General features: G+C 43.8%; 8 protein-coding genes across 13 annotated transcripts; 6 read left to right on the top strand and 2 right to left on the bottom strand.

The window, feature by feature from the left end:
• The first annotated feature begins 30,666 nt into the window (after positions 1 to 30,666).
• On the top strand, positions 30,667 to 43,322 carry hao2 (hydroxyacid oxidase 2 (long chain)). Of its 3 annotated transcripts, none has more exons than XM_014174059.2 (9): positions 30,667 to 30,844; positions 31,965 to 32,025; positions 39,813 to 39,965; positions 40,111 to 40,262; positions 40,378 to 40,667; positions 41,001 to 41,219; positions 41,661 to 41,819; positions 41,907 to 41,976; positions 42,371 to 43,322. In XM_014174059.2, exons 2-9 carry the CDS (start codon positions 32,006 to 32,008, stop codon positions 42,424 to 42,426), a joined length of 1,119 nt encoding a protein of 372 aa, XP_014029534.1. In that variant the 5' UTR covers positions 30,667 to 30,844; positions 31,965 to 32,005; the 3' UTR covers positions 42,427 to 43,322. The 3 variants fall into 3 exon arrangements, with proteins under 3 accessions (XP_014029534.1, XP_014029533.1, XP_014029531.1); XM_014174058.2 differs by having other exon boundaries at positions 30,673 to 30,844; positions 39,795 to 39,965; positions 40,378 to 40,661; XM_014174056.2 differs by having other exon boundaries at positions 30,673 to 30,844; positions 39,795 to 39,965.
• Positions 43,323 to 44,048: 726 nt separating this feature from the next.
• On the top strand, positions 44,049 to 60,071 carry si:rp71-68n21.9 (kelch-like protein 9). 2 transcript variants are annotated; one of them, XM_014174051.2, is made up of 9 exons: positions 44,049 to 44,276; positions 45,237 to 45,290; positions 45,800 to 46,133; positions 46,782 to 46,914; positions 54,158 to 54,354; positions 54,716 to 55,538; positions 55,650 to 55,763; positions 57,788 to 57,996; positions 58,490 to 60,071. In XM_014174051.2, the coding sequence occupies exons 2-9, from the start codon at positions 45,286 to 45,288 to the stop codon at positions 58,775 to 58,777; spliced, it is 2,103 nt and encodes a 700-aa protein (XP_014029526.2). In that variant the 5' UTR covers positions 44,049 to 44,276; positions 45,237 to 45,285; the 3' UTR covers positions 58,778 to 60,071. The 2 variants fall into 2 exon arrangements, with proteins under 2 accessions (XP_014029526.2, XP_045563573.1); XM_045707617.1 differs by lacking the exons at positions 44,049 to 44,276; positions 45,237 to 45,290; positions 45,800 to 46,133; positions 46,782 to 46,914 and adding an exon at positions 52,093 to 52,929.
• Positions 60,072 to 60,333: 262 nt separating this feature from the next.
• Positions 60,334 to 62,652, top strand: hsd3b1 (hydroxy-delta-5-steroid dehydrogenase, 3 beta- and steroid delta-isomerase 1). Its single transcript, XM_014174054.2, has 3 exons — positions 60,334 to 61,243; positions 61,416 to 61,580; positions 61,729 to 62,652. Exons 1-3 carry the CDS (start codon positions 61,093 to 61,095, stop codon positions 62,535 to 62,537), a joined length of 1,125 nt encoding a protein of 374 aa, XP_014029529.1. The 5' UTR covers positions 60,334 to 61,092; the 3' UTR covers positions 62,538 to 62,652.
• A 637-nt stretch (positions 62,653 to 63,289) lies between these two features.
• pla1a (phospholipase A1 member A) lies at positions 63,290 to 67,486 on the top strand. The gene is made up of 11 exons (NM_001140035.1): positions 63,290 to 63,549; positions 63,761 to 63,974; positions 64,106 to 64,283; positions 64,375 to 64,483; positions 64,936 to 65,037; positions 65,207 to 65,299; positions 65,537 to 65,692; positions 66,119 to 66,208; positions 66,388 to 66,496; positions 66,656 to 66,811; positions 66,917 to 67,486. Exons 1-11 carry the CDS (start codon positions 63,480 to 63,482, stop codon positions 67,005 to 67,007), a joined length of 1,368 nt encoding a protein of 455 aa, NP_001133507.1. The 5' UTR covers positions 63,290 to 63,479; the 3' UTR covers positions 67,008 to 67,486.
• A 194-nt stretch (positions 67,487 to 67,680) lies between these two features.
• Positions 67,681 to 79,574, bottom strand: popdc2 (popeye domain cAMP effector 2). Of its 2 annotated transcripts, none has more exons than XM_014174053.2 (4): positions 77,892 to 79,574; positions 76,626 to 76,734; positions 75,913 to 76,521; positions 67,681 to 68,576 (listed from the first exon to the last, which is right to left on the bottom strand). In XM_014174053.2, the coding sequence occupies exons 1-3, from the start codon at positions 78,386 to 78,388 to the stop codon at positions 75,961 to 75,963; spliced, it is 1,167 nt and encodes a 388-aa protein (XP_014029528.1). In that variant the 5' UTR covers positions 78,389 to 79,574; the 3' UTR covers positions 67,681 to 68,576; positions 75,913 to 75,960. The 2 variants fall into 2 exon arrangements, with proteins under 2 accessions (XP_014029528.1, XP_014029527.1); XM_014174052.2 differs by having other exon boundaries at positions 67,681 to 68,566.
• Positions 79,575 to 79,843: 269 nt separating this feature from the next.
• On the bottom strand, positions 79,844 to 82,735 carry cox17 (cytochrome c oxidase copper chaperone COX17). The gene is made up of 4 exons (XM_014174055.2): positions 82,596 to 82,735; positions 81,958 to 82,078; positions 81,736 to 81,845; positions 79,844 to 80,052 (listed from the first exon to the last, which is right to left on the bottom strand). The coding sequence occupies exons 2-3, from the start codon at positions 82,068 to 82,070 to the stop codon at positions 81,761 to 81,763; spliced, it is 198 nt and encodes a 65-aa protein (XP_014029530.1). The 5' UTR covers positions 82,071 to 82,078; positions 82,596 to 82,735; the 3' UTR covers positions 79,844 to 80,052; positions 81,736 to 81,760.
• Positions 82,736 to 89,805: 7,070 nt separating this feature from the next.
• On the top strand, positions 89,806 to 94,419 carry hcn5 (hyperpolarization activated cyclic nucleotide-gated potassium channel 5). Its single transcript, XM_014173997.2, has 10 exons — positions 89,806 to 90,178; positions 90,433 to 90,619; positions 91,330 to 91,434; positions 91,535 to 91,678; positions 91,893 to 92,054; positions 92,143 to 92,236; positions 92,407 to 92,534; positions 92,682 to 92,828; positions 93,099 to 93,336; positions 93,658 to 94,419. Exons 1-10 carry the CDS (start codon positions 89,994 to 89,996, stop codon positions 93,831 to 93,833), a joined length of 1,566 nt encoding a protein of 521 aa, XP_014029472.1. The 5' UTR covers positions 89,806 to 89,993; the 3' UTR covers positions 93,834 to 94,419.
• Positions 94,420 to 97,407: 2,988 nt separating this feature from the next.
• Positions 97,408 to 102,262, top strand: ska3 (spindle and kinetochore associated complex subunit 3). Of its 2 annotated transcripts, none has more exons than XM_014174049.2 (10): positions 97,408 to 97,660; positions 97,781 to 97,845; positions 97,961 to 98,132; positions 99,379 to 99,823; positions 99,997 to 100,288; positions 100,421 to 100,603; positions 100,729 to 100,914; positions 101,111 to 101,202; positions 101,347 to 101,477; positions 101,684 to 102,262. In XM_014174049.2, the coding sequence occupies exons 1-10, from the start codon at positions 97,555 to 97,557 to the stop codon at positions 101,854 to 101,856; spliced, it is 1,845 nt and encodes a 614-aa protein (XP_014029524.1). In that variant the 5' UTR covers positions 97,408 to 97,554; the 3' UTR covers positions 101,857 to 102,262. The 2 variants fall into 2 exon arrangements, with proteins under 2 accessions (XP_014029524.1, XP_014029525.1); XM_014174050.2 differs by having other exon boundaries at positions 101,111 to 101,230.
• The last annotated feature ends 283 nt before the right edge of the window (positions 102,263 to 102,545 follow it).

Below are 102,545 nucleotides of genomic sequence, written 5' to 3'. Positions count from 1 at the left end.
AATGTACACAAAAAATAGGGACCCGTTTTGGGTCGTGAGGGCCACTTCCAAACTCAGCTAAAATCATACTAACATTCCAGAGCATCACTTTATATATATAAAACACAGGAAATCAAGTTTTTGACTGCGCTGGGCCTTTAACAAGATCTATATGAATAAGACTGTTTGGTCGGTAGAATGTTCCTGCTCCAGGCTCACCTGGTGCAAAAGTCTGGCATCACCTGGTCCATGGATCAGACATGAGTAAGCACAAATCAAGATGTAGACTGTTGTAGGTCTTTACACTCGTACCCATGTATGGGTTGAAAATGGCAGATTTGGGCGCTGATAAGAGCCTAAATTGGAACTCGGTGGCTGAACAGTAAGCAACATTTCCTTTCGTAAGATACCCAGAGGCAAAGTCATTCATATCTGTTGGGGGATTAGTTGAGGCTTCTTGGGTGCTTGACATCACTCTGAGACCTTACCAAAACACAAAACACGGCAGACAATTTCTCTTGCCTCGGATCTGAAACCATTAGTAACTACCAACTTCAATTATAAGTTGGTGGACGAATCTAACATTCTCGCGTGCAAATAACATTGTCTCGCTCTGCATCATCAGCCTCTCTCTGCATCTTCCTCTGCTTCTCTCTCTCAAGGTACTGATGTGCCCAATCACTCCTAAAACTCTCCTAGAAAATGAGTACGCTTAGGTCCAACAAACACTGCCACCAACAGAAACAGTCCTACAGTTCTCCAGCACTGGCATGTAATTAGATGCGTAATTACAGCACACAATAGCCGGCTCTGAGACACACAGGATCTGCCGGCTGCTTTTACAGGCCGCTTAGTTTAAGGTTCTTTCTCGGATAATGAAGCGTAGAGGAGCCCATGCATACCCGCCCCAGTTGGAGGTCATCCTGAAATCCTAAATATGACTGCTCTCAGATTCACAGGTTTTTAAAACAAACCGTAAACATTTCAGACAGATCATTACACGATCATTAGTGGTGGCTGTGTAGTGGCTGGAGGAAAGGCAATATCTACTGGTTGTAAGGCAGGAATGTCGTTAACAACGCAAACGTTGTTGTTTATGTTGCCAGCTAAAAGTCACAAGTTTACAGGTTGTTGTTCTTTCAATTGAAGTTCAGTCTGAAGATTTGACTTTGTGTCAGTTTTCTGTAAAATGTATATTTTGCTCTGCAAATGTATTAATTATGGAGTGGTACTGTTCACAGACACAAATTTACACAGTAAAATGCTGGAATATTGAAATGATGTATTATTTTAAACATTTATCAAATTTCTTTTGAAAAGAGAAAATCACAATTTAGGAAAATGGACACAATATTTGAGCAAATTTGTATTTATACTAATATTTTGCAAGAATGTTATTCATTTTCTGAAATGATTTGTGCAAAAATAAATATAGATAAACTGAAATAGTCTAATAAAAAGCATGCTAACACACCATTCTTTTCTCCATTGGTATTGTTATACTCTTAGCAGTATTTATTCTGTTACTAGTTACTTGATTCACATCCACAGTACGGTCTCAGATAAGTCAATGAAAATCGATTTATAATTTGTGTAATAATTATATAATTTGGATTATATAAGTAGTATATCAATCATAACTAGCCACAATATCTCTCTTTGAAACTAGGAAAGTGTCATCTAGCGGAAGGGACCAGCCTTTTTGCATTTCAAAGTGACTGACAGTTAGTATTCTCACAGAGAGCAAGACAGACAAATGGATCCTACACATCTGCCTGATCTAAGCAGTGTCGTTTCCTAACGGCCTGCCTTTGTAACCCACATCCTCTAATGTGACTATACAGATGCAGGATCTTCATTTGACCAGCGTTGTTGCTGCAAAATAATCCTGCTGCAACAGGGTTTCAATGTTTAATCCATATTCACACTTTTCCACCCACCGCTGTAATGTTGCTTGATCGGCCAAAGTAAGGCTACAAGAAAAGTTCAATACTGTTAATATAATGTGTGTTAGTGCGGGTTTTCAGTGAATTTATGTAAATCCTGCAGTGCAGCAACAACAGAAGATCCTATATCTGTATGTTATCCAATGACTCTATTGACTTAGCATTTCAAACATCTCCCACATTCCTCCAGGCGTTTGTTCAGCTGGGTCCATACCTCAGGTTCAACAGTTTCTCACCTCACAAGGGATTCGCACACCCACAACCCTCTGGCCCGAGGCTCAGAACAGACTGCCTCTGCTAACTGTCCACCTTGCCCTCAGCAGCCTGAGCAAATACGTTAACAATAATTACATTTACTGATTTCCCCATTTAAAAGAGGTCACAGGTGCTCCATGTCTTACGGCTGAATAATGTGTTTGTCTTTAGAGTAGTGAATTATTTGATTCATGGAGGTATGACATCTAATAACATGTTATAGTTTAATTAGTTTAAAGAATGAGGTGTTGGCGAGAGAGGTAGGGCCCTCTACTGGTTCTGATTGGTCAGCCGGTCTCTCCTGACACTACTGGGGTTGTCCAGATGTTGTACACTCAATCCCAAATCCCCCTATAACCCCTACCTCCGCCACCCCTAAGCCCTAAACTTTAAAGGTGTAAATGTGCAATCTGGCAGATATTCCAATAGCCTATCAGAGGGCAAGGTAAAGATATAACCCATCGAATAGTTCAATATACACAAACAAAGACACGTCTTTCTCCGGTAAATTTTCTGGCAACAAGAGTCAGACAGAGATAGTCAGGTCATAAAAGCAGAGACATATTGAAGGCCTACAAGACTTCTACGTCCCACGTCTGCTTGTCTTCTCCTCAGTCATGTCACATTTCATCTGCAAATCTCCTCACTAGGAGAGATGCCTGAGGCCAGCAGGCTGAAGCCCTGACTCCACTCCAGGGGCAGACAGCAAGCCTTGGCAGAACACTACTGCAACTATAGCAACCCATGTCAAACAAGCCTCCACTTTAGATGGTGAAAGATAATAGCTTTGATCAATTCCCAAATGGAGCAGAAGATGTACTGTCTATATACAGTAATGCACCATTTATTTCACCGTTATGTAAACATTTTCCAAAAGCCCCCCAAAATTATTGTTTTCAATATAATACCAAATTGTGACAACTGAACAGATTAAATATTTTACTAGTTAAACCTCTACACAATATCTGTCATTCCTGATGACGTGGATGTGGATTAAGGCAGCCTCCCGCACCTCTCTGATTCAGAGGGTTGGGTTAAATGCAGAAGACATATTTCTGTTCAACGTATTCAGTTGTACAACTGACCACGTATCCCCCCTTTGCCTTTGCCTGTCCCAATACATGTAATGTACAAGCAGACAGTGTATCTTTCCTGTGTGAAAGGCCTCCGCCTACTGGCCAGACTGAGAAATCCCTCAGAGAGCAGGGCCCCCATCCACCAGGCTCTTCCCTGAGCAGGAGAGACAGAGAAAAACAACGAAGTGTCATGAACAGAGTTAACCATCCATGACCGTTCTGAGAGAGCGATAAGGAATCCCAACGCCGACCACAGTTTACTGGTGAACGAAGCAGAGGCGCGCTACACTAATGGCAACAATACAGAGTTCTCAACCCAGGTGGATTGAATATCATAGTGAGGGAAAGTGTGTGTGAGTGCATGCATGTGTGCGTGCGTGTGGCAGTGTGTGCGTATGCATGTGTGAGGGAATGAGGGGTGTACTGTATTCAAGAGAAGGTGCATCAAGTGTGACACTACATCTGCGCATCAGCAGTCCCATCCATCCATGAAAACAATCTTCAATCCCGCTAATCAAGGGCCCTGGAAGAAGAGGATTCGGGTCAGGAGCCGTGTAAATGGAGCTGGGTTGCCGTGGAAACCGAATACAGTACATATAAATTACGTGATCTATTGGTGCCATCTGGAATAGATTGGACCTGGGTGCCGTCGCTGCCTTCCTCTCTCTATATGAAGGGATTCATTACTGTATTTATTTGTGCAACTAAACCCTGGTCGGCGAATGAGATTATGTAGTGGGGGATTGAGAGTATATCCTAAACAAACAGAGCTATTATAGCTGAATCTCAGCTATATCCTGAACAATAATGCATTTACAAGGCAAGAGTTTTCACTTTTCACAACCTCTCATTTTCCAGAAATTGAAACCAGACCCAGAGAATGAGAGAGTTCCCTGCTATGTGCACAGTAGGGGGAGGGACCTGGCCAGTTTAGTTATCATAGTTTAAAAAATCTGAAGTGAGGGAGAGCGAGAGATGGAGATGGACAGAGAGAGAGAATACTTACAGAATTAATGTACTTCTCCATACAAGCAAGTTCTGTCAATCTAACTTTTTCTGAGCATTCTAGCTACATTCCTTATTTCATCATCCCTTCGAATCCTTTCTCCTGCTCTCAGAAGAACATCACTCTCTCTCTCTCTCTCTCTCTCTCTCTCTCTCCCTCTCTCTCTTTCTCTCACTCCCTCTCTCTTTCTCTCTCTCTCTCCCTCTCTCTCTGCTCTATCTCTCTCTCTCTTTCTCTCGCTCCCTCTCTCTCTCTCCCTCTCTCTCTTTCTCTCACTCCCTCTCTCTTTCGCTCTCTCTCTCTTTCTCTATCTCTCTCCCTCTCTCTCTGCTCTATCTCTCTCTCTCTCTCTCTCTTTCTCTCGCTCCTCTCTCTCTCTCTCTCTCTCTCTCTCTCTCTCTCTCTCTGCTCTATCTCTCTATATCTCTCTTTCTCTCTCTATCTCACCTATTTCTTTAGCATCAACTCTTGCTCTTATTATATATGCTGTACAATTCTGTCTTCAGGTTTTTCTGTGTTCCTCTGAACAACTCTCTTGCCTTTCTCATGCCCATCAGTGTTTTCTGTGTTCCTCTGAACAACTCTCTTGCCTTTCTCACCCCCATCAGTGTCATTTTCACTTATTAAAAAACACTCAGGCAAGCAAACTCATGTTAAACTCAATCATCTCTCAGTCAGCAGTAGCTAGTGAAGACTGGCTCTGGATCTGGCCTCCTCTCCATCAACAGACCAGGAGGAATTTTTATCTACTGTTAGTTACTCACTGCATGCTTTTCCATCTGAGCCGTGTCCAGAGGCCTGCTGTACTGTACTGCTCTCTGCTGTGAAGCCTCCTCCAGGGCCTCTGCTCTGTGTTCAATTCTCCAACCTCTACCTGAGCAGAGCCAGCTATGCTGTCCATCATGTACTGTACTGTCCATCATGTACTGTAGTGTACTCTACTGTCCATCATGTACTGTACTGTCCATCATGTACTGTAGTGTACTCTACTGTCCATCATGTACTGTACTGTCAATCATGTACTGTAGTGTACTGTACTGTCAATCATGTACTGTAGTGTACTGTACTGTCCATCATGTACTGTACTGTCAATCATGTACTGTAGTGTACTGTACTGAACTCAACTACACACATCTGTGTGAGATGTACAGTATGCTTTAAAAACATGTGCGTATTGTATTTCTTCATGAGATATCTGTGAGTTTATATATGTGTGTGTGTGTAACAGTGCAGTAGGCCTAATGCTCAGATGTATCTTTACATTCTTGTGTTAGTCTTGGGAGTGTAAGTCAGGTCCTGTCCCAGCCCTGTGAGTGAGACTGGTGATATCCCTGACCAGCTCTGAGTGAGTGAGACTGGTGATATCCCTGACCAGCTCTGAGTGAGTGAGCCTGGTGATATCCCTGACCAGCTCTGAGTGAGTGAGCCTGGTGATATCCCTGACCAGCTCTGAGTGAGTGAGACTGGTGATATCCCTGACCAGCTCTGAGTGAGTGAGACTGGTGATATCCCTGACCAGCTCTGAGTGAGTGAGACTGGTGATATCCCTGACCAGCTCTGAGTGAGTGAGACTGGTGATATCCCTGACCAGCTCTGAGTGAGTGAGAATGGTGATATCCCTGACCAGCTCTGAGTGAGTGAGACTGGTGATATCCCTGACCAGCTCTGAGTGAGTGAGACTGGTGATATCCCTGAACAGCTCTGTGTTTGTTTCTGATTGTAGCGGACCGCCAACCTCAAAGCCTTGTCTCCATGTGTGTATCAGCGCCAGGAAGGACCAATCAGGGTGTTGATCAGGAGCGAGGGAGAAAACTGCCAGCTATCACCCACACACTCAAGATGACAGGCCCAGATCGCAGACAGGAGATAAGAGGGAAATAAAGTGAGACAAAAAACTGGACCGAGGTAGCTACACCCCCACCCCTTTACCCCACCTCTATCTACACCCCCACCCCTTTACCCCACCTCTATCTACACCCCCACCCCTTTACCCCACCTCTATCTACACCCCCACCCCTTTACTCCACCTCTATCTACACCCCCACCCCTTTACCCCACCTCTATCTACACCCCCACCCCTTTACCCCACCTCTATCTACACCCCCAACCCTTTACCCCACCTCTATCTACACCCCCACCCCTTTACTCCACCTCTATCTACACCCCCACCCCTTTACCCCACCTCTATCTACACCCCCACCCCTTTACCCCACCTCTATCTACACCCCCACCCCTTTACCCCACCTCTATCTACACCCCCACCCCTTTACTCCACCTCTATCTACACCCCCACCCCTTTACCCCACCTCTATCTACACCCCCACCCCTTTACCACACCTCTATCTACACCCCCACCCCTTTACTCCCACCTCTCTCTACACCCCCACCCCTTTACTCCCACCTCTCTCTACACCCCCACCCCTTTACCCCACCTCTATCTACACCCCCACCCCTTTACCCCACCTCTATCTACACCCCCACCCCTTTACTCCACCTCTATCTACACCCCCACCCCTTTACTCCACCTCTATCTACACCCCCACCCCTTTACCCCACCTCTATCTACACCCCCACCCCTTTACTCCCACCTCTCTCTACACCCCCACCCCTTTACCCCACCTCTATCTACACCCCCACCCCTTTAACCCACCTCTATCTACACCCCCACCCCTTTACCCCACCTCTATCTACACCCCCACCCCTTTACTCCACCTCTATCTACACCCCCACCCCTTTACCCCACCTCTATCTACACCTCCACCCCTTTACTCCCACCTCTATCTACACCCCCACCCCTTTACCCCACCTCTATCTACACCCCCACCCCTTTACTCCACCTCTATCTACACCCCCACCCCATTACCCCACCTCTCTCTACACCCCCACCCCTTTACTCCCACCTCTATCTACACCCCCACCCCTTTACCCCACCTCTATCTACACCCCCGCCCCTTTACCCCACCTCTATCTACACCCCGCCCCTTTACCCCACCTCTATCTACACCCCCACCACCTTTACCCCACCTCTATCTACACCCCCACCCCTTTACTCCCACCTCTATCTACACCCCCACCCCTTTACTCCCACCTCTATCTACACCCCCAGACCTTTACTCCCACCTCTATCTACACCCCCACCCCTTTACCCCACCTCTATCTACACCCCCACCCCTTTACTCCCACCTCTATCTACACCCCCACCCCTTTACTCCACCTGTATCTACACCCCCACCCCTTTACCCAACCTCTATCTACACCCCCACCCCTTTACTCCACCTCTATCTACACCCCCACCCCTTTACTCCACCTCTATCTACACCCCTACCCCTTTACCCCACCTCTATCTACACCCCCACCCCTTTACCCTACCTCTATCTACACCCCCACCCCTTTACTCCCACCTCTATCTACACCCCCACCCCTTTACTCCACCTCTATCTACACCCCCACCCCTTTACTCCACCTCTATCTACACCCCACCCCTTTACTCCACCTCTATCTACACCCCCACCCCTTTACCCCACCTCTATCTACACCCCCACCCCTTTACTCCCACCTCTATCTACACCCCCACCCCTTTACCCCACCTCTATCTACACCCCCACCCCTTTACTCCCACCTCTATCTACACCCCCACCCCTTTACCCCACCTCTATCTACACCCCCACCCCTTTACTCCACCTCTATCTACACCCCCACCCTTTTACTCCACCTCTATCTACACCCCCACCCCTTTACCCAACCTCTATCTACACCCCCACCCCTTTACTCCACCTCTATCTACACCCCCACCCCTTTACTCCACCTCTATCTACACCCCCACCCCTTTACCCCACCTCTATCTACACCCCCACCCCTTTACCCCACCTCTATCTACACCCCCACCCCTTTACTCCCACCTCTATCTACACCCCCACCCCTTTACTCCCACCTCTATCTACACCCCCACCCCTTTACTCCCACCTCTATCTACACTCCCACCCTTTTACTCCACCTCTATATACACCCCACCCCTTTACCCCACCTCTATCTACACCCCCACCCCTTTACCCCACCTCTATCTACACACCCACCCCTTTACCCCACCTCTATCTACACCCCCACCCCTTTACCCCACCTCTATCTACACCCCCACCCCTTTACCCCACCTCTATCTACACCCCCACCCCTTTACCCCACCTCTATCTACACCCCCACCTCTATCTACACCCCCAGCCCTTTACTCCCACCTCTATCTACACCCACACCCCTTTACTCCCACCTCTATCTACACCCCCAGCCCTTTACTCTCACCTCTATCTACACCCCCACCCCTTTACCCCACCTCTATCTACACCCCCACCCCTTTACTCCCACCTCTATCTACACCCCCACCCCTTTACTCCACCTCTATCTACACCCCCACCCCTTTACCCAACCTCTATCTACACCCCCACCCCTTTACTCCACCTCTATCTACACCCCCACCCCTTTACCCCACCTCTATCTACACCCCCACCCCTTTACCCTACCTCTATCTACACCCCCACCCCTTTACCCTAACTCTATCTACACCCCCACCCCTTTACTCCACCTCTATCTACACCCCCACCCCTTTACTCCACCTCTATCTACACCCCACCCCTTTACTCCACCTCTATCTACACCCCCACCCCTTTACCCCACCTCTATCTACACCCCCACCCCTTTACTCCCACCTCTATCTACACCCCCACCCCTTTACCCCACCTCTATCTACACCCCCACCCCTTTACTCCCACCTCTATCTACACCCCCACCCCTTTACCCCACCTCTATCTACACCCCCACCCCTTTACTCCACCTCTATCTACACCCCCACCCTTTTACTCCACCTCTATCTACACCCCCACCCCTTTACCCAACCTCTATCTACACCCCCACCCCTTTACTCCACCTCTATCTACACCCCCACCCCTTTACTCCACCTCTATCTACACCCCCACCCCTTTACCCCACCTCTATCTACACCCCCACCCCTTTACTCCCACCTCTATCTACACCCCCACCCCTTTACTCCACCTCTATCTACACCCCCACCCCTTTACTCCACCTCTATCTACACCCCCACCCCTTTACTCCACCTCTATCTACACCCCACCCCTTTACTCCACCTCTATCTACACCCCCACCCCTTTACCCCACCTCTATCTACACCCCCACCCCTTTACTCCCACCTCTATCTACACCCCCACCCCTTTACTCCTACCTCTATCTAGACCCCCACCCCTTTACCCCATCTCTATCTACACCCCACCCCTTTACTCCCACCTCTCTCTACACCCCCACCCCTTTACCCCACCTCTATCTACACCCCCACCCCTTTACTCCCACCTCTATCTACACCCCCACCCCTTTACTCCCACCTCTATCTACACCCCCACCCCTTTACTCCCACCTCTAACTAGACCCCCACCCCTTTACTCCCACCTCTATCTACACCCCCACCCCTTTACCCCACCTCTATCTACACCCCCAGCCCTTTACTCCCACCTCTATCTACACCCCCACCCCTTTACTCCCACCTCTATCTACACCCCCCACCCTTTTACTCCCACCTCTATCTACACCCCCACCCCTTTACCCCACCTCTATCTACACCCCCACCCCTTTACTCCCACCTCTATCTACACCCCCACCCCTTTACCCCACCTCTATCTACACCCCCACCCCTTTACTCCCACCTCTATCTACACCCCCACCCCTTTACTCCCACCTCTATCTACACTCCCACCCCTTTACCCCACCTCTATCTACACCCCCACCCCTTTACTCCCACCTCTATCTACACCCCCACCCCTTTACCCCACCTCTATCTACACCCCCACCCCTTTACCCCACCTCTATCTACACCCCCACCCCTTTACTCCCACCTTTATCTACACCCCCACCCCTTTACCCCACCTCTATCTACACCCCCACCCCTTTACTCCCACCTCTATCTACACCCCCACCCCTTTACTCCCACCTTTATCTACACCCCCACCCCTTTACCCCACCTCTATCTACACCCCCACCCCTTTACCCCACCTTTATCTACACCCCCACCCCTACTCCCACCTCTATCTACACCCCCACCCCTTTACCCCACCTTTATCTACACCCCCACCCCTTTACCCCACCTCTATCTACACCTCCACCCCTTTACTCCTACCTCTATCTACACCCCCACCCCTTTACTCCCACCTCTATCTACACCCCAACCCCTTTACCCCACCTCTATCTACACCCCCACCCCTTTACCCCACCTCTATCTACACCCCCACCCCTTTACTCCCACCTCTATCTACACCCCCACCCCTTTACTCCCACCTCTATCTACACCCCCACCCCTTTACTCCCACCTCTATCTACACCCCCACCCCTTTACTCCCACCTCTATCTACACCCCCACCCCTTTACTCCCACCTCTATCTACACCCCCACCCCTTTACCCCACCTCTATCTACACCCCCAGCCCTTTACCCTACCTCTATCTACACCCCCACCCCTTTACTCCCACCTCTATCTACACCCCCACCCCTTTACCCCACCTCTATCTACACCCCCAGCCCTTTACCCCACCTCTATCTACACCTCCACCCCTTTACTCCCACCTCTATCTACACCCCCACCCCTTTACCCCACCTCTATCTACACCCCCAGCCCTTTACCCTACCCCTATCTACACCCCCAGCCCTTTACCCTACCTCTATCTACACCCCCACCCCTTTACTCCCACCTCTATCTACACCCCCACCCCTTTACTCCCACCTCTATCTACACCCCCACCCCTTTACCCCATCCCTATCTACACCCCCACCCCTCCACAGCTTCCACTCTACCTCTCCAATCAACACCAGAGGAACAGAGACATCGATGGAGAAGGAGAGTGAGCACAGAGTCTTTAGAACCTGTCCACAACACAGCTCAGTGGATCGGGCATGTCAACACCATCAGTGTAACATCTAAGGTAAGTCCTAAACACTGATTTCGATTATCAATCTAGAATCCAGACAGAGACCAAGAGAGTTAAGGAGAGTCTGTTTGGAATAGATACAGATTATCAGCACTGATGATTTCTGTTGTCTCCCTCCCTCTCCTCCTTGGTTCTCATCTGGTCTTGATTTTTCTCTCTGTATCCTCCTCCTGTCTCTTAGTGCTGCAGCGTCTTCCCAGCCAGCCAGGAACAAGCCAGGAACCAGCCAGTCAGCCAGCAACCAGCCAGCCAGGAACCAGCCAGCCAGGCCAGACCCAGGGAAAGTCGAGAGGAGGCTCTGCCTAATTGGGCCTCTTCCACAGAGCCAAGAGGAAGTGGAGCTGCCAGGTCCCCTTTCCCTCACGATCCCTTACCCTGGCTGGGCACAGTCCGCCCGGGGCTGGGCCCCTTCAATCTGGAGCTCTCTCCAAATGCGAGGTGCCAGCTCCAATCTCCCCGATTTCTCGTTCATCAATGCTGGGATGCCCTCACCCCACTATCTGGGGTTCTCACTGTGGTTATCCTTCCCTTTCTGTCTAAATTAGTTGCGATTGGGTCTCCTGTCTTGGGTTACGTGTTGACTTGTTAATGTAACTTTTTTTAACAAACAGAGATATGCCTAGGAGTGCAGCTGCATCTCAATGGTTGAACAACACACACACACACACACACACACACACACACACACACACACACACACACACACACACTATAGTACATTCCCATACAGTTCACACACTGACACGCACATGCCTGACAGACTCCCGAGGCAGATCGATGTCCACATGAAGCCGAGCACCCCGATACTCAATGTGCTGTACAGATGTGTGTTACCAGAGTTAACAGTTCAGCACAGCATGAGAGGTGTTCCCATTTCTATCTGAGACTGTGGAGCCGTCAGATTTCACTGGCGTATCTGACACTTTTGTGAAGTTTACCGTCAAGCTCGAAGACTGAGATGGCTCAGGATAAGCAGAGGATCAAAACATGAAACATATCTGAGGTCTGGTAGATACCCACACTTACCCTGTTTGTCTGGTCCATTCCACACCACCTCTCTCTCCCTCTCTCTCTCTCTCTCTCTCTTTCTCCTGTCCTCTTATTCCAACAATCATTCTCTCTCTCTCTGAGACATAGTTAAAGTGTTAGTTTGTGAACCAAGTCCAGGTCTCTCTACTTCCCCTGGAGGTTTCCGTCGCTGGCACACACACCAGGGGACCCCTATGGAGCAGTCGCCACAACAGAAACAACACTCTGTCATGTCTGTGTGGGTCCATTGTCTTTGTACATGTGTGACTCATACTATAACAACAGCAATAACACATGGCTGATATTTTGATATCATATTAATCAAAGCTGTACTGGAGTATGTCTTTAACGGCATGTTTTGTAGAGCTACACACACACACAACATGTTTCTATATCGTGCCAGTTAAGGGTTATGGCTTGTAACCATAGCAGATCCCTTGTGCCTTCAGCCACACGTTGGTCCCGTGTGGCTCAGTTGGTAGAGCATGGTGTTTGCAACGCCAGGGTTGTGGGTTCAATTCCCACGGGGGACCAGTATGGAGAAAAAATGTATGAAATGTATGCATTCACTACTGTAAGTCGCTCTGGATAAGACCGTCTGCTAAAATGACTAAAATGTTTAAAAAAAATCAGAAAGTATTCACACCCCTTGACTTGTTCCAAATTTTGTTGTGTTACAGCCTGAATTTAAAATGGATTACTTTGAGATTTTGTGTCACTGGCTTACATACAATACCCATAATGTCAAAGTGGAATTATGTTTTTATATGTTTTTACAAATTAATAAAAAATGAAAAGCTGAACTGTCTTGATTCAATAAGTATTCAAGCCATTTGGTATGGCAAGCCTAAATAAGTTCAGGAGTAAAAATGTACTTAACAAGTCACATAATAAGTTTCATGGATTCACTCTGTGTGCAATAATAGTTTTTAACATGATTTTTGAATGACTACCTCATCTCTGTACCCCACACATACAATTATCTGTAAGGTCCCTCAGTCGAGCAGTGAATTTTAAACACAGATTCAACCACAAAGACCAGGGAGGTTTTCCAATACCCCTCAAAGAAGGGCACCTATTGGTAGATGGGTAAAAAAAAAACGGAATATCCCTTTGAGCATGGTGATGTTATTAATTACACTTTGGATGATGTATCAATTCACCCAGTCACTTCCTTCCTAACTCAATTGCCGGAGAGGAAGGAAACCGCTCAGGGATTTAACCAATGAGACCAATGGTGAGAATAAAACAGGTATAGAGTTAATGGCTGTGATAGGAGAAAATTAAGGATGGATCAACAGCATTGTAGTTACCCCACAATTCTAACCTAAATGACAGAGTGAAAAGAAAGAAGCCTGTAAATCGGCATGAAAATCTATGGCAAGACTTGAAAATGTCTGTCTAGCTATGATCAACAACCACCTTGACAGAGCTTGAAGAATTTAAAAAAGTATAATGTGCAAATATTGTACAATCCAGGTGTGGAAAGCTCTTAGAGAGTTATCCAGAAAGACTCACAGCTGTAATCGCTGCAATAGGTGATTTTAACATGTATTGACTCAGGGGTGTGAATACTTATGTAAAATTTATATTTCTGCATTTTATTTTCAATGAATTGGCAAAAATGTCTAAAAACATGTTTTCACTTTGACGTTAAGGGGCAAAAATATCGATTCAATCCATTTGGAATTCAGGCTGTAACACAACAAAATGTGGAATAAGTGAAGGGGTATGAATACTTTCTAAAGGCACTGTATAACCATTTTTGAAGGTTCTATAAAGAACCATGCTCATAAGGTTTTAAATAGAACCTTTATGATTCTATAAAGAGCCTTTATAAAATATTCTATATAGCACCAAAAAAGGGTTCTGCTATTGTTACAACCTATTTTGGGGCTATATTGAACCCTGTTTTATGGTTCTTTAAAGAACCTTTGTGCAGAATGGTTCCATAAAGAACCCTCAATCTCAAAGGTTCTTTGTAGATCCTTTTGAAGAACCATACAATGTTTTTTATTCTGGTTAGCCATATTATATTGTTAAATTCCTTAGGCGTTATTGTTGTATTAATTCAGTTGAATCAGGTGTGCTGGCTCTAGAACACCTGGGGGTTCCTGAGGAGAGATTTGAGAACAACTGATTTAGTCAACAGTTCTCGATTGACACAAGGCCTTACGAGAGTCTTTCACGAGACACTGTCACCGACCATTGAAAATTAGGGAATTTATGCATTGAATTAATTGTAATGAATAAATGACAAATAAATACATTTCTATTACATAGAAAAAGTGCATCAGCCCAATGGGCGCAGCCTACATGGGGTCAATATTTTAGCCCGCATTGGGCCCACATCATGTCAATGTGGGTGGCAGGTAGCCTAGTGCATTGAACCACTAACTGAAAGGTTACTGGTTCAAATCCCTAAGCTGACTAGTTGAAAAATGTGCTCTTGAGCAAGGTACTTAACTCTGGCTAAAAGTGTATGCAAAATGACTAAAATGTAAATGCTTGCAGGGAAAAGATGGGTGTATTTCAGGCAAAGTGAGGGATGCCATTCACCAGATATGAGCTGGCCACACTGGAAAAATTCCTTGGGGGCCAATGTACAGCTGATGCGCATTGGCCCAATGTTGGCAGCTTAGACATGGGGTTAATATGTTAGACCGCATTGGGCCCACATCGTACCAATGTGGACATGTTTGCTGGGTTGTTGGTATGAGGACTGTTTGTACCAAATCTCCAAGTCTGTCAGCACCCATTTTTGACAAACACAGTGGCTTCACTCCAGTCCATTCTACGTCACTATACTCAGCATCAGGCTAGCAGAATACCAGAATAACCAAGAGCTAAATGGGGATAAAGATAAAGATGAAGAGGGGAAGAGCCAGGAGGTTCAGGACATGAGTATCTCTGCTCTAGAGGAGCAGTGGAGAGGTTCTCTATCAAAGACGCTTTTCCTTCCGCTCATAAATACCAAGTCAATGAATAATATCCCTCACTCCAAACGACGGCGGGCATAGAGTCAAAACCTCAGATCTGGTCAACACATGAGCTCCATCCCCCCTCACTCTCTCCCAAAGAGAAGTCCAAATCTTTCTCTGAGTATTGAAGACATTCAACATTTACTTACCCACAGTTCCTTTCCTAAGTCAGGCTTTGTGATCATTATTATTATTCATCAGTATAAAAATGGACCAGCTAGTCAATTTATAGTAAGTAGGATTCTGTCGAAGAGCAACAATGAAAGTCAGTGGCTCATCTGGCGACCAGTAGTGATGCGTGGGTAAAATCACCGTGGAAGCAAAGCCATGGGGAAATAGCCATATTACAACCTATGTGTTGTGATAATTGTGTTGTTTATTCTATAACCTGTTAGTTCATATGCTTTGACATCGTGATATATAGGTCTAAGGCCGAGACAATCAGAAGAGACAGTGGCAGAATAAATTCAACCACACCTTTGTTTCATTAGAGCAACATCTGTCCGGTGAAGTCCACAAAACATATTGCATGTAACAAACAGTTACATGACCTACAGCATGGTCAAGTAAGTTAATGTTTCCGACATTTTCTGACCACTAAACAACTATTGCTTTTGAACCACGAAGAGTTACTGCAAGTCGCGAAGAAAACAGGCGCTGTCTCCACTCTTCCAGCACCATTTCAACTTCAACATTTCAACATCATCAAATCACTTATGCTTAGTCTAATACTTTGACAACTAAAAGATACCAAAAACGATTTAGTCAAATCAATGTAAGCTAAATATGATGTGGCTGTCCATGGTACTGATTTGTGTGTGTGTGTGTGTGTGCGTGCGTGCGTGCGTGCGTGCGAGTACAGAAACAAGTTGACTCACCCTACTTGTAGAGAAACAAAATGTTTTATTTAGTAATTTAGCAGACACTCTTATCCAGAGCAACTTACAATAGTGAGTACATACATTTTAATTCGTACTGGTTCCCCTTGGGAATCTAACCCACAACCCTGGCATTGGAAGTGTCATGCTTTACCACCTAAGCCACACAGGACCCCTATGCCAAACTCCAATGCCATCCTCCTCTTTCATGTTTCCTAAATGGTCTTTGACTTTGTCATGCAGTACACACGTGTAGTTTTTGTTGTCCTAGGCTACATGGCTAAAATGCTTGCTTGCTATCCTAATTTCCTGTAATGGGCAACGATGCACCAGGCCAGCTAGTTAACAATAGCGTACTAGCTACATGTTGAGCTTCCATCCACTCAGGCTCACAATGTATGAAATTATGGTTGGATCAGAATCACCGTTATAATCATTGGTCAGTACTGAGAATTATGTAAAACTGCATGTCCAAATCCCTATCTCCATCCATGGATAATTTAGGAAAGGACGATTTTAGCTAGCTAGCTAGTCACCGGAAGACAATGACACAACCAGATGCAACAATTCATTTTCTGTCAATGACGTTTGGCTTCTGATGTGATGTGATTGGTGTGAAGCCAAATCCAAAACTGGCTTCACTTGACACTTTTTTTGGTGAGCCAGGACCATTCACAGCTGAGCTCACTCAGTTTAGCTCAAAGCTGATTGGCTATTATTTTATAATTGTTTTATCAAGGGAGGCCAAATGTTCGCTGGCTTCCCTTCTATTCAATGCTACGGGTGAAAACAATGTCATACTCTTTTTGACCAGACAGCATCAGAAAGACGGGCTACACATACTGCGACAGAGGGGCGCTGTTTCGTTCGCTGGGATGCTTTCTCTGGTGAGATACATTCAGCCTCTTGTGAATTTAAGTACATTTATGAAACAGAGAGATGAAAGATGAATGGGGAAGGCTTCCCTTGGCATCCATCAACACACGCCACTCCTAGTGACTCTATTTCTATGCTAATGACATAACCAGGATGTGGGATCTGACAGACGGAAGCTGAGGTCACGCCTGACTTAGTGCAGCTCTGGCTGTAACCCCGGGGGGCTCCAACCAACCACCCAACCTCTGTCTCTCAGAGTCTGAGGAGGGGAATCCTCTAAGACGTCTTAACCAGACAAAGAGCCCAGTGGCCTTAAACACTTCATCTGAGGATTACCCCAGGATGCTCTCTGGCTGAGCCAAGACCACGGAGAGGGGATATATTGGCCTCAAACAACCCTGCTGCTTCCTTTATTCTGTATCCTGTCTTTATCACAGAGCCAGGCTGAATAGGAGGAGCAGATTGGATTGTTTTTCTCTTTGGAAAAACGGAGCGGGTGGATGGGAGCTTTCCTTCCTTCCAACAGAGATTCAGCGCCGAGGACTTTTGCCAGCGAGCAGCGCTTTGAAAGTGAAACACTAGAGTGGTAGATCACAGAGGCCAAGAAAAATGATATTCCTCTCGTTATGACTCCCCCAGCCGATTCCTTTGTTGTGGGGGCTTCTGCTTTTAACTGGAAACAGGTCTTCCTCTGCTGTCCTGTGTTTTGGAGCAGCTTGCACAGACACACACACACACACACCATCATCATCATTTCTCCATCTTCTAAGGCCTAGTGACAGCTTGTTAAACCTGATGCCACATGCACGCTCTGTCTCTCTACAGGAACTTTGTCCTCACTTGTCAGTGAGACGTGGGGTGGTGAGGTGGGGGCTGTTGACTGCCATAGTAGGCAGCTGGTTGGGGGACATTGATTGTAGTGTACTGTATGAGATCCAAGGGAGGTCTGACCAGGTAGATCTGCTGCAGCACAGAAGGTGAGGAGAGGGAAACCAGAGAGAGAGAGAGAGAGAGACAGAGAGAGAGAGAGAGAGAGAGAGAGAGAGAGAGAGAGAGAGAGAGAGAGAGAGAGAGAGAGAGAGAGAAAATATAACATCCCTTCTGAGCGTGTTAACCTGTCAGCGCCACTTTTCTCTCTCCACCTGTTACACACCATACTGGGGACTGGTATTCAATCAAACACAAGTTAAATTTGTTCTGGGATATGTCAATGACACATTTTCTTTACACTGCACTAATGCACTAATGCGCTAATGCACATGTGGCTTCATGTTCTCATCAATACCACGTTTAGAGTGTGAAACTCAAAACAAGTTCTGCATATTCATTCCAAGAGCATTGATGTGTCTCTACAGAGCAACGTGGCATCTCATTTTCACCCCCAGCAGCCTGGCGCAGAGTGCTTCTGGCTGCCTGTTTTATGGCTGAAGCTGAGCCTTCCTTTCGGCTGTGTGACGGCGTTGGGAGACCCGTTACTAACCCAATGGTTAAATGAAACACCCGTTCTCTGGCTCGGTATGGTAAACCATACCAGAGCACTGCATCCTTCCACAAGTCCATCCTCCAACACTCTTTAACGCTCATGTTTTTGATTTGCCATCTGATATTGTTGATTTGGGGAATTTCATGCTTTGTTTAATAAAACAAAAAATTGTGTAAAGCAAATCTGGCGCCACTTTCTATTTGGCAAATATTATTTTGTCTCTGTCACCCTGGTTCTATTTTCTGGGGGGGAGAGATCGGCAGGCTTCAGAGGCTGTGCCGAAGCCTGTAGCATATGAGTGTGTAGCGTGTAGCATGTGATCGCTCATCTTTTTAGCATTAAAGGAGATTGACAGCTTTTGGTGGAAGCCGGAGGGTGGGATTTGGGACCACTTTTGGTTTAAAATACACACACACGAAACATCGACTCCCCTGTTGAACCCAAAGCGGCACAACAGATTTGTCTTCATAACAAAACAGCTGTTGACTCATTTCTTTTGAAATTTAGGGGGGCCATAACCAAGGTCCCAAACTCACATCATCTTGAAAATCGCTGAAACGATGCCACTTTGACCCCTGACCCTTCAGTAAAGGTCACAGGACTCGTTGGTTCCTTGTCATTCGTTTTTCACTAACAGGGCCATCATAAAAGCCGGAGTTCCCATGCCTTTCCTCCACATCTGCTGCATATTGTTAAACAGAGAAAACCAGTAAAACATATTTACTTCCCTCTGCCTCTTTGAGCTAAATATACTTGTGGAGACGTGGGAGTGATTGGGCTCTGAAAAAATGGCCTTTCTGTCTCTGTGTGCAGCTGTAACAAATTGACTGGCTGATTTTCATCAGGTGGGTTTTCTCTCAGCCCTGTGATAAATTATTGTAGCACAACATCGCATCGCAACGCAACACGTGAACCGTGCTTGAGATTGATGCCTTCGCACCGCCATGAATATAAAGCCAGAGATATTCAATTGCTAGAGTATTAGTGAATGAAACGACAATGTGCTTAAAAATGGACTAAAAACTCAATCAAGATCAGATTGTTATATCCCAGATGACTGCGTTCTCTCAGAGGTAGTCAGACTTCAGAAAACATTGGCAGCTCCAGCTTAAGCACTAAAGATCCCAGACTAGCCAACATGCTGGGCCAAATAAACTGTAGTTGATGCAGTCAGACCTGGGCTTGAGACTGCATCAATAATCCAGACCAAAAAAAGACCAAGACAGCTGTGGACAAACAGAGCACATCACTTGTACAGTGTATGAGTTGGCAGAGGGCCAATGAGTCAAATTGTCCAGCGTATCGCATAGTATTTTGCATAATGTGTGAGTGGAGTGCACACAGAGAGTTGATTAGGGGAGATGTCAAAGTGGATTCAGATTTCAGCAGCAACTGATTGACCCTGAAGCCTCCCAAATTAGCCCAGAGGACATGGAAAGTCTTGGAAAGTTGGAGAGAGAAAGAGAGAGACAACGACAGAGAGACAGAGAGAGAGACAGAGAGAGAGATAGAGATAGAGACAGAGAGAGAGACAGAGAGAAAGAGAGAGACAGAGAGAGAGACAGAGAGAGACAGAGAGAGATAGAGACAGAGAGAGAGACAGAGAGAAAGAGAGACAGAGAGACAGAGAAAGAGAGAGAGAGAGACAGAGAGTGCTGGAGCGTTGTTATCCTGCTCTTATTTCATAGGCATACTAAATCAAAAAATTGGGATTGAAACTTGCTGGATTTTGGATGATCTGACAGATTCATTCCAGGATATTTACAACGAACGCCAAAGTTATAACGAGTCAGGCGTCATCATGTCTTTCAAGTCGTTCATGTCTGCTTTCATCCTGTCTGTCTCTAGAGGCACGCACAAATATTCACCCCAGTAAAAAAGTGGACTAAGATAAGAGGACATAAAAGGTTTATTGTCGGCTTTATACTTTCACTTTGGATAAGGAGAGGCAGACAAATAGATTTTAATCGAGTAGAACTATAGGGAGATCTGTTCTATCTGATTTATATATAGAGGCTGGAGTAGGGCTGATGTTCAGCGTGGATAGATGCTGGCAGGACTTTAGAGAGACTCTGGCTCTGGGCCTTTGGCTCTCCTGTAAAACTAACTGACGTGACAGAGAAGTCTCCCTTGGTGTCTCAGACAGATGGCATTAACACACACAGGCCTGACAGACAGGCCTGAGAAACACACACACACCTACGGAATACACTGTACTACTTTTGTCCAAAGACATTTAAAAGTTACCCCTTGTCCCGCATGAGACCTGTCCAGAGTGCTGAACACTACCAATCAACCTTTCTTAGCACAAGAACATCAAAAGAACCCTGAAAACAACCTGAAAATATTGTGACAGCTTAGGGAGCAGTATGAACCCAGCTAGCACATAACATTCTGAGAACCATATGTTTCTGATATCTTGATGAGAGCGTGGTTGTCCTATGGTTATTTTGCATACAACCTTCCCACAATTTTCTGGGAATTGTTCAGGATAGTTGCTTGGCTTTGGAACATTCTCAGCACATTTAAGGAACTTGACAAAAAAATCATTTTCTTCTTGGTGTTTCATTACTTTAACAGGACTTTTCCTAAAAGTTCAAACACGATTACATTTAATTTCAATTTTAGGTAATAGTAATGTTCTAAGAATGTTCTCCAACTGGTTTGAAATTGGTAAGGTTCTCAAATAGTTCAGAGAACGTTAACAAACAACATTCTTCTGTGAGAATTTCATTACTTCAGCATAATGTTTCCTACAGGTTTCCTCAAGGTTCTATTTAAAGTCATGTTCTCAAATTGTCCCAAGAACGTTAAGACAACTTTCCATGAAAACCACAAGAAAACTTTAGTAACATTCAGAGAGCGTTCTAAGAATGTTATTTAAAACATATACAGTACCAGTCAAAAGTTTGGACACACCTACTCATTCCAGCAAAGCTGTCATCAAGGCAAAGGGTGGCTACTTTGAATAATCTCAAATGTAAAATATATTTTGATTTGTTTAACACTTTTTGGGTTACTACTTGATTCCATATGTGTTATTTAATCGTTTTGATGTCTTCACTATTATTCTACAATGTAGAAAATAGTAAAAATAAAGAAAACCCCTTGAATGAGTAGGTGTGTCCAAACTTTTGACTGGTACTGTACATTCCATTCTCAGCATCAACAAAACTCTCACTATCCTCTATCTTGTTAAGTGTGATTAGGTGTGTTGGCTGCGCCCACTAATTGGCCACACCTGATCTTAATGAGTGCTTGTTTCCTTTGAAATGGGGTCTGTTTGAATAGACTAAAATGAACAGCTTTGTATGTGTAACAAAACATGGCATGCTATATCAATCTTGGTGGCGCAGTGGACTCATTCCATGGATAGAGAACAGAATATTATTTGTTTGACTCTCACTGATATCGAGTCACAATAAAAACAATTATGTGTTTGCGTTAGGGCTGTCCCCGACTAAAAAAATATATTGGTCGACAGAAAGTCGTCTGTTCTTTCAACCAATCAATTGGTCAAATTCTTTAAATGTGTATTTTTCCATATATAGACACACCCTATGTGTTTTAATAAAATCAACGATATGCATTGACCGTGTCTGATGGTTTTGTGGTTTGATGAATAAGACAAATGCCTCAAGAGGGCGCCAGAGATCAAGATAACCAGAAGAAGAAAAAACTTCACCTGACCCAACTGTTCTCCTCCCGCTCCTGCTGGCTTTCGCAGATTCTGCCATTACTCTCCTGTCATGTGGTTAATCACAATTCTATGAACATCTAAATGAAAATGATACAAACCTAAAAAGTTACTTCTATTGCCATTGACAACTATGTAAAAATAGCTTACATAAAGCCAACAAATAAAAACATTGCAGCCTGCAGGTAGAAAATATCCTGATAAAAATAAATATCCTATAAATCACATTGTCTACTTATGGCCTGTCTGCAACGAACTTGAAACATTATATCAATTATTAACTGGGGTCCGACCAGAAGCTTGCCCTAGCGAACTAACAACATTGTGTAAAATATGCAGGGCCCTCAGAGTTTCCTGTGCCAGTGAGCTCGGGACAGACACAGCTGTAGGCTATTTGCGCAAGGGATAAGAAGCAGTGCTTGACTTGGGCAGGAGCTCACCAAAGCTGAGTACCAGCACCTCAAATGTCCTACTGCTTGAGGTCCTGTTCCTCTTATAGAATATTAGCTCAAAAGTATTGTGGAGCTCCTGCACCTAAATATAAACAGTACCAGCACCCAAAATGAGTACCGGAACCTATTTCAGTCCAAGTCAAGCACTGATAAGAAGTAATCAGGTAGGCCTGTTTTATGATGTTTCCACTGGATCAGAGCATGACATTTTTCCCTTTCACGCTGAGTGATTATTGAAAGGGAGAGAGCTGGAAAGATTTTTCAAAAATATTGAGGAACTATTGCAATTATCAATGGATGTAAAAACAGACTTTGTTTTCTTGCTGTTTGAGTTGAAAAAAACATTACTTTGAGAAGCTCCACAGGTCATTAGTCGTGGTGCGTTAAGCCAATCAGAAATACTATCAGATCCCCAAATGTACACATTTATATGCCTATGTTTAGCCTATGGGCCTACTTCTATGCATGTGCATCCTTACTCGACATTGACAGGAGCGCTGCAAACAAAAGATAATGACTAAATTGACAAAACTCGTAAATGGAATTAAATAAACCAAAACTTCTTCCTCACAAGTGTAGAATAGGTTGTACACTTTGCAAACAATGTGTCCACTCTGACAATGATAACAGGAAGACTGGAATAATAATATTGAGTGCATTAACAGAAATTCCCCTAACCAAAGTAACAAACTTTGTAGATGAGAACTGATAGGAATTAACAGTAAATGTACTTCTGGTGATATATGTAAAGGGAAATTGATATACACTAACAATCAAATGCAAACAATTCACACAATGATGTTATGAAACAATGAATGTGCACAAATTGGCGGGAGAGAGCGCATTCTGGAGATTTTTTTTATTTATTTTTTCACTTTTATTTAACCAGGTAGCCTAGTTGAGAACAAGTTCTCATTTACAATTGCGACCTGGCCAAGATAAAGCACAGCAGTTCGACAAACACAACAACACAGAGTTACACATGGAATAAACAAACATACAGTCAATAATACAGTAGAAAAAAGAAAAATCTATGCACAGTGAGTGCAAATGAGGTAAGATAAGGGAGGTAAGGCAATAAATAGGCCATGGTGGCGAAGTAATTACAATTTAGCAATTAAACACTGGAATGGTAGACGTGCAGAAGATGAATGAGCAAGTAGAGATACTGGGATGTAAAGGAGAAAGATAAATAAATAAATAAATAAATACAGTATGGGGATGAGGTAGTTGGATGGGCTGTTTACAGATGGGCTATGTACAGGTGCAGTGATCTGTGAGCTGCTCTGACAGCTGGTGGTTAAAGCTAGTGAGGGAGATATGAGTCTCCAGCTTCAGTGATTTTTGCAGTTCGTTCCAGTCATTGGCACCAGAGAACTGGAAGGAAAGGCAGCCAAAAGAGGAACTGGCTTTGACCAGTGAGATATACCTGCTGGAGCGCGTGCTACGGGTGGGTGCTGCTATGGTGACCAGTAAGCTGAGATAAGGCGGGGCTTTACCTAGCAGAGAATTGTAGATGACCTGGAGCCAGTGGGTTTGGCGACGAGTATGAAGCGAGGGCCAGCCAACGAGAGTGTACAGGTCACAGTGGTGGGTAGTATATGGGGCATTGTTGACAAAACAGATGGCACTATGATAGACTGCATCCAATTTGCTGAGTAGAGTGTTGGAGACTATTTTGTAAATGACATCGCCGAAGTCAAGGATCGGCAGAATAGTCAGTTTTACGAGGGTGTGTTTGGTAGCATGAGTGAAGGATGCTTTGTTGCGTAATAGGAAGCCGATTCTAGATGTAATTTTGGATTGGAGATGCTTAATGTGAGTCTGGAAGGAGAGTTTACAGTCTAACCAGACACCTAGGTAGTTGTGGTTGTCCACATATTCTAAGTCAGAACCGTCCAGAGTAGGGATGCTGGACGGGAGGGCAGGTGCGGGCAGTCATCGGTTGAAGAGCATACATTTAGTTTTACTTGCATTTAAGAGCAGTTGGAGGCCACGGAAGGAGAGTTGTATGGCATTGAAGCTCGTCTGGAGGTTAGTTAGCACAGTGTCCAAATAAGGGCCAGAAGTATACAGAATGGTGTCGTCTGCGTAGAGGTGGATAGAGAATCAGCAGCAGCAAGAGCGACATCATTGACGTATACAGAGAAGAGAGTCGGCCTGAGAATTTAACCCTGTGGCACCCCCATAGAGACTGCCGGAGGTTCGGGCAACAGGCCCTCCGATTTGACACACTGAACTCTATCAGAGAAGTAGTTGGTGAACCAGGCGAGGCAGTCATTTGAGAAACCAAGGGTGTTGAGTCTGCCAATAAGAATGTGGTGATTGACAGAGTCGAAAGCCTTGGCCAGGTCGATGAATACGGCTGCACAGTAATGTCTCTTATCGATGGTGGTTATGATATCATTTAGGACCTTGAGCGTGGCTGAGGTGCACCCATGACCAGATCGGAAACCAGATTGCATAGCGGAGAAGTTACGGTGGGATTCGAAATGGTCGTTGATCTGTTTGTTAACTTGGCTTTCGAAGACCTTAGAAAGGCAGCGTAGGATAGATATAGGTCTGTAGCGGTTTGGGTCTAGAGTGTCTCCCCCTTTGAAGAGGGGATGACCGCGGCAGCTTTCCAATCTTTGGGGATCTCAGACGATACGAAAGAGAGGTTGAACAGGCTAGTAATAGGGGTTGCAACAATTTCGACAGATCATTTTAGAAAGAGAGGGTCCAGATTGTCTAGCCCGGCTGATTTGTAGGGGTCCAGATTTTGCAGCTCTTTCAGAACATCAGCTGTCTGGATTTGGGTGAAGGAGAAATGGGGAGGCTTGGGCAAGTTGCTGTGGGGGGTGCAGGGCTGTTGACCGGGGTAGGGGTAGCCAGGTGGAAAGCATAGCCAGCCGTAGAAAAATGCTTATTGAAATTCTCAATTATCGTGGATTTATCGGTGGAGACAATGTTTCCTAGCCTCAGTGCAGTGGGCAGCTGGGAGGAGGTGCTCTTATTCTCCATGGACTTTACAGTGTCCCAGATCTTTTTTTGAGTTTGTGCTACAGGTTGCAAATTTCTGCTTGAAAAAGCTAGCCTTAGCTTTCCTAACTGCCTGTGTATATTGGTTCCTAACTTCCCTGGAAAGTTGCATATCAGGGGGGCTGTTCAATGCTAATGCAGAACGCCACAGGATGTTTTTGTGGTGGTCAAGAGCAGTCAGGTCTGGAGAGAACCAAAGACTATATCTGTTCCTGGTTCAACATTTAAAGGGGCATGCTTATTTAAGATGGTGAGGAAGGCACTTTTAAAGAATGACCAGGCGTCCTCTACTGACAGCATTGTGCATCTGGACGCATGGTCAATCCGACGTCTGCATTGGCCGTGCAGCATTTACGATGATACGGCCTCAGCAGAAGTCAGGGCATTCATACTTCTTGCGCTTCGCGGAGCAGTGCTGAGCTGTTGTCAAAGAAGTGAGTTTGTGTTTTCTACCGTCAGCCAATCATGTCAATTCGGAGCTATACAGAGCCCTCCAGATTGTTACAAAATTTGGGAGGCGCATGGCAAAGCCATACGGAACTTGATTTGGCTTCTGCATGCCTCTGGAGGCTCTGCAATCGCATCACACCCTCCATATGGAGCCTCCGACCACATTTTCGGATCAAGCATAAATTGGCTTTTAGTCTAGTTCTCCACAATTGATTAGTTCACTGAGATGGGCGCAAATATATACAGTATATTTATTACTGCTCGACTAAAACAATCGAACTGTCACGTCCTGACCAGTAAAAGGGGTTGTTTGTTATTATAGTTTGGTCAGAGCGTAGCAAGGGGTGTTTGTTTAGGGTGTTTCGGGGTGTCTTGGTTTATGTTCTATGTTAGTGTATTTTTATATTTCTTCTATTTCTTCTATTTCTATGCGTAGTTTATTGGATTGACCTTCAGCTGTTCCTCGTTGCCTCGAATTGAAGGTCCTATTTAATATTGGTGTTTTTGTCATGGGATTTGTGGGTAGTTGTTTCTCTGTATAGTCATTTTGTCCTTACGAGACTGTTTTTTTGTCGTTGTTTTGTTTAAGTGTTTTGTATCACGTTTCTTTATAAATAAAGAAGAAGATGAGCACTTACATTTCCGATGCGTTTTGGTCCACTCCATACGACGAATGTGACAGAACTACCCACCACCAATGGACCAAGCAGCTGAGGATGGAGCAGCAAAGGTATTTGGAATCGTGGACATGGGAGGACCTTGGCACCAGGCTGGGGAGTACCGGCGACCTAAGGAGGAGCAGGAGGCAGCGAAGGCGGAACGGCGTCATTATGAGGCATTATACGCACAGATTGGCAAGTGTGAGAGGCAGCCCCAAGAAATGTTTTGGGGGGGAACACGGGAAGAGTGGCTAGGTCAGGTAATACACCTAAGCCAACTCCCCGTGCTTATTATGGGGAGCAGCGGATCAAGAGAGCACCGTGCTATGCGGAAGTGCGCACGATCTCGCCCATGCACACGCACAGTCCGGTGCGAGCGATCCCAGCCCCTCGCAAGTGCCGTGCTAGAGTGAGCACTCAGCCAGAAGGGGTTGTGGGCTCCAGACCTCCAGTGCTTACTCATGGACCAGTGTATCCAGTTCCCGCTCCTCGCACTAGCCTTGTGGTGCGTGTCCCTAGTCTGGCGCCTCCAAAGCCAGCACCACGCACTAGGCTTCCAGTGCGTCAGTCCAGTCCAGTACGTCCTGTTCCTGCTCCTCGCACTAGCCTTTTGGTGCGTGTCTCCAGTCTGGTACCTCCAGTACCAGCCCCATGCACTAGGCTTCCAGTGCGCAGTCCCCGTCCAGAGCTTCCGACAACAGTACCTCGTCCAGAGCTTCCGACAACAGTTCCCCGTCCAGAACTTCCGGCGACAGTTTCCCGTCCAGTGTTCTACAGTCCGGAGCCTGCAGAGGCGGCCCACAGTCCGGAGCCTGCAGAGGCGGCCCACAGTCCGGAGCCTGCAGAGGCGGCCCACAGTCCGGAGCCTGCAGAGGCGGCCCACAGTCCGGAGCCTGCAGAGGCGGCCCACAGTCCGGAGCCTGCAGAGGCGGCCCACAGTCCGGAGCCTGCAGAGGCGGCCCACAGTCCGGCGCAGCCAGAGTCGGCCCAACAGTCCGGCACCGGCGCAGCCAGAGTCGCCCTCCAGTCCGAGGTCTCCAGCGACTCCCTCCAGCCCGAGGTCTCCAGCGACGCGCATCAGCCCGAGGTCTCCAGCGACGCGCATCAGCCCGAGGTCTCCAGCGACGCGCCTTAGCCCTGAGTCTTCAGCGGGGGTGGACAGGTTAGGTTGGGGACTAAGGCAGGGGCTTGAGCCACCTCCGTAGTTGGAGGATTGGGGAGGGGGGGTGTAGCACGGGAGCCGTCGGTGACGGTAGCCACCCTCCCTTTCCTCCCTTTAGTTTGAGATTATTTTTTGTTGTATTACTTTTTGTTTTGTTGTTTCAGGTGCATCCGGGGTCTGCACCTTGGGGGGGGGTACTATCACGTCCTGACCAGTAAAAGGGATTGTTAGTTATTATAGTTTGGTCAGGGCGTGGCAGGGGATGTTTGTTTAGGGTGTTTTGGTTTATGTTCTATGTTAGTGTATTTCTATGTTTGTTCTATTTGTTCTATTTCTATGCGTAGTTTATTGGGTTGACCTTCAATTGGAGGCAGCTGTTCCTCGTTGCCTCGAATTGAAGGTCCTATTTAATAGAGGTGTTTTTGTCATGGGATTTGTGGGTAGTTGTTTCTCTGTATAGTCATTTTGTCCTTACGAGACTGGTTTTTCATCGTTGTTTTGTATCACGTAAAGAAACGTGATAAATAATGAAGAAGATGAGCACTTACATTCCCGCTGCGTTTTGGTCCACTCCATACGACGAACGTGACACGAACAACAGGCCTAACAACCAAACAATTGACCAGTTGACTAATTGGGGTCAACCCTAGTTTGCATAATTAATGCTTAAGGAAATTAATTGAAAGTTTCATGTTTCATGTGAATTTTCATGTGTCCTTGGAGTTCAATAAAGTGTACCCAAAATAAGATAGCAGTGTTATGAAAAGTCTAATTGAAACATTCAGCGAAAGTTATTTAAAAAACCTCCAAATAGTGTTAATAAAACCTCCCTGGAAAACTTTCAGGAACCATAGTAAAACATTCTCAGAACCTCCCTGCAACCAAAAGATTAATGTTCCATTTTCACTTCCGTTCTCAGAACGTTAAAACTATCAGTTTTACCAGTCAGGAAACGTATAGCTTTAGTCCCAGAACCAATTGGAAACCAAAAACGTACATTCCCACAGCTTCCAAGGAACCAAATGTGCTGGCTGGAAAGTCTCCCCTGCAGTTACTGTAGATGAGAGGAGTGAGAATACAGAGTATAGATGAATCATGACGGCTCATTGTCAGTTAAACTGTGAGTTATGCTCCCTGTCTCTCCCAGACATTAAACACTGGAGACATCCATCATTCATTCAGTACATGACATTTACAGCAACTTATGTGTTCACTTTAGGGCTTTTTCACTCTACTGTTCACTCTACAGTAGAGAAGCAGAGAAACAACTACTGTATATCTGTGCCTGTGTAACAGATGGGGCTTACACCTGCTGTCACTGCATTGTGGATTTCTGTATAATGTGTTTATTTTGATTGCCGCATTAGAACAGGTCTCCAATTTATTTTTTATCAGAGTAAAAAGTTTAAGAACTTTTATTGGCCTAAAATCTGACCATCTTTTGTTCCCAACTTTTACCCTCACAATTTAGTCAACTGCATGTACAGTTCACAACGCAATCTGTTGGGTGGGAAATCTGCCACACATTTGACTCCTAGTCCCTGGTCACATACTGCTTTCCCCTGATCTAAGAACTGTGATCAACAGCCAGCCTTATGGCCTTAACGCAAGGTGGAATGAAACAATGAGACCCAAACACCTGAGACTACAAACCTATGTAATTTAAGAGGGCAACTTAGACAGAGGTATAGAAAGAGTTGAGGATGCTTGCCAGGGCAGGAGAACACCTTAACAATTCAACAAACATGTTCTGGACTAGCCAAGCAATAGCCTGAGAGAGAGACAGCATGTGGAAGAGGTTTTCTCCCCTCCTCTCCTAACGTGTCTGAGGAGTTGGGAGCGAGATAGACGCAGTGATAGGCATCAGAGCCAGCTGTGGAATAACACAATTTACACGTCACTTAGAGCAGGTAACAGAGCCACCTCCCCATGGCCCTCAGAGGGGCCGCCAACGTGTGAGACTTGGCCAAAGCTTTGGAGTCCCAACCCCAGTCTCAACCCCCAGCCCCTGGCCTGCACCTTCACAGTCTTCGAATTAAAACAAAATAAAACACTCAGCAAAGAGCTGTTTTAAGAGACCTGGCTCTGTTACTGCAGCGGTAAAATTGACTAAGAATAAACCGAATTCCAAGGTAGTAATGAAATAGAGAGACCAAATCTAATTTAGCACCACTACACCCACTGCTGTTTTAGAACGCTTGAACAACGTTTCAGGGAGTTTTGTTACGTTCGTGGCAAGTTCAGACACTGTGACATTTATTGAATTCACTCTTATTTTCTCACTCTCTCTCTGTGTCAATCAATCTCTGTTTCTCTCTCGCTCTCTTTCTCTCTACTCCATCCTCCTTTCTATGTAGTGAAAAGATGTGTAGTGTGGGTATACAGCCTCCTTTGTAGGACATTTCCAGAGGACTTTGACAGTAATGATTTACAGTCAACGGGGTACTGTGCACATGAAAAAATTAAGACAATAATGAATCAAGAATCCAAAAAGCGGTAGTCATTCAACTGTAACCAGGAGGACAGGATACACATGAATGCACACGCACACTGTCTCGTAAGTAATGTGACTGTCGGTCACTCACCCACTCACTCTCACTCACTCATTCAGTCACCTACCCATCCATCCATACACCCATCAATACAATTGAAGAGAAGGGTTGCTATGCTATCCTATCTGCCCCCCTTTATCAGGCATGTACAAAGAGAGAACAGGGGCCCCATACTGCTGACAGGGGAGGTTAGTATTGAGCCAGTGTGTGTGAATGAGTGGTGGGGGGCGGTATCAAAGGAATTCTCCCAAATGGAGTGAGTGGAGCTAGAGTTGCCCTGCCCCTGACACTGTCCTGCCCTGCACACTTGTGTCATATGAGAGGTGACAGGCTACGAGAGCAAACTAGGACAGGTTAAAGGACAAGGTAAGACACCTCACATTTTCCTCCTGTGTGGTTGCCCTCAGGGCCTTTTTACATCAGCTACTGTAGGACTACATCTATTAACATAGTAGAGACAGGGAGAGAGAGAGAGAGGGAGAGAGAGAGAGAGAGGGAGAGAGGAGAAGACACTGTAAACAAAAAACAAAACAAGATGTACATTGCTCAGTAACAACATCACTGCCTGTATCTTTGGGAACTGATATGTAGCTGCTTTCTTTGATAAATATCAAAACATCTGAAGTCATAGTTATTTACATGTGATGTGATCTACAGTAAACCAAACCTTGAATTTTTTTCAAAAGGTCATTTTATTTTCTGTTATATGTATGCTATTTTCCATAGACGTTTATTATAATACACACAGCTGCTCTTCTAGAAATGTACCATAACAATGTGCTTTGAAGTCCCACTGAGAGCGCTGAAATGACCCACATTGACAGGTGTAGAGAGGGAGGTAACTTATCATTCACAATCTATAGGACACAGGTTAACATTCATTTAACATCATGTTCATCGAACGTGACTGATATTTGTGGAGAAACATTACTTTAGAACTGATCGGATCTGAACCTTACCTGCAAGTCTATCTTGCAAATTCTATAGAAGACATAATTGAGGGGAAATAGTATGATCATTGTTTAAACAACTCATTTAAAGGTTTTTAATGAAGGCCTCAAAATTCAACATGAATCGTTTTACAGTAGGCCGCTATGCATTTGAGATACAGTATTATGTCAACAGCCATTTTCATTTGAATGGCAGCTCAGTATACAGTATACTGTTGCTGAACAGTAGGTATTGTACATGTCATGTTCTCTCATTGAATGTGTGATAGCCTGGCATATTATACAGGTAGAGATTGAACAGCTCTGTTTATAATCCCTTTACTCTGTATTGCACTGCCCTCAGGTGTTCATAGATCACATTGTTGTCAATCACAGCATGGGAGATGTACAGTCAAAAGTTACACACACCGCACAACAATTAGCATAATTGAGTTTTTAGGATTTGTGTTTTTTGGCATTGTTTTATTGGAGGTTGACTATATTTTTTTGGCTTTTCAATCTGGGGAAAAATAATGAGTATCTTAATTTTCTTCCAGGTTATGACTCTGCCAGGAGTATTGAAGTTCATTCAGAGACAATGAGCACCAGCTGTAAACGGTGAGTGGTTCTCCATAGATGGTTACTCAGGTCAACAGGTGAACTCAGTGACTGTCAGATACAGTGACATACAGTAAACTCAGATAAAACTGCACAATAAAAACCTCTGTCATGTAAACTCAAAGATAAACCTATGTCAGTTGAGGAGTCACTAACAACCCTGTGATAATTTGGTATGTAGACTACAGTAGTTGTTCAAGTTATTGTGTGCAATGTACTCCAGGTCTGTGGTAAGTCACTGACCACCCTACTATACATGTACTGTAGTGCTGTGTGTTACTGACCATGCTGCGGCTTGCCACATTCTGTGTGTTTTATGTGTAGGCCTAGTATGTATGTCCCCATCTGTGCTGTAGTATGTAATGTGCAACCCCCCTCCCTTCTCTGTGGCTTGCTGTGCCATCAGCACAATTCCAGCCTCTGTAAGCACAATAACGCCAAAGGTCACGGCAGGGTCACACTCACTGCCAGTGTTAATCTCTATGATAGTTTTATTTAACTCACACAAAAGCACACAATCACACAATTGGAATAGATCTAACTCTGAGCTGCATTGCTCTGTTAACCAGACATTCCTGAATGGATTTGTGTGTGTCTATGTCACTGAGGACTAGAGTGATTAGTTGTATCAGAATGATATTAGTAGACCCTTCATAATGTCATTTGACACGTTGCTGTGTGTGTTGCATTTCAGCTGTTTTGCTCACATGAGCACCTCTATTGATGTGAGTTTTTTTTCTTTTTTTTCGCAGATTGACATTTCATGAAATGACAATGACTAGATGAATACATTTATTTAAAAAAATGTATACTGCCTGTTAAATGTCCAGACCAGTCTAAATCCACTTTTTCTTACTGAAAGAGCATGGCCAGAACTTACCCATGCTGTTGCACAACGATTTAAATCAATGAGTCATCGTTTTAGTCAAAGTATGATATATTTTCGCTTTAAGTGACAAATCCGACCTGAACACTTCCTGCAAATCCATGTGAATGCAGTGTTTTTTCTTATGCTATTATATCCAAATTCTTTTCAGCCTACATTTAGTTTCAGGGCTGAGTTTAATTTGAATGTTACCATCCACCAGCATGGCGTTGTTTATTAATCAGAAACAGCTGCAAAGTTCTTCCCCTTCATGACTGAGATGAGCCAAACAGCCTTGTGTCCACTTGGCCGCCTGAGCCATGGAGCAAATTAAAATAGTGGGTGCAAACTTGTGTTTTTGCACTAGGGCTGTTCTAGTCACAGTATTACCGCAACACCACAGTCATGAGTCAACACCACAGTCATGACACCGCAGTACAATTCATGTGACCATTGAGTCACAGTAATCTCCTGTTATGCACTCTGGACATGCATTGGTAGTATGTACCCAACTTGCTAACTACCATCAGGTCCTAATGGCCTGGTACTCAGCACTATATTGTCCCTCTAACCACTCTGATGTCAATGCAAATGCTATCAAAAGTCACATCAAGCACTTGTCATCAAAACAGTATCACACTTTTAATACTCACCCCACTGTGATGATCAATTTGAAGAAAGAAGTTCAACAGCAGGTTGAAACTGAGTGTAAAACATGGTAATTGTGAATGTTGTTTTCAAGCCTAACTCAACGAAACAGATTTGACTTGGTTTCCCAAATTAAGCACTGGGTAGATGCAGGAACAGGGTTGGAGGGCCCATGGTATACAGTTTGGGCGGAATATAACCTGTCGCGCAGAGCATGCTCCTCACACAGTAGTTGATGCTTGGATTTAAATAAGTGTTCTCATATCTATTTGTCAGCTTGCTAATATTAAGCACATGATCTGCTATAAAACCGAAGTAGCCTACCAGGCATCATTGAAAAACAGACGGTGGGAAAGCGTGCTGCATCCATTCTCTAATTCCAGTGCATACAGATGACATGTATTTTTCCTTTGCCCCTGTTCCTGACCATTTGATAATTGATCATTCTAAATCGAAACTAATTGTACATATTAGTAAAGACAAGATTAAATTGAGAATAGTCTGATCCAGAACATTCCAAACATGCTCAGTGGGTGACATTTGCAAGCAGGCCATGGAAGAACTGGGACATTTTAAGCTTCCAGGAATTGTGCACAGATCCTTGCGACATGGGGCCATGCATTATCATGCTGAAACATGAGGTGATGGCGGTGGATGAATGGAATGACAATGGGCCTCAGGATCTCATCACGGTATCTCTGTGCATTCAAATTGCTATCAATAAAATGCAATCGTGTTCGTTGTCTGTAGCCCATACCATAATCCCACGCCACCATGGGGCACTCTGAAAATAAAAAATAAAATACAGAAATATCTCATTTCCATAAGTATTCACACCCCTGAGTCAATACATGTTAGAATCACTTTTGGCTGTGATTACAGCTGTGAGCCTTTCTGGGTAAGTCTAAGAGCTTTGCACACCTGGATTGTGCAATATTTGCCCATTATTCTTTTCAGAATTCTTCAAATTGGTTGTTGATCATTGCTAGACAACCATTTTCAAGTCTTGCCATAGATTTTCAATCAGATTTAAGTCAAAACTGTAACTCGGCCACTCAGGAACATTCACTGTCTTCTTGGTAAGCAACTCCAGTGTAGATTTTGCCTTGTGTTTTAGGGTATTGTCCTGCTGAAAGGTGAATTAATCTTCCAGTCTCTGGTGGAAAGCTGACTGAACTAAGTTTTCCTCTAGGATTTTGCCTGTGCTTAGCTACATTCTGTTTCTTTTTTATCCTGAAAAACTCCTCAGTCCTTAACAATTACAAGCATACCCATAACATGATGAAACCACCACTATGCTTGAAAATATGGAGTGTGCCCCAAACATAACACTTTGTATTCAGGACAAAAATGTATTGCTTTGCCACATTTTTTGCAGCATTACTTTAGTGCCTTGTTGCAAACAGGATTAATTTTTTGGAATATTTGTATTCTGTACAGGCTTCCTTCTTTTCACTCTGTCAATTAGATTAGTATTGTAGAGTAACTCAAATGTTGTTGATCCATGCTCAGTTTTCTCCTTTCACAGCCACTAAACTCTGTAACTGTTTTAAAGTCTACATTGGCCTCAGTGTAAAATTGTCATGCCCTGACCTGAGAGAGCCTTTTTTATGTCTCTATTTAGGTTTGGTTAGGGTGTGATTTGGGTGGGCATTCTATGTCCTTTTTTCTATGCTTTGTATTTCTTTGTTTTGGCCTGGTATGGCTCTTAATCAGGGACAGCTGTACATCGTTGTCGCTGATTGGGAGTCATACTTAGGCAGCCTGTTTTCCTTTGGGGTTTGTGGGTAGTTGATTTCTGTTTAGTACCTGACAGAACGGTTTGGCTGTCGGGGTCTTGGTCAAAGTGTTCTAGCTTTAATAAATTCATGATGAGCACTAACCACGCTGCGCCTTGGTCTACTCTCTTCAACAATTGCCGTTACAAAAATCCCTGATCGGTTTTCTTCCTCTCCGGAAACTGAGTTAGGAAGGACGCCTGCATCTTTGTAGCGACTGGATCTATTGATATTCCATCCAAAGTGTAATGAATGACTTCTCCATGCTCAAAGGTATATTCAATGACTGCTTTTTTTACCCATCTACCAATACGTGCCCTTTTGCGAAGCATTGGAAAACCTCTCTGGTCTTTGTGGTTGAATCTGTGTTTGAAATTCACTGCTTCACTGAGGGACCTTACAGATAATTGTATGTGTGGGGTACAGAGATGAGGTAGTCATTCAAAAATCATATTAAACACTATTACTGCACACGGAGTGAGTCCATGCAACTTATTATGTGACTAAGCACATTTTTACTCCTGAACTTAATTAGATTTCCCATAACAATAGTGTTGAGTACTTATTGACTGAAGACATTTAAGCTTTTCATTTTTAAACTTGTAAACTTTTTGAAAAACATAATTCCACTTTGACATTATGGGATATTGTGTGTAAGCCAGTGACCAACAAATCTAAATTTAATCTATTTTCAATTCAGGCTGTTGTAACACAACAAAATGTAGAAAAAGTCAAGGGGTGTGAATACTTTCTGAAAGCACTGTAATTACTGAACATGTCATTTGCGGCGTGCATGATCATGAGCAAAGTCATTGTAGTCTATCATTTAACTTCCCCTGTAAGAACCATGAGCATGGGCTTGCTTGGTGCCGTGTTGCACAGTTAGTAGAGCATGGTGCTTGCAACACAAGGGCTGTGGGTTCGATTCCTACAGGGACCAGTATGAAAATGTATGCACTGTTGCTCTGGATAAAAGTGTCTGATAAATGACTAAAGTATAAAATGCTTTACTGCAGCCTACCTACCAAAGGTTGCACCATGTCCATTACAATGTAGAAAAACACGTATCTTTCAATAGTTATCAATATGACCAGAGTTTCATCTTATTCTTTATAACTCTTTCAATGGCAGATTCACGGCTGCAATTTATGGAGGATGCCAAAACTTAAAATAGCAATAGATGGCAAAGACAAAGATGGAGCAGTGGTTTCCATCTGTGGGAAGTTTTCCCTATGACAAATCCAGCTCCAGAACCAGTCATAGAGCCAGCTGGCTAATCTTTTGAAAAAAACACAGCGACAACAGATAACATTAGCTAGATAAGATTAGCAAGACAGCTAGCTAGCTAGGTTTAGATTACATTTATTTAACCAAAGAAAATAAGTGATATACAACAATACAGATAAAAACAAATTCATAAAAAAATGGTGTGCAGGTGGGTTTGGAAGCCCAAAGGCTTATATAAAAACCACAAAACAATATACAATAAGTACAAAAATAAAACAACAAAACCCACCAATCATAAATGTACAAATAAACCGATTAGCAATCACAAAAAATAATAAACAGTATATGTTTTGTTGAAATGTGTGTGTGTGTGTGTGTGTGTGTGTCGGGGTGTGAGTGTGTGAGAGTTGGGCTATATGGAGGAGATTACTGAGTAGTTTGGTTCATCAGGCTGACCCCCAGTCTTCGTTATTGAGGAAATTTTGGCAATGTGAAGATAAGAATTCCAGAGTATGGTATCTCTGTATCTGATAGAGAACTGACTACGTGAGGTGTGGCAGAGGGGAAGGTGAAGGTTATCGCAGCGTCTTGTGTTATATAGATGAATTTCAAAATTAACCTGGAAGAATCCATGGAAGGGGTTAGGTAAACTGTTTTTAAGGAATGAGTATTTGTAGATGAAAATGCATAATTGGCGTACATTGATGTCGTATATAGACAATATTTTGAGTTTCTTAAAGGTGCAGATAGAGCCAGGTAATTAGAGGAGGTGGCCAGTCTTGCAAATGTATTTTGTAAGATGAGTAATTTTTGTATGTAGGAGGCATATGTACTGGCCCAGACAATATAACAGTAAATGAGATATGGGTAAATTAAGCTATAGTAAAGAGTAAGGAAGCAAGACTGATGAACCAAACCATTAATCTTCCTGATGACACCAACAGATTTCATCACTTTGCTGCAGACCAACTGAATATGATCTTTCCAGGACAACTTTTCATCAATAAGAACTATGAGGAATCTAGTGGGTGTGACTTGATCCATATCAGTTCCACCAATTGGGATTCTGGCTTTTTCTTTTTTACAATATTTCTTGTTCTTACTAGTGAATACAATAAAGTTAGATTTTTTTGAACATTTGAAGATAATTTGTTTATCTGAAACCATTCAGAAAATTGGCTTCATTAATTAGTGAATCAAAATTCTTGTGTGATAAAATAAAATTGGTATCATCAGCAAAGAGAATGGGAAGTAAGACATTTATTTTGTATGAATTTTTTTATTGAACCTTTATTTAACTAGGCATGTCATTCTTATTTACAATGACGGCCTACCCCGGCCAAACCCGGACGGCGCTGGGTCAATTGTGCGCTGCCCTTTGGGAAATAACTATATAACCAATTATATGTATAATCAGCTATATACGGTTAGCAGGCTAGCAAGCTACACTGACAGCTGTCAGTGCCCTATTTGTTGATGTTTATCAACTCCACATGAAAATTCCAACACCTAATTTGTGAATGTATAAATAGCCTTCGTCATTCTTCGGAGATGAAACCTAAATGTGCATTTGCTCTCTAGGACAGGACATTACATTGAAATACTGGCATACACCCTATCCTATCCAATGCCGTAGAGAAAGAGATAGGTGAAGTTAAACTAGCCCAGTTCATTGGAAAAGGTACATTGCTAATATTTTGTGGTAGCCAGGCTTGGCAAGGGAAGATTCTGCAAATGGAAAAGCTTATTTGGAAGAAGATTGAAAGCCATGTCCCTTGTGCTTATGCTAGCTTGAGGAGAGTCATCACTGGGGTCCCAATATCTATGTCCATAGATGATATTAAAGAACATGTGAACGGAGGAAGAGTGATAGAGGCCAAAAGGTTGAGCCGTAGAAAAGAGGGTCAAAGAAGTGAAAGCTTATCAGTGCTGCTGAGGTTTGAAAAGGTTTTACCTGGAAAAGTACAGATAGTTTCAATGTCAGAGAATTTGTCCCATCCCCATGGCAGCATTTAAATGCCAAAGAATGGGTCATGTAGTTGTTCAGTGTAAAGGAAAGAAGAGATGTGCCAAGTGTGGAGGGGAACATGATTACGGTGAATGTGGAAGCAATATGAAGGTCAAGTGATGTAATTGTGGGGGGGAACATAGTGCAGCATTTGGTGGATGCCAGGTGCAGAGAGAGGCTCAGAGATATAGAATCATTCATGATGTATCATATGCAGAGGCTGTAAAACAGATTGGTGGAATGAATGTGCTGTGTCACTTTGACACTTTGGTAGTGAACATAGTTTTCATTGGTAAGGTTATCAACACGACTCGGTTTGTGGAAAGCACAAATGCCAGGTTGAAGGTTATAGTGGATACGACAAAATAGTTATTGGGGGTAACATATGTTACTGTTGAAATGGTAGAAGTTAGTAGAGATTTATTTGGTCTTTAAATGTTATTTTCTTAGTAGTACAGAATTAAGCAGACCATGATTGATTGCACACTCCAGCAAAGTAGGTGGCGGCATGCACCTTAAACGTTTGTTTGTGGACCGCCATGATATCATAGAAGAAGAAGTAGTGGCGTCAGCTTCCTCTGGGGGGGTCTATAATAGTTAAACTACTCAAATTAAGACAATGAGATTCATAGGCTGGTGTAATTATTTTTTAGAAAAGGAAAAAGATGAATATGACTGCACTGTTATGTTTTCTGGCATTTTGATTGTGTAGATTTTTTTTCTCTGTTGTGATAATTGCTTAGTATTGTACTAGTCCAGTAGGCATATTTGCAAAAAACATGTGTGTTGACAAGTTGGCTAGTTATGTATTGTGTCCGTAATTAACTTTAGGTTATTTGAGGTCATCTCTGTGCGTACAGACCCAAGCCCAGCTGTATTTCCAATGCAGTGTGTAATGCAGTGTAGCTTAGTTTTATTCACCATCCCAGCAGCGCAAAAGACTCGCTGTTGAGCCAAAATCATTTGGGTCGAAAGTCCTGAAAGCCAGGTTCTGGTGACACCACAACATTTTCCACACTGTATTCTTGTGAAATATGCACCAGAAGCTGTTTGCAGTTATTGTTTGTGTTTCAATTGCACAATTTACAACTCCTTTCAGCTCACAACAAAGTACAGTGTTTTTACTGTGTTAAATCTCCATCAATGCCATAACTATTTCTCCAGTTCTGCTTTTAATACAGGCTTACCTGATAGTGTAATTGACATATTGATAACATTGCTTTACATCTGCTGTCCCTGACAGTGATCATATATCCCACAGAGAGGGGATCCGCTGTGCTGAGATGGCTATGGTATGTCTCACAGACTTTGAGGAGTATGCCAAAGAGCACCTCTCCAAGGCAACCTGGGACTACTACGCAGCCGGAGCAGACGAGTGCTGCACCAGGGACGACAATCTGCTGGCCTACAAACGGTAGGTACCTCTCCCTGTCCTGTAAACTACAAGACATACAATTCAATGTCACAAAAACCACTCAACAACACCACACGTCAAATTGGAGTGCTAGGAAGATCCAGTAACAATGTGACTCAAAATAATCAATTTGTCTCTGTCCCAGGATCCGTCTGCGACCACGGATTCTACGGGACGTGTCAGTGAGTGACACCAGGACCACGGTGCAGGGCACAGAGATCAGCTTCCCCGTGGGCATCGCCCCCACTGCCTTCCATTGCCTGGCCTGGCACGAGGGTGAAATGGCTACTGCCAGGGGTGAGCACTAGGAGGGGTTTAACAGCTGTAGAGGTTGAGCTCTGCAGGTCAATAGCTTTGTTGTCACAGAGTATCCTAGCGGTGATCAACTCAGAATCTCTCTCTCTTTCCTCAGGTACGGAGGCAGTGAACACGTGTTACATCACCAGTACCTACTCCACCTGCTCTGTGGAGGAGATCGTGGCTGCAGCGCCTAACGGCTACCGCTGGTTTCAGCTCTATGTGTACCGGGACAGGAAGCTGTCTGAGTCCATCGTTCACCGTGTGGAGGCCCTGGGATACAAAGCCTTGGTCCTCACCGTCGACGTGCCCTACACTGGGAAGCGCCGCAACGATATACGCAACCAGTTCAAGCTCCCGCCGCACCTCAAGGTCAAAAACTTTGACGGGGTCATCCAGGTAATGGTAAAATAAACATATTTTTTGCTTTCTTTTCTAGATCAAATATTTTTAACAGTAATGATTTAACCGTAAAATCATTTTGGAACCATTTCTCGGACAAAGATTAATCATAATTTTGGGCTAAGAAGCACTTTCAATGAAGAATCTCTATTGAACATTTAGTCCTTTTTAGTCCAGGACTAGGCTTAATCTGTGTCCAGGAAACTAGCCCATAGTGCGCATAGTACAGAGACAGTAGCTGCATTTCCCCTGAGGCGTCCCTCTGTGTGTATATGTTACTGTACTGTATATGTTACTGTACTGTATATGTTTGTGTACTGCATTTTATGTCTGTAGGAGGCTGCGAGTTCTGAAGAGTATGGTATCCCTTCCAACACCCTGGACCCCTCCATCAGCTGGAAGGACGTATACTGGCTGCAGTCTCTCACCCGCCTGCCCATCATCATCAAGGGCATCCTGACCAAGGAGGATGCTGAGCTGGCCGTGGAGCACGGCGTCCAGGGTATCATCGTGTCCAACCACGGAGGACGCCAGCTGGACGGAGGGCCCGCCACGGTAAGAACGGGACAAATTACACCACCTCGTCCTCATGTCCCCTCTATTTCACTCTACAATCAGCAAGCCAAACAATATTTAGTTAATGAAATTGTGATATTAAAGGACAGTTAATTTGAGGCCTCCTACTGTACAACAATGGAGGTGGAACTCTAAGGGAAGATCTCAATTGCATACTTCTCACATCCTCTCTCACATCCTCTCTCTCAAAACCCATTGGATGAGATGCCAGTTCCTCCTCTCTGACCTTCTTCAATGGGTTTTGAGAAGGAGGCTAGGAGACTAGGAGAGAGGACGCGAGGAGTATGCAATTGAGATCTTCCCCTAGAGCTTAACCTCCATTGTTGTACAGTAGGAGTCCTCAAATGAACTGTCCTTTGTGTCATGGCTAAGTAGGATTTTCTTCTCTACCTCCCTCTGCTCTCTCTATCTACCACACAGATAGATGCCCTATCTGAGATCGTGGATACGGTGCAAGGGCGTATCGAGGTGTATCTGGACGGGGGGATTCGCACCGGTAGTGACGTGCTGAAGGCCGTGGCTCTGGGAGCCAAGTGTGTGTTCATTGGGAGGCCAGCCGTGTGGGGCCTTGCCTATAAAGTAACTATTAACGTTGTGTGTCATCGACCTATTAAGTTAAGATACTGAGAGTAACGAATGTCTTGCTGCCTGTGTTTGTTCCCTCAGGGTGAGGAGGGAGTGAGGGAGGTACTACAGATCCTCAACGATGAGTTCCGTCTGTCAATGGCTCTGTCTGGTGAGTGAGGAACAAAACTTCTTACATATAAATGAAGGATATTCATTTGAGGCAGTTTGCTACAACAGGAAAATAATTCTACAGCAATAGGAAATGTGAATTATTATGTGGATTATAATTAATGGACATTGTTGTAGGGGTTGATATATTTTTCGTTAGAAGAAATCAAGTCTGAATTTTCGAAGTGGAAATGACAAAGTTTAGAAGCCTTTTTAAACCTCAAATACACTACACATTTGCATTTCCTGCTGTGCAAGAAAATTCTTAGTAATAAATTAAGATTCTACATATGTAATTATATTTTTTCCAGTCTGAGATTAAAAATCCTTAGCTATCATTACATCAACCTCATAACAATGCAACACTAATGTTTTGTTGGTCTTTCCTCCCCCAGGGTGTAGGAACGTGGCTGAGATCAACAGGAACCTCATCCAGTTCTCTAAACAGTGACTTGACAGCAGGGGTCGCCAGAACCAGCCAGACGACTATGACGACGCAGCAAAACGGAGCTGTCTTCTCAATCAATATGACTTCGAACTAAACTGGAATTTGGGACAACAAAACAATACCTGTCACGTGAATCATAATGAACTGAAACTGAATCTGACATCAATCTAATGCATCCTCAACTTTAATAGTTGAATCCAATGTGGCTGCCCGAGTTCTTGTGGGGAAATGACTGGACATTTCAACACAAGCAGCTTCCATATGATATAACCAGCAAAATATGGTTATCACTCAGCTGAGATATGTTGACATGATATAGATCATGCCGTTTAACCTATTCCTAACTCTCAATGGCTGCAGGCCCAGTGTTAACCCATGTATGGGTGAGAGAGGCCTGATATTGTGTCTCTGATATGGTGACTAAAGTTTAGTGAATTGTGAAGGTGGTCTGCTTTTAGATCGTCTAACAGAGATCCCTCAGTCAAAGCAGATCTGAGGGTGAAATGATTGATCGCTTCTGGTTTGATTGTAATAACTGTTCTGGATGGTGAAGTGGAATACGGTTGTGAATGCAGCAGTGAGAGGAGTGTGGTTGATTGGTTGATAGAGTGATGTAACATGGCCGTTTGGGATTCCAGTTCCTAATCCTCTGAGAACAACAGTGTGATTTGATTCAGAACACTGGAGACACAATGACATGAAAACTCATAGAAATAAGAATGAATAGAATGGACTTGGAAGCGCTAACCCTGGCAATTGACTGGTAAACTCATGGGTACACTCGCAATGGCTGCCTGGTGTTATGATACAATAATTTCCATGGTATTTTGGAATGTTCCATCAACTGATTCTGGAGTGCTGTGGTAATGTAAAATGTTCATTAAAATGATGCTAACTGATGTGGCTCATGCAATGGAGTGTATTCTTATAATGTCAGTTGAGTTGACTCAACAAATCACAGCACAGATTGAAGGGATTCTTCCTGATTTTACATCCTGGCATGGGTACACTCAAAATGGCTGCCAGTCCACCCATTATGCCATCATTGACTTGAATTGAGATGCCCTTTTATGCCCACTACTGTAAAACCACATTGAGAGTAAAATATCATATTTTAGAAGACTTTATGCCTCATATCTTTCATTCAGTTTGATTTGATACCAAAAAATGTTATGGTGTTTGTTATTTGTTTCCCCTTACAATTGAACTCACATTTCTTTAGACACTAATTACTTGAAACATGAGATTATAATTTAAAAAAGATTTAAAAAAATAAACTTAAGACACTGTAGTGCCACATTTGACACTAAAGAAGTACAGTATAGGAGTCTCTGGAGTTTGAAAGGATGAGGAACAAGTCATTGTATACATCTGTCAAAGATGGTGGTTAAATGAAGATGTCCCACTCAGGTCGTTTACAGTGAAAAATGTTTTCAGTTTTGGTCTGCTTAGGGGGTGGCTCTCCCATGTGCACCAATGCATTAGTAGCTGAGTCTGGTCTGCTTCCTTCATTGTCTGTATATGAACCAGAAACAAATTGCATGTGGGATTTCTCGCTTTCTCTTCCATCTCTACATCTGTCTTTACAACACCTAATGTGTCAAAATAAGGGTGGGGAGGGTTAAACGAAATGAGCGAGAAAGAGAACTGACACAGGAAGTGGCTGAGCTCTCGGTTAGCTGTGCTGCTGTTTACCACGCTTTACATAACGGTTCCACTCTGCATCCAGCTGCTGCAGAAAAACATTTAGTGATCTGTAAAGCATTAAACAGATTGCTGTAGGTTGGTTATGTGTGTATCCCGGAAGAAGGCCGTCCGGTTAGGGAGAACCTGTTGAAAATAATAACTTCAAGGTAGGTTCCTTCCTTTCCTCTCATGTTTGTTAATGCAGGTGTAAAGTGTGTACACTTGATATAGAGCACAAAGTCTTGCACAGAAACTTCCATGATCCAAAAATAGAATATAAACAGAAATTATGAATATGTAGTGAGGTGTAAGTTCAGAGTTCAGAGGCTACTGTTAGATGTAAAAAAAAATACTATTGTAATCCACTAGAAACATCAGAAAATGTATTGAAGTTACACCATAGCAACATACTGCAACATAAATGTGTGAAGTTACAGGAATGTCTTAACATTTACAGCGTACATGTACACGTACACACTAACACAGAGACAATATGGTAACGATGTGATCAAGAAAGCCCCACATTGCAAACATGCACCTCTATCCCTGGGCCTGATCTGATGAAGTGAGTCATACTATACAGCATTGAGTACCAGACAACCTGTAATGCTTTAGTTAGAAGAAGTGTCGGAGTCAGGCGCAGGACACATGGATGAGTGTAAACAATAACGTGTTTACTAAAATCATAATCAAACTTCTTCCACATCCAAAATACAGGGTAGGAGAAAACACCTCCAACAATCACAAAACAGGAAACAATAACGGACAAGACAAACAGGGAAGCCAGAGGGTTAAATAATGAACATAATCAGGGAATCATAAACAGGTGTGGAAAATAAAGACAAAAGCAAACGAACAGGGAAACATGGATCGGTGGCAACTAGTAAACCGGTGACGTCGACCGCCGAACGCCGCCCGAACAAGGAGAGGGGCCGACTTCGGTGGAAGTCGTGACACAACCTATGTATGAAACAAAGACATACTCAACTGTTTCATTTCCCAAATTGTAGCTTGTTCAGAGTGAAGAGGCTCTGAAAGAGAGAATAGAAAAGTATATTGTACTGACAGACTAAACATTAATTTAATCCTGCCCTGTTTTAGTTTTGTCTCATGTCTCTGTTTCTAAGGAACCTTTCACAGAGGGGCAGCAGGAAATCCAGCAAGACACCAACTGAGATGGGGTAGGCTGATCCGAATATTTGTCATTTTTAGGTTTAAGTATTTTTGTCAGGGGCACAACTTTCACTGGGGACGGGAGACATGTCCCCACCACATTCTGAAATTGCATTTTTGTCCCCCCCAGTTTTATAACTGGAATGTGATACATAATGAGGCAATGGTGTGCTTTAGGGCCATGCAGACGCCTCCGAGCGGTCGGGTAGGCTGTTTGGAGCATTTATCCGACTGGATAAAAAAATATTTTATAATTACGCCCCCCCCGCCACTTCTAAAACCAAAGATGCGCCCCTGATTTTTGTGTATGAATCAATGTGAAAATACAAAAGACTAGCCACTGTAAACCTTTATGTAAACGGACAAAAATCCAGTATATGCACTTTTCAGCACTGAAGATATGAGTTTATGTGAAAAACAATGTCATAGAAAGATTAATGTGATAAAGGGTGGAGTTAACTTATACTGTAGCTGAGGATGATACAGCAGCTCTCAGACCCCTGTCGTTTTGTTCCAGGGGCAGTGGAGAGGAGAAGGAGAGCGTGCAGGGGAGGTTTCACAGGAGACTGTCTCGTCTGGGGAGCAGAGGCTCTCTCAGAGAGCCACCCAGACCTCCACCCCAACCTGTCCAACCCCCAGCCACATCTCCGCCCCCAGCCCCAGCCCCAGCCCCAGCCACAGTTGACAGTCCCACTCCCTCAGCAGCGAAACCTCCAACCCCTACAGCCCTAGCCCCTAAACCCTTGGAGCTTCCCCCAAAACCCACTGATATAAGCCTGAAGCCAAGCCTCCCTCCAAGGCCTCTAACCAGGTGGTTCAGCAGCAATGAGCATGGCACCACAGTCCTACAGGTACAACCCAACCAGCCCTCATACACCAGGCAGAGATATTAAAGGTGTAATAGGGTTATCCCACATAACAAATACTACATTTTACTATAGAATACTATAGTACTTACTATAGAATTCTATAGTATCCTGTAGTAAACTCTAGTATACTGGAAAATACTATACTATACTATACTATACATTGTAGCATCCCTCGATCGTGTAGTGCTTATAAATATAATTTTGTGGTATTCTGTAGAATATTATACTACACACTGTCGTATCCCTTGATCGTGTAGTGCTTACTGTAGAATTGTGTTGTATAGTGTGGGAATACTATACTACACACTGTATTGATACGCAAATGTTTAATATGCATATACCCCGCCCATTCCCCACCCCAATATCCATATCCCAACAAATACACTACAGTAAATACTACATTATACTACAGTCATATCCGCAAAAACACTGCAGTAAATACTATGTATAAAAATATTACAGTATACTATAGTCTTTTTGTCGTAGGATTATTTAGCTGTGAGGGTTGCCAAGATGTATAAGAATCCTAGGAGGATTATTTCAGTAATCTATCTGAATGGTTGCTAACACCTTTAAACATGGAGCGGATCGAGACCATTGATGGAAGATGAATGTTATTCTTCCTTCCAGGGGTTTGAGTTGTTCCGTGGTGATGAGACTCTGTGTGATGTCATCCTGGTGCCTGGGGACAGCAGTGACACCTTCCCCGTGCACAGAGTCATTATGGCCTCTGCCAGCGACTACTTCAAAGCCATGTTCACTGGTTAGTCTGTGATAAATAACATTTAAAGAGGGCTTTCAATTTGTGCAATACGTCAATATATTTTTATATGTCAAATTATTTCACTGGTGATTGTTTTAAAATGAGAAAAAAGAAGGAACCCGCACACTGCTCTTGATAGTATCACTGCTCTTTAATAAGCTTTACGTATCGGCCTCACAGCCTTCTCAGAGCTTTGTGAGTTTTTTAAATTAGCACCCTCAACCTAGCCTCACCCACATCCGTTCCACGCATCGAATGGGGTTGGAGTCGAAGGAAAACAAATAAGTGCTACCAAATATAACAATATGCATTTCGTAAATATTCTAATAAAGTGTGGACATAAAACACGTCTGTAAAACCACATTGAGGACATCGACCTACCAAGCAAGTTTTCATAAATCATTGGGTACAGCGCGAGAAAAACGTCAGCGTAATCTGAAAGCAGCACAACAAGGCTCCATGAAAGAAAAGATGTAGGAGAGGCAAGTGGTCAAAGAGGGGACCAGGAACACAGGCCGGGGACAGCTACAGCAGGATGCGGTCATTAACCTCTCCAAAAAAGTCTGACGTGCAAATCTCAGTCTTATCTAAGGGCCTCTCTTTTGTACCTACATGTACAGACAAACCATTTGATACGAAAGTATATCTGTTTATATTCTTTCGCAAGAAGTAAACTTAAGCACGTGTTTTCTCAAAACACTGTTTCGTGCCTAGAAACTCAACAAAGAACTGGTACCCATTTTAAGCCCAAAAGCAAATTCTGTCCTATGGTTAACAACTCCTCAATTAATACCTCCTCAATTATAATCGAACAAGATGCCATGTCAGTGTAACAGTTTAGCTTCCGTCCCTCTTCTCGCCCCTACCTGGGCTCGAACGAGGGACCCTCTGCACACACCAAAAACAGCCACCCTCGAAGCATCGTTACCCATCGTGCCACTAAAGCCGCGGCCCTTGCAGAGCAAGGGGAACAACTACTTCAAGGTCTCAGAGCGAGTGATGTCACCGATTGAAACGCTATTAGCGCGCACCCCACTAACTAGCTAGCCATTTCACATCGGTTACATCAGTATATACAACAAAAACATTCATTCAGAAGAACCTCACTAGAACAGAAGAACAGGCACTTAATGAACTAATGAAAGATTCATCTTTGGTTATTAAACCTGCAGACAAGGGGGGTGCTGTTGTCGTTTTAGACTATGAAAAATACAAAGAAGAGATTCAGCGACAACTCAGTAATGAACATTTCTATAGAAAACAGAGTGTTGATCCCACACAGGTGTTCCAAAGGGATATATGCTCTAATCTGGAGCAAGCCCTATTAAATAACCTTATCTCAAAACCTGAATATGAATACCTTTGCTGTAAATGTGCCATATGTCCATGCCTGTACATTTTGTCGAAATTACACAAACCTAAAACACAACAAGGCAATTATCCAGGCAGACCAGTGGTTGCAGGAATAGACTCAATGCTAGAGCCATTGTCGAACTTCGTAGACTCTTTAATTAAAATGAATGTGCAAGCATTGCCATCATATGTAAAAGACTCTGTAGACTTCATAAACAAGATCTCATAATAACGGGTTTAACAGAAGACTGTATTTTGGTCACATTAGATGTCGAGTCTATATACCAGCATTCCCCATACAGGGGGGCTGGCAGCCCCAGCTCATTATTTGAGAGACAGAGATACTAACGAATACCCACCAACAAATGTTATTCTAGAGCTGGCTGAATATGTTTGATGTATAACTATTTCAGGTCTGATGATGAACACTATCTCCAAACGAATGGAACATAGATGGGCTCCACATTCGCTCAGAGCTATGCTAACCTTTATGTACCGAGGTAGACAGTTTCAGGTTGGATATTCAATGGATATTCGCGCTTTCAAGCCTGAATAGCTTTCAAACCACTTGAGCCACAGACTCCAAATAAGTGTCATGATGTTGGAAAAATTGCGCACAACATTGCACAGGTCTTATTTTCACTAATTGACCCTTAATTAGCTTTGAAAAGCTAATAAACATGTGAAAATGTGAGCAGCATTTTGTATTCCTAGTTGAATTAGAGAACGTAAACAAAGTACAAACTTTTTTATATTTGAATTTAAATAGCTCCTTGGTCATGTGACCTACTGTCCTCAAACATGGTTCAGAATATATACTGACTACCCTTCTATATTGCACATCCTTTAGTTTGTCCATTTTCATCTCACACGTTTTTACATAATTTTTTTAAACTTTAGAATTTCAATAGCTTCTTGGTCATGTGACCTACTGGACTCAAACAAGGTTCAGAATGTACACTCAGTGGGCCTACATATTTCACACCCTTTAGTTTGTCCATTTTCCTCTCAAGCAATTTTACATACATTTTCTATCTTTTTCAATGTTTCTAATTTCAATAGCTCCTTGGTCATGTGACCACCCTTCTATATTACACACCCTTTAGTTAGTCCATTTTCATCTCACACGTTTTTACATGAATTTTTTATCTTTAGAATTTCAATAGCTTCTTGATATTGTGACCTGCTGGACTCAAACAAGGTTCAAAATGTACATCAGTGGGCCTACACATTGCACACTCTTTAGTTAGTCCATTTTCATCTCACATGAGTTTACATGAATTTTTCTAAATGTAAAATTTCAATAGCTCTTTGGTCATGTGACCTAATGACTTCAAACAAGGTTCAGAATGTCCACTGACTAGCCTTCTATATTGCACACCCTTTAGTTTGTCTATTTTCATCTCGCACGTTTTTACATTCCATTTTTTTACTTTCTAATTTCAATAGCTCCTTGGTCATGTGACCTACTGACTTCAAACAAGATTCAGAATGTCCACTCAGTGGGCCTACACATTGCACACCCTTTTGTTTGTCAATTTTCATCTCACACAATTTTACATTAATATGCCTGCTCTGCCCCCGTGAAGGACAGTGTCACTCACACACCTATTCATTTGGGACTTCTCCCTGGGGCCTTCCTGACCTCCAGGCAGGCCCCCAATGACCTGGTGACCTCTCCTGGCCTCTAGGCCTACACTCCCTGCCCGCCTGCCTGCCCTCTCCTTGGGCCTGAGAGTGTATAGCTTACTCCCTGGAACTACAGCCCTTCAGGCCTCCACACCTATTCTCCCTACCCGGTCAACACCCCTCTCCCTTGGCCTTAGCGTATAGCTTACTCCCTGGAATTACTAAAACGTCTATAGTCCCGCTGTCAGGAACCACGTGCACTTGGTAACCCGTAACAGGCTCTGTGCTCCTGGTGACCCACCCTCTTTTTTCTGCTCACAGACTAAGTCCCCACTCCAACATCCATGGCCTGAGTGCTGCCCCCAACCCCTGAGTCCGGGCCGCCCCTGCTCGGACTCTGAGTGCCCCCTGGCTTGGGGGAGGCCTCCTTGTGCACCTGGTGACCTTTTGACTTCCACAGCGAAATTCCAACATGATCCACTGTCCCACCAGAGGTCTGTGCATCCCAAACAGATGATGAGGCATTTGGCTACCTCGAGACTCTTATTTATGTCCCGCCGTTTACCCCCGCTTCATCAAATTTCCTCACTTTGACATAAGTGGGTCACAGCCACCCCGAAGGTGGTTTGAGTGCGAATGTGAAGGGTTGCCTGCTACGGTCAGATATCATCAAATTTACATCCATTCGAGTCATGCCCGGTGGTATCATCAGAGGCTTTTCTGTCTTACAAACTGGGCATCAGTTGCCGCTACTAACCTTCAGCGGACTTTAACTGGGTTTTTACACCCAATCAACATCAAGTGCCAGCGCAATACTTATAGGCTTGAGAAGCAAATACCCCTCGCAGTATCTAGCGGCACCATCAACCGGGTGTCGGAAGAAGCAACAGAAAATAATCATCCCCTTTAAATAATTTGCTTGCCCAGTCAGCTCTTCGGGACAGAGCCATAGCAACCACCTTCACCAGCGCTTCATCGATATTCCACACTTTGACATGAGGGCGTCACAGTCACCCCACGGGTGATTTGAGTGCGACCGCGACAGGTGGGTATGCTCCTTCGAATTTCATCAAGTTGACATCCAGTGATCCGTGCCCAGTGGGAACCTAGGCTTCTTCCGTCTGTTTTATGGTTCCACAGCAAATCAATGGGCGTGGATGGTACTACCCACATCAGATGTAGGCCTCCCTCCCCAGACAAGCTGGAGATACCTCTCCCCACTTTGTAGGGCATGAGCCAGATCCATGCAATGCCCTATCACTGTGGGACCAATGGGTTTAGTCTCCACCTCAAGTCTAGTGATCATAGAGGAGACCTCCCCACCTACAATGTGTGGGGCCGGCGAGCGCCGTAGCTAGGGAAATCCGCGAGAAGGGCCCGGCATGTGTCCAGAGTTGCCGCCGCCAACCGCCAGACCCAACCCCCCACCGGTCCGCCTTCAGCCCGCCAACGGACACCACCCTGACGAACCCCCGCACGCAGTCCCTTGCGAGACCACACGAGAGACTGTGAGATGGGCCGAACAACAAACTTCCAAAGGTGCTGAGAGGAGGGCAACGGAGCGACTGCTCCCCTAGCCGCGGCTCGAGCCCTGCCCCGCTTCGCACCGCAGCCCGATCAACCCAGCCCTTAGAGTCAATCCTTATCCCGGAGTTACAGATCTTTTTTGCCAACTTCCCTTACATACATTGTTATAACATGCCAGAGGCTGTTCCCCTTGGAGACCTGCTGCGGATATGGGTACTGCCCGGCGTGAGATTTGCACCTTCCCCCCCGGATTTTCAAGGGCCAGGGAGAGCTCACCGGACGCCGCCAAAACCGCAACGCTTTTCAGGGCTTGGGCCCCTCTCTCGGGGCGAACCCATTCCAGGGTGCTCTTCACAAAGAAAAGAGAACTCTCCCCGGGGCTCCCGCCAGCTTCTCCGGGATCGGTCATGTTACCACACTGGATGACTCGCGGCGCCCATCTCAACCAGTCCGTGGACATTCTGAAAGTAGTTTGAGGTCAGTAGGTCACATGACCAAGGAGCTGTTAAAATTAGAAACATTGAAAAACATTGAAAATTCATGTAAAATTGTGAGAGAGGAAAATGGACAAACTAAAGGGTGTGCAATGTGTAGGCCCACTGAGTGTACATTCTGAACCTTGTTTGAAGGCAGTAGGTCACATGACCAAGGAGCTATTGAAATGTAAAAAAATAATAATAATAATTTAAAATAGTGTGAGATGTAAATCGACCAAAAAAAGTGTGTGCAATGTGTGTCTATGCCATCGGGTTAGCTAGAACCAGTTTTTAAAGTTGTAGGAGTAATGGTTAAAGAGCTATTAAAATTTGAAAATGTTGATTTGTCACTATGTTGACGGTCCCTAACTGCTGTTGGTGGACGTAAGGAAAACTACAGGCGAATATCCGTCGAATATCCAACCAGAGTCCGTGTTTACCTCGGTTCTTTATGTGGGTCTTTTTGAAGAACGTTTTGTTAATAATGAAAACGAAGTCCTGAAGTGGTATCGATATATTTACGCATTTTTTTTGGCATATGGGGAGGAACGGGAAAAGAGCTGTCAGACTTTATGGCATTACTCAATGACATTGACCCCAATCGCAAATTCACTATTGAATGTGACACTAAACGTGTTCATTCCCTCGATATGTGGATTGAGAAATCAAATGGAACCCTGTTTACAACTCTGTATAGAAAAGAAACGGAAAGAAATACTATATTACTGGGGGACAGCTTCCATCCTGAGCCATTCAAAAGAGGACTTCCAAGAAGCCAGTTTTTCAGACTGCGCCGTATATGTCACTCCACAGAGGACTATCTAGAAAAAGCAGCGGAGATGCGCACTAGGTTTTTAAGAAGAGGCTATTCTCCACAATGTGTGGATGAAGCTCTTAATTTGGCATTGGGGAAAACACGAGATGAACTGCTACAAAAAAACCCAACAAGAGCTAAAGATTGGTCCATGCCAACTGAACTGCCAGCCACAAAAGAAAATCAGCCAGGCTCTTTTACGCCCTCTTCCGAATGGTAGCTATAAATGCAGAGGTTGCGTACAGTGCAACAATATGATGAAGTGTGAATATTTCTGCCACCCACATACGGGAAAACGGTTCCAAATAAATGACATTATTACGTGCTCCACCACCCATGTTATCTACATTATTAAATGTCCATGTGGGCTGTGCTATGTAGGTAAAACCTCTTGTTCTCTCAAAGAGAGAATCATTAAACTTAAACGTTAAATTAGGAGAAACGATAGGGATTATCCAGTCGCAGTACATTTTAATGACCTAAAACATGACATTTCTACCTTTTTAGATTTTGTGGCATAGAGAAAGTTAAGATATCAGACAGGGGACGTGATATAAATAATACTCTGAGCAAAAGAGAATGTTTTTGGATTTTCACCCCCCGGACATTATTTCCTAAAGGTCTTAATGATGAAATGCCTATGTATGTTATGTTGTAAATTTGAACATGAATTATGCCCCTATTTCAGATTACGCTGACGTTTTTCTTGAGCTGTACCCAATGATTTATGAAAACTTGCTTGCTAGGTCGATGTCCTCAATGTGGTTTTACAGACGTGTTTTATGTCCACACTTTATTAGAATATTTATGAAATGGATATTGTTATATTTGGTAGCACTTATTTGTTTTCCTTCGACTTTAACCCCATTCGATTAGTGGAACGGATGTGGGCGGGGCTAGGTCTACATAAGGGCGCTAATTTTAAACAACTCACCGAAGCTCTGACGTAGACCGTGAGGCGGATACATACAGCTTATTAAAGAGCAGTGATACTATCAAGAGCAGTGTGCGGGTTCCTTCTTTTTTCTCATTTTATTCAACTGTTACCATGCACCTGCAAAATAGATAGCTCAGATGTGCGAGTGACTTTTGAATTACTGGTGATTGTTTTACAATGTGTGGTGGAGAGGATTTGTCGAGGGCATAAGCTCCCAAAGGATCAATGATCCTAAGTATGTAAGATTGTTTCACGGATGAGTTCAGGGCTGAGCTAATGAAAAGTCGTCCTCTTACTGTACTTGCGCTCATCACGTCCACTCAGACCAACCACCATAAAGGGGAAATGTGGTAAGGAACAAATTCCAGAGAAGGACACTGACACCTTGACTTAAAACGTCATATTTTTACATCTCACTATGTTAAAATATACTTTCACTCTTACACCACTAACTGTAACAGCATCCACCCTCTATATCTCTCCCTTTTCCTCGCTCCCTCTCTCTAGGGGGTATGAGAGAACAGGATATGAGGGAGATTAAGCTCCATGGGGTGAGTAAAACAGGTCTGAAGAACATCATAGAGTTCATCTACACATCCCGGCTGAGTCTGAGCATGGCCAACCTGCAGGACACTCTGGAGGCTGCCAGCTTCCTCCAGGTCCTCCCCGTCCTCAGCTTCTGCAACAAGCTGCTCAGCACTGAGGTTAGTGAATCCGGTTACCTACTGGTACTGAAACATTTTTTTGTACATTTTTCATTTAACCTTTATTTAACTAGGCAAGTCAGCTAAGAACAAATTCTTATTTACAATGACGGCCTATCGGTGAACAGTGGGTTAACTGCCTTGTTTAAGGGCAGAATGACAGATTTTACCTTGTCAGCTCGGGGATTCGATCCAGCAACCTTTCGGTTACTGGCCCAACGCGCTAACCACCTGCCGCCCCACAAACAATGGGCAGGTAGATGGGTGGATTGAAGACACAGTGGAAAGTTTGGTCAATGTAAAGACAGGAGACCCTTCACAAGTTCATGCAGTCTTGTCTGTTTACCTGTTTGTGTGGCAGATCACCATTGATAACTGTGTGGAGGTGGAGCGCATCGCCGGGGACCTGCTCCTGGAGGATGTACAGGCCCACATTGGGAAGTTTGTATGTCAGAACCTGTCAGCGCTGCTACAGTCTGGCCGCTACCTGCAGCTCTCTCAGCCCAGCCTGGCCAATGCCCTGGCCAGCGACAGCCTCAAGGGCTTCTCTGAGATGGAGCTGTACCGCATCGCCCGCTCCTGGCTGGACCACGACCCCCCCACCCGCCGCTCCGCCGCCTACTCCCTGATGTGCCAGGTCCGCTTCCCCCTCATGACCCCCACTGAGCTGCTCGAGATCTCCCAGGAGGATGAGGGGCACGATGACGGCGGAGCGGCCATGATGCGCTCGGACACGGCCTGCGTAAACCTCCTGCTAGAGGCCAGCAACTACCAGATGATGCCCTTCCTCCAGCCTTCCTTACAGACGGAGCGCACGCGCATTCGGTCGGACGCCACACACCTGCTGGCGCTGGGCGGGGTGATGAGGCAGCAGCTGGTGGTGAGTAGGGAGCTGAGACTGTATGATGAGGAGATCGGCCATTGGAGGGCGCTGAGGCCTATGGAGGTTCCCCGCTACCAGCACGGCGTGGCCCTGCTCGGGGGCTTTCTCTACATCGTAGGTGGCCAGAGCACCTACGACACCAAGGGCAAAACGGCGGTGGACAGCGCCTACCTCTACGACCCGCGCTTCGACCGGTGGCTGCAGGTGGCATCGCTCAACGAGAAGAGAACCTTCTTCCACCTGAGCGCCCTGAAAGGGAAGCTGTATGCTGTTGGGGGCCGGAACGCCTCAGGAGAGATCGGTGAGTCACTACTGGATAGGATTTTACTGCAATCTTTTACACAGAAATATCAATAAATTGCAAGGGATTATGGTGCATGTTGAGTGAATTTATGTTTTTTTACTCTTTCAGACACTGTGGAGTGCTACAACCTCAGAAGGAACGAGTGGACATTCGTGTCGCCCATGGTCGACCCACACTACGGGCATGCTGGGACAGTCCATGGTGACCTGATGTATGTCTCAGGTGAGTTTCTCAGACCACTGGTAGTTAGAATACAAACTTACCAAACTGTTAACCTACAATGTGAAGGCCTGAAATTTCTTGCACACACAGACTGCCAGAAAACAGCTTATTCTGAACACATGTTTTGAAAGTGCATGCAGAAAATGTATCATTTTTAATCTGCAATCATTTAAACAGTGGCTTAGTAGTTTGAGCCCAAAAAGCAGGTGGATTCCATTGGAGGTGTTATGGAACATGTAGAGGAGGGTGTAATGTGCAGAGGAGGCTGGTGGGAGGACCTATAGGAGTACGGGCTCATTGTAATGGCTGGAATGGAATAAATGGAATGTAGTCAAACGTGGTTTCCATATGTTTGATACGGTTCCCTTTATTCCCTTCCAGCCATTACAATGAGCATGTCCTCCTATAGCTCCTCCCACCAGCCTCCTCTGGTAATGGGTTAATGGCATAGACATTAAAACCAGTAGATAGTGATAGCACTGACGCCATCCATGTATTCCTATGGAAAATTCCCGATGGCGCATAAAGGAAGTATTTGAATTTGAAGCGCACCATATTGCTGAATGGGGCTGAATCAGTGGAGGCTGCTGAGGAGAGGTTGGCTCATAATAATGGCTGGAATGGAGCAAATCGAATAGCATCAAACACATGGAAACCATGTGTTTGATGTTAATACCTTTCCACTTATTCCGCTCCAGCCATTACCACGAGCCCGTCCTCCCCAAATAAGGTGCCACCAACCTCATGTGTGCTGAATGGCACCAGAAAAATCGCAAAGGATCATGGTGAAAGTGGCCCTAGCAAGCAAAGGATCATGGTCAATGTAGTCGTTTTCATCCTGCCTGAGAGTCAACCGGGAGTCTCCTCGTAGCCTGCCAGCCCGTGATTGGTCCGTGTCTGTACGTGGTCCTGTGTGACTCCAAATGTAGTAGTCAGAATGGATCACCATTTAATTCAATATCTTGATTTCTAGCCAACTTTAAAATAATTCACAGTGGGGATCGAACTTGATCATAATAAACACATTTTAGAGGCCAAAACAGTCAGTCTACATTTTGTGTTTGGCCGTTCTGGCAATCGTAGTTTACATAGGCTTTCTAGGGCAGACTAGGGCTTTCGGCACTGCTACATTGCTACACAGTAACCGACCAGCAGAGCTCGTGACTTTACACTGCAGACCGGACACTGGGAGCCTGGGTAATGGCCACAGCTCTCTGCAGCACCAGACCACGTCCTTCCTGTTCAGACCCAAACATTTCTGGTTTTCACATTACTGCTCCTATCCCACTCTACGCTGGTGGTTGACAGTATGTGTAGGAAAGCAACTGACCACCGGCTCACAGTTCAGTCCCCTACACCATCATTCTTTCCTTCTCATGGTCCATCCTTCACATTTACTACCAAAGTTACACTGCCTTCCCCTTGAACTCCTTGGCTCTTTTCAAGTCAGGGGAAGAGAGCGGCAGTCAACGACCTTGGTGGAACTTCACATGATTATGCATAGTATTGACGTCAGATGGAAGCACCAAGGACACCGATCGTGTGAAAGTGTGTCTTCCTAATGTTGTGAGACTTTCTGTTGTTTACAGAACACTGGTGCTGTGAGATTAGAATATCAGGGCCTGCTTAGAAAGTAGGAGAAAAAATGAATGGCTGCAGTATTGCCGTTAACATTGATGAGTATGAGCATGTGATGCATGGAATGTTAAGGCATACTTATATGAATGTATTCTTATTTTACATTTATGGAGTTCTGTTCTTGTCTATTAATGCTCTGTATTATGTCCTGTTTAATGTTTTGTGTGGACCTCAAAAAGAGTAGCTGCTGATTTAGCAGTAGCTAATGGGGATCCTAATAAAATACCAAATACAAACTCTCTCTGACCGTGGTGTATGGATTGAAATTAAAATGTTGTCTTATTAAAACCATAGTATACTAGTTTGTAGACATAAAATAGTATTTTAGTAAACATGTTGTCATCGTATCTAATAATGAAACCAATGTCAATTCACTGATCCAACAGGCGGAATCACACGGGACACGTTCCAGAAGGAGCTGTTGTGTTATGACCCTGAGACTGACGCATGGAGTCGCCGTGCCGACATGATGGAACTGCGTGGCCTACACTGCATGTGCACGGTGGGCGACCGGCTCTATGTGATGGGAGGGAACCACTTCCGGGGCAGCAGCGACTACGACGACGTACTTAACTGTGAATTCTACAGCCCTGAGGTGAAACAAGGCAAAGGCCCTGATTTTGGTCCCAACAATATGATAAGCAATTTTACCACTTTCCCAAAACCTTACTCTAATCCTAACTGTTACTTAACTAAGTCCTGAGTTTGATGGTCAGGTAGCCTAGTGGTTAGAGCATTGGGCCAGTAACCAAAAGGTTGCTGGATCGAATCCCCAAGCTGACAAGGTAAAAATCTGTCATTCTGCCCCTGAGCAAGGCCGTTAACCCACTGTTCCCTGGGCGCCGACGACTTGGATGTCGATTAAGGCAGCCCCCCGCACGGCTCTGATTCAGAGGGGTTGGGTTAAATGCGGAAGACACATTTCAGTTGAATGTATTCTGACTAGGTATCCCCCTTTCCCTTAAAGCTTTAGGAACTTTCTGGGTTGGGCGAAAATGACGACCAAACAAGGAACCAATGGCATTTGGAGAAATGCGAAATTCTGATACCATTTAGAGCTCAGACCTGCGTTTTATATCTTTCCTCAGGTGGACCAGTGGACGGTGGTGGCGGCCATGCCACGGGGCCAGAGTGATGTAGGGGTGGCCGTGCTCCAGGGCCAGATCTACGTGGTTGGGGGCTACTCCTGGAACAGTCGCTGCATGGTGGACATCGTGCAGCGCTACGACCCAGAGAAGGACGAGTGGGACCGGGTGTTCAATGTGCTGGAACCCCTGGGCGGCATCCGGGCCTGCACCATGACCGTGCATCTGCCTGAGGGTGCCGTGGACGACGGCCAGATGCAGGAGTGCCCGCTGGACACCGCCAAGAACTGAAAGCTGAGATCAAGAACATATAGATTTAGCTTCTCTGTGTTTGTGATGCTGGAAAATGTGACTTTTTTTGTGGGAGAAGTGGAACATGTGCAGTAGAATTTCTCGAATAGGTCCCACCAGGGGTTGGAACAGGTTCAGGGAACACAACAGAAAACCGGAAAATAACAAAACATTTCAAAGAACAGAAACGGAACCGGGAACAAAAGTGATCCATACTGTTCCGGAACTGAACTGTTATTTTTTTTGAAAGGCATGGCAACCGGTTAATAACGTTATTTTACTTTCCTGGCATTTATTTATTTTTTGTCCCACAAAAAAATGCAACAAAGTGGCTATGCAAAGCCCTCACTATATATTCCAGTGTCTGCCTGCAAGATAAATCTTTGGCTGTGATTTTGAGTGTTTAGGCTACCTGCCCCTTCCCCCTCTGAAGCATAGGCTACTGTACTGACGTTACAACTGTGATTCAGAAGACGGGGAGAGATTTTTTTTAAGTTGGAGAAGAATGGATTATCTTTTTCAATGCTAGTTAAAGATACTATAGACCCAGTTATCAAGTTTCATGTTGGATTTATTAACTACAAAAAGGTAAGATGTTTTTTATTCTGGTGCCGCTCTGCACACACGAGTTTGTTAGCTAACTAGCTCAAAGGACAGTCAGTTTCTCCGTACAAGCCGCTACTCCTAGGTATAATTCTGTGGACCTAATTCAGATAATGCATGTCATAACAAGATGCCCAGATCTTCAAGCCTCCTCCTCAACCCTCTTTCCCCACCCGTAAAATATCAGTTGCATCTTCCGCTATAGGCTACATTTCTGTCCATCACGCATGTAAACAACTAGTTTGCCTGTTCTATCTACACTGATTGGTGAAGTAATTTAATGAGCTAAATGTAAAAAAAAGCGTACTTTCACAGGTTAAAAAAGGAACAGAAAGGAATGATATAAACCAGTACTTTTTGGGAGGTTCAAACCAGTACAGAACTTTATTTTTGGAACGGAACAACAACAAAGTGGTTCTCTTCAGAACAAAATGATTGGGAAATAATTTTGGTTCAAATCCCTGGGTCTCACTGCCTCCTTAGCTATCTGGTTGACTGACTGTACATGTAGTTGACTGACTGTTGGTTTCCACTCCTTGAGTCTATTTTGTTGGAACTCTTTTTGTATCTGAGCGACTTCTGCTATGCTCTTTAATGTGCAACACTTATGTTTTTAACTTTTGGCATTGTATTTTCAAACTGTAAATGATGGCTTAAATTTATGTTTGATAAAATAGTATTTTGTATTGTATATGAATGACTAGTGTATTTTAAGAAAAAAAATGAATACTATGAATCATCCTTTTCAAGTCAAACCAAACACCACACAATCTAACATGTCATCCCACTAACGAGTCTAGAGGGGTTGATTGAGTTGAAGGGATGTGGGTTGAACATGGAGGTCTTTGCATGTTTCAGCTGTGGCCTTGGCACAGTGACATTATCCTTCATCCTCCAGATAAGACAACAGAGAGGGAGGACCTAATACCAGACCAAGGTCTACTAACACGTCTGCTATCACAGGGAGATGGAGAGCTTATGAAACTGGAAACAAACTCAGACACCTAAAACCATCTTTTTAAAACCATCCCATAACAGACATGTCCAGTGTGTTACTCTAGAATCTTAAGCTGTTCAAAATGTCACAAAACCACCTGCAATCACATACATTTGGCAGTTTATGAGAGGATAAAAATACTTCAACATATGACCAAGCTGATCCTAATGCAGATCCAGATTAGGTTTAAAATCTAGAATAAATGACAGGATGAATATATAGATGTTTTATAGAGCATGTACAGAATCAGTGGCCAAGCCTGTCAAAATAAACCAGCCAGAGACACTAAATCTGATAAACTGACTCTGGTCAGTTTATCACTGTCAACAGGAGACAAAAACAAATTGTTAGTCAGACGTCGCCTTGACATTCAAGTCTTCTGTTTTCCATGGCTGAACTGGGACCTGTAGCCTTGGCGGCCGTCCTTGGCAGATACTGGGGAATAAAACATCCCTGTCCTCCCTCTCTTGCGTATGCCTGCCTGTAGACCTTGCCTCACTTCTCACCCCAGAGTGGCAGTTACCGGCACTTCTAGCACATTCCCTCAGGCTAGAAAAAGGGAGTTTTCAGAGTGGTGTTAAGTTAGTGTCTGCCATGCCCTCAGGATAGCAGAGGAGTTTTAGGACGGGACAAAATCCGGAGCATTGGTCATTCCCAGTGCCTAGGAAAGGGAGTTTTCTGAAAGGGGTAGTAGGTTCAGAGTTTGGACTGGGCCATGTCTCTGCAAGGTGATGTGTGTGTGGTGACAGGAGCCTGTGGGTTCCTGGGAGAGAGGCTGGTCCGGCTGCTGCTGGAGGAAGACAAGCTCACAGAGATCCGTATGCTGGACATACATATCCGACCACAACTCATACAGTGTCTGGAAGGTAAATGCACCAATTTGTAAGTCGCTCTGGATAAGAGTGTCTGCTAAATGACTTAAATGTAAATACTATACCAGCTCTCCTTTTTTTCTCTCTCACTACTAGGGTTAGTGTAAATATTGATATTTTAAAACTTTTCTTTGGTTTGTTTCTTCTCTGATTGGTTTGTTGTCAGAGATCAGAGGGGACACGCTGATAAGTGTATTTGAGGGGGACATTAGTGATAGTGAGCTGCTGAGGAGAGCGTGCAAGGGAGCATCGCTGGTCTTCCACACTGCGTCCCTCATCGACGTCACCGGGAAGGTGGTCTACAGTGAGCTTCACAGGGTCAACGTCAAAGGTATGATCAGATTTTACTGAAGCTTTGGGTTGGGATTGGCAGCAGACCTGAGTGAAATACACATGTCCAATACTTTCAAATACTTGAGCTGCGCTTGAAAACGGAATTGACCCTGCTGATGTACTCATTCATCTGATATCTCCCACAGGAACCCAGCTCCTTCTGGAGACGTGCGTCCAGGAGAATGTGGTGTCCTTCATCTACACCAGCAGCATCGAGGTGGCCGGCCCCAACGCCAACGGAGACCCCATCATCAACGGTGATGAGAACACACCCTACACATGCTCCCTAAAGTTCCCCTACAGCAGGACCAAGAAGGAGGCCGAGCAGGTCACCCTGCAAGCCCAGGGTGAGGTGCTCCAGAATGGGGGCCGGCTGGCCACCTGCGCCCTCCGACCCATGTACATCTATGGAGAGGGCTGCCGTTTCCTGCTGGGCCATATGGGAGACGGGATTCGGAACGGGGATATGTTGTACCGTACCTCCCGCCCGGAGGCCCAGGTGAACCCTGTATACGTGGGGAATGCGGCCCTGGCCCACCTCCAGGCCGCCCGCGCCCTGCGAGACCCCCAGCGGAGAGCTGCCATCGGAGGGAACTTCTACTACATCTCAGACGACACGCCGCCTGTCAGCTACTCTGACTTCAACCATGCTGTGTTGTCGCCGCTGGGCTTCAGCATCCAGGAGAAGCCTATCCTGCCCATCCCAGTCCTCTACCTCCTCTGTTTCCTCATGGAGATGCTGCAGATACTGCTCTGCCCCTTCAAGCGCTTCACACCGCCCATAAACCGGCAGCTCCTCACCATGCTGAACACGCCCTTCAGCTTCTCCTATCGGAGGGCTCAGAGGGACATGGGGTACGCCCCACGGTACAGCTGGGAGGAGGCACGCAAGCGGACCATGGATTGGGTGGCTTCCCAGTTACCCAAGGAGAGAGAGAGAATAAAGGCTAAATAATTGCCCCACAATCTGCTAATAACACATAACATATAGCTCACCATCCCCAGTCCAAGTGTCTAATCCTCATTACTGCACTCTGTAAAAGTTTCTATTAAAGTTGTGTGAAAACCAATCTCTGAACATGTTCTTTCCCAGTCTGTTCTCACTTATGACCACTCAGCCTGACCCATTTGATTTCATCAGAAATGGATGGAGACTGACACTGTATTCTCAATCCCAGACACAATAGGCCTACATGCCCTTGACCTAGTTCTCCAGAGAGGAGGATTATTTTCTTAAATAAAACCTGAACTACTACAGTCTGATTTGAGTTGCAGGTCTATCTCTATAGTCACATGGATGAGTATAAGGGTAGACTAGTGTGAATCCATTGCTGAAATGAATTCACCATGAGACACAGTGAGAATGTCACCCTCAGACAGCCAGAGTTTAGTATTAAAACAAACAGGCATTGATCACCAGTGAGGTCATGGATCCACGACCCCCCATATAGACTAAGCACTGGGTCCTAAACAACACACTGACGAACGACTGGAGCAGGAGAGGTATGTGGGTATGTTTTCATAAGGCTAGTTTACTGTGCCAGCTGAGCTTTGCGAGAAAGTAGGGAAGGAAATTATCCCAACCCCCCATCTCTGTTACTGTGTAACTAACTATTTCAATGCCAGGCATTGTGAAATAACGTTGTGTTCAACTTCATTCTCTTAAGTAGATTCCTGCGCTTTTGTGGCCACTGTTGACCAGTAGAGGGTTGAATGACATTTCTAGAACCAAAGTGAGCTACAGGACTATAACATAGTTATTGCATAGCTACAAGGACTGCTGAGAGAGAAAAGAGAGTTTCCAAAGCTAAGGATCTGAGGCACAGTTCACCAACACATTTCACCAACTTAACTGGTAAAGCCAAGTTACCATTCTTGATACTCTTCTTTCAAGACAATGGGCTGGAAACTGAAAACAGTGCAAACTATTCTCAGTATTCTAGCCTTCTACATTACATCTGCAGTAGGTAAGTACAACTCTCTATTGCAGAAGCTTCTACCTAATACATTTCTATTAAATGAATATACTAATCTTCCTCTAAGCATATTTATTATAGCATATGCCATGTCACTGTAGATGTAAAGAAGATTTTTTGTGTGCAAATGGTGCATCTGTCATTGTTGTTGTTGGTGTTGTTCTCAAGGTTCTTTTTGGACATTTCTCCTCTGAACCTGCAGGGGAAGATGAGGAGCCCAGATCAGAATGTGCTGACTTCAACAGCACGACCTGGCTGGAGTACCGTCAGCAGGGCAGCAAGCTACAATTGCAGTACCTGCTCTTGACACGCAAGAATACAGACTGTGCCAGCCTCTTCAGTCAGGAGTCCCTCAGCAACAACACCTCCTACTTCAACTCCTCCCTACCCACCAAGATAATTGTCCATGGATACAGGTGAGGAGAAAGGGAGGGAGGTCAAAAACTTGGCAAGTTATATTCATACTCTACATATAAAACGTATAAGCTATCTCTCTCTCCCAACCTCCCTCCCTCCCTCCACTTCCCCTTTCCTCCCTCCCTCCCAGGGCTCTGGGCAGTAAGCCGTCCTGGGTGAAGCAGCTGGCCCAGGCTCTGCTGCGGGTGCAGGATGCCAACGTGGTGGTGGTGGACTGGGTCTATGGGGCCTCACTCGCCTACAACATGGTGGTGGAGAACTACAAGGAGGTGGCCATCCAGATCTCTGTCCTCATCAACCAGCTCCAGGTTAGGGCCTCCTCATTTGTTTATGTTTACACTGACAGCAAATTAAGTTAAAAGTAATGAAAATAAAGGAGGTCTGATGTCTGTCCCACAGAACCATGGATGCAAACTGGAGTCATTTCACTTCATTGGGGTTAGTCTTGGGGCACATGTGTCTGGATTCGTGGGCACCCTGTTCAATGGCAAGATAGGAAGAATTACAGGTGAGCTCCATCTGTGTCTGACCCATTAACAGTTCCACGGGGCACCTTCTGTCTGCAGAACAAGGCTCAACAGGGCCAGACAGAGACTGGTCACCACAAAGCAGGGCAGTCACTCACAGACCCTCTCATCTCTGCCAATCTGACTGAATTAGGCTTTCAAAGAGAGACAGCTCCGGAAAACAACAACAGCTGACATTGAAAGGCAGTGAGCTGAATTTGTGAGGGAGACGTTACCCTTCTGAAGTCGCACAACGACACAATAATACATACGATTGTCTATCGCTGGTGTTTTTGTCTGAGTGGAGGCCTTCAGCGCTGTGATATGAAATTGTCTGAATGCTTTAGTGCAGTAGTTCACAGGCGCTCTGTGTGTGTGTATTTGTGTTTGTCATCACTGTCGCTGATGCAGTACTCTATCTATCCCCCACTGACCTCTGTATCTCCTGCTGTAGGTCTGGACCCGGCTGGACCCATGTTTAAAAGAGCCGACACGTTTGACCGTCTTGATCCCTCAGATGCACTGTTTGTGGAGGCCATCCACACTGACTCCGACTGTGAGAGAATAGGCTACACACAAATAGTCATTGTTATTGCAAAGAGATTTCTGCTATCTTTTCCTCTTAGGCCAACTCTATTTCAAAAGTCTCACTGTTCACTGGAATGACAACATGACAATGTCCTGGTATCAGCCATTCGACATCAATTATCATCCTTTTCTCTCAGATTTCGGCATCTCCATCCCTGTCGGCCATGCAGACTTCTTTCTGAACGGCGGGATGGACCAAGCAGGTTGCTCACGCTCCAGGTTTTCGTCAAGTAAGTACGTGTTTTTGCCGCCAAAATGTTTCATTGGCAAAGAGGTCTAACCTAAGTGTGTATGAATTTCAATATAAACTTCAGACATGTCTTTCAACTTAAACAACTGTTGATGTTTTTTGATTATTCACTAACTAAACAGTAAGCACTATGTTTACTAGCCTATAGGCTATTTAGTGGTAAGCTTCTATCTACCTGAGAATCTTCGTTTGTGATCAGTTCTTGTCTACTTTCCAGTGTATCGCTATGTGATCTGTGACCACATGAGGGCGCTCCACGTCTACATAAGCGCACTGAACGGGACCTGCCCACTGACTGGCATCCCTTGTTCCAGCTATGAGGACTTCCTCAAGGGGCGCTGTTTAGGCTGCCCAGGCAGATGTCCACGAATAGGTAAGGACATCATCAACATTACACTATTTCCCCAGATATTATACCAACCTGCTGTCTGTGAGTACGTTGGTCATGCAAATGTAAATATTATAAATAGCCACCTTTTACATGTAGCCTAGAGTAGACTATGCACAAACGATTTTGATCACGTGAAACGTGTTTTCAATAGGATATTTTGGTAATATTCATACTTCCCAGCACACTTTCCATGTTCACTTTAGTCAGGTTTCACTCAATGAGAGATAGGGCAACTGTCTGACCTAGCTAGTGTCATGTCTGGTCTGGGCACACTGGTCTGGGCAGTGACAGACAAACCAGTAAATGTACTCTGGAGGCCTTTCATCTGTCATAACTGTGATAGGAATGGCTACTTTACATCTTACTCTCTCTGTCTTTTGTATGTGCATGTGTCCTTGTGTGTTTCAGGGTTATTGGAGAACAGTGGCTTAACAGTCTTTCCTCTTCCTCAACTAAAGAAGCTTTTCCTCCTGACAACCTCTGCACCTCCCTTCTGTGGTGAGTAGCCAACATTTACCTCTATGTAAAAACACAGACTGGCTGTCCATCAGACGATTGTTGGATGCTCATTATGACACATCTCCACTACTTTGACCCCACAGTTGATAGGTTAAATACAGCAATATCTCATGTGATGATGATCAAGTTACATCCCGTCCCCTCCTCCCCTTCCCCAGCCCATCACATCCTGGTGCAGCTGGAGGTGTTCCTCCTGCACAAGAGTGCTGAGGTGCAGGTGATCCTGAGGACTGGGGGACATCCTGAAACAGAGCAGAGACTCAGGCTGTAGGTACAACCACTAACCCTCACTGTTAGAGACAAAAATGTATACACAGCATGATTCACAGCTGTTCACAGTATGATACGTAAACATGGATTATATTCTCAGTAACAGGCATGGGGTGTGTGTGTGTGTGTGTGTGTGTGTGTGTGTGTGTGTTTCAGACAGACAGGCGGCACCATGTACAGGAGGGTGATAGCCCACCCAGGGCCACTGTGTGAGATAGACTCCATCCAGCTGAAGAACACTGGAGCGCACTTCTACAGGCAGGGAGACATCCACGTCGTGTCTGTCTGCATATCAGAATTCCCCTCTGTTGGGTATAAGTCCTTTCATCTATTTAACACACATACTTTCACACACTTACCTACACCACACACAACATTCCTGTGCATGCATATGACACTGTAACTCATTTGTTTCAGAGAAGTGGAGCCATTGTGTGTGAAGAAGATTGATGTAAGGCGAGGATCTCCATGGAACCATGATTTCGTACAGCTGTGTGAGAATTACTGATGTAGTAAACACACACAGAGCCTATGAACCAGCATGTTTCATTCTCTCTGGCAACCTCCTAATATTCTGAAACAGTGTCCTTTCCTCGTCTCCTTTCCTTCATCATCAATGATGTGGAATGCTTTGATAGGTCTAAGCAGTAAGGAGGAAGCCTATCCTTATAGTTATCATTGGGCATGAAGGAAAGGAAATTAGAAGAGTTTTACTGGGACTAGCTCACACAGAAACACACACATATAGCTAATAGCTCCCGTTGCAAACAGCTACACACAAACTTTGCCATCCTATAACCCTAGTCATATGTTACTGACGGACCACCTACAGCCAAACAGATTCCAGAACAGTTCCAAACTACTTCTTTACATTTCTTTTGTATATTCTAACAGCATTAGTATTGATGTACATAATCATTCTGACACAGCTGAATGTTACTTTATTCAGAGCTTCTGTTGAAGCAAAACAATAAAAGGGTAACTCTGGAAGGTGTGAATTTTGTCTGTACTCAAGGGCTTAACTCTCTGAGTTCTGAGAAGCAGGGGTGAGCAACATATTCAGCAACAAATGTGCAACTGTGATAACTGATTTTGAGTGCCTTGTGATGATAAACCTGGAAACAATAGTATTTCTGACAGAGGATGAAGGAGAGAGGAGACAGACAAAAACATTACAGGAATGCATTTTCACCAAGAGCTTTATCAAGAAACATTGGCCCCATGAAAATACATGTATATGTAGTCCCATTTTTCTTTACAAAAACATAAACACTCCTGTTCTATGTTAATGACTAAATAAATGTACAATGTGTGAGACATCTCACATTCACATAAACAAATGGCTGTTCAATTTGGAAGCATGTTTTGGAAAATGTGAGTATGAAGATAAATCCCTTTCTAGCATGCTGTCTGTCAAACTTTATTCTCTCAGATTATGTCTGCACAAACAAACACGATTAACGTGCCCCTAGCTAGCCAACCCAACCTCGGCTGTTAAAAAATGAAATATACATGATTGCTTTAATGTTGAATCATAATCCTATCTAACACAATATCCACATCAAAAGGCTTTCCATCCAGATGAATGGGAGACATGTGAGTGACATAATAAAAAGAGGTCTGTGACCTTAACTAATAAATTCAGTTTTATAACATAATTCTGTTCAGTGTCCAGGGTTTCACTCTTTCCTATATTGTCACGCACAGATGACACCAGAGGAAGTGAGGTAAGGTGAGAGAGTGGGATTTGGTGTTGGGTAGGTCTGATTCCACCCAGGGCAGTGATGGTTGTGTTCCAGGTCCTCTTTTTTGCAGTCGCACTGCTCATCTCAGAAGAATGCTATATGATATTAATGTGGTTCCTGAGATGTTAAACACTTTGCCAGGTGTTGTGACATCTGATAATCTGCATAGACTGACTCTAAAAATACTTCCTGGAACGTGTCCACTGTTTCCAATCCGGGTGAAACCATCACAGCATAGAGGTGTCCATGGGGGCCAAGGGAGCTCTCCCTCTCTGGTATCGCATTGGTAGAGTCCCAGTGGTTTCCTCTCCTGTGGAATCAACTGAGAACACCTGTCATTGACAACTGGTCGGTCTATCATGAACTGTCAAGAAACACAAGCTGAACTGTTACTATGGCAACATACCGAATGGCAGGCAGTTCATATTCACCTTGTCCAAGTATAGAGAGTGTTTAATCTTCACCTAAATGCTATGTACACGCCTTACCGCTCAAATACAGTATAGTGTCGGGATGCAAGATGATCTCACAACGAAAGCTCCCATTGGTCGAATTACATTGGCATAGTCCTCACATTCCTGACACCCGAACTGGTTAACAGTGAGAGATGAGGGATATATTGACCTGTGATGTGACACTTACCTGGTTTCCATCCAACCATTTAATGCGAATTAATTACTTGACGCATGAAAAAAGTCACAACCGGGCTGATGGAAATAGGAAATGCCGATACAATTTTATAAATGTCGACAGAATTTGTTCGTTCAACACGGTGGGATCTTTTTGCGTAAGTAAAATTAATTATGCGAGAAATGGCTACAGATGAAATCAGTTATGAATTTCACAGCCAACTGGGCACAGACGTCAGTTCAAAGTCTAGTTTTGATTTACATTTGGTTGAGTTGTCAACTAACGTGAATTCAACATGAAATCAACAAAACATTTCACCATGTCATTGGATTAAGATTAAAAGTTTAAAAATTAAAATATGAAATGACCTCATGTTGATGACTTTTTGCAAATCCAATCAGTTTTCGACGTTGATTTAATCTTTTTTTTTTTTAAATGACGTGGAAACAATGTTGATTCAAGCATTTTTTGCCCAGTGGGAGGGTGGTTAAAGTGCACGGTGATGAGCTTGATGCTCCTTTCCAATAAATATCGAGGGTCTTATTCTGGTGACATAATGATCATGCTTGGCTGCCATTTCACAAAAAAAAAACGATATCGCTATTATCCATAATAATCTCATCATGTAAGTAGCCTGCCAGCACTTTATCTGCGAGCTGCTGGATAGAGCGCACGTGTCAAGACCAGAGTGGGCATATTTGCTATATAACACAACAGTTTTTGTGACAAAACCATCAGTAGAGATAAAAATACAATGGAAACCCATTTAACTTGCATTTTTTTTATTTAATACGCACAGCCTTTTATCCACAATAAGTTTGTTTGATGGAAACATCTCTGGTGGGAGAATCCTTTATGCAGATTTTAGAATATTCGCATGAAAATCTGTCGCCAATTGGATGGAAACCTAGCTAATGGTAGTGGAGTGATGGGCTGTTCTCTAAGCGTGTCTGGTCTCTGCTTTCACATGATCCACATCCCTCTCCCCTCTTTCATACCTCATCCCTGTCGACCCTCACCCCTCTGCTTGCCGTAGCCACTGGCTAACCGACCATAGACTGTACATGAAGGTCAGCAGCTATTACAATGACAGCAGAGCCAGAGCCCTCCACCCTCTACCCAGCAACTATCCTGGAATCCAACCCCCCCCCCGAAACACGATCTGACCTGCGATTGGGTCAGGGAGGATTTTGGGATCACTAGGGAGGGGGCAGTGGGTAGGCACGTGGATTAAGTGCATGGCACTGGATCTCTGGCTGCCAGGATATCCCAAAAGTTTCCAGCAGGCTCTAATCCTTGTCAGACAAAAACACACAGCTGACTGCCAGCATCCCACCCCCACCCTGCTGTCTCCCCTTCCTGTTCCAAACTACAAACCTCCAACATACATACAGATGGTACCCCATCTGTCTGAACCAACATAAGCTATCAGGGTCACTGTGAGGTAAACGGCTTTGTAAACGGTTTCATAAACTGTAGCACAAAAGTATCTTTCATTTGGCCTGAATCCAGGCGGAAAAGGGCAGTCTAACCTAGGTAAACGAACACAATCCAAACACACACATACTCTCCACCCATCCTCAGCAGGACGTTAGCTACTAAGAGGGCAGGCCACACACAGAGAGGAGTGAGGGAGAAGCTGCAATATACACACCCCTACGAATTTATTTGGACAGTAAAGCTCAAACTTTTAATTTGGCTCTATATTCCAGCATTTTGGATTTGAGATCAAATGTTTTCTACTGTGTGTTCGGAAAGTATTCAGACCCCTTGACTTTTTCCACATTTTGTAACGTTACAGCCTTATTCTAAAATTAATTACATAGTTTTTTCCCCTCATCAATCTACACACAATACCCCATTATGACGACAAAAAAAAAAGATTGTTTGAATTTTTTTGCAAATGTATTAAAACCTGTTGGGGCTAGGGGGCAGTATTTGCACGGCTGGATAAAAAATCGTACCCGATTTAATCTGGTTACTACTCCTGCCCAGTAACTAGAATATGCATATAATTAGTAGATTTGGATAGAAAACACTCTAACGTTTCTAAAACTGTTTGAATGGTGTCTGTGAGTATAACAGAACTCATATGGCAGGCCAAAACCTGAGAAGATTCCAAGCAGGAAGTGGAAATCTGATTTGTGGAATCACCTTCAACACTTTGCCTATGAAACACACCGTGAGTTAGGATTCATTTAGCACTTCCTAAGGCTTCCACTAGATGTCAACAGTCTTTACAAAGTGGTTTGAGTCTTCTCCGGTAGAAACTGACTGAAAGAGAGGCTTGGAAAGTTGGTCATAGGGGGAGGGCCATTACTTCTATGACGCGGGCGCCCATGGGTACCCCTTCGTTCCGAAATGTTTAGTAAGACAATGCAATCGTCCGCCTTGAATATTATTGAAGCTCTGATTGAAAAAGGCCCTAAAGATTTATGTTATACAACGTTTGACATGTTTGACCGAACGTAAATATATATTTTTTGCACATTCGTGACAACAAGTCCAGCGCGCCTCGTACATTATGAGTAGCCTTCGGAACGCGCTAACAAGAAGGAGCTATTGGGACATAAATTATTAACTTTTTCGAACAAAACTACATTTGTTGTGGACCTGGGATTCCTGGAAGTGCCTTCTGATGAAGATAATCAAAGGTAAGGAAATATTCACAATAGTATATTTGATTTTAGATGGTTCCAAGATGGCGCTAACCTGTATCGCCTAGCCTATTTCTCTGAGCATAGCACCTCGTTTATTGCAAAGTGTGATTTCCCAGTAAAGTTATTTTTAAATCTGGCAATGCGGTTGCATTCACGAGATGTTAATCTATAATTCTTTGAATGACAATATTACATTTTAACAATGTTTTCGAATAGTAATTTTGTAAATTGTAGCGCTGTTCCCGGAAGCATTTGAGGGAAAATATTTTATGAACGTCACGCGTCGATGTAAAATGCTGTTTTTATATATAAATATGAACTTTATTGAACAAAAAATGCATGTATTGTGTAACATGATGTCCTAGGAGTGTCATCTGATGAAGATTGTCAAAGGTTAGTGCTGCATTTAGCTGTGTTTTGGGTATTTGTGATGCATGCTAGTTGCTTTGAAAATGGCAGTGTGATTATTTTGGGCTGGGTACTCTCCTAACATAATCTAATGTTTTGCTTTTGCTGTAAAGCCTTTTTGAAAATCGGACAACGTGGTTCGATTCAGGAGAGGTCTATCTATAAAATGGTGTAAAATAGTCATATGTTTCAGAAATTGAAGTTATAGCATTTATGAGGTGTTTGTATTTCGCGCGACGCGATTCCACTGGCTGTTGACTAGGGTGGGACGCAAGCGTCCCAGGTTCTCAGACAGGTTAATAATAACTGAAAAAATACATTTACATAAGTATTCAGACCCTTTACGCAGTACTTTGTTGAAACACCTGTGGCAGCAACTACCACCTCGAGTCTTCTTGGGTATGATGCTACAAGCTTTGCACACCTGTATTTGGAGAGTTTCTCACATTCTTCTCTGCAGGTCCTCTCAAGCTCTGTCAGGTTTGATGGGGAGCATCGCTGCACAGCTATTTTCAGGTCTCTCCAGAGATGTTCGATCGGGTTCAACTCGGGGCTCTGGCAGGGCCACTCAAGGACATTCAGAGATTTGTCCGAAGTCCACTCCTGCGTTGTCTTCGTTGTGTGCTTAGGGTCGTTGTCCTATTGGAAGGTGAGCCTTCGCCACAGTCTGAGGTCCTGAGAGCTCTGGAGAAGTTTATCATCATTAAGGATCTCTCTGTACTTTGCTCAGTTCATCTTTCCCTCGATCCTGAACAGTGTCCCAGTCCTTGCCGGTGAAAAACATCCCCACAGCATGATGCTGCCACCACTATGCTTCACCATAGGGATGGTGCCAGGTTTCCTCCAGACGTAACGCTTGGCATTCAAGCCAAAAATAGTTCAATCTTGGTTTCATCAGACCAGTGGGCTTTCGGAGGACGCGATGCTCCAGATACTCAACTAGTCTAAAGAAGGCCAGTTTTATTGCTTCTTTAATCAGAACAACTGTTTTCAGCTGTGCTGACATATTTGCAAAAGGGTTTTCTAATGATCAATTAGCCTTTTAAAATGATAAACTTGGATTAGCTAACACAACGTGCCATTGGAACACAGGAGTGATGGTTGCTGACAATGGGCCTCTGTACGCCTATGTAGACATTCCATTGAAAAACAGCCATTTCCAGCTACAATAGTCATTTACAACTTTAACAATGTCTACACTGTATTTCTGATCAATTTTATATGGACAAAAAAATTGCTTTTCTTTCAAAAACAAGGACATTTCTAAGTGACCCCAAACTTTTGAACGGTAGTGTACGTAAATAAGGTATTTCTGTTTTTTTATTTTTTATACATTTGCAGACATTTCTAAAAACCTGTTTTCACTTTGTCATTATGGGGTATTGTGTGTAGATTGATGAGGAAAAACAATTATTTTATACATTTTATAATAAGCCTGTAACGTAATAAAATGTGGAAAAAGTCAATTGGTATGAATAGTTTCAGAATGCATTGTATGAGGCGACAGTACAGAATGTCACCATTTATTGGAGGGTATTTTCATATGTATCTGTTTACCGTTTAGAAATTACAGCACTTTATGAATATTGTCCCCCCCTTTGAAGGTGTCATAAGTATTTGGACAAATTCACTTATAGTGTATTAAATTTAGTCAAAAGTTTGGTATTTGGTCCATATTCTGAGCACACAATGACTACATCAATCTTGTGTCTCTACAAACTTGGATGCATTTGCAGTTTGTTTTGGTTGTGTTCGGATTATGTTGTGCCCAATAGCAATAAATGGTAATAATGTATTTTGTCACTTTTATTGAAGCAAAATATGCTAACCTCTCACGGTTACCAATAACAGGGTCAGTTAGCATTTTGGGGGATTATATAGATTGTTTTCAGCCATCTACACACAATACCCCATAATAACAAAGTGAAAACAGGTTTTTAGAAATGTTTGAAGAAAATGTATTGAAAATGAAATACAGAAATATCTTATTTACGTACATATGCACACCCCTTTGCTATCATGCTCCAAATTGAGCTCAGGTGGATCAAATTTCCTTTGATCATCCTTGAGATGTCGCTACAACTTGATTGGAGTCCACCTGTGGCCAATTCAATTGTTTGGACTAGATTTAGAAAGAAACACACCTGTCTATATAAGATCCCACAGTTGATAGTGCATGTCAGAACAGAAACTATACCATGAAGTACAATGTCTGTACCGCTCCGAGATAGAATTGTGATGAGGCATAAATCTGGGGAAGAATATAAAACAATTTCTAGAGTCCTGAAAGGTTCCAAGAGCCCAGTGGTCTCCTTCATTGAGAAATGTAAAAAAAAATATGGAACTATCCAGACTCTGGTTTGAGTTGGCCGTACGACCAAACTGAGCATCTGGGCAAGAAGTACCTTGGTCCTTGGCTGAGATGGGAGAACCTGCCAGAAGGACAACAGTCTCTACAGTAATCTGGGCTATAAAGGAGTGGACAGACGGAAGCCGGACAAGGACCCCAAGTTTACAGCCCAAGCAATGCTGGAATGGCTTCAGAACAAGAATGTGAAAGTCCTTGAGTGGCCCAGCCAAAGCCCAGACTTAAATCCCATTGAAAATCTATGGAAAGACTAAGATTGCTGTTCACCGCCACTCCCCAACTATCTTAAGAGCTTGAGAAAATCTGCAAGGAAGAATGGGAGAAAATCTCAAAATCAAGATGTGCAAAGCTGATAGACATCCAAGACAACTCAAAGCTGTAATCGCCGCCAAAGGTGCTTCTACAAAGTATTGACTCAGGGGTGTGAATGCGTATGTAAATAAGATATTTCTGTCATTAATTTTCAATATATTTGTAAACATTTCTTAAAACATGTTTTCACTTTGTCATTATGGGGCATTGTGTATAGATGGGTAAGGGGAAAAAAAATCGAACCCATTTTGAATTCAGGCTGTAACAAAATGTGGAACAAATCAAGGGGTATGAATACTTTCTGAATGCACTGTTTGCCACTAACTTTCTCACGATTAATTTATTATTATCCGTAATCATGGTAGCATCCACATTAATGTAGAGGTGTTCAGAAACATATTCTATTCTTATTTACACTAAAAGTGACTCAAATGACAACATTATTTACCATTCATTTCTATTGGGCACAACATTATCCAAAAACACAACCAAAACAAATTGCAAATGCAGCCAACAAGTTTGTAGGGTCATGAGCTTGATGTAGTCATTGCGTGCTAGGAATATGGGACCACATTTAATACACTATAAGTGGATTTGTCCAAATACCTATGACACCTTCGAATGGGGGGACTAGATACATAAAGTGCTTTCATTTCTAAACGGTAAAACAGATATGTATGAAAATAGCCTCAAATAAAAGGTGACATTCTGTACTGTCACCTCATAAAACATTTGATCTCAAATCCAAAATGCTGGAGTATAGAGCCAAATTAAAAGTTTGCGCTTCACTGTCCAAATAAATACGTAGGGGAGTGTACATGTAAAGAATTAGAACAGCTAAAGTTTTGGGGGTGGAGAGTTTGAGGCTTCAGATCTACATTGAGATGGAGTGAAGGTAAACTTTAGAAACAGGAGACAGAGGCCTTTGGGGTTGGTTGGGTGGGTACCCAAGAGGCGAGGTGTCCCAGATCTGCCAACTCTTTGATCAATCCAATGTTCTTCCTCTCAGGCTCATTAACTTTTACCAAAAAATGTATCGATTTTACTAACTCACTCTCTAAACTTTAATATAATTTTAGAAGGCAAAAGAGCAAGCAGTGCATAGCCTCTGTATAAGAGAGATTGAATATGTAAGATAACAAACAGAAAATCATTGCAAAATTGAAATGATGTTCTTTACCACATGGCATGGCCAGTTCAAAGCTGGATTAGTGAGTGTGGACACAGCAAGCAAAACACACACGCAACCCCCGCCCAGCCCACCCTCTCACTGCACACAGGTGTACTTACATGTATTTTAAGTAGTGGCCCAGTGTGTTAGCTCCAGCAACCTGCCATCTACCTCAAATAATCCCTCTCACTCCCATAATCCATTAAGGACCCGGTCATATCCGCAAAGTCTTCCAGGACCAGGCTGGTAGAGTCCTCACCAGATGGCATCTCCCTGTCTGAGGGCTGGCGCTGGGATGGTTGGCAGGGGGTTGGCCGAGATGGGGTGGGGGTCTTCTCTCGGATTTGCAGCCGGGGAGTCGGGGGTGTTGGAGGCTCTGACCTCTGGTAGGCTGGAACCGGGTCCACATCCACCACTGCTGCTTCCTGCTGCTCCACTGGGGCTACCTGATCCCTAGCACTCCCACTACCACTGCCGCTACAGACCTCACCCTCGCTGCCCAGGGAGGAGGGGGCCAGGACGTGGTAGAGGCTGGGCAAGCGGATGTCGAGGCGTACGCCGCTCTTTGCGAAGAGCTTGTCGTTGAGTGAGTAAAGCTTGTCGGCGATGTCGCTGCCAAGCATGATGGAGAAGAGGCGGGCAATGTAGCGCTCCTTGGACAGAAGCATGTAAAGGCGGCACCGGCGCCATGAGATGTAGCGGCAGTCCGTCTCCGCTGTCAGGGTCACCTGAGGTTCAGGGTGATAGATGGTCAGGGAAGAGAGTGAAGGGAAAGGCTGAATGTTCATAAATCAATGAATGACTGGATGAATGGCGAGCATTTGTCCAGTACCTGAAAGTTCCCCTCTTCGTTGGGTCGGAGAGACTCCCACTCAGGAGAGTCCAGGAACTTGTGGGGGAAGATGTAATGGAGGAACTGTCCATCCAGAGACACACGGATCCTACCAAGGAGAGCAGGAAAGGACAAGGTTAGTAAGAGAGAAGGAGAAGGGAGAAAGCATGGATAGGTGATGATGAGAGAAGAGAGGGAGGGAGAAGATACACATCACTAGACTTGATCCAAAACCTTGAAGCAAGTTAACGTGAATATCTCTGTCCTTAACCTCAAAATTCAAGGGAAGTGATCCAAGAGAGAAAAACATCTATTGTTGGTTTACAAGTCACAGACATTCCCTCGGTGCTCTTTCAGGTATGACTTCATGTTTATGGCATTCGTTTGAAGTCAGTGAAACCTGGAATTGTTAGTCATAAAAATGGCATAAACAGACGTCATCTTATAACACCAAATGTTATTTGCGAACGATAGTTAGCTATTCCGGTGTACGAACATTTAATTTTAGAGGTCGTATAGGAGTTAGTTTACTGTGTTGGTACACAACCTCAGGAGAGCACCAAACATAAAGCTATCACAACAACTTAGCAGCAGCCACCAGACCTGGGTCAAATACATCATATAGTTTAAATTACTTGAACAGCGCTTCGTTTAATTTGCCTGGTACCAATGGAATAGTCCCAAATGAGCTAAATCAGGTACACCTCAAATACTTGAAAGTAAAGTATTTGACCCAGCTCTGGCATCCTGCCACTAAGGGGAGCAAGTACACCACAGTCAGTGACACAAATACTCTGTATTTTACAACGTCTGGGGCTCGGATAATATAACCACACCTTCCCAAACCCAACTTACACACACTAAATTCAATCTTAGCCAACAAGCAACAGAGTCACTCCTTAGGACACATGACCTCTTGAAAGTGTTCCATGTTTAATTATATCGTTGGTAAGTAATATCCCTCTCTCAGGTTTCCATGAGCCCTAGTTTGGATCATTGTCGTTGTTTGACAGACAGATGAAGAGATAAAGCACTAGGCGGGGAATAGAACACTAACCTCACTCAGAACATTAACTAAAAACACTCACAACAACATGACAATTGCAATCTGACATCAGCAATTTAACTAAACTACAATTTACTGATACTCCAGCAACTTAACTAAAACAAGACTCCCGTCTTTTCCAATATCTACAGTAGCATACTACCAAGAATGAACACTGGAATTGGGACTTACACTGGAATGTACACCTTTCCCTCACTCACCTCCCAGACAGCAGAAAGGAGAGCTGGTCGATGGGCGTCTTGCCCTCCACCGCATACGTCTCCTCTACCCCTAGTGCTAGCACTTTGTTCTCACAGGCACCCACAATGTCTTTGAACACCTGTACGGGAACGTCCAGAGGCTGGTAGACGGCTGAGTAGAGTGCCAACAGCTCCTCGCTGGCCAGGCCATCCTGTTGCAGCCTGTATACGAGGTGGCAGGTCTGGAGCACACAGGCCACCAGCAGCAGCAGGTTCCAGGTGAACACGTCCACCCCACACATGGTCATCCAGCCCCACAGGGCCAGGCAGGTGAAGGCAATCGTCAGGAAACCAAATATGAACAGGCAACCATAGTTGCCGCTGCCTCCCATGTACCCAAGGAACAAGACGGTGTTGCCCAGGTGGTAGAAGGCCCCCTCAGTGTTGTTGGTCCAGCCATCGCATGGTGGATGGCCGTAGAGAACCACCTCCAACAGGGTGGAGTTGTCTGCACACATGGTAAGGGAGGCTGTTATTCCAAACCAAACATCGTTGTTCAATAAGTTAAAAAAAAAATGTTATATTCCAAAGTTTACAAAAGATACCAGAGGTCAAAGCTGGTAGAAAAAGGTTGTCCTCCACTGAAGCTTCAGGTTTTTGTTGCTTTATCAGTGAGACTAAACAATTGTCACTGGAGTTGGTCTATTTCTCAAAAGTTCGGTCAAAATTGAGAAAACATTAAAAAAAATGATGTTCCCTTTTCCCTTACATACAGCTGGAGGACACGATGTGTCTTTATTCGGTTATTACACCATAAACACAATTGGAATGGATTTCTCACATTCTGCGTCTCTCCCTCCCTCTTGTCCCTTCAATGATTTGTCTGTCTATAGATTTTCTTTATTTCTCCTCACCCATTTGTTTGCTCTGGAGCTCTCACAGTTGGCAGCAGAGAGAGAGAGAGAGGAGAGAGACCCCTAGAAGGATAACCATGTTAGGAATTGAAACCCAAGGAGTAGAGCCACAGACAGAAAGCAGACCCGCTACTTAACATAACACTGCGGGAGAGAGGGAGGAGTGAGAAGTGACAGAGTTTAGTCACGTGTGCAGAGCAGCAGATGTAATTGCAGGGTACAGTGAACATTTTATGCTCCGGGCTCTACTGGGTGCATATAGAGCAGCTCTAGTCATGCGTCCAGGTATGTCACACCAAGAAGAACTCTCCCTTCTGCCAGACCTAAACAACGTTTTCACCAGAATCACTATTTACCCATAAACCTCACTGGGCCAGAGAGGGGCTCTGTTGGGTGCATATTTAGAGATTCTGAAATAGGTAGAATTACAGAGTAGATCAGGTTTACATAATGAACCCCCTTCCCCCATAGTTGACATACCATGCCCCACCAGTCAGAGGACTAGTCCAAGTGTCACTGGAATAGGGGTCGGGGTGAAGTGAGTGGCTTTGATCATACCCCTTGGGATATCGAGACACAAAAAGTTGTCAGACTAGAACGTGCCTTCACACCACATAAGATGTGTCCATTTGCTCTGACATCTGCTGTTAAAAATATACATTAAAAGGTAAAGAATTTCAGTGGACTTTCCCTTTCTTTAAATGTATGCCTTATGTAATCCAGCACCCAAATACTTTCTACCACAAACATTTGAGCACACCAATTCCTTTTAAGAATTCAGATGTGCCAAGTGTTGGCTGGAGCAGAAGTTATTATAAGCCAAAGTGCATACCAGAGCAGTTGTCACCAGTCAGCCTTGAACAGTAAGGAGAACATCAGAGGACCGTCATACCAGGACGTTTTTGCAGGGTGACAGGGAGTATAGCCTGGCCTTTTCTCATGTATAGTTATGTCTATGGTTCAGCATAAAATTAGGATAGTATTGCATCCTTAACACTTTCTACCTATTCAATTCATTCACTTGCATTTCATCCTGCCATATAAAATCAAGTACTCGAGTCAAATTGCATAGGATATTTATGTCACTCAAATCAGCAGAACAACATTCACATAATTCTGAAACTCAGATCATTAAAAAACACGTCACTCCGTGGAACATATCTTCCATCATGACCATCTGTGCAGCGATCACATCTTCCTTTCATGTTGAGGTATAAATAAAAACACGAGGAATATCCCAGGTCCCTTCAACACAGCCAGCAACAACACTGCAAGAGGAGAACAGTAGTGTCAACCTTAACAGAAATAAACCAGGAAAGGTCATGAATACTGATCAGAATAGAGAAAAACAATGGTAATATACACAAGCCTGTCCCCATTCCTGATGCAAGCATCATTTATTTAATTTACATTTAAGTCATTAAGCAGACGCTAAGAGCGTCATACAGTAGTGAGTGCATACATTCACACGTTTTCCCCCTTCCATATTGGTCCCTGTGGGAATCGAACCCACAACCCTGGCATTGCAAGCACCATGCTCCACCAACTGATCTTCACGGGACCTCCTAGAAGTCAATCCCAGAGAAACAAGTCCTGCACCAACACCAAAAGTTCTTTGCTGCCATCCATAAATAATAAACACAACAGCAGTTCACATCAGCAGTTTGATCAACTTTTGCAGAAAAGACATCAAAAGGTAACATGACCCTACAGAGGACAGTGAAAAACATGCAGAAGACAGGTCTGCAGTCGTTGAGTCACTGCAAGCTGAACTGCAGCATACAAGTAAAACCACTGGAAGATCCATGATAAACCAGACAAGCAAATTCAATACATACCTCTAGTGCAGTGGTTCTTAACCTGGGTTCGATCGAACCCCAGGGGTTCGGTGAGTCAGTCTCAGGGGTTCGGCGGAGGTCAAGACACACACCCGACTCATATGATTCGTGATGACACGCCCCGCTTGGCCATCATTGGCTGCAGGTGATCACGCAACATCGCTTGGCCTATCTGTGCTGCAGGGAATTTGGCGCGCTCAGTAGTCGAATTGTGACTGTCGTGATGGTACGTCGTGTGATTTCGATATAACTTCGCAAGCTTTCCCCTGCTGGACGACTGTGTAAGTAAGATCGAAGATGTATCTGGAATCGGAGACATTTCTGTACCCGCGGAACTGAAGCAAGCAATTGCCACGCACTTAGATGAGCTTGCAAAGTCTCTCGACGGATACTTCCCTACAAGAGTCATATCCAGCATGGGTGAGACAGCCGTTCACGTTTAGTGTTGAGACAACAGATGTCAATGATGAATACCTCGATGAAATCATTGAAATTCAGCAGAGCCAGGTTCAACAGCAACTCTTTAGAACAACAACGCTCTCAACGTTTTGGTGTCAACAAATGGTAACGTACCCTGTTATTGCTAAGGAAGCTCTGGAGATCTTCATACCGTTTGTTACAACATATCTTTGCGAGCAATCCTTTGAGGATGCTGGACATAAAAACGAAGAAAAGGAACAGACTTTGTTGCGAAAATGACATGAGTGGCACTTGCCAAGGTGAAGCCGCGCATTTCTGAACTGGTCTCTGAAAGGCAACAGCAGAAGTCACACTGATTTGCAGTAAATATTCATTATTATGTTTTTGTTTTTGTGTGAAAATCATGTTTTAATGGTTTTGTTCTTTGAACACTGATGTTGATGCACGGTTCATTTTGTGCACCAGTAAAATATATACCTATGTTTTGAATTTTATTTTTCCAATTAAGAAGGGTTCGGTGAATGCGCATATGAAACTGGTGGGGGTCAGTACCTCCAACAAGGTTAAGAACCACTGCTCTAGTGCCACACCCACTCCTATTGCATTGAGCTGCATCTAGGACATAATGTTCTTTTCACAACACAAGCATGGCAAAATTAATATGAGAGTTCTGCTCCAGGGCATGACACTTACCAATGACTCATTATATAAAGTTATATTAAATCTTGAATCCAAGCGCCCTCATACAATCCTTATGTGCCTCGATGAGATCTGTGCAACTTTCTTCGCCCTTCTCAATGATGCTGAAACATAGGAAATGGTCATCAGCAATTGCATACTCCAAAATCAAAATGTTCACGAAAAACGTTCACTTTACAAGAATGCAATTCAAGTTCCAAGAAATTGTAAACATACCACGCATCCCTAACTTTCTTCGTCTCTGGGCACGCACAACAGGGCTTCAGTGGTTTCTTCTCTGTGCCCTCAACTGCAACGGGCTCGACGCTGGCAGCAGATATGGTGGACATTTTTCTGGCTGTAACAAAGTGAAAATGGAGAACAATGAGCGGGGCAACAATGTAGCGAGTCAGCGTTGCACAAGGGGATACTGATACATGCGTTAAATTAACATTCCTGAATATATTATAGTTGCTCCCAATTTGATGGCAACATTGTAGCTAGCTATAACTCAATACTAACACTTTCCTATAGTAGCTGTCAGTTTGTGTTAGATTAACTAGCTAGCTATTATATCACGTTGAAGTTAAAGTTCCAAAATCATAGCCAACTAAGTTCGCTCTTTGCTAGCAAACCCCAAACCATCCAACCTGTGAAAGAATGGGCTCTGGCTTATAAAACAACACACGTCAGTGATGCTAGCTATAGCCCACCAGCTAACAACTACTGTTAGCTAGATGTTGGAAAAATATCACTCGTACTGAAAACTCTTAGTGTTCTCCCACAACGTTTATTAACGAACAGCGCGCAATGAAACATTCACTTGAGAAACTATTTAACAACACACTAGTGGAAATAACACTTATGTAACATACTTAACTAGCTGGTAAGCCTTCTTGCACAGCGACTCCGATTCACGTATGTCCTACTCTGTCCTTCCTTATACAACGTGGTTGAACCAGGCATGTCTTTAAATGGTTGCGCTAAGTTTCTGGGACATGTAGTTTTAATTTCCGAGCTGCAACAAATTCAATTGACAAGTGTAGGCCATTCTACACTTACCATGTATAAATATCCCAAATGGAATTCCATGGAATTAGCGTGTATTATGTGGTGTTGACGTTCTCATGCACAAATATTGTGGAATGGTTTAGACTTAATTTTCCAATGAGGAAATGTAATCTAATTTAGGCCTACATGCTTTACCTGGATTGCGTTCAGCAGGACGCAACATTTTGTTATATTCAGATATAAATATGCTATGTAGAACAAACATGCCTCTATTCTATGACATGTAGAGTAAGGAATCACGTCCATTGCATTTATATCTACAACGTTCCAAAACATTTTCGTACTGAACACGGCTCTGGCATGCCTGTGTGAGTGGCTGTGTTGGAAAGCATCAAAACTGTATAGAGCAGCACAGTGGAGGTGTCGTAATACCCATAAAACCTAGCGGTCAAACAGGGAAATGGTTCCAATCCTTTTTACACCATTCATTTTTTCCATAGGCGATTTTAGAAGTACTTAAAATAAGGTCTGTGTTTTGTGTAGGCTTACCCTGTTTGAAAATGATACTTAGCACTGAAGTAGACATCATGCAAGACTACAAATCCCTGCAAGCTCCTGCATGTCATCTCTAGCTGAAACCTTTGCTAAAAAGGTATTGTGTCAATTTAAAACTGGCATAAGACAGTTAACAGAATTGTAAATTAAAAGACATTTTGCCAATTTATTAATTATTACATTTAGCTAACATTAGATAATTAATCCAGAGATTCTAACCTTTGCGTCGCTTCAGCAGTCTCGTCCAGATCACCATGGTATTTGGAGTTCTTTATGATAGCCACATTAGCAGCTTGATAAAAGTCACCTCGTTCTACAGAGATTTTGCACGGTTATCAAAACGTCATGGCAGGGTAAGCCTACACGAAACACAGCCCTTATTTGAAGTGTTTCTAAAATCCCCTTTGGGAAAAATGAAAGGTGGAAAAACGATTCGAACCATTTCCCTGTTTGACTGCTAGGTATTATGACTATTATGAATTGGGTGGTTCGAGCCCTGAATCCTGATTGGCTGACAGACGTGTTATATCAGACGGGTATGACAAAACATATCATACCACGGGTATGACAAATAATATGAGACAAATAATATGATCTACAAATAAAAATGAGTAGTTATTTATGGTGCAAGGTGATTTGTAGATCAGTCAGTTGGCAGTTGCATTCACTATCGGCTGCAACGTCGAACAAGCCGTGTGTGTGTGTGTGTGTGTGTGTGTGTGTGTGTGTGTGTGTGTGTGTGTGTGTGTGTGTGTGTGTGTGTGTGTGTGTGTGTGTGTGTGTGTGTGTGTACACCTTACTGGTAGCCAACGCTGCTGCCATGATTACACACGTAGATGCCTCTGCAAAGGCCTTCAAGGACAAGGTGTTCACTGAAGAAATAGTGTAAAACGAGGCATGGACAGAACAATGATTTCAGTGGATTTATCAAGGGTTGTTGTCATGTCCTATCATATGCAGTATTTCACAGGTGAATCATCTGAAAGACTACATGTCCTACAGAAAGCTTCCCAAGGACCTGAGGCTTCGCATCACTACTACATGGAGGGAAATGGTTTGACGAGAAGGACACGCTATTTGGTGTCCAAGTCTTTGAAAGAGGTAAAGGTGTACAGTATGTCTATACAGTACCAGTCAAAAGTTTGGACACACCTACTCATTCCAGGTTTTTCTGTACTATTTTCTACATTGTAGAATAATAGTGAAGACATCAAAACTATGAAATAACACATATGTAATCATGTAGTAACCAAAAAAGTGTTAATCAAATCAAAATATATTTGAGATTCTTCAAATAGCCACACTTTGCCTTGATGACAGCTTTGCACACTCTTGGCATTCTCTCAATCAGTTTCACCTGGAATGCTTTCCCAACAATCTTGAAGGGCCGGCTGGTAGCCTACTGGTTAGATTATTGGACTTGTAACCGAAAGGTTGCAAGATCGAATCCCAGAACTGACAAGGTAAAAATCTGTCATTCTTCCCCTGAACAAGGCAGTTAACCCACTGTTCCTAGGCTGTCATTGAAACTAGAGGTGTGTTGGGTCATTGTCCTCTTGAAAAACAAATGATAGTCCTTTTACCAAATAGGGGTATCTTCTGTTACTCACCCCTACTGATTGTCCACAATTTAACAAGGCACACTGTCACGGTCGTCGTACAGAGCGGACCAAGGCGCAGCGTGAATTGAGTTCCACATAATTTTAATTCACAGTGAAACAACAAAACATCCAACGAACATGAAGTACAGCGGGAACATTGTCACTAACTGAAACAATATCCCACAAAGCAGGTGGGAGAAAGGGCTTCCTAAATATGATCCCAAATTAGAGGCAACGATTACCAGCTGCCTCTAATTGGGAACCATACAACTCACAAACATAGAAATAGAATGACTAGAACACCCCCCTAGTCACTCTCTGACCTCAACACCATAGAGAACCAAGGGCTCTATGGTCAGGGCGTGACACACACCTGTTAATTGAAATGCATTCCAGTTGACTACCTCATGAAGCTGGTTGAGAGAATGCCAAGAGTGTGCAAAGCTGTCATCAAGGCAAAGGGTGGCTACTGTGAAGAATCTCAAATATATTTTGATTTGTTTAACACTTTTTTGGTTATGTCATGGCTGTCGAAAGGAGCAGACCAAAGTGCAGTGAGGTTGTAGTTCCACATTTTATTTAATCCGTGAAACTTTGCAATACATAAATAACTGAATTGCCAAAACAACAAACCGTGACGCAGCGAGAAACAAACCCTATTCAAAATATAATAACCCACAAACCCCAGGAAGAAAAACCCCTACTTAAATATGATCTCCAATTAGAGACAACGAGGACCAGCTGCCTCCAATTGGAGATCAACCCAAAAAAACATAGAAATAGAAAACTAGAACTAAACATAGATATAGAACAAAACACAAAACACCCCCTGTCACGCCCTGACCTACTCTACCATAGAAAATAACATCTTACTATGGTCAGGACATGACAGGTTACTACATGATTGCATATGTGTTTTTTAATAGTTTTGATGTCTTCACTATTATTCTACAATGTAGAAAATAGTAAAAATAAAGAAAAACCCTGGAATGAGTAGGTGTGTCCAAACTTTTGACTGGTTCTGTATATAAGTATAAAATAATTTCTGGGTAATAATTAAGTATCTTACTGTAATAGTTTCCCATTAAAATTGACAAAAATAGTTTTATCAAGAAATAATTTTGCTAGGACTGACTGGGAGTGTTCTCAGTGGGGAGAGAAAACTGAAAACTAGTTGTTATTGCCAGAGAGTTTTGGAACACTCTTTGTTATTGGTCTATTAACCAATTTACCGCTTGGTGCCAAAACTCCTGCCCATGCAAACATTCTGATTAGAAGGTCCTATGTAGATTGTATTTTCAACCAGCAGATATCACTGATACATTTTTTTTTGTTTCATCAGCTTTTGTACATAAGTGGTCTATCAGAGGACAATGAGCTGAGGCGCGTGCACAGGGCGACACCATGTTTTTAGTTTCTCTCTCTTTGTACTAAAACACAGATTCCCGGTCGGAATATTATCGCTTTTTTACGAGAAAAATGGCATAAAAATTGATTTTAAACAGCGGTTGACATGCTTCGAAGTACGGTAATGGAATATTTAGAATTTTTTTGGCGCGAAACGCGTCGGGCGCGTAACCCTTATTTACCCTTTCGGATAGTGTCTTGAACGCACGAACAAAACGCCGCTATTTGGATATAACTATGGATTATTTGGGACCAAACCAACATTTGTTATTGAAGTAGAAGTCCTGGGAGTGCATTCTGATGAAGAACAGCAAAGGTAATAACATTTTTCTTATAGTAAATCTGACTTTGGTGAGGGCTAAACTTGGTGGGTGTGTAAATAGCTAGCCCTTTGATGCCGGGCTATCTACTTAGAATATTGCAAAATGTGCTTTCACCGAAAAGCTATTTTAAAATCGGACATAGCGAGTGCATAGAGGAGTTCTATATCTATAATTCTTAAAATAATTGTTATGTTTTTTGTGAACGTTTATCGTGAGTAATTTAGTAAATTCACCGGAAGTTTGCGGGGGGGTATGCTAGTTCTGAATGTCACATGCTAATGTAAAAAGCTGGTTTTTGATATAAATATGAACTTGATTGAACAAAACATGCATGTATTGTATAACATAATGTCCTAGAAGTGTCATCTGATGAAGATCATCAAAGGTTAGTGCTGCATTTAGCTGTGGTTTGGGTTTATGTGACATTATATGCTAGCTTGAAAAATGGGTGTCTGATTATTTCTGGCTGGGTACTCTGCTGACATAATCTAATGTTTTGCTTTCGTTGTAAAGCCTTTTTGAAATCGGACAGTGTGGTTAGATTAACGAGAGTCTTGTCTTTAAAATGGTGTAAAATAGTCATATGTTTGAGAAATTGAAGTAATAGCATTTCTAAGGTATTTGAATAACGCGCCACAGGATTCCACTGGCTGTTACGTAGGTGGGACAATTTCGTCCCACCGACCCCAGAGAGGATATAATACAAAACACAGAAAAACAGAATTTTGACTGCACAGAGCCTTTAAATAATGATGGAAAGTCATTGTGACGTTGTAAAGCTAATTGGCTTCTCTTGTTGTTTTGTGTTATCCAGGAGATCCTGACAGTGATGTGTGCAGACTTGATGAACAACATGCCCATGTTGAAGAACCTAGACGTCAACTTCCTGAACGCCGTTCTCACCCAGCTGCAGTTCGAGGTCTTCCAGGAGGCTGACATCATCATCTGGCAGAACACGTCCGGAGACCGCATGTTCTACATCGAGCACCGCCAGTTCCTGGTGAAGACCGACTTCTTCCAGAAGGAGCTTATTGAGGGAGACTACTTTGGAGGTGGGCTGGGAAAAAGATCCTTGGACATATGTGTCTGTCTCTAGAGTTCCATTTTCTTCATAGAGGAAGACCATGATTAGCTGAAACAGGGCTGGAACAAAAGCCTGCACACTATAGCTCTCCAGGACTAAAGTTGGTACAGCTGCTTTGAAATGTGAGTCAGACTGGTCTGACTGCAGCGACTCACTGCTTTGTCTGTCTCTGTCCCACAAAGATCTGCCTCCTGACCAAAGGAAGCGTTTGGCAACAGTGCGAGCTATGACCATCTGCCAGCTCTTATCCCTGCACGCTTCCAGCAGGTCCTACAGGCCTTCCCTAACGTCAGGAAAGATCTGGAGATGACTGCCCAATAGCGCCAGGAGGACCTGAACAGTGAGACCCTTTTATCTTCATTAAAGTCCCTATTCTGCTGCTTTATGTCTCAACAAATGTAATACTCACTCTTTATTCAAAATATATATACCTTTCTTCTTTTCAGAGGCACAACAACAGAGTGAATCCAAACCTAAAGATATGCAGAGGGAAAACTGAAGGGGCCTCGCACAACACCATTCACTAACACTTAGTTTAAAAAACAATGTAGAACCAAACAATGTTACACATTTTTTGTAAATAAAATGAACAGATACTGGTATGCTGTATATTGTAAACTGTGGATTAATTTCTTACATTATACATTTATAATCTTTTGGACAATATAATAAAAACAATATGAAGAAGAAAATGCTATATCCATTCATATTGTAATGGAAGATTAAAACGAGACTGCATGTAAAAAAAAATCCAACATTCTTCTTGTCACGTCCTGACCATAGTAAGCTGTTATTTTCTATGGTAGAGTAGGTCAGGGTGTGACAGGGTTTTTTTTCTAGTTTAGATTTTCTATGTTGTTATGTTCTAGTTTTGTATTTCTATGTTGGGCTTTGTTTGGGATGATCTCCAATTAGAGGCAGCTGGTCATCATTGTCTCTAATTGGAGATCATACTTAAGTAGGTGTTTTTCCCCACCTGGGTTTGTGGGAGATTGTTTTTGAGTACGTGTAGGTTAACGCTTCGTCACGGTTTGGTGTTTTTGTTTATTCAGTTTATTGTGTATGTCTTGCATAGTTTCACAGTTCAATAAAATATGTGGAACAATAATCACGCTGCACTTTGGTCCACTTCATCCTACGACAACCGTGACACATCTTGTATACTAAAATAACTTTTTCATAAAGGCAAACCAACACGAGAAAATTCAGTGTAACTTTGGATGTGGCATGTCTTGAAATACATTTTTGATATACTCAGCAGTGGGGGCTGCTGAGGGGAGGACGGCTCACAATGTCTGGAACGGAGTAAGGGAATGACATCAAACACATGGAAACCATGTGTTTGATGTATTTGATACCATTCCACCGATTACACACCAGCCATTACCACGAGCCAGTCCTCCCCTATTAAGGTGCCACCAACCTCCTGTGGTACTCAGGTTGCATCAAAAATAGAATGCATAAAAATACATTAGGCCAGTCGATTGATATCGACCATGTTATTTGGAATGAGTGTAATTTTGTCTTGTGTGACCTTTACATGAAATCGGATTGGCAGGAGTTAATTCCTTTTACCGGTTACACTAGTAAGCTTTCATTTCTGACAACACTGATCTCATCTGACAGTCATAAAGCATTTACTGGGAGCTTAGCCAGAAGACATGGCATTGTAATATAATATACAGACATACACAGATCCCATGAGATAGCATCCCAGATAAGTATGTATGCACAAAATATGTTAAAATACCAAAACCAACAAAAAACAAGAAAGTTGTTAGCCTATAATTTATAACAAATTTGCTATTACAGTTTTAACATGTAACTATTGTCCTGGTTAAATTACTATTTTAATTATTCAATAGTCTACTGTTACCATTACTAAACCTCTGTGCCCTGTGCCCTGCTAGTTGTGTAGTTCAGATGACAATAATTGTGACATTCAAAACCACCCATTGTATTCAGTATTAATGTGATCCAGCCTTGTCTTTTGACTGGGCTTGATTCATGCTTGCATGAAGCGGAGATACTGAATAGTTGATGAGCCGGGAGGGAGAGAGAGAGAAAGGATGAGGGGGGAGAGAGAGAGAGAGGGAGAGGAAAGCCTGGCAGCCGCTCTCCTCCCACCACACCGCCTCAATAAGCCCCGTCCACAGGAGCTGTGATGGAAAATTACCCTGTGACCAAAAAGACAGGTCAGTTTAGAGCAAAGTTAGACTCGACTCTTCAGCAGCCCAGAGAAGGATGGCCAGCGCAGTCAGCTGAACAGAATAACCGTGTGCTGCTTCTGGCATGGAGAACTCCCAAGCCCCTGTCGGCAGACGCACAGCCAGCACCTGTGGTTGGAGAGCTGTCTTTCTGCCTCAGCTGAACAGGCAGTCTCTATCTGTGTATGGCAGCGAGATAGCTGTGGAGAAGGAATGTATACGCCAGCTGCAGAGTGGAGTCTGGGTCATCCACCCATTCAGCCCCATAAGGTATTCTTCTCCGGCTACTGTTTGTGCTGCCTTGGCATTTTGTCTGTCCTAGAACAACACAACAAAGTTAGACCTAAGGGAGGTCTTGGTATTTTTGTCTGTCAAAGAACAACACAGCAAAGTTAGCAAAAACTGCAAAGACCTTAGGTATATGCCAAAGAAAACACTAAAGGGTGATTCTAACAGTGATTCTAAGAAATGCATGTGTGCATGACTTTAATCATGTACATACCCTTTGTTATTGTGTCTTGTAGGAGTTACTACATCATGTGTATGGTTGCCATCACATTCCTGAATTTGATTGGGATCCCCATGGAGATAGCTTTCTTAGACGGCTACAGTGGAGTGGGCTGGGAAGGTTTCAATGTCTTCTCAGACACTCTGTTTCTGATGGATGTGGCTCTGAATTTTCGCATGGGTATCATCTCTGAGGACAGTGAGGTAATGAGGAGCTGACTTTACTCTATTTTCAGACCAGACCCAATCTGCGATAGTTGTATAATCCCTTTCCACGAGCATGCAAACCCAATCTGCCCTTTCTGTATTCGTTTCAGTACATGTAAAGGGACAGATTAATTGAAACCCTGGCCCATGTGCTAAACCTGCAGCTGTTATTTGCAAGAGTGAATAGATTTTTTTTTAAGATAACGATTCAGAGATAACTATTTAAATAGATTAGGTTTGCTTTTGTGTTATATTCTCACATGAAAATAACAGGCACAAACTTTACTGGGGAGCAAGATGCTTAGTAAATATGTTCTGAAGTGCACTGTGCACAGATGATGAAACATGATGAAACATGACTGTGGACCCTTTTTATTTCATAAAAAGCAAATATGCATGTAAGGGGGCTGATCAAGCACCAGGTTGTGTCTTATTCTGTTCCAATTTCATGTCAAACTGGTGTAAAATATTAATCTGAAAGTTTGGCCAATTGACGACCCTGTCAAGTTTATATTAATGCAGTTCTCTATTAGTAGCTTCTGACGTACATTCTGGATGGCATCACTGTCTCGTTTCATTTTGGCCAGAATCCCAAAGCATTGAGCTTCAGTTGCATTGTTGAAGTATTCATTCATTTGTCTGAGGAATGCTGCCAAGCACTAATAACAATCAACTGAAAATCTACTGTCTGTTTTTCAATTCCGTAGGTGGCTATACTGGATATCAAAAAGATCCGTGTGATTTACCTAAAGAGTTGGTTCATACCAGATGTGATTGCAGCATTCCCAATTGGCTACATACTATTAATCGCGGTAATGATAAATTATGATAAATCCAGCAGTAGTTCCAGTCTATTGTAAGATCAATACATTTAAAAAATATTTTTTTATTTCTGTATTTTTATTGTGACAGGAGTTACAATCCCACAGTGACACCTCCACCTCAGGTTCCAAAGCCAGTAGAATGGTGCGGATCCTCATGTTTGTCCGAATCATCAGCCTCGTCAGGCTCCTCAGAGTCTCCAGGCTTGTCCGCTTCTTCAATGAAGTTGAAAAGGTAAGTTCTGGTATGCTACCATCTCCCCATGCTGAAAATACCACAAAGTCAAACCTCGTACTACAAATACATTTGGCTAAAAATGAATACAAAGAAGGACAGGAGAATAACTTTTGATTGGTGTACACATTACTTCTAGATTATCTTTGCAATCCAATCAGTTCATTTTTATTTCCATCATTTTAATTGAGTGCCTTTGTTTCTTTCTCCGTAGGTTTCAAATGCCAACTTGGAGTATGTTCAGCTGTTCTTCCGCATACTGTCTTTGTTTATGATGATGTTTCTGCTGTGCCACTGGAACGGCTGTATCCAGTACTTTGTCCCGATGCTGGAGGAGTTCCCATCTGACTGCTGGGTCAGACAAGAGAAGCTGATGGTAAGCCCCACACCTACTGAGACGTGTAAGGGTTTGGCTGCATTTAAAGGGTTAGTTCACCCTATATAAACAATGTGATATTTTCCAGAATGCCACGGTTGGTGAGAAGTATTCCTTTGGAGTGTTTCGTGCTCTCTCTCATATGATCCAAATTTCCTATGGCTCCAACGAGTCACCAACAAGTAAGGACTGCTGATAACCTGTCGATATTCTGTTGACACAATAGAGCATGTCTTTCATATGTACTTATACAGTATATTAGACCTGTGCTATTCCAAGACTGTAGTGCCCGGAGTTCAATATCCAAGTATTACACTGTATTTATGTGTGTACCGGGTGTTTTGCTCCCTAGATGAGGTGGAGCTGTGGGTGGTCATGACCAGTATGCTGTCTGGGGCGCTAATGTACACTGTACTGGTGGCCAACGCTGCTGCCATCATCACCAACGTGGACCAAGCAGCAAAGGCCTACAAAGATAAGGTATACTACGTATAATGGAAATGTAATGCCTTGGCTTTAACACCGACGACTCGGCTTCAAACTCCATCACACAAGCAAGGAACTCTATTGATATGTCACTTTTGATTGTAATGGCATGTAAAGTCCACCACGTCTGACAATCCACAGATGAATCATCTAGACGACTACATGACCTTCTTGAAGCTTCCTAACGACCTTCGACTTCGAATCCAGAAGTACTATGGGGCCCGCTATGGGGGGAGATGGTTTGACGAAAAGAACTTTCTAATTTCAGTCTCCTCAGCTTTGAGAGAGGTACTTGAGTCGATCACATTCTATTTTATTCTATACAATTTAGGTCCTACTGTACATTACACAGACCTTATACAATAGTTACACAAATGTACCACTATAAGTATAAGTATGTAACTACATTCTACTTACCTATGGTTTCCTTTGGATATCACACCTTTGTTTAGTAGTGGGACCTGCCTGTCTATTTGTGGAACTTCTGTTTGTCAAAGTTCTATTTGTGGAACTTTATTATGAAACGATCTGAAAAGAATCTCTGTGTGTGTGATACAGGAGATTCTGACAGTGATGTGTTTGAGCCTGCTGAACAACGTACCCATGTTCCAGAACCGAGACGTCAACTTCCTGAACACCGTTCTCCTCCAGTTTCAGCATGAAGTCTTCCAGGAGGATGATGTCATCTTCCAACAGAACGCGCCCGGAGACCGCATGTTCTTCATCGAGCATGGCCAGGTCCTGGTGGAGACAGACTCCTTCTCGCAGGAACTGGCTGACGGAGACTACTTTGGAGGTCAGGCTCAGATCCGAGTAGCTCAATCCAGCATCATTAATTTATTCCTTCATTCATTTGTCAGAATATCATTCTATTCATCACACAAGAGATTGGGTAATCTAGAAATTCTGATTGTCAAACCTCATCCCCCATCCATTTTCTTACATAATTGAAAAAGACCCAACCCCCCGCACTTGTTATTCTTATTCTCCTGTTCTACATTGTTTTGCTGATTTCATCTCTTGGGACTATGCAGGATATGACAAGGAACAGTGGGCTTAGCTGATAAGCTGTGTAATAAATGTATATTGTGTTGTTCTATACCGTACTGGTTTACAGAGACCTGCCTCATGACCAAAGGAAAGCGTTTGGCCACGGTTCAAGCTCTGACCACCTGCCAGCTCTTCTCCCTGTCCTCAGAACGCTTCCAGATGGTTCTACAGGGCTTCCCTGATATCAGGAGAGACATGGAAAAGTTTTCACAGCAGGACAAGGAATATGTGCTACATCTCTAGTACAGTGCGGCCATTTATCAACAGTAGTGGTCACTAAGCCTGGTTCTGGAGAGGTACAGGATGTGCAGGCTTATGTTCCAGCCCAGCACTAACACATCTAATTCTGTTAGTAGAACTAGGTGTTTTAGTCCTGTGCAGCCTGGAGCTCAACATGACCAGGATTTGTGACCACTTATGTATTGTGTAGCTCAGACTTGGTATTGTGTAGACTGGTCTAAAATTGTATTATACTTTATATATATATATATAAAGATTTCATTGTTATTTATTTGTTAAACTGTGCATCATACAATCCTTAGTCTGGATTACTAATAGTTATACTCTAGATCCTCTCTGGGTGGATACAAAACAGTATATGATATTGTTGCTTTAACTAAGAGTGTATTTCAGGACATGTAATGATTAAAATATTTGTTTTGTTTTTGAAAATGTATTTATTGTGAAGAAATATTATTCTAACTGTTTTTTGTTTTTCTAATTTCCTTTATTGTGAAGAAATGTCAATTACATAATACAAGGGCAATTTCATTATGAAACTACCGGTATGAAACAGCAGAAATAAAGAGGAAAACATGGTTTCAGTTGACTGTGAACATCTGGAGTTTTTTAAAGTAGTGCATTCATGTGTGTCCAGCCTCAGCAGATGTAGCACTGCAGCAGCTGAGCCTCAGCCCGCAGGCCTAGCCAGACCCCCTTTCTCTTATCCAAACACACACACGGTGCCCGAGGACAGCCTGTGTTTGTACCCGTACAGGTAGTAGGATGCTTGGAGGAAGTTACACTTCATCTCCATATTGTCTGGCACCACGTGGACGTCTACCGCGGAGCACAGCCCCTCCTGCAGCTTCTTCAGCATGCGAGAGGCCATGTACCATCTGGCCTTCCCCGGGTCTCCCTCGATAGAGGCGTACTCCTCTGGAGGCGGGTTGGGGATCTTTCACTCCAGGTCCACGATCAGCTGGTGGATGCGGCTCTTATCCAGCGAGCTGGGCATGTCACGGTAGCAGGCCTCCACATGAGGGCAGGGTGCCTCAGACAGCACGGACAGGAAGTGAAGTGGTCTGTTGAGTGGTCCCCCGGACCTGCCCCCGTCCTCATCCAAGGGCCCCATGGCACAGTGCACCATTACAGCCCAGCGCAGCCAGTCGTAGTTCTTCTCCAGGGTCTTAAAGATGCCGGCTGCTGCCTCCTCGGGGGCTGAACGCCTCTGCATGACCTCCTGCAGCTGCTGACGCACATCCTTCTTCGCCTGCTGCAGGAAGTAGCCCGAACAGCGCCCCCTAGTAGTCTTCATCTTCATCAGACCCGTGCCCAGGACAAAGTTCACCTGCAAGGAAAGGGAAGAGAGGCTGATAGAACAAAACCCAAGTTCTATGCTGTGACTATATGGCTCATGTTCAGTTGATTCAAATGGTAGAATGTTGGCCCACTTGGATGATTGGTGCTCTACTATACTGAACAGACTGCATTTTGTAGAATCAGCATTTGGAGAAGCATAGCACAAAGCTATTTATGAATTGAAAAATCTGCTGCAACAGCAGTGGCTGGGATGATTCTTCAAGATCATAGAGTGCCCAAAATAGCAGGTATTTAATCAGTATCATACATCATACATTTTGCTGCTATGTTTGTGCCTGATAAGTTAGCCAAGGTTAACATAACAGATGTGGTTGTATTTTTACCAAGGTGAAATAAGGTTTTCTCTCTACACACATTTTCTGCTCGCTAGGAGAGGAATGCAAACTGACATCTGACCTAATTCTGCGGTGTGACGTACCAAGTGTTGGACTAGATATGGGTGAGCTTTGGATATGCAACTGCATTACAATTATCGCTATATATTTTCAATAACAACACAACCTATAACTATTTTAGGGTAAAACATTTAGGGTTAAAATCATTAGCCTGAGTACCAGTCTGTTTGTACTATCGTGCCAAAAATGTTTGGCTTGACAATGACAGCAATGGAGTTGGCAAGAGCACAAACATATTTGGGATCAGGCAAGAAAATCATTAACTTCAACTCTATTTTATAAACTATTTTAGTCTGACAGTTGGATAAAGCATGGCTCCCAGGCAAACAATTTTGTTCTTTGAACTTCGTGTCTAATTTTGTTAAACTCCATACACTGTGTGCAAATGATTTACACATTCAATAGTTAGAGATATTGAGAGTTGAACATAATGATAACTGTTGCCTGTTGGGCATTGTGTGCTGATGGCTGACCACGCCCTGACCCCCACTGAGCTGGACACAGAACTCCCTCATCTCCCAGCATTTGGGCTTGTGGCTCTGGACAGCTCCTCCAGCAGGGTTGGCTGATCCGTCAGCGCCGACACCCCCATCAGCCTGCTGTGGAGCATCATCAACTGCCTCTCCAGCCGGTGCTCCTGGACGTACTGGAGGACACCTCTGTCTCCCGCTTGGTGAACTCCGGCTGTGCCCTGACGGCCACGCCCAGCTGGTAGTAGACCACGGTAGACTAAGGCACTGCCACCCAGGTAGGTACAGATGCCCTCCACCAGGGTCCTCATGGTCTGCATGTAGCCCACCGGCTCCAGCACCTTGCCAAACATTGCCATGGCTAAAACTAGATGGGTTTACTTAATAAATATATGTTTATTGTGAAGCAGCCAACTGATTCTGGTGCGGAGGAAAGAAGAGGCATATCTAATTATAGGCCAATACTCCACTGTAGTTGATACAGTAGGCCAATATCCACTAACTAACCATAATATCAGCTTACCATATCTACTGTACATACCTTTGATATTCAGAATAACTTGTAAACTTGCTGTGCTCCATTACTCACCTGTCAGAATGTTTCTTAGTGCATGTCTGTAGTGACCTTGACTGTTTCCTAAGTATTTATACACTCTCCAGCATAATCAGGGATCTGATAAGGTCCCTCCACCTCCCAGCTCTAACCTTCCTCTGCACTCATCCCCATATTGTTTTTATTTACTTTACTGCTCTTTTGCACACCAGTATTTCTGGTTGCACATCCTCATCTGCACATTGATCACTCCAGTGTTAATTTGCTAAATTGTAATTACTTGCTACTATGGCCTATTTATTGCCTTACCTCCTCATGCCATTTGCACACTGTATATAGACTTTCTTTTTTCTATTGTGTTATTGACTGTACACTTGTTTATTCCATGTGTAACTCTGTGTTGTTGTTTGTGTCGCACTGCATTGCTTTATCTTGGCCAGGTCGCAGTTGTAAATGAGAACTTGTTCTCAACTAGCCTACCTGGTTAAATAAAGGTGAAATAAAAAATAAAACAATAAATAAGCAAAGGAAGTGAGTCTAATGTAAATTTAAAGAGATATAGAAAAATTGTTACTCATGGATGTTACAAATGTTCATTTGGAAGTGTATTACAAACTCTTGGCTTTGAAGTTTGCTTATTGATTATTTTGTGAGTCCACCACACAACTATTCTAAAATGATCTTGACCATAACGTTAAAAAAATATATACTGTATATATCGAAGTCGTCAAGGACGGCAGGTGGCAGAATTGCATTTAGCTCGAGATGCTTTCTCTTCTTCGGTCTTGAGAGTCCTGAATAAACCTACTTCCGTTAGATTCCGGATGTGGCGCCAAATTTGAAAAATATTCCTGTTTCAATTTGTATGAATGTAAACAAACAGCGAAACTTGATTAAATTGCCGTTCAATATAATACTACTTTTAGAAACATATCTGCAAATAAATGGACTCGTCGGCACGTTTTTTCGCCAAGTTGCGAAACCTAGCCGTGAATTTGGAGACCGAAACTGCCAGTCTTCAACAGGCACACCAGAACTACGACGATGAAGGTAACACTATGAAACGGACTTCCACTCAAATTTTATTTCGGCTAACGTGTCTAGTCAGTCAATGCACCACCAATGACCAGTGACTAGTGTATTCTTGTATACTGTAAAATTGTGTTTCAGATCATAGCACTGAGGGTGCGGTGCGAGTTCTGCAAGAGCTGCACTCCGAGGTCAGGGGACTCAAGGTAACTGTCAATTTAGCACCTGCTGAGCTGTTTGAACAGCGCTGTGTAGCTTATATAGCTATGTGATTCATTAGTATACAGATATTTACATAACTGGCTTGTTTTGCATGCCCAGGGCCAGGTGAAGGAGCAGCTGGTGCGCCAGCAGGCAGGGGAGAAAGATGTGAGGAGCTTTATAAAGACGTGTATGGTGCTGAAGCAGAGGACCACAGAGGACATCCAGAGACTGAGGAGACACTATGAAAAATATGGCTACAGAGCGCCTAAGCGCACACAGATACAGTCAGGTAGTAAAGTATCTCTATTTAACACTTCACGTAGAATGTCAATCATTCAGTATTTGGTTTGGTTTACTTGATATGCACTCAGTATACAAAACATTAAGGATACCTGTGCTTTCTATGACATAGACTAACCAGGTGAAAGCTATGATCCCTTATTGATGTCACTTGTTAAATCCACTTCAATCAGTGTAGATGAAGGGGAAGAGAGGTTAAAGAAGGATTTTTAAGCCTTGAGACAACTGACCCATGGATTGTGTATGCTTGCCATTCAAAGGGTGGATGGGCAAGACAAAATATTTAAGCGCCTTTAAACGGGGTGGTAATAGGTGCCAGGCACACCGGTTTGAGTGTGTCAAGAACTGCAATGCTAGTGGGGTTTTCATGCTCAACAGTTTCCCGCATGTATCAAGAATGATCCACCACCCAAAGGACATCCAGCCAAATTGACACAACTGTGGGAAGCATTGGAGTCTAGAAAAAAAGAAACGCACACCTTTAAAGGCGAGGTGCTGGCTAGCGGAGTAGAACACTAGAAAATAAAGGAAAGCCGCACACTCTAAGAGCTCAGATGCAAAAATTTAATGACCAACGTTTCGACAGCGAAGCTGTCTTCATCAGGGTATCATCAAACACTGCGAGATGAGTCATTTATATAGTGTCAAGAGACACACAGGTGTTTGTAATCATGGCCAAGTATGAGCTAATATCATTGGTTAACTCAAATATTAAAAAAAATGCCATACAAAGAACATACAAAAAGACAAACAAATGGATAGCATACGATCATAGCATTTGTAGTCTAAAATGTATCTAACAAACAATTACAATGGCAAAATCACAATTATCACAAGAATGGCTTCAGATCAAAGTCTATGTTGAGACCGAAGGGAGCAAGGGTCAACATGGGCCAGCATCCCTGTGGAACGCTTTCGACACCTTGTAGTCCATGCCTGACAAATTGAGGCTGTTCTATGCACAAGGACTTGTAACAATTTCCACAGAACATTTGACATAAACATATTTACTTAAACAGTGCAGATGCAAAGTTTGGTAACAGAATGACGGCACAAATTAGTCCTTATGCGTAGCGTTGTATGATTTTTAACTTTGCAATCATTGGTTTTTGTTTGACATTTTAATGTGTAAAATCTGAGTCTCAGCATCAATCTGTTACTAATTGCCCATTTCTATCTGAATGTTTTCCTCCTGACCTGTTGGTTTATCTAGATATCTTGTCTCTCTCCCACAGAGTCGAACGGCCAGGAGGCAGAAGCTTCAGAGAAAGAGGACGAGGATGAGACCGAGGGAGGAGAGGAGGACCAGGAGGAAGGAGAGGGATACCTCACCTCAGTGACCCCTCTGAAGATGCCCCCTCCGCCCTTCATTGACCCCTTGCGCACCCCCCAGCTCTCTGACTTCGGCCTGTCAGAGATCCACCTGAAGAGGGTGTTGGGTGGCACAGTGTTTTCCAGCGCTGAGGCCCCCATGCCCACGATGACCCTCCCTCTGCCGTCTCTAGTCCTAGCCATGCAGCCGCCCATGCCCAAAACGCCCAAGTGCACCTTGCGTATGGACGAAGATGACGACCTCCTGACCCCCCGCATGGTCGACTTTGGCCTCACGGAACACACTGTGTGTCTCAACAATGACTTCACCATGGACCTGCAGCGCAAGAAGCCCACAAAGCCTCTCAGGTGTGTAGTATAATACTGTTCTGTCTGGCTCTGATTGACTCTCAAATCTACTACTTGGCTGGTTAACAGCTTCCAAAGTTTCACCCAAGTTCCTACAAAAATTAATAAGTCAGCCTTCTTAAGTAGAATGTCCTGTGCTCTTAGTCTTATGAATGGTGCTGTTTTGTTAACAGCTCAGCAGTGTCCTTGGGCTTGGGAGCAATGTCACAGAGACCGGCACATGTCCTCTCCACCCCACCATCAAACTCCATGATGTACAGCCTGGCTACCATGGAGTCCCCCGAGCCGCCTGTGTTTTGCACCCCAGGTCTGAAGATCACAAAGTCTCAGCGACACGCTCTGTCCCCTCCTCTGCAGGGAGAGATTGACCCAGAGTCCCCCTGTCGCCTTGGCAACCACCAAGCCACCCCTGAGGTCCCAGCATTTGAGACACCATACATCAACAGACTCCTTAGCACCAGAAAGGTGTGTGTTACTGTCAGTCGGTCAATGTGTCTGTTTGTTTATGCATTTATTTTTTTATGGAGGCATATGGACCATAGACCATAAACTACAAATTGCACTCAAATATAGTGAGTAACTGTAATGTTGTTACAGGGTGAGAGAAACACACAGGCAGATGAAGACCAAGATCACTCAGAACTTCCAACCTCCAGTAGAGGCTCCAATCAAGCCTGGTCATATAATGTGTCAGAGATCTCAATCATTGGATGTACAGAGGAAAAACTTACACCAGAGATGCCAAGCCTAGAGTCCTTTCTGGGCAGCTCTCTACCCTATGTAAGCTGAAACCGCTATAAAGGCCCTTGAGTGCTTACTTTCCCCCTGTTGCTGAGGATGTTGGTAAAGTTAAGTTTGAGTGTATATATATTTTGCCTCACTGTCTCTCATCTCCCTGACTGTAGAGGGGTGGTGGTGGAACCAGTGGAGAGCAGACTATGGGGTCAGGAGAGCCCCCTCTCTCTGTCCTGGATCAGGATGGTCCCACCCAGACATTCAACCTGGGGACCCCACGGGTCAGAGGGGACTACCCCGAGCCATCCACCCCTGAGATGCCGGACCTAAGCTCTGTCACACAGGACATCTTTAAGGTGAGTGGACTGGAGACTTGTGGGATTCAGAGTATGGAGTAGATATGAGAACTGTGCCTTCCCTGTCCACAGACAGTGGGGGAAAATGCTTTTATGATCTGTACTACTAAGTGTGAATGTTTGAAACTTTTAGATAGCGTTGTGATTATAACTACTGTGCTGACTGGTTCTGATGGGTTTGTCTTTCATCTTGCAGCTCATTTCCCAGAGCAAGAAGCTCCCCACAGCAGTAGTTCAGCCACACCTCAAGCCTTCAACCCTCCACACTGCAACAGGGAAAGAGAACAGGTCAAATCTTACGGTGTCAGCAAAGAATGTAGAATATGGTTATTATTAATGTATCTTCAAAAGCTAAACTGTTCCCAATATCAATAGATTACTTCACTTGAAATTACTAGTCATACCTCTGCTCTCTCTGTGTTGTTCCTCCAGGGCTCAGAGTCTGGCTGTGGTGTCAGAGAGGGAGTTCCTGAGTCTTCCAAGCTACCTGAGACAGATTCCTCTGTCCAGCCTCAACCAGGCCATTCAGAAGATCAACGGTGCCAAAGAGGAGCGAGGCCACAGTCAGTCACAGCTTACTGCTTTTGTAAACCATGTAAAACTTAACTCACTGAAATTATGTTTTCATATCTCAAGTGGAGACACACAACTATGCCCTCTCAGGATGCCACTTAATTATTTTTTCATTGCATTCCATGCCACTCTCAGGAACTTAAGTGACTGTCCTTCTGAAATTAATCTTATTGTGACGCTGTTGCTCCTCCTTCAGGTGGTGATGCGGGCCCTGCATGGTTTCTGATGGAGGAGCTGAAGAGGATCACAGGGGTGGGCACCAAGGCCCCCATGTACTTCCTGTGTCTGACTGAGTTAAAGAGGCTGGAGCATGTGCAGGGAGTAGGAACCAGCGCCATGTACAAGGTCCTGTCAAAGACACGTACCTGATCTAAAGTACAATGACATTCCCTACCTTCTTAAACCTCCCAAAGAGCTCAACACTCCTGAGTGAGGTCCTATGTATTGACTCCGCTGAATAGGCCTGGGTGCCAGTCTGTGTAGCTATCATTCACTCCTTGCCACTCCTGTCATGCTAAACATTGGCATATGACAGAGTACAAGAGTGAAATGTTAGCTAAACAGACTGGTACTCAGGCTAGAATAGGCCCAAAATTGATTCATTATTTTATTTTCATCTTTGAGAACTGTACATATGTTTTGTCTTGGTATTTTTAATTGTGTAGGTCCTTCTGTTCACAATGCATGAATACTCAGAAAACTACGAAAATGCTAAATCGACTGTATAATTGGTCTGTATGTAATCTCACTAATAAATACATAATTATGAGCATGATGGCTTAGTTCAGGATTGAGTGATCTTTTTAACAATATAGCAGTCAATTATAACAATTGAGCATTATAAAATGCATACACAAACTACAAAAAATCCCAAAGGAAGACATGGTAGTATGGTTAATTTCTACATAACAATTTGATGATTTAAAAAAACGTCAGTAAATAAAATAACACTGCTCTCCTACTTCTATGCAATTTGGGGACATGTTGAATCCCAGGCAGGCCTTCGGGTACCAATAGGGTCTCATGTGCCCCAGGCGAAGGGGGTGATGGGGGTGATG

The sequence above is a fragment of the Salmo salar genome, chromosome ssa25 (genome assembly GCF_905237065.1).
Source record: "Salmo salar chromosome ssa25, Ssal_v3.1, whole genome shotgun sequence".
NCBI lineage: Eukaryota > Metazoa > Chordata > Actinopteri > Salmoniformes > Salmonidae > Salmo > Salmo salar.
The sequence above is the reverse complement of the archived record's forward strand: the minus strand, read 5'-3'. Positions and strand labels throughout refer to the sequence as shown.

Coding starts and splice junctions, on each gene's coding strand:
- si:rp71-68n21.9 (XM_014174051.2), top strand. Junction 46,134..46,781: donor ATGGCACCACAGTCCTACAG/GTACAACCCAAC, acceptor TCTTCCTTCCAG/GGGTTTGAGTTGTTCCGTGG. Junction 55,764..57,787: donor TGACCTGATGTATGTCTCAG/GTGAGTTTCTCA, acceptor CTGATCCAACAG/GCGGAATCACACGGGACACG.
- cox17 (XM_014174055.2), bottom strand. CDS start 82,070: ATGTCCACCATATCTGCTGCCAGCGTCGAGCCCGTTGCAGTTGAGGGC. Junction 81,846..81,957: donor AAGAAAGTTAGGGATGCGTG/GTATGTTTACAA, acceptor CCTATGTTTCAG/CATCATTGAGAAGGGCGAAG.
- hcn5 (XM_014173997.2), top strand. CDS start 89,994: ATGGAGAACTCCCAAGCCCCTGTCGGCAGACGCACAGCCAGCACCTGT. Junction 92,237..92,406: donor CTCCAACGAGTCACCAACAA/GTAAGGACTGCT, acceptor TTTGCTCCCTAG/ATGAGGTGGAGCTGTGGGTG. Junction 92,829..93,098: donor TCTCCTCAGCTTTGAGAGAG/GTACTTGAGTCG, acceptor TGTGTGATACAG/GAGATTCTGACAGTGATGTG.
- pla1a (NM_001140035.1), top strand. CDS start 63,480: ATGGGCTGGAAACTGAAAACAGTGCAAACTATTCTCAGTATTCTAGCC. Junction 63,550..63,760: donor CTACATTACATCTGCAGTAG/GTAAGTACAACT, acceptor CTGAACCTGCAG/GGGAAGATGAGGAGCCCAGA. Junction 66,812..66,916: donor TCAGAATTCCCCTCTGTTGG/GTATAAGTCCTT, acceptor CATTTGTTTCAG/AGAAGTGGAGCCATTGTGTG.
- hsd3b1 (XM_014174054.2), top strand. CDS start 61,093: ATGTCTCTGCAAGGTGATGTGTGTGTGGTGACAGGAGCCTGTGGGTTC. Junction 61,244..61,415: donor ACTCATACAGTGTCTGGAAG/GTAAATGCACCA, acceptor GTTTGTTGTCAG/AGATCAGAGGGGACACGCTG. Junction 61,581..61,728: donor TCACAGGGTCAACGTCAAAG/GTATGATCAGAT, acceptor TATCTCCCACAG/GAACCCAGCTCCTTCTGGAG.
- ska3 (XM_014174049.2), top strand. CDS start 97,555: ATGGACTCGTCGGCACGTTTTTTCGCCAAGTTGCGAAACCTAGCCGTG. Junction 97,846..97,960: donor CCGAGGTCAGGGGACTCAAG/GTAACTGTCAAT, acceptor TTGCATGCCCAG/GGCCAGGTGAAGGAGCAGCT. Junction 99,824..99,996: donor AAGCCCACAAAGCCTCTCAG/GTGTGTAGTATA, acceptor TTTTGTTAACAG/CTCAGCAGTGTCCTTGGGCT.
- hao2 (XM_014174056.2), top strand. CDS start 32,006: ATGAGCACCAGCTGTAAACG. Junction 40,263..40,377: donor TGAAATGGCTACTGCCAGGG/GTGAGCACTAGG, acceptor CTCTTTCCTCAG/GTACGGAGGCAGTGAACACG. Junction 41,220..41,660: donor TGGACGGAGGGCCCGCCACG/GTAAGAACGGGA, acceptor TCTACCACACAG/ATAGATGCCCTATCTGAGAT.
- popdc2 (XM_014174053.2), bottom strand. CDS start 78,388: ATGTGTGCAGACAACTCCACCCTGTTGGAGGTGGTTCTCTACGGCCAT. Junction 76,735..77,891: donor TCCTTTCTGCTGTCTGGGAG/GTGAGTGAGGGA, acceptor TCTCCTTGGTAG/GATCCGTGTGTCTCTGGATG. Junction 76,522..76,625: donor ACGAAGAGGGGAACTTTCAG/GTACTGGACAAA, acceptor CCTGAACCTCAG/GTGACCCTGACAGCGGAGAC.